Source organism: Pipistrellus hanaki (genome assembly GCF_964339955.1).
Source record: "Pipistrellus hanaki genome assembly, chromosome: 1".
Lineage (NCBI taxonomy): Eukaryota > Metazoa > Chordata > Mammalia > Chiroptera > Vespertilionidae > Pipistrellus > Pipistrellus hanaki.
Genome location: NC_140503.1, coordinates 196,486,555 through 196,630,733, shown reverse-complemented (window position 1 = coordinate 196,630,733; position 144,179 = coordinate 196,486,555). Strand labels below are relative to the sequence as shown.

General features: G+C 40.7%; 2 protein-coding genes across 7 annotated transcripts in view; one reads left to right on the top strand and one right to left on the bottom strand.

The window, feature by feature from the left end:
* Window positions 1-30,834: 30,834 nt before the first annotated feature.
* On the top strand, window positions 30,835-115,874 carry RBPJ (recombination signal binding protein for immunoglobulin kappa J region). Of its 6 annotated transcripts, none has more exons than XM_084890563.1 (13): window positions 30,914-30,930; window positions 58,827-59,010; window positions 64,494-64,667; window positions 81,258-81,296; window positions 89,969-90,064; window positions 98,699-98,864; window positions 103,188-103,362; window positions 107,305-107,442; window positions 107,597-107,709; window positions 109,312-109,452; window positions 110,970-111,125; window positions 111,465-111,568; window positions 111,707-115,874. In XM_084890563.1, the coding sequence occupies exons 2-13, from the start codon at window positions 58,994-58,996 to the stop codon at window positions 112,020-112,022; spliced, it is 1,635 nt and encodes a 544-aa protein (XP_084746689.1). In that variant the 5' UTR covers window positions 30,914-30,930; window positions 58,827-58,993; the 3' UTR covers window positions 112,023-115,874. The 6 variants fall into 6 exon arrangements, with proteins under 6 accessions (XP_084746687.1, XP_084746689.1, XP_084746691.1 ...); XM_084890562.1 differs by lacking the exon at window positions 30,914-30,930 and adding an exon at window positions 30,937-31,174; XM_084890565.1 differs by lacking the exon at window positions 64,494-64,667 and having other exon boundaries at window positions 30,925-31,174.
* Window positions 115,875-143,047: 27,173 nt separating this feature from the next.
* CCKAR (cholecystokinin A receptor) overlaps window positions 143,048-144,179 on the bottom strand; it is a 12,087-nt gene continuing 10,955 nt past the window's right edge. Inside the window, exon 5 of the mRNA XM_084899018.1 lies at window positions 143,048-144,179. This exon is cut by the window's right edge and continues 1,620 nt beyond it. The gene's annotated coding sequence lies outside the window, so the exon portion shown is untranslated.

The window sequence follows — 144,179 nt, the reverse complement described above, 5'->3', positions numbered from 1 at the left end:
TGTTGCATGTTCTGGTGACACGAGCCCCTGACATGACGCAACTCACAGACGTCTATCAAAATACAATCTACAGGAAATCTAGAGTCGCCTTGGGCTCTAGGCCTGTCCTTGCTCTGTTGTCACACATTGGAATGCTGTCTCTGATGATCACTTGTCTGTTTATTGGTTTGCTGGCTCAATACTGTAAGTGAAACACTTAGAATTGCTTAAATTTGTGAGAGAAAGGCAAGTCTTTGCTTCACCAGGACATCCGTCCTGCAGTAGTGGCTTTGAGTGTTTGATGCACCTACTGTATTAAGAAATATCTTTAAATAAGCAAACTTAAAGTTAGGTTTAGCGTCCCTCTATCTTCAGAGAAATGTTATTTTAGGGGGGAAAAAAATCCTTCTGTTTTCCTTGCAACAACAACAGAATGAAATAACATCCTCCTTCTTCAGCCTATGAAATCAGCTATGAATTTTTCCCCCTTTTGGCAAGATAGTATTTTTTTTTATCTTTGCTGGCACAGAATCACCAGGCCACATAGTTTTCTATAAGTGAAAAAGCCAAGCTTGTGAAAATTGGACTCTGATCCCTCTCTGTCAAACTAGCACTCATAGAAAACCCAACATTGATGGAATTCCTTAGCTTATGTTTAGGAAACTCCGCTCCACCCCCTGCACCACCTGACAAGCACTTCTCTCCTCTCCGTTTGGGGATTAGGTTGTAAGACGGAGGGCCATGGCGTCTGGGTTCTCCAATACATGGCCCCTGGGGGCCAACCTGGCCCAGGAAGGAAGTTGGGGCAGCCAGATGGAAAGTCAGAACTGTGTGGAGGAAGGTGTGGAGGTTACACACCCTACAAGGGTAGAGGGGGGCTGTCCATCTCTTGGGGGGAATAAAAAACTATCTTGGACAGCAGCAGGGATGGAGGAAAAGATGGCAAGTGTTAGCAGAAGGGAGAGACAGTATGTACTTAGGGGCTCATATTTTTCACTGAGAGAAATGCCCTCCCAACCTTCTTTAGCCCCCAAAGCCCAGAGGCAGGGTTTTGCTGGCATGTTTAGTGTTTTTGAATGTATTACTTTTCCCCATAGGTTTCCGTCATGTTTTTAAAAATTGGATTCAGCATCTTTGCAAGTTATTTGTGCATGATATCTTCATATTCTTTTTCCTAGTTGCTGGTTATTTTATCTATCTATTTATCTATCTATCTACTTTTTGTTTTCCCAGCTACTAGGTCCTATGACAAATATTTATTAACTATCTACTATGTGCTGGACAAGTGCCATAGAGTGTGGCACTTGTCCAGCACTGTAGATATATGGTATTGTGATTGGGAATGCCAAGGCATTGACATTCTAATTAGGAATAATTCTTCAATAATTCTGCCTCCACCCCTTCCCTCTGCTGCCTTTGCTTTCTAGTTACTTTATCATGGATACTTTGTGTTCATCTTCAATTTTTCATCTAAAGACAAAGTGTTAAAATATAATTTTCAAAAAGGTAAAGTCTTAACCCTTGAATAAATATAACATAACCACAGGCTCAGGACTATAACTCATTCATTCATGAGGGAAACAGATGTTAAAAGCAGTTCAGAGGACAATGTGAAGAACAAATACATCTGTAGGTAATGTGCACTGCTGAAAGAATTTACTAATACATAGACATGAAGTTGCCTGGCACATAGTAGGTACACTCAATATGTCTTAGCTATTTATTTGTGTAAATGTCTGTCGTACCTGGCAGTTCTTCATACACATCACTGAATTACGCCTGATTCGACAGAAGTGTGGCTAAGGTGAAAGGGGATGGTGAGTCACGCCTTCCCATAAACATGGAGGGACCTCGAAGAGAATAAGCCAGGCTGTTCTTCAAATGATATTCGGAATGTTCACACCAATTCCTGTAGTTGCTTAGACTTGCTTTAAATGTAGGGTGAATCGAAGACCAGACTAGACAAGCGATGATGAATTTCAGTAGAACCTCCCAAGAAGGCAGCAGGTTTTTGCATGCCGCCTTCTAACGTCTCATTTCAGGCAGAGAGAGGTGGAAGTGTCTTTGTGAGTGAAGTTGAAATTGTCTCTAAGGCTTAGAACCATGAAGAGACGTCGGTACCCCATATGCCAGGGTCGAAAAGAAGAAAGCTGTCTGGTGGCCAGGAAAGTCCCGTTTCTTCCCTAGTCTAACCATAGAGTGTGGCACTTGTCCAGGTCGGTTCATTCTCTCTGCCTCAGGTAACCAGCAGACCACACTTTTTCAACTGCTCTAGGAGGTGCTTTAGGAGCTTTGCAAACATTTGATTCAAATTTTATGTTTTTACTGTTTAAAAATTGGTTATTAAAAGCAAATAGGTTGATGGATGCCAGACAGAGCATTTTTCAGAGGCTCCCCTCACTGTTCCATTCTCTCTCTAGTTAGCAGAAAGCAGCTGAGAGTGGTCTCCCCAGTCAGGGTAGTCTTTCTGGGGAGCCCTGCCCTGGATGAGCTGTCATACACAGAAGGGGGGGCAGGAATGGGATGAATAACCATGTGGTGGTTTTCCAATACTCTGTGAACGCTGTGGATTAGGCGCTGATGATTCTCCTTCCTTTCTCAAGTGAATCTTCCTAAAGGAGGGCAATGAAATAACTTAATAATTGGGCTGGAAAACCTTTCTTTTCTTTTCTTTTTTTAAAAATATATTTTATTGATTTTTTACAGAGAGGAAGGGAGAGAGATAGAAAGCCAGAAACGTCGATGAGAGAGAAACATCAGACAACCGCCTCTTGCACACCCCCTACCGGGGATGTGCCCGCAACCAATGTACATGCCCTTGCCCGGAATCGAACCCGGGACCCTTCAGTCCGCAGACCAACGCTCTACCACTGAGCCAAACCAGCTTTGGCAAAAACCTTTCTTTAAAAAAAAAAAAAAAAGCATATGGTTTGGAATAATAGGAAAGTTCTGAAAGTGGATCCTGGTAATGGTTGTACAAAGTTGTGAATGTACGGAATGCCACAGAATTCTACACTTAATGATGAAAATGGCAACTTTTATGTCATGTATATTTTATCACAGTAAAATAATTTCAAGCAGGTGTACATCCTGCTTAAAGAATTTTATATTAATTCTTAATATATCATTAATTGGACACTTCCCACGTGCTATCCTGTGTCTATGTAGATTTTGAATAAAACATTTCCTCCCATTTCTATGTATTTAAACAGTATCCTGAGATTGAAGGGTGACTTTTTAAAAATTGTTACCATATGCAGCTACTTTTATACCCAAATTGATATTTTGTTAATGTTTACTGAGTAACCAAAACTAAATACAAAAACCCATTAGATGATGAGGCCATCAGTATTTTCCATTGGGTTCTATTTCTAAATGTTTGTATTAAACAAAAAAAGCCCCTTGGAATGACATTATAATAAGGAGCTGTTTTAATTTTAACATATACAAAACAATTTATGCTAAAGATGCCATTTTAATCTGTTGTATTTTACGGTAGTGTTGAGATTCCCATTGCTTAGGGGAAAAAGCTTGAAACCACTCTACTGCATCATCTTAAAATTCTCTCTGACTTGTTTATTATAATTTTAAAATATTTAGTGTTTGAAAAAGATTTATATTCTGTGGGTTGCTTTTAGCAGCCAATGAAAACAAAATATAAGAAAATGTGTATTTATCTTCAGAATAGACAAATCAAAAGGATGGAATTATTCAATGCGCTTACCCCCTATCTTCAACTGGCTACATGTAAACAATCATAGACACTGGAGTTCTAATTTCTTGATGTCTGGGCAGAAGAGTTATGCTAATTTAACATTCTTTGTCTTGGGCTTGTGAAGTTATTTCTTAAAATTCTTTTGTTCTAATGTAATCCCCCTTTTCTATCTGAGTTGTACAGTCCTTTCAAAGAAAGTGCTTCATCCTTTCCAAATTATCTAGATCAAGAAGGACCTCCCACCACAAATTTTCATGCAAACTCTATGTGAGTTTATCTAGGGAGACCATCATAGTTTTATGCAATTCTCAAGGGATTCTGTGAGATGTAAATAATTGCCTTCACCCTTAATCCTCCTTTTCTTTTTGCTAATGTAAATTTTGCCTATGAATCATCTAAGAAGGGAATTTTGCTATGACCAGTAGGATCAGGTCACCACCTTTGCTCTAGCCTGGAGCCACCTTTCTGCCTTCCCACACTGCCCAGAGGCCTGGAGCAACTGGGGTGGTGCGGAATACCTGCATTGTCACTATGGCGAGGATGCAAGCATCTCACCCCTGGCTGCTCAGCACCTGTGTATGCAAATTAGCCCACCAGCTTTGTTGTGTTAATTTGCATACTCAGGCCTAATTGGCTGGTGGGCATCATGAAGGTATGGTCAATTGGCATCTTTCTCTTTTATTAGTGTAGATGCCACTCCATGCTGCCCCTCCTCAGTATAGAAACAGCAGTATCTCCACCCGTGCTGGTAAAACCCTCACAGTCATTTTTCAGCATCTGCTCCAAGATCTCCCTGCCTTGACATTTTAGCAAATAAATATTACAGCCTGGTTCTTTCCACAGTTTGAAAATAGAGAATAGAATGAAAGGAAAGGATAAGGGCATGATTTGGTACCAAAGATAAGCACAGTTCCCATATTTAATACATATATTGTAATGGCGCCTAAGGTCATGATTGCCATCAACTCTTGAGACCCTCACTGAAACCTCTATGTAAAAATGGCAGGTCACCAATGCAGAATCCAGACAAGTCCTCAGTCCCATCTTCCAAATAGTTGGCTACCTTCGTAAGCCTATCTTACATAGAAGTTCTCAAGCCATCTCTGTCTGAATGTAAAATATTATGTGTTAGGGTTATCGAATGAAGAACACATGAGGCCAAAGGGGGTAAAGAATTATGAATTTATTAGGTCTTCTGGAAATCCAGATGGCCTGAGCCCCCAAATGGCATCCACACCCAGGGACGGGGAGTCAGAGATTTTAAAGGACTCTGGGCGGGCTTTTTCTGGGTGGAGAATTCTCTGGGCAGGTCCCGAGGGGAAAGAGAAGGGTCTTAGCAAGTGGAATGTGGTCTTAGCAAGTGCTAAGCGAAAGGGACTATTTATTGTGAAGTGGTCTAAGGGTCAGTTCCCAGGGGAGAGGGTGTCCATTCAATTATTGAATCAGACCTAACATGATGTATTTGCCTGGAGTCGAGCACAGTGCCTGATGCTCTAGAGTAGTTGGCTGACTACATGAATAAAATTACCCACTGAGAGCGCATTTAAGAGGTTCACCTAAAAGTCTTTTAAAATATTTTTTATTCTAGCTTATTAATTTCAAAGACTGGCTTTAGACATCACTCTGAGAGAATGATTGCAGAACATATGCTGTAGTCTCTTGGCCAAATATGTTTTTCTATCCCACATCTGATCTCATTGCCCTTCAATATCCCATAAGTCATTGTTCTATTCACTTAGAACATCCTGTTCTATCAGACTGTGAGAACCGTAAGGGCCAGAATTTAGACTTAGTTAATCTTCTTGGATCCTGTATAGTATCTTACAAACAGCAGGTGTTCACATCAACATTTATTCATTTTGTGCAATTTCCTTATCTGAAGAACTCCTTTCTTTTGTAAAATTATATCATAAACTAAAAACTATTGGATGTCATATTTTCAGGTAAAAAAAAAAATAGCATGGTATGGAAGAAAGAAAGAGAGTATCAATTTTGAACCATACTATTGTTAGATCTGTGCTAAAAAATAAATGGAGCTTTTTAGATCATTAGAAGAAGAAGAAGAAGAAGAAGAAGAAGAAGAAGAAGAAGAAGAAGAAGAACAACAACAACAACAACAACAACAAAAGAAAGATGACAACAAATAGGAGAAGATGAGGAAAGGGTCTAGCCCAAATTTTGTTATTCATTTGAGCATCTCATTTAACCTCTTTACATCTCAGTTTTTCCAGCTGTAAGAAGAGGGAACTGTCACCACTTACTGGGGTAATTTCCAATGCAATGATTCTAAGATATTTGAATTTCTTTTAAGCAGAACAGCTGGTAAGAGTAAGTTTTGCTACTTGTCCTTAGTAGTGTTCTCCAAGAGGATGGATAGGTCACACAGATATTTTATTAGTTTTCTATTACCCCCAAATTTAGGCACTTTAATCAAGAATTCACATCTAGCCAAAACCGGTTTGGTTCAGTGGTAGAGCGTCAGTCTGCAGACTGAAGGGTCCCAGGTTTGATTCCGGTCAAGGGCATGTACATTGGTTGGGGGCACATCCTTGGTAGGGGGTGTGCAAGAGGCAACTGGTCGATGTTTCTCTCTCATTGACGTTTCTAGCTCTCTATCTCTCTCCCTTTCTCTCTGTAAAATATCAATAAAATATATTAAAAAGAAGAAGAAGAAGAAGAAGAAGAAGAAGAAGAAGAAGAAGAAGAAGAAGAAGAAGAAGAAGAAGAAGAAGAAGAAGAAGAGGAAGAAGAATTCACATCTATTCACTTGCAGAGTTTCTGAGGGTCGGGAACTCAGGAGTGGCTTAGCCAGGTGGTTCCGGCTTGGGGTGTTTCAGGAGTTAGTAGTCACACAGTTGGCTGAGGGTGCAGTCTTCTGAAAAGTTGTTGGGGATGAAGGGTCTGCTTCCAAGATGACACACTCACATGATTGAGGGCAAGAGGCTTCAGTTGTTCATCACAGGGACCTCCCTGGAGGGTGCTCGGGCAGCCTCACAACGCGACAGGTGGCTTCACCTACAAAGAGTGATGGGAGAGCAAGAGCAAGAAGCCACATACTTTTCACCACCGAGTCACCCACTGTCACTTCTGTCACATTCTATCTGCTAGAAACAAGTTACTATGGTAAATACACCCCACACTCTAGGGGAGAGAAATGAGGCTCCATCTCTTAAAAGCAGGAGTTTAAAGAATGTGTGGACTTCTCTGTGAATTTGTCAACTTATTTTAAACCCCCTACAAATATCATGTATTGTTTAGACTAGAGTGGCTTGGCACTGCAAGACAGTGTGGACGTTGTAACAATGAGCATTTCTACAGTGACTCACCGTTCAGAAAGCATCACCCCATGTTTTCTCATTTGGTTGTCACAACAACCCAGTGGATCAACGGCATTAATGTCCCTATTTATAAATGAGGCCATGGAGGCTAGGTGACTTTTATAAGATTATCCAGCAAGGAAGTTGTGTAGCTAAGGATTGAGTTCAGGTTTTTCTGACACAAAGCACAAGATCTCTTCCCTGATCCACAGATGGAAACATTGTCAGAAACACCTTTGCATATGGACAAGTGTCAATGACACATCTGACTGTTTTCTTCATTCATTTAAATTATTGTCCACTCTTATGTACTTCAGAAATTGTTTCAGGCAGTTTAGAAATAAAATATTTAAGAAGGAATCAGGAGAAGTAAATTCTTCTAGGCACCAGAGTTGATCAGATTACAATACTTGGCAATAAATTTGGTGCACATTTTTCTGGCAGCGAAGAAAGTGAAAAAGAGAAACGTGATAGGCTGTAGGGGTTTTGCTCTCTGACAAAAGTAACTCAACATGTTATCATTGCCTGAAACTAAATTCAAGAAGGAATTTATCACGCGGATCTGCGCTAAGATAATACCACTTGACACCACTTGACATTGTGGTCAGTATCTTTTCATCATGCATGTGTGAAAGATACTCTCATACCAGCCCTGTGAGTAGACAGAGGACATATCTCACCTTTAACGTGGTGAATGTATTTGAGCAAGAGGCTAAGGAAAATGTGGCCCAGGCATATTGCTCTCTAATTTCTTTGCCAAATTAAGGATGAAACTTGGAGAAAATACCTGAATGGATGGTTGCTCTGTCTGCTGGACTCTCTTTCTCTTAAATGTCAGGAGTAGAAGTGGGAGTCCTTGAATGAGCTGCTAAATCTTATTTCTTTTGTCTTAACATCTTCTAACAGGCACCTATAGAACTATAGGTTTTCTATATTGTTAATTAAATCAGGGGTTGTGGATATTGAGCAAAAAATGCTAATATACTAGTAATGTTATAGAAAAATGTAAAATTGTAAGTTGGACCACATGAACTCTGAAGCCCCTTTGGGAGCCAAAATACAATGATTCTGTGACTTTGAGGGTGAGATGCCCATTTGCATTCTTATTCCTACCGAGAGTCAGTCCTCTTGGGCCTGGGTGCGAGAAGTAATCCTGTCAAAAGCTTTGGCCAATTTTTTCCCCTGAAAGGAATTTCAGATAGATCCAAGCTCCTGTGTTAGTGACTGACTGGCACCAAATATTTATTTATACTGCGTGATATAGGATCCTGGAATAGATAACTTTCGCCTGAAAAAAAAGTGAAGGCAGGTGCAAGCAGCTGTCCAGTCCTGCCATAAAGGAACTCAAGTGTAGCTCTTGTAATAATGTGCCTTTTTCCAGAACTGTGGTTCTGCCAGGATCTCTCTGGATAGCTGAAAAATACACCCTAAATAAAAGCACTCCCCCTACCCCCACCCCGCAAGCAGATGACTTGGTTTTCTTCTTCTTAGGCATTATAGTTCTTATTGATGTTTTCATTTATTAATTAGAATCCTCCTTCCAGAATAGAATTGCCAATAAAATAAATAAAAACTAATTGCCTTTATTTCTATTTAAACTAGGAAGTAGGTAGATAGTAAAGTAAATATTCTTTCATTTTAAAAGTTAAAAGTATTCTCCTTGGACACTGTTTCTGTGCTTTGAGAAAATAGGTGTTCACTTATAAATGTGTTATCTATAGATATTTCTATGATATCTGGGAGGAGTGAGGAGTGAGAATGAGCAGTTAGGGATCCTTCTACTGCTCAGCCCTCCTCAAGCCCAAGTCGGCTCTCAGCACTCTCCTCTCTTCCTCGACTGTAGCCCCCAGAACTCTGCTAGCTTTCCTCTCTTGGATAACTGTCATTGCCCACCTTTTCTCCTGAGTCTGGGAGGTGGTGCCTTCAGGCTCCTAACATCTTTGTTTCCTGTAGACAGCACACAGCCTTTGTGTTAAAGAATTTTCAATGCTAATTATCAAGGCAAAATGCTCGAGTAATAACAAAAATACATAAGAGACATATACAGTATATGGAAAATTTTAATTTGAGAATGACACATGATTTACATATATATTTGGTTTCATAGAATGTTTGAATAGTTTTATTTTATCTTATTTTTTTTAATTTTATTGTTGAGAATATTACAGAGATCCCCTTTTTTTCCCCTTCCCATTGCCATCCTCAACCCACTTGTCTGCCCCACCCCAGGCCCTCATCACCCTATTATCTGTATCCATAGGTAGTGCATATATGCATATAAGATCTATGGTTAATCTCTTCTTGCCCCCCCCACCCTTTCCCTTTGAGATTCATCAGTATGTTCCATGTTTCCATGCCTCTATTTCTATATTATTCATCAGTTCACTTTGATGATTAGATTCCTGTTTGTTTTGATTCAATTGTTGATAGATATGTATTTATTGTCATTTATTGTTCATATTTTTTACTTCTCTCTCCTCCTCCTCCTTTTTTTTCTTTCTTTTCTTAAAGATTACGTTTCAACTTTTCATATAATATCGGTTTGGTGGTAATGAAATCCTTTAGCTTTTCCTTGTCTTTGAAGTTCTTTATATGACCTTCAATTCTAAATGATAGTTTTTTTGGGTAGAGTAATCTTGGTTGTAGGGCCTTGCTAGTCATCACTTTGAATATTCTTGCCCACTCCTTTCTGGCCTGCAAAATTTCTGTTGAGAAATCAGCTGGCAGTTGTATGGGTACTCCCTTGTAGGTAACTGTTTTTTTCTTGCTGCTTTTAAGATTCTCTCTTTGTCTTTAACTCTTGGCATCATTTATATTTTTAAGAGATCACTCCAGGTTGTTCTGTAGAGATAGATTGTAGGGGTTAGGGATAGAGAAGTAGGAATAAGTTGGAAAGGTCAGGCAGGTACCTAGGGAGAGGTGATGGTACCATGGACAACGATTTAATGAGGAGATGATAAAACTTATTACTACATGTGGGGCAGAGTTGGAGAATTGAACCAATAGGACTTGTCAATGGATTGATGGATAGGGAAGAGAAGAATCAGGATGAACCATTGGGTACCTGAGTGTTACCCTATTTATTAGGCTTCTTGTTCTTCCTACACATGATCTCTTCTGCACATTTCCTCTGGATTGACTAGCTTTGAGCTTTGGGATGAATCACTGTAAATAATTGAACATATTTAAGTAGGAAAATGATAAGATAATTTTTCTCATCTCCCATTAGGCTTACATTTACTCCATCAGAATGACTTAGTTACATAATGCCAGGATGGCTGCTGTCCAAGAAGAGGTTATTAGTGTGTGCGTGTGTGTGTGTGTGTGTGTGTGTGTGTATGCACATACAAGTGCACACACATGCATGTGTACATGTACAGGGAAGAGGAGTGCTTTTCTCCCATTCACAATATGAATTGCTTTATGTAGCTGTCTTTTTAGAAAGCAGAGAGTTGGCTTTGATGTGATGGAGTACGGGACTGGAATACTGATGAGATGGGAGAGGAGAATGCTGATGTCAACTGTGATTGAAAAATAGAAAATGACATAAAAAAGATTAAATTTAAAAATAAACAAAAATTCTGATAGTGGTAGAAGAGGCAAAAGAATTTGTAGGGATTCCTAAAGCACACTTTACTCTACCTCACCCAATTCTTTTTCCCAAAGAATTGGTTCTGTGAAAAAAAAACAAGTCTACTAGAGGTCCCTTCTATCCCTCCTGGATTTCTCCTCAAAATGTTTCAGTTTACATTCTCTCTATAAATTACACACATGAGTGTGCACACACAACAGGGAATTGATCACAGAGCTGAGTTGGGGCTTGGAAGAGAGGCGATGGTTGTGGATCTTCAGCAGCTTGGCTCCTGTCCATCCTACCTCCTACACTTATTTGATTCGAGGATGTTTGAAGGAAAAGAAGGAGCCACCTGAGGGAGTCCCTCCCTTCACAATCTGGCCCCTCTGCTGGGTTCACATTCAGATTCTAATGCTGTAGACTTACCCCAAGGGTGAAGTAGAAGGAATTATAGGACCATCATAAATCACTTCACTCCTGCAATGTTCATTTGACATCAGTAATTGAGAGAACACATTATTCCCATTTAGAACTGCTGTAATAGCATCTGAATAAACGAGCCCAAATGAGTCCATAAGTGTACAATGGAGAGAACGTATTCTCTCTGCCTCCATGAAAGATCCTTGCTTTGGATTCGTCTTAAGTAGAGTTTAGAGGGATTAATGTGACTCCTTGAATTAGCAGTTTCTGTAATCACCAGTAGTAGTAGTAGTAGTAGTAGTAGTAGTAGTAGCATAGCTTCTTGATATCATTGCTTCTGTCGAATAGAAAAGTTGCTAATATTTAGCATGGTGATTTCCCATTGTAATTACAAGGACATAAGGCTGTAGTCATACCCCTCCCCACTCCACCTCTAACAATGCTGTTTGTTTGTTTTCCCCCCAACACTGGGTGGCTGAGAGTAGAGTTCCTAAAGCTGTGAATGGTGTCACTGTTTGGGGGCAATATTAATCAGGCTCACTATCAGTGACTTAGTGAAGAAGGGAAATACTTAGGGCATTTATTATTATTTTATTATTTTTAAATCCTCACCTGAGGTTATTTTTCCATTGATTTTAGAGAGCATGGGAAGAGAAAGGGAAAAACAGAGAGAAACATCGATGCGAGAGAAACACATCAATTGGTTGCCTCCTGCACCAGGGCTCAGGACTGGAAGGAGCTTGCAAACCTTGACCAGAATCAAACCTGGGACCCTTTGGTCTGCAAGTTAACACTATTTCCACCGAGCCAAACTGTCTAGGGCCTTAGGGCATTTCTTTACTCATTTCTTCTTCACTCCACTTAAAAAATAGTTTTAAGAATGCTACCATAAATTACCTATTCATATCTTATTCTTTACCTTAGTGTATAACACCTGATCTTTTAAACCAGTGACATTATTTTATGTTGCATTTTTTTTCTAAATACAACATTTTCCTTTATGCCTAATGTAAGGTTTACATGTGCAGTTAGCTACCCATCATACTCTCTCTCTCTCTCTCTGAAGACCAGTATCAACAACAAAAGAGCTTAATGCAAAGGCCATAATTCACTGTGCACTCTGTTAACAAGCAGAGCTTCCTTTTGAAATTGCAGTCATGCTTTCAAGGTCCTGCTATTACTCAGGCAGGGACTCAAAACGATCGCTCTGTTGGATTACTCTCTTGGCAAACATGGAAACCCAATGTAAGATGTGTTCTGTGGGCAACTGTCTGCTTAATTTCTTTCCTAGACAAGTGGTTAACCCGTGTTTCATATCCTGTGTTTATAGAATTCCAGAAAGGTTATGTCATAGAAATCACTGGTGCATGCATGCGTGTGTGTGTGTGTGTGTGTGTGTGTGTGTGTGTGTACGCACACACATGTGTGTGATTTATAGAGAGAATGTAAACTGAAACATTTTGAGGAGAAATCCATCAGTTTATGGTGACTGAGAATGTCAATGCCCTTTGCTTACATGTGTTGTCTATTGTGTTCACTGTTTTCTGTTTTATAATCAGAGTGAAAAAATACATCCAAGTGGCAACTGGTGAAAGACCCAGAGCCTGAAACAATTGAAGTCAGACACACTGGTTTATTAAGTCTATCATTAAGTCTCTTATTGTGTCCTAAAATCTAAAAGGGCTCTTTAATTAGCACCAGTTTCTAAAATAATCAAAGGGTATGGGGGGGGGGGGGGCGGAGGGAGGGGGAGAAAGTAGAGTTTCTTAGAAGGAAAGAGTCCTAAGGGAGCTTTTATGATTTTAATGTTGCCTTCAGAAAAAAAGTTGCTATTACACTGTTTGTCCCCAGGAGCATAACGACTTTTTGGGTGGAGTGAGGGGGCTATTTTAAATCCAGGATTTTGTTTCTGATTTTAAAATCACAATGATCACAATCCCTAAAGAAAACAGTCTTTCTAATATCCATAATACAGCTCAATGTTTGAATCCACCTAAACACCCACTGAATGCTATAGGTCATGTTGAGAACAGTCCCTGGTTCTTGGAAATGGCATGTTTTCACTTACTTTCTTCCAGACACTAATCCTTGGGGAAAAAACATACCTTCTCTATTCAATGTTTGCTATTGTGATTGAAGTGGGGCCTTTTAAAAAAAAAAAATGCAAAATTAAGTTTAATCCACAATTGAGTCATACATCCTGTGGTCTTGGAATTTTAAAATTTCATTCAAAACACACATTATAAACAAAGTCTCCCAGATGACCATCTAGAGAGGAATGTGGCTAAAATCCAGAAACTATTGTAATATTTGGAACTAGCATAAGCACAAACAATCAGTGTTTTTTCAAGAGGGGATTATGGGTTGCTGTTTTACAAACCCTACGGGGATTCACACGAGATGGACAGAGTTGAATTCCATCCAGTTGTGTGCCTACAGCAGGTAGAAAGAGGAAGAAGACGTATTAAAAGGACCTCCTTTGATAACTAATATCTATTTAATATAACCATAATTTGAGGACACATTGTGGCTTAGGAATTCTTATAAAACTCAAGTTCAAAGCCGTGTGCTTGACAAGCCTGTTCTTTAGCGCATCGGTTTGGTATTATTAACAGCTAACAGCGCGGAGTGATTCAGGGTGGGAGGGGGCTGTGGAGAGGTCAACAATGGACAGCACCAAAAATGACATCACCGGGTCAGGAAAGTCCACATTGTAGAGGCAGGAAGACCAGTGTCATTATTGAAATACAAAGTAATATTCTGAAAAAGCGCTTTCAAGAAGAAACTAGATCTGTAAAATGAATTTGGGTGGAAGTAAGACTAGCTGCTTTAGACGCATCTGAAATCTAGATTTCCAAGAGAAAACATAGGACAGAGAAAGCGGAATTAGGACCTCAAACCATGCACCCTGTCCTACAGCAACATCACATTCCCTCCCTTCCCCTCCGCCTCCAAAAGTGTGAAAGGACACCGAACAAGAAATGAGGCATTAAAAAAGATACTTTTGTACCTCACAAGAGAAAAATTTAGGGACAGGACGAGGGAACTAAGAAGCTCCATACACACAGTGACATTTCAAAATGATTCTTCTTGGCAAAGTTTAATATTTTTATATCTTCTGTGTTTCTCTCTTTATACCTCACTTAATTTTCAGTCTGCTAAGTTCATTAACTCTCCCAAACCTGTTTAGAATAGCATCCTCATCAAGAGGATTCACCCTTCATTTTATACTTATTTTTAAAATTTTATTTGAAAAAATTATTAACATTGTGTAGATCTGCAGAAACTGATGATATCTACTATTTTTCTGCCCATAAATAATTGAATCGGAGTGGATTTTATCAGTTCCGTACTGTTTCAGTTTCAGTTTTAATGTACCATTCTGAGAAATTTTTTTTGAGCGAATATAGCAACTTGGGCTGTTTTGCTCTTAATCATCATGATTTTCATCATTTCACTGGATGGAACAAAAGAAAAAGACTTTCTTCATCTAAATTGTAGTAAATTTAGTAAACACACAAACAGGAATTGGGCTATTCTGGCAACCAAGCAGCTTCTCAGAAAAGATAGGACTGCTTTTAAAATAATTTAGTATTCCCATTGCAAATATATAATTAGTTCGGATAATATGTGACCTTGCAGGCAAAATGAAGTGGGAAGTTATAAATTTTGTAACGATGCTGAAACATTTATGCAAAAACTTTTCAACATATCCTGACTCCCTTCACAGTTGTTTTTTTTATTTGTTTGTTTGTTTTGTTTTGTTTTAATAAACCCTTTTAATGAAGAAGCAAGGTTTCTAAAGGAATAGGCATGCATGAAATTATAGGTTAACTGGGATGGAAGTAAAAAGATGCTTGACTTGGGGGTAACAAAGATGGTTGGCTTCCGATCTGGTTGGTTCACTTCTGACCTCTGTGTCCCTGAGCAAATTGCTTAAACTTTGGGAGTCTCACCTCCAACACCCATAAAATAGGGATAAACACCCAACACCCATGGGTGTGCCTGTATGTCTAGGTGGGGGTTGGGGGTTGGAAATGTGAATAACTGGTGTGAGGCTTTGCCCTTTTATAATTGGTTCTCAGAATTTGAATGCTCCTAGCTTTCCTTTCTCATGTAGATTTTACCCAAAGAAAGTAGAAATATCCAAGTCTGGACTTTTGAAAGAACTTGGTATCGACGTACTGCTGGTCTAAAGAATGAATTTAATATTGATTGTAAATGTCATTGCTCTCTACTTGTACAGTCACAAAAACCTTGTTAAGAGAATTACACAAAGCACCAGTACTTGGAACAGCTTAAGTACCATGAAGAGGATTTACTATTGAGAGGGCAGTGGATCTAAATAAAGTCAGCTCACATTTTTCACTCCTGTTTAAGTTTTTATCATTACTAAAAATGATCTAATTTTTTTAATCTGTGTCTCCATCCTTGAATACAGGTCCCCTGAAGGTAGTGATCCTGCCTTACTCTCAAACCTGTCTCCCCAGGGCCTAGCACAGCACCTGGCTCCTGGTGGGCACTCAGTAAATATTCCTTTTTGACTCGGGGGACGAGAGAGGAACAGATTCAATACTGTGAAAGTAGGAGAGGGTAAACTGAGGCATCAGGGCCCTGAATGGTTTAAGTATATGGTGGAGTAGAGGCTATCGGGAGACAACTGAGTTACCCGAGGGCAAATTTCGATGGTGATACGGAGATAGATTTGGTTTATCTGGCCTGTGCTTCCCAGCAGGGGCCTTCACTTCCTGATGGAATCGTAGTCCTTGCAGCCACGAAGGTGATACTTCAACCAGGGATCCTGGGACTGAGTCAGGAGAGGAAGAAATAGTTACCTGAATTCCAGGGTACCTTCAGCTCCTTTAAGGTAGAGCCTTAAACTGACTTATCTTTAGAGCTGGAAGGTTCCTTTGGGGTTTTCTCCTTTCCCTTGGGGTGTTCTCCTTTCTTTCACATTGGAAAACAAGGAAATCCCACTTCCAACTCCACCCCACCCCCATGGCCTGCTCTCTAGAGTGTATAGGGTGGTGTCCTGATTGTGGGGTCCTCAAAGTAACATTTGCATATCCATTAGGTAATTTCCCTTACAAGCCCCAGGTCTTTGGGTTCTTAATTCACCAATGGTAATGAAAGGATAAAGTGACTCAGCAGGTGAGCACAGGGCAGGTTAGAGGAAATGGTAGCATTCACTTTCTAGCTATTTCAGTAGCTGTATGAGCTAAGGAAAGTTACGTAATTTTTCTGCGCCATAGTTTCCTTATCTTTTGAAAGGCGAGTAGGAGTTCTATTCAGGATTACTGGAGGATCAAATAAAATCATGAAGTCCCTTGGATTAAGTTGGCACTCAATAATTTCAGCTATTTCGCCAAAACCGGTTTGGCTCAGCAGCAGAGCGTCGGTCTGCGGACTGAAAGGTCCCAGGTTCGATTCCGGTCAAGGGCATGTACATTGGTTGCGGGCACATCCCCGGTAGGGGGTGTGTAAGAGGCAGCTGGTCGCTGTTTCTCTGTCATCGACGTTTCTGGCTCTCTATCTCTCTCCCTTCCTTTCTGTAAAAAATCAATAAAATATATATTTAAAAAATAATAATAATAATTCCAGCTATTCCTTTATCTTAAAATAATATCAGTTCACTTACTTGGGGTAGAAACACATAATATAATATATGGATGATGTGTTATAAAACCTATATAATTACATTAATCAATGTCAACTGGAACCTATATAATTTTATTAATCAATGTCAACCCAATATAAATAAAAAATATACCTCCCTAAGTATATCTGGGAGATACATTTTACTTATGAATTAAAATGTATTTTTTTTCAGGTTCTTAAATTATGGCTTTCCTGTAGTAAGGATGGTTTGCATTTCAGAGAAAAGTTTTCTTTTCAAATCCAAACCTTTAAAAAAAAAAAAACTGCTTACCTTTTCATTTGACAGTTTTCTGGTTTCTAATCTTAGAAAATCCAGAATAGCATTTGACAAAAACAATTTTATGAATTTATCTTTGACACCTGTTCCACTCTATTTTGTTTTGTGACTTCTTAATTTAAGATATATATATGTGTGTGTGTGTGTGTGTGTGTGTGTGTGTATATAAAGGCTAATATGCAAATCGATCAAATGGTGGAACAACTGGTCACTATGACGGCTTCCAGACTGTGAGAGGGTGCAAGCTGGGCTGAGGGATTCCCGCCCCCACCCCCCCAAAAATGCTCGAATTTTGTGCACCAGGCCTCTAATCTATATATAATCTCAAACTTACTATGAAATTAGAGGGTAAATAAACTATTCCCTAATTTTCTGTGAAGTTTATTACTTACTTGCTTGCACTTGAACATTTATATCAGCCTGTAACTAAAATAAGGGCTATGATCACAATGATTTTTAAAGCATTTAATTGAATAAAGTTAAATTTAACTTTTTCTGCTTTTCTTGTGGCCAGCTTTATTGGAATATACTATACATACTGTATAATTCATCCATTTAAAGTGTACATTCAATGGTTTTTAGTATATTCACAGAGTTGTACAATCACTACCACAATCAATTTCAAACATTTTCATCATTCAACCTTTATCAGTCACTCACAACACCCTTCAGTCCCAAACTCCCTAGCTCTAAGCAACCATTAATCTACTTTTATTTTTATTTTTATTTTTTTTAAATATATATTTTATTGATTTTTTACAGAGAGGAAGGGAGAGAGACAGAGAGCTAGAAACGTTGATGAGAGAGAAACATCAACCAGCTGCCTCCTGCACACCCCCCACTGGGGATGTGCCCGCAACCAACGTACATGCCCTCGACCGGAATCGAACCCGGGACCCCCCAGTCCGCAGACCGACGCTCTACCACTGAGCCAAACCGGTTTCAGCCCATTAATCTACTTTTAATAGATGTGTCTATTCTGGACATTTCATATAAACAGAATCATATAATTTGGGACTTTTGTGACTTGCTTCTTTCACTTAGCATTTTTTCAAGGTTTACCTATATTGAAGCATGTATCAGTACTTCATTTCTTTTTATGGCCTAACATCCCATTCTATAGATGCACCACATTTTTTTATCCATTCTTCAGCTGATGGATATTTGGGTTGTTTCTACTTTTTGCTATTATGATAAATGCTGCCATGAATATTCATGTACAAGTTTTTGCATGAACATGTATTTTCAGTTCTCTTGGGTGTATATTTAGGAGTGGTATTCCTGGATCATATGCTAACTCTTATCTTTAACCTTTTCAAGTTACATTCCCACAAGCAACATGGAATGAGTGTTGATTTTCTACATCCTTGCTAACACTTGTTATTATCTGTCCTTTTTATTATTGCTATCATACTAATTCATTGGGATTCTGCTTTGTAATTCCCACATGGCTAATGATGTTGAATGTTTTTTCCCTGTACTTATTGGCCATTTGCATATCTTCTTAGAAGAAACATCTCTTTAGATCCTTTGTCCACTTTGCAATTGAGTTATTTATCTTTCTATTATTCAGACTTAAGAATTCTTATATATTTACATATTCTGGACCCTAGATCTTTATCAGATGTATGATTTGCAAATATCTTCTCTCATCCTGTAGGGTGTCTTTTTCACTTTCTTAACAGTGTGCTTTGAAGCACAAAAGTTTGGTTTCGATGAAGTTAAACTTATCTATTTTTTTTCTTTTGTTACTTATACTTTTGGTGTCATATCTAAGAAACCATTGCTAGTCCAAGGTCATGAAGATTTACCCCTATGTGAGAAATGTTCACCTGACCAAATTCAAATAATGGACTCGGAGATAGAAGTATGGTAAAAATGAGACTTTTAATACATTCTTGAGAGCAGGTGTGCATCTGATTGTACAGGCACAAATACAGGCACACCTAGGGCAGTGAACACAGTCCCTTTATTCAGTCCTTCCTTCAGTTCCTCATTGGCTGAGTACTTTGGATTCACCTGTTTCCTAATATGTCACCTTGGTGTTGCTATTTCCCATTGGGCATTTTAAAATATATATATATATATATATATATATATATATATATATATATATATATATATATATATATATAAATTGATTTCAGAGAGGAAGGGAGAGGGATAGAGAGATAGAAACATCAATGATGACAGAGAATCATTGATCGGCTGCCTTCTGCATGCCCCCTACTGGGGATCAAGCCCGCAACCCAGGCATGTGCCCTTGGCCAGAATGGAACCTGGGACCCTTCAGTCCGCAGGCAGATGTTTTATCCACTGAGCCAAACCGGCTAGGTCCCCATTGGGCATTTAAAGAAATTGGGCAGAGGCCTTTTCTGGTTGCTTCCACCTCCCCATCTAGCTGAAGCAGGCACCTCGGAGGTTTCCACCAGGATGCTGGCCCACTCTCTGGGTTCCTTGCTCTTACATCCTCTTCCCTCCTCCCTACATTCTGCTTGCCCTGGGGAAATTCAGCAACTATTTCCATCAAAAGCCGACCACACTGGACATGGATCACTGGGGCCCATTTCCTACACCCTATGCTTTCTTCTAAGAATTTTACAGTTTCCGTTTTTAAATTTAGGTCTATGATGCAGTTTAAGGTCAACTTATATATGTTGGAAATTCAGGCCCAACTTTACCCTTTTGCATGTGGTTATCTAGTTGTCCCAGCACTATTTCTTGAAGACTATTCCCCCACCCACACCCCCACTCAGCTGTTTTAGGACTCTTGTTGAAAACCAATTGACCATAAATGTGAGGGTTTATGTCTAGACTCTTAATTTTATTCCATTGATCTATATGTCTACCTTATGCCAATACCACAGTCTTGATTACTGAAGCTTTGTAGTAAATTTAAATCCTCCAACTTTGGTGTGTTTTTTTTTCTTCATAATTGTTTTGGCTGTTCTGGTTCCTTGAATTTCCATATGAATTTTAGTTTGTTAATTTTTTTTAAAAAATGGACAGTTGGGATTTTGATGGTGATTATGTTGAATCTATAGATGAATTTGAGGAAGGTTGCCATCTTAATAATAGTATTTTTCAACCCATGAATATGGAAAGACTTTTCATTTATTTAGATCTTCCAGAATTCCTTTCAAGAATGTTTTATCGTTTCCAGAGTATAAGAATTGCACTTCTGCCCTAGCCAATTTGGCTCAGTGGATAGAGTGTCTGCCTGCGGACTGAAGAGTCCTGGGTTAGATTCTAGCCAAGGGCACATGCTGGGGTTGCAGACTTGATCCCCACTTGGCAGCCAATCAATGATTCTTTGTCATCATTGATGTTTCTATCTCTTCTTCCCTCTCCCTTCCTCTCTTAAATCAATAAAGAAATATATATATTTTTTTTTAAAAAAGAATTGCACTTCTTTTGTTAAATTTATTTCCAAGTATTTTATTGGTTTTGTTATTGTAATGGGATTGTTTTTATAATTTTATTTCTGAAATGCTTATTGCAAACATATATAAATACAATTGATTTTTGTATATTGACTTTGTATCCTGTAACTTTGCTGAATTTGAATCTTAGCTCTCATAATTTTTAGTATAGAGTCCTTACAATTTTCTATTTGTAAGATCATATCACCTGCAGACAGAGATAGTTTTACATCTTTTCCAGTCTGGATGCCTTTTATTTCATTTTGTTGCTAAAGTACCAGGTTAAAATTCAATACAATGTTGAGTAGAAGTGATCCTAATTAAAATTCTTGTCTTTTTCCTGATGTTAGTTGGAAATCAACAGTCTTTTACCTTTAAATATGATGCTAATTCTGAATTTCTCATTAATAGGTTGAGAAAATTGCTTTCTATTCCTAGTTTGTTTGATGGTTGCTAGTCTTTTGTTGAAGACTTTTGTGTCTATATTTATTGGTCTGCAATTTTCTTTTCTTGAGATGTCTTTGGTGAATTATTTTTTAAAATAATAAACATGCCAAAAAAATCCGCAAGAGTATTTTTTTGTGGTTTCTCCTGCCTTGGCCACCCATCTTTAGCTACCCACTGTTACTAATTCATATATATGTAATATATAATTATAATATATATCTAATTACCAGCTATTTAAAAATAGATTTTTGCATTGTAAATAATGTATTAAAATTATAATTTGATACTCTGCATATTTGACACAAAATATTACCTATCAGGTCATAATAATAAAATAATAAAATAACTTAAATTTCTATAGCAAAAAATAAAGGACTTACTGAATATCATAACTTCCACTTTTAGAAGTATAACTTATGCAAGTCATGCTCTCTGAGCCTCATCTGTAAAAGCAGGGATAAAGTTACTTACCTGTAGCTTTGTCTGGAGGACTGACTGAATGTTTGTAGGAAGGTTTAGGATAGTGTAGAATCATTCTTATTTATTGTCACTTATCAAATTATGTATTACAATATCCCTTTAAATAGAAAGCGGATCTGCTGTGTGTTAGATTGGAATACAACGTTTTGAAAACCCTCTATGCATAAAACGAAATATTTCTGTTATAATCTGTTTTTCAGAAGTTCTTAAGTTCTTCATTTTTGCCTAGGTTATGTGATTCAGTGCCTATTTTGGAATCTTGGAAAGTACCATGCAAATACAGATATAGCTCTGCTATTTAAAAATAAAATACTTAGTGTTTGCTGGTGAAGGAAAATATGATGCTATGTAGGTAAAACTATGTGATGAAAATCAGATTCACATTTCCTAAGAACATTTCTGGAGAAGTTTAGACTTGAAAAGTAGAAGCCAAATGCTTCTCTCAGATGATCATTTATAACTCTCACTGAAGTCAGAAGTAATTCTGAGGATAACATTTAAGCCAAGTGTTTGGAAAGCTCGGAGAAAAAAAAAAAAGTATGCATCAATTTCCAAATTTTTCCAAAGCACTTAATGGGAGGTGATTTATAGTTGAGATCTTGAGAAATATTTTTCCACTAGTGGATATTTATAACATCTTAATATAATTTATTTCACCTTTCACAGGATGCTAGTCATGAGAGAATTTAGTTAAATAATCACGTAAGTAGTAAAAAAGTACACATAGGGACTATACAAGTTATAATAACTAACTCAGAGTCTTTAAACATTCCTTTAGAGTTTCTCAAATGCATTTTACAAGTTAAATACATCATTATGAGATTGAGATGAAACTTTTCAGACATATGTACTGTATAAAACCAAGTCTGTCCTCAATATTTGGTAATAGCTTAATTAAAAAGTATTTTTTTCCTGCAGTAATTTCACAAGATATTTTAAATTCACATATATTGACATGACAAACAAAAATTTAAAAATTGATTAAAATAAAAAAATGATTAAAATGAGAAATATTGACATGATAGTAATATTAAAAGTTACAGTGTGCAAGTCAATTATGATATTCAAGTGGATTCTCGTTAGTCAGCTGTCTTGGACAAAGTTAAGTATTGCACAAGATGGGAATTGTTTATTCTCTCTCTCTCTTAGTATTTGTCAGTGCTTGAATAGAATGGTTCCAAAGTTGATCTTCTTAGTCTTTAGTCTATTTTGGACAAGGGTGCTAACCACAAAGATCATGTACAAGTTGATGCTTATCATTACACTATCTGTGACACAAAATAGAACAGATGCAGACAGAAACCTTTCTGGTAGGTTTTGTTTAAAAAGTTGATAAAGGCCATCAGTGCCCAAGGTCCATAGTAACACGGGCCAGAGGAGAAAATTGTTCCATTGGTTTGCTATATAACCATAGTTAAATTTTTACAAATAAATGTGCCAACCAAAAATAAATGCAATGAACTTATTTGAAGACAATTCCATTTAATTATTTATAAACTATCTAATTTGATCTGTACAATAAATATCTAAGGCAAGGAGTACTAGTCCATCAAATAGAAAATAATAGAATTAGTCCATTTGTATTCTCAAAATGACCCTAAGCAATAGGTCTTTCATTTCCTGTTTGCAGATGAGGAAAAATTAGCTAGCCCAAAGTTAGACAGCTGGGTAGTGGAGAAGGTAGGACTCAGTGGTAGAGCTAGTCTAATGTTCTTTCCTTCATACCCAAGCTATTTGTTTGTTTCTAACTATGAGTGTGCAACATTGCCTCAATCCAGAAACCCAAGCTACTACAATCTATGATACATGGCAAAGGGTAAAGTTTAGGAAATCAAAGTCTAGATATAGTCCTTTATAAACAGATCACTGGAATTTTATGATTCATATGATGTTAAGATTCATATGATGTTGTCATTTTCTGTATAGTTAGTGCTAACTGGGTTTATCTTGCTCATGCCATATAAAGAACAAGATAATATCAATCACACATGGAAACGTTTTCTTCCAGTCACACTGGCTATGAAAACTTCTGACAAATTGTTAGATTTGTACACATTCTTCTCATGAAATGTGCATTTGATTCTATTCTTGTTTCACATCACTAGAGTAAATGGCCCGTGCTTTTTATTGCTTCACCTCTTTGAACTGCTGCATATGTTAGCAAGTTAAGCAAAGCTTAACTTGCGGCTGCTCCTCACTGCCCCCTCACTCCCCAAATAATCCCAAGGCCAAAGAATTCTGTGAAAATCAAACACAATTGGGAAAAGAAAAGGATGAATATTTATTTTTCAAGTTCTCCTGAAGCCCATTCCATGAGTCATTTTCAGTGTTCTCATCATTTTTTTGGAATCTAGAGTTAGAGCTTATTTTCCTTACAGAATTACATAGTCTGATGAAATCCTTCTTGCCACTCTTTCCATCTTCTGTACATTTTATTAACCTTAATTAACACATAGTAGAAAACAATAGGGGTACTGTTATTTAAAAAGGGGAGACATATAGATTAAAAAAAAACTTCTATGGACTGAAAGGCTCCTAATTTCTAACGTTATCATTTGGCATTCTTAGGCACATAGCCACATCACAATCTGATCACATCTTTACATCCTCCCAGGCTCTCATTGGCCATCTTCAACATGTTTCCCAACCTTTTTGGATAAGAGAATCTCTTAGAAATTAAACAACAGTAATAATATTGACATGTTTGTAGGATATGATAAAGAAATGAATGAGCCCTAACCAGTTTGGGCTCGGTGGATAGTGTTGGCCTGTGGACTGAATGGTCCCAGGTTTGATTCTGGTCAAGGGCACATGCCTGGTTGTGGGCTTGAACCCCAGTGGGGGTTGTGTAAGAGGCAGGCAATCAATGATTTTCTCTCATCATTGATGTTTCAATCTCTCTCTCCTTCTCCCTTCCTCTTTGAAATCAATAAAAATATATTTTTAAATAAGGAATGAACACTGACCTAGATAAAATCATCACTATAGTTGACCAATTTAACATAGATTTTTTTTTTAAGTTTTAAAGACATTTTGAGATGTTTTGCAAGACTTTTCATCAGATGAATGCAATTATGAATGTATTAAATAAAATAATGATAAAAACGAACACTACTATAACCATTATGTTACAGGCATGTGCTTTAGACATAATAAACACTTTGAATACTCATGGCAATCCTATGAATTAGGTGCCATTATCTCCATTTTACAGGTGAGGAAACTGAGGCAATGACAGGTTAAATATCTTGTCTAAGGTCTTACAGCCCGAACCATGCAACGTGGCACTAGTGCCCATCCATATTCTCCATCATGAGGCTGCATAGTAAAATCTGGAATGTTTTAGCGTGTCCCATTAAGATGAGATGGGATAACTTAATCTTAGAATGAAAGCAATGTTGAAATGTGTCAAGTGTTTTAACAAACACAGCAAAATGTGACCCCCTCCAGGGATGTTTATCTGACGGCCACTAACTGTTTCACATACCCATTGGATATACACTCAGGGGCTCACAAACTCATTCCTAATATTTACATATTTCATTTATTGTGTCTTAAAAAAAGACACCATACTTCAAAACTCCCTTTAATGTGAAACTCCTGAAGAAAGATCTCGCCTAACTTCAAAGCTTGGTTGGTGGACAATTTGCATCATAATCCCTGACCAGGCTGCTAGAAATAAATACCTGTTTTTGGGTTCAGTCCTGATTTTCTCATTTAGTTTTAGGGAGGGCAACCTTGATGATTCTGATGCCCATCCCACTAACTTTTGAGCACCACCTTTCTACCAGGTCCTTCTTGAGACCCTGCTTAGGAAGCCTGCCCACCTCACTCCCCCTTCCCCCCAGCTTCTACATGCACCCCCCCCCCCCCGGAGTTCCCCTGAATACAAGATGCTCTTTCACACCTCAGAGCCTGAACAAGCTGTTTCCTGTGCTTCTCAAGCTTCTTTCTTTTCTTATTGTCTTCCGAACTGAACTCCCACTCATGAAGAGTCAGTTCAAAAGCCTCTTCTGCAAGGTTTCCCTGTGCCCATCAGGCAAGGGTTCCGTGCTTCTTCCGTGGCATCCCAATGCCATTAAACTCATTCATCTATCCTGCAATTATGGACTGTCTATGTATTCTGTTAGCCAGGAAGTTTCCTGAGTTCTCTGCATTATCCATCTTTGTAAGCCACCAAAAATCAAGACTCTAAACTTGCCATTTGAATAGATGGTGAATTCAGTGTTTACACATGACTGGAGTGAAATACTAACAGTTCAATAGTTCTTAAACTCTACTGAGATATTATCTCATGTTCAGAACTTCTATTAGAAAATAGTTTTCTAGCAAGTGGGAGAAAGAAAACAATTTTATTTGGCCAATTTTTTTTTTCTCCTTGCACACTTATTCCTTTTCTTTCCTTACCCCGTTTTTTGTTTTATATTTTGAATAGGCAATATATGGACTTGGCACAAAATTAAAAGGATCCAAGATAGCAGGCTGTGAGGCAAGCCACCGCCTCACCTACGTCCTCCAACTTTTGAGTCCCTTAGAGCTAAGCAGTCGCTGTTATAGTGTCTAGTGTGTCCTTCCGAACCATTTTAGATATATATTGTATAAGCAAATAAGGATATATTTATCCTATTTTGCACCTTGTTTTTTAGTTTGTGATCCCTTTACATAAGCACATGAAAAGCAGCCTCCCCTTATTAACAGATGCATACTAGTCAAGTCTATAAATACAGCATTAAAAAAAAAATATGACATCTCTTGATTGACATTTAGGTTGTTACCGGTATTTTCTTTCATCAGTGAATGCTGTGATATAAGTAATTTCACACATGTGTAAGTATCTTTGGGAGATAGGTTTGTAGACATGAACTTGTAGGATAAATGAATAGTGGCAAGTTTTATCAAAATGGTTTTCATAAGGATTACACCCATTTTCACTCCCACTAGCAAGACATGAGATTACCTGTCTTGTTTTTTAATACCCTGCGAATAGCATTTTCTTCTCTGATGTTCTAAAATGGAGATTAATGGAAACCCTTTGAGAAAGTGTAGGCTTATCTACTGATGTAACCCAGGAGTGGTAACTTTTTTGTCAGAAAGTCAACACAAGTGGTTGCTCCATCGGCTCCTTTCTCTTCTGTGGGCAGGCTAGCACTGGAAGGTATTCATTGCTGGTCAAAGTCCAATATTGTTTTGAATCTTGGAAGGCATAGGGAGCCTTCAGAATCATTTCCATTCCATTCTAAAGTGGAAGACATATAAGGCCTGGCCCGGTAGCTCAGTTGGTCAGAGCATCATCCCGATATGCCAATGTTTCAGATTGGATCCCTGATTAGGGCGCATACAAGAAGCAACCAATGAATGAATAAATAAGCAGAACAACGAATCAGTGTTTCTCGTTTCTTTCTCTTTCTCAAATCAATTAAGAAATATTTAAAGTGGAAGACATCCCATTCATTCTACAAATGCTCACTGAGTTTGTTCTAATGCCTAACGTTTGAACAATGAAAAAAATAGGGAAAAAAAATCCCTGCCCTCATTTAGACTACAGTATAATGGGAGGAGACAGAGAGTAAACACAATACAGTTATGATATATGCTATGTTAGTTTATGGTAAATGCTGTAGGAAAAATAAAGAAGGAAGTAGGGGATATGAGGAATCACTTTTGTGAAGGGTGGTCAGGGAAGGCCTCACTGAGGTGACACTTAAGCAAAGACCTGAAAACAGTGAAGGAATGAGCCATAGGCATCTGAGGGAAAGAGCAAAGGCAGGTGTTATGTTCTGGAAACAGCTAGGAAGGCTGCTGCTTAGAGTTCAGTGAGTAAGGGCAAGAGGAAGAAGAAATAAGTGAGGTCAGTGAGGTGGGGGTGGGTGGGAGTGAGGTGAGGGGAGGAGGTGGGGGTGAGAGACCAGATTGTGTAAGTCCTCACAGTGATAGGGAACCAATGGAGAGTTCTGGAGGGTTCCTCTGAATGCTCTATTGAGAACAGACTGAGGGAAGGTGAGAATGAAAGAAGAACCAGTTAGACTTCCCGTAAACTACATGAGAAATGAGATGGGTTAGACTGGGCTGGTAGCCATGAAGGTGTGGAACTGGTTGGACTGTGGGTATATTTTGGAAGTGGAGCCAGCAGGATTTTGTTAAGAGTGCATGGTGGATGTGAGAAGAAAAGAAGGCAAGAATGACTCTAAGGTTCTTCTTGGTTTAAGTAAATGGGAGGACGGAGTTGTCATTTACTGGGATGGGGAAAGAATGAGAGAAGAGCATGTTTTAGGCCCTAAAGTTTAGGGTAAAGATGAGTTGTGATTTGATGTGTGGTTCCCATGGCTTTCCATGTTGGGGTCCTCAGATGGCCATGGTTCCAAATGAGATTAATGGCCTGGACTAGACCATGATTGAAATGCCTTCTTGCGATGAGGCTCCAAGGAAAGTGTGCCTGTGGGTATTGTCTTCCTCCTGAGCTATCCTGTTCCGAATCAGGCTTGCACTGAGATAGGGCGTTAAATGTCTTTATATATTCTTTTGCTGTGAGACATATGTAATCCAAGGGATAGGTAAATGCAGACAAACTAACAACATTGAATACCACTGAAAAAGTTGATTTCTTGCCCACTGCATAACCAGCAGATTAGTACTTACTGTCCTTGAAAAATCAAAACTGGACTCAATTCTCCATTTGTAGGACTATGATGTCACCAAGATACCAGTATACCAGTTCCTAGACAATTCAAAGCGAGGCTGGTAACAGAAACGACACCAGGGCAATCTGAAATGTGCCTGATTGGAGAATTTAAGTAGGAATTCACTAGGCAGAAAATCTAAAAAGAAGGGAAGCATTTAAAACAGCAAGTTTCAACTGGTGTGCCGCAAGAATTTTTCAAACATGCAATACTTAGTTAAGTGCACTGATCTCTTTAAAAAAAAAAATATTTTGATTTTTTTACAGAGAGGGAGAGAGATAGAGAGCTAGAAAAGTCGATGAGACGACCAGCTGCCTCCTGCACACCCCCTACCCGGATGTGCCTGCAACCAAGGTACATGCCCTTGACCAGAATGGAACCCGGGACCTTTCAGTCCGCAGACCAACGCTCTACCAATGAGCCAAACCGGCTTCGGCAAGTGCATTGATCTCTTTTCCCTTAGATTACCAAATAAAAAATGACAACAGCCAACACAATAATAGCTATCCAGTGTGAATGAATCCAAACTATACTTTTTTTCCCCCCTCAGTTTGGCAAAAAATGCTTTAGTGTGCTGCAGAATTTTAGTAATTAGTTTGTGTGTGCCATCAGATGGAAAAGGTTAAATATTGCTGATTTAAAACAATTGTCACTAAAGCATCTGATGAAACAATCCTTAAAATGGAATGAATATCTCACCAAACACAAAGGCGAGGGAAAGAAAAACCAGTATTTTAGGTCCTATTACTGAGAGAAAAAGAAAAAGAACAGAAACTGTTTTATAGGGATCATTTAAAAAGGCTAGGAAGAGATTGGGGGGATGGGGGGCGGGGCGGTGTTGAGGGGCAGGGGTTTAAAAATTGTGTCCACGAATGGAAAGCCGAATCTATACAGGCAAAAATGTGATAGCGCTGGGAGCAGTTTTTTCTTTTTGTTTTCCTTACCCAAATCCCTAGACCAGCGGGTAAATCAGAAAGAAAACTAATTGCTGGAAGAGAGTAGCTAAGAGAAGCCGAACTTGTTTTAAAAGCAAAAAAAAGTGGTGGCCAGACTAGGAGACTCATTGGCATGACTCAAACCCGACACCGGGGGCCATCAGTTTCCGGAGGCTGGAGGCGAGGCGTCTAACACATTTTAGGAAAGTACCAGGCTCGCGAAGGGCGACAGGAAACCTCCTCGGGGCAATCAGCCTGGGGATCCTCAAGCCCTAGAGTTTGACTTTTTACCATCCACACCAGGAGGTGCTTCTGATTTCTGGCTTCCCCTTCTTTCTTTAGGACGCCCCCCTCCCCTCCCCGCCCCCGGCACCGCCCCCCTCCCCCCAACCACTTTTTCTTCTACGAAGTGTCAGGCGGCGTGTGTAGGCGAGACATCAAGCCCCTTCCTGGCCTCCCGCCTCCCTGCGCTCGCCGCCACGCGCCCACCCGCTCGGCCTCGGTGGCAGGCTGCTCCCTTCCCACCCCGCCCACGCCGGCCGGCCGCCCGCTCGCCCGCCCGCCGGCCGGCACGCGCGGCACGCACAGTGAGTGCCCTGAGCTGCACTAGACAAACACCTGTCCCGCTCGGACGTCGCGAGATTTGGAGAGAAAGCATAGGCGACAGTGGGCGCGTTCTCGCGAGGCTTGCGGAATTTCCCACGGCTCGTGTTGTGTCTGAGTCGAGTAGTGGAAGGCGGTGGGAAGGAGGTGTAGCGTGAGACTGGGCTGCCCGCACTGGGCACATGCGCAGTGCCGCCCGCGCGTGCCGCGCCAGTCCTGCGGCGCGCTCGGCAGGTTTCGGGCAGCGGAGTCCAGTTCTCCGGGTTTTGGGGGCTCCCTGCGGGAGGCAGTGCTAGTTCTGGGAATCTCTAGGAATTGAAAGGGCTCGGGGAGGTGGGGAGGGGAGTAAGAAAGGGGGTGCTCCAGGTAGGGGCGGGGGAGGCAGGTTGGGGCCCTGCTCTGCTCTTTTTTGTTCATTTCCCACTCTTTTTTGTTCAGTTCCTAAGCTTGGAAACCCTCCGCACTCCGGACGTGGTTTCCAGGCTTAGGTCGTCCGAAGTACATTTCAGGCAGCAAGCAAGTCGTCGACTATGCCAGGCCCAGCGGGGGAGGACCTGGGTGGAGTCTGTCCCTAGATGCACCTGGGTGCCTGCACGGCGGCGGGCAGAGAGAGAGAGAGAGAGAGAGAGAGAGAGAGAGAGAGAGAGAGAGAGAGAGATCCTAGGGAGGCCCACACCACAGCAGGCAGCTCTCTGCCCAAGTGGCATCTCTGGTTGGAGTGCGGGGCGGGGGGATGGTGGATCTCAAGTCCAACGCTTTTTCTTTCTTTCTTTCTTTTTTTTTTTTTCTTCACCGCCAGAGAAAGCTACGCGGCTGCCTGGGGTGTGCACGCGAGGTGGACATTAGGGATGTCCTTGTTGCCAGAGGTGTTGCCCCGACCTCCTTTCATACCCTGGAAGGCGACGGAGCTCAACTGCAAAAGTTTTCAATTTGCAGAGTTTCTGGAGGGTCGAACCACATGGCACTTTTGGCTGGCTCTCCGCTAGCATGGGGGTGGGGGTGGTTTACATAAACGAAGGTGGTAGTTCCTGGTTTGTCAGTCGCCCCGCTCCAGGCTCCTGCAGCTCCAGTCCCTATCGCTGACACGAGCATGAAGGACGCGTCCAAGGGACGTCTGAATGAATGAACGGGGCTGGGAACTCCGAGTGAGCGGGAAGCCGCTTGGAAAACACCCATTTGAGGAGGTGTTTCCTCTAGGCCTGTGAAACGCGGCCGATTTTCCCAGGACCTTCCCCCTCGGCCCCGCCTCCTGACCCCTCCGTTCCCCGTCCCCCCCACCCCCGTAGTAATCCCCTCCCGTTTTCCTCCGACTCCACGTCCCGTCCCTCAGGGCGCGTCCCAAAACCCGGACAGCCGGAGCGCTCCCCATGGACCGCGCGGAGGGCTCGCCCGCCGCGGAGCCGCCTGCGCATGCTCCATCGCCCGGGTAGGTTTCCAGGGAAGGCAGCGCGCAGGGTCCCCCTGACTTCGCGGGCGGCACGCGGCGCCGGGCTCTCCGCGCCGGCTGCGAGGGGAGCAGGAGCGCGGGGGCCGGCTGGAATCGAGGAGCTGAGGAAGGAAGGAGGGAAGGGGCGGGGGAGAGGGACCGGGGAAAAGGCGTCTTGGGGGGGATCTCGCGAGGGTTGGAGTTTTGGCGAGAGTTTGTGGAAGATGGCGCCTGTTGTGACAGGGTAAGTCTCGGGGAATCGGGTCGCTGGGAACCGGGAAAGTTGCGGGCGTCTCGTAGCCCGCGGCTGCCGGCGGGCTCCGAGGGTTCCGAGGCCGCGGCGCGCCGGGCGTGCGGGGGCCGCGGGGGCGGTGACGCGTGCGCGGAGCGCGGCGGCGGCGGGTGGCGGTGCGCTCCCCGCGCTGCGCCGCGGCGGCTCGGGCTTCGGCGCGTGAGGGCAGCGGCGGCGGCGAGGCCGGCGGGTGCGGGCGTGAGTGCGGCCGGCCGCGCGGGGCCCGCGGGTGCGGTGCTCTCCGCGCGCCTCCCGCGCCCCCGCCGCCACCCGTGGGCCCTCGCCTCCCAGCCCCGCGCAGCTTTGTTCCTCGGGTCGGTCGCCCCGTGCCCCTCCTCGCCTGGCCCGTGCCCCCGGCCCCGGGCGCTTTGTCCTCCCCGGTTGCCCCCCCTGGCTACTGTCTATCCCCCGACCCTTTGTTTCGCCGCCTCGGGCGCTTTGTCCGACCCATCGCGCCCCGCATCCCTCCTCTCTGCCACCTCTCCCCGCGGCTGTCCGTCCTGCGGTGCCCCTTTGTTGTTTCCCTCTCTCTCTCTGATCGGCACCTCTGGGACCTGTCGCGGACCGGGCACAGCATTGCTCTTTTCCTTTTCATGTTCCTTAGGTGTTAACCTTCGCTGCTTTCTGCCGGGTCCTTGGTCGCCCCCAGAGGCTTTGTATTTCCCACCCGGGGCTTTCTCCGGGTTTTGGCACCCCCGCTCCCCTCCCATTTTCGGTTGGTTTGTCCCCACTACCCACTGTGTATGTGTGTGTGTCGGCAGAGCGGTCCCAGCCCGAGGCAGGGGGACTCCCATCTGGTGCTTGTAGGTGCAGATACCGACCCCGGGGTTGGTGGTTGTCGTGGCCCTGAAAGGCGCACAGGGATACACACTTACTTTCCTCCTCTCCGCACCCCTTTCTCTCTCGGGATTGCGTCCCCCGCTCCCCCAGTTTCTCTCAGGATTACGGTGTCTCCAGGTTTCCTCGCTGTCTCTCTCTGGGCCTGTGGTGGTTTTGCTTGGGAACGGTAACCCTGGAAAAAGATCGGGTCTTTGGTTCTGTTTCTTACCACCACCACCCCCCCCCCCCCCCCCCGCCCTTCCAGGTCCTTGGTTTCTGACGTCCTAGGCCAAGGGCAGCTGGTGCAGCTTTAGCGTACCTGAGGGTATTATTGTAGGACGCTTGGAAGAGGCGCAAGGTAGAGACATATATATTTTTTTCCAGTTGATGTATGAGAATCATGTCAGATGTCCACATTGGTTATTCATTTGGTACGTGAGTAGCAGTTAAGTGAATTTTGAGGTTAAAAACAAACAAACAACAACTTGTGAATGGAGTGGAGAATTTTAGCATTTTGTAGACTCTAGGTGTGGAGTTTAGTTATTTTACCAATAACTCCTGAGCTTTGTAAGGAAAAAAGAAAGGCATCAAACTTATGGGTTAATGTGATTATTCTACTTTTTCTTACTCGTTAGATAGTTTGCAATCATGTGCTACTGCCCTATAGATTTATGACAACCTCGCCGCTCCATCTTTGGAGTTGAAATGAGTAAAGTACTAAGACTGCAGTTTCTGTTTGTGGAATGCATTGATGAAATGCAATGCAAGTACACGTAAATAATGGTCTTAATGAACTGGCTCTTTTCATGTTAAAAGAAGAGCTTTGCATTTTCAGAGTGCTTATTGTTATGGTAGCGCTAAAAGCTTGGAGTTCTGTGTGGGGTGCGGGGGGAGGGTAGTGTGGTGTATTTGTATGGCTTGAATATTCCGGTGCTGGGAATAAGACGTACTAGTTAGGTATTTCCAGGATTTCCACCCTACTATTTGATCACAGAAGATATATTAGCTATAAAATCATTTGGAGTGTCATTTCATTTGTAAACTCAAGTTCCACAAAAAGTACTACTAGAAGAGGATATAAAAGATGTAGTGTGAGAAATGTGTAGTGGAAAGCATTTTATTTGAAGGCTGTGATTAGATCTAGTAGTTTGAATTTTAATTAGAAAATCATGTTTCATGAGTGACAGGTGAGGCGTTAGTGAAAATTTGCAATCTAGGTTCCATGAATAGATTTTTGCTAATAACCAGTTGTCTCCCTTCCTAGTCTTAGTGTATATTCATTCTTTTGAAGGTAAAATCTTGAGCACACTGTTGTTTTGCACTAGAAGTAAATGTTAAGTATTGTAATCATGGAAGGACGTGTACATATAAGAATGATCACACCTATATCATGAAAGTAACTTTTACAAATCAAGTTGTGTTTTTTGTTTCCAAAATGTGTAAGACCTGTATATGGTGACCAAATAAAACAGTAATTTTACTAAATTATATCAAACAATAGCAAATGTAAAAATATATCACATGAACTGTTGTTGGGAGGCTTTCTTTCTGATTATTGATGATTTAAGCTTTAAATTTATTGTTCAAGCATATTGCAGATGTGTCTATAGAGGGTATTTTTTCAGGAAAAATAGGCTTACTTGCAATATTTTCAGATCTATTCTAATATATTCTTTTAGGTATTAAATTTTAAGCAGTTAGGTTTGTTAAAAAGTTACCTCTTGTCCTATACTAACATTTCTATCATTGTCTTTTAAGTGGCTAAGGGGAAAAAAAGTGGTTTGGGAGAAAAGCCACTCTTGCCAGCTGTAATTTATTAAGTCATTTTTGGCACTCTAGATGGATAAGGTATTGGGGGGGGGGGGGCGGAATAGTGTGCTTGAAAGTTCTTGCAAATTATCTTAAATGTAGTATTTGGTCATTTTTAAAAATAAAATTTAAAAACCTAGAATAAGGCTTTAAAACATTTAGCATTTCACTTTCTCCTAGTACTGAATTTCATGTTATTTCAACTAGGGGGAGTATGTTCTCAGAGATTGACTAAAAGTTGTTATTTTTGGCATCAGGCTTAGTGTCTATTTCCAAGTTACTCTACTTCCCCTGGGCCAGTTTCCTAACTGTGTAGTAAAATGGGAATTGTAACAGCTTGCCACATCTGCACAGGGTGGCTGTGCTTCAGGATTTGCAGAGAGCATTCTTAGATGAAAGGTGTGGTTAGAGTCTAGGGATTGTTACTGTATTAAGCTGATGTGAATTGAAGTAGGTCATATTTTGTGGGAAGTCAAGTAGGAGGTTATGAACTAAGTTCTTGGTAAGTCACATTGGTGATAGTGGGATGAAAAACAACAACAACTGAAATAAGCATTACTAGAAGCCCGGTGCACAAAATTCATTCACCGGTGTGGTCCCTAGGTCTGGCTGTCAATTGAAGTGAGAGCTTCTGGCGTGGAAGGGCAGGTCCCAGCTGACCTCTGGGACCTGGGCAGCACCCAGGCCCCCATGTGTCCCCTCCACCTGAGTCACAACACCCGAGGCCCCACGCAGAGCTGCGGTGAGCGTGGCCAGACTCTGTCACTGGGCCACCCAGTGGCACTGCACGGGAGCTGGGCGGGCAGCGTGTGCTCTGCTGGCCAGCCTCACAGACCAGCTGCTGCGTGAACCCACGGGGAGCCAGACCGGCCCCTGCGGCCCTGGTGGCAGTGGCCTCACTGAAAGAGGCCATGCGGGTGTGGGGCAGGCTATTCGGGGGCGCCTGACACCTGGGCGTGGGGGCTTCCCTCTGGGTTGGGCTTCTGGGGTGTGCAAGTCCTGGCCTCCTGGTGGGGGTAGCAGGGGGAGTGAGAGTGAGCTCAGCAGACACCCCAAATTCACACCACAACCCCCCTCTTGTCACCCCTGCCCCCAGGTAGCAGGTGAGAGGTTGTAGCACATAGTTGCTGCCCGCCATGTTTTGCACTGCTCCCTGGTGGTCAGCACGCGTCATAGAGAGTGTTTGAACTTCCAGTTGAATGACTGCCCAAGGGGACAATTTGCATATTAGGCTTTTAGTATATAGGATAGTTTCACTAATAAAACAGATACTTTTTCCTCCTATGAGCTTAGAGGGAGAGGGAGAAGTAAAATAAATTACAGAGGGTGGTGTGTATGTAGTGTGTGTTGTGTAAGAGACTGAAGGTTTGTCGAACTCAAATGTAATAAACAGAGTAAAAGTATGGGCCAAAGCTGGTTTGGCTCAGTGGTAGAGTGTCAGTCTGCGGACTGAAGGGTCCCGGGTTCGATTCCGGTCGGGGGCATGTACATTGGTTGCGGGCACATCCCCGGTGGGGGGTGTGCAGGAGGCAGCTGATCGATGTTTCTCTCTCATCGACGTTTCTAGCTCTCTATCTCTCTCCCTTCCTCTCTGTAAAAAAATCAATAAAATATATTAAAAAAAAAAAAAAAGTATGGGATGTTTTTCTTCTAGTGACATGTTTTCTGCATGTGGTAATATTAAAAAAATAATATCACAAAATGTTTTCACTAGACTCTAGGCCAAGTCTGTTAACAGGAATGATTGCTTTTCAATATATATTTTTTAGTGTCATTTGTTCTCAAGAATATTTTCTAACAACCAGGACCATCATTTTAGACTTGACCCTTACACTTGGGATTCATTCTCTTTTTCCCTCCTCCCCTCCATATGTATTTGTTTCTTTATATAATATATCAAAACTGGTTGCATTTTTGTCCCAGGTAGATTATATCACATCCTAAATAGTTCCTTAAGCCAGGTTTCTGGATTCCTCTTACACTAACGCTTTACATTTAATCACTGAGAACAGATAATTTTCTCTTCTGAAAAATTGCTTGAATCTGTCTCCTTTATCCTCACTGCTACAGTTCATGCTCTTCTCACTTGGATTACTGTAGGTATTTGCAGTTTCTTCTTTTTGCTTCTAGACTCACCCTCCCTTTATCCAACCCTCCACACCGTCTTTCTTTTTTATTTTCTTTTCCCCCCACAGTCTTTCTGAAGAGCAAATCTGATCACTTCACTCCTAAGTTACAAAACCTTTCAATGGCTCCCCCTAGCAGCCTTCGTTAAGAGAGGCAGCTGAGTGGATAAGTTTATGAGGCAGAAGTTGATGCAGGAAATTTACTGATACTATAGGGAATTTAATTGCTGAAGAACCCAAAGGAATGGATATTTTTCAGCTATACGCAGTTTCATAGCCCCTGAGAACATTATAGTAAAACTTTTAGGCAAAAGTTCCTTTTGGATTGTTAGAAAATACTATATTGTTGTACAAAACTGACATGCTTAAATTTCACATTTTTTAAGTGGCTGACTGTCAAGTATTTCTCAAAAGGTTTCATTATTTTTAGGTGTTTTAAGTACTTAGGGAGCACAGGTTTAAGACACTATAGATTACTTTTTGGGGTGATCCATGCCATTGAGCCAAATAATACTAAGAGAGACTCAGGTTTTGTGGACAGATTACTTTCAGATACTTTCTCCAAGCTTCAGGTTCTACCTCTATAAAATAGAGAATGATAATTTTGTTATATTTATCTGGCAGACACTTTGTGACTATCAAGTATGGTAAGCTATGTGAAGTTCTAATTGTTAAAATGTTGCATAAGTTATTTGTAAATAGTAAAGCACTCTACATAATATTGTGATTATAACAATTGGTTTCTCCTGGTAACCTTTCACAGTCTGGGCACAGGATGGACTGTTAATATGCAACCTGTGGTTTGTGGGTCATGTTTTAGGAAGGCAGCAGTGTATTTAGTGCAGAGGACCGCAGCCCTTGAAATATGTGCCTTTGCATTTTGAGCAGACATACTTGGTAAATTACTGCTTGACCACGGATGTTGTCATTGAGTCACCCCCAACTTTTTGGGGTCTGCTTCTTACTACTTTCTTCTCTGCTTGGACAGCTGTAATAACGTAGGAATGTCGAGTGTTCATCTCTCAGACACCCTACCCACAGTTCTGGATGTCCCTGTAGTCCTGGCACAACATCATGGAATCGTGTATGCCTCATTAGGCCTTCTTCTGCTCCAGGGAATGAAGTGATATCCTAATGTTGTGAAAAGAGTAATGTATTTCCTGAACATACTACTGGGGAAAAATAGGCATTGAAGTCTCTATGGCTTGCTTTGTATAATTGGTACTAATTACCTGTCTGCATAAATATTTGTGTAGGTTTGTTATGTTGAGACAATGCATGGTGATATACATGACAGCTTTTCAGTCAGATTGGTCATATTCATGGCAGTTTTGGGAATGTTTACACTATTTTAAGTTTTATAAAAATGAGAAGATGTAGAAAACGCTGCTTCTTACCCTGTTTCCCTGAAAATAAGACAGTGTCTTATATTGACTTTTTTCTCCCAAAGTTGCGCTAGGTCTTATTTTCAGGGGATGTCTTTTCTTTCCATGCGCTAGGTCTTATTTTCGGAGGATGTCTTATTTTCGGGGAAACACGTTAGGTATCCTAAGAAGACATGAGATGAAATATACTAGAAAACCAAGTTGACTCTTTTAATCCCCCTCCCATGCTTCCTATTATATATTCAAAAGTTTTAATTTGGTTTTAAAGCTAATTTTTTGTGTGTGTCATTTGCATTAATTAGGTTATCCTATGTAATAATATGCAAACTGACCAAACTGCAGAATGACTGGCTGAATGACCAGTCAGCTATGATGCGCACTGTCCACCAGGGGGCAGACGCTCAATGCTGGAGCGGCCACCAGCCCGCAGGACTCAGGCCAGCCTAGGTGGTGTGAGCGACCACCCCTCCTCCCCCCCATTGCTCTGCTGGTCATCCTGCAGAGGGAGGTGACTAGCAGCAGTGGGCGGGGCCGGCAAGCTGGCGGTGCCAGACTGGCCGAGGCGGGTGCAAGTGGGGGGACCCTGATCACCCCACCAGTCACCCCACAGATCGACCCTGATCACTGGCCAGGCCTAGGGATTCTACTTATGCATGATTTCATGCACCAGGCCTCTAGTATAATCTCTAATAAAAGAGAAAAATCAAATTGACTGCACCTTCTGTACACCCACAAGCCACACCCACCAGCCAATCAGGGTGAGTGTGTAAATTAACCCAACCAAAAAGATGGTGGTTAATTTGCATATCCAGGTGCAGAGCGAAGACTGAAGATAGCATAGAAAGAAGCCAAGCACTGCAGAAGGGAGTGAAGCTGTGGAGAAGCAAGCAGGCAGTGCTGTGGAGAAGGGAGGGAAGCAGGTGGGACAGTGGAGACCGCAGCAGGAAGCCCTATTGCAGGAATTTTCCTGCAAGGGGCATCTAGTTTATAACAACAAAAGGGTAATATGCTAATTAGACCAAGCATCTTCCGGACGTCATTCCGGATATCCTTCCTGATGAAGCCAGGGCTGGAGGGAAGCCAGCCCAGGTCCTGGGTGCCTGTGGGCAGCCGGAGGAGGGAAGCAGTCCAGATTCTGGGTGCCTGCCCGCAGCCAGAGAAGGGAAACCAGTGCTGGCAGCCGGAGGAAGGAAGGCCTACTCTTGTATGAATTTTTGTGCATTGGGCTTCTAGTTGTATATAAGAATAGTTTCTCATAAAAAATTTATATAACCAGAAAAAATGGTTATAACTTTCTAAAACCCGGAGTTTTATTAGTGTGGTAAAGATTTGTGTTATGTAACTACAATATTAATTGCTTTATAAAGCATAGAACCAATATTGTGGATTTAAAAAAATCCTATATAATAAAAACCCAGTGACTGAAACGGCAGAACGACTAGAATGACCAAAGTCTAGAACACATGTGTCAAACACAAGGCCCGCGGGCCAAATCCAGCCCGCCAGGCCTTGCAATGTGGCCCGCACCGCGCTGTCATCACTGCACTCCGCTGTCAGTTTATGACATTGTCAGTTTATGACTGTTCAGTAAACCATTCGGCCCGCGATTTAGGCTGGATTTTAGATTTTGGCCCCTTCTCTGATTGAGTTCGACACCCCTAGTCTAGAATGACGGCCGTCCCTCACCCCAGCTGGCCGCCCTCCAGCAAGCGGTTAGGGGCAATCAGGCAGCAGGTGAGCAGTTAGGGGCTATTCAGCAGGCCAGCAGAGTGGATAGGGATGATCAGGCAGGCAGGCGAGTGGTTGGTGGGGGTGATTGGGCAGGCAAGGTGAGTGGTTAGGGGCCAGTGGTCCTGGATCCAGTTTGTGAGAGGGTGAAGCCTGGGCTGAGGGGGACACCACCACCACCACCACCACCATCCCCCTCCACCCCCGTGCACAAATTTCATGCACTGGGCCTCTAGTTATTATTATAAACAACTTATTTTGGAACTAGTCTTGCTCCAGATAAAGCTCGTTTGTATAATTGAAACTAGTATTTGTTCCCTTTTTGGAAAACTTCAGAGCCATTAAGGTCTTGCCTTATTTTGCCAGCTTATATTTTTAAAAAGTTTTTATTGATTTTTCTTTTAATGAGCAAGGAAGGGAGAGAAATAAACACTGATGTGAGAGAGAAACCTCAATTGGTTGCCTCCCAAAAGCATCCCAATTGGGGATCAAATCTGCAACCTGGGTATGTGCTCTGACCAGGAATGACTTTATTTTTTGGAGCAGTTTTAGGTTCACAGCAAAATTGAGGGGAAGGAACAAAGATTCCCCATAACCCTGCCCCCACACATAAATAGCCTCCTCCATTAACAACATCCCCCAACAGAACAATACATTTGTTATAATTGATGAACTTATATTGACACACTGGAACCCTGGTGCACGAATTTGTGCACCAGTATGGTCCCATGGCCTGGCCTGCGGGATCTGGCCGAAACCGGCTCTCCAACATCCCCTGAAGGGTCCCAGGTTGTGAGAGGGCATAGGCCAAGCCAAGGGACCCCACCAGTGCATGATAGGGGCCTGGGAGGGATGTGAGAGGTTGGCCAGTTGGGGAGGGACTGAGAGAGCTCCAGGGCATGTCCTGTCTCACTCAGTCCCGTCTGCCAGACCCCAGCAGCAAGCTCACTTACCAGTTGGAGTGTCTGCCCCCCCTGGTGGTCAGTGCACATCATAGCGACTGGTTGACCAGTCGACTGTCTGCGCCCTGTTGGTTACTGCCTGTCATAGCGAGTGGTTGAGCAGCCTTAGCATATCATTAGCATATTACGCTTTGATTGGTTGAACTGATGACCGGACACTTAGAATATTGGGCTTTTATTATTTAGGATTATTATCTTCCAAGTCCATATTTTACATCAAGGATCACTTTTGGTGTGTATTCTTTAGGTTTGGACAAATTCTAATGTATCTACAAATATATCTGCCATACAGAGTCCACTGCTCTGCCTATTCATTCCTCCTTACTCCCTGACAACCACTGAACTTTTTATTGTCTTTATAGTTCCCAGAACACTTTTTCAAGTCATATAACATTTGGTTTGAGTGTGAGAAAATTTTTCATGCAAAAATCATATAGTTCTATAAAAAGCTCCTGATCTATGTAGCAAATGGAGGAAGCAGAAACATTGAGGTCCTGAGACATGAAGACAGGGTTACAGGAAATGAGTATAACCATGTTTTAGTGGTTCTCCTTTATAATTGTCTTAATAACATTGTATTAAAGAAAACATTGTATTAAAGAAATAGTTGTTGGTTGAGCACTTAATAAGACACTGGTATATACTGGTCTTAATATGAAGATGGCTAAGATGGTTTGGTGAAGCTCATGATTTAGTGAAAGTACACAGACAATTACAATAGAGATTATAAGTGCTATACCAGATGTATAATGTTGGTGAGAACAGAGGTGCGAATGCTTATCTCTTAACTGGAGGAAAGTTCATAGAAAATATGGGAGTTGTTAGGAAAGAGGTAGGAAATAAAACTGGAAATGTGTTGGGATTCTTAGAAGATCTTGAGTGCTAAGCTAATGATTTGAATATCAGTCGTTCATACAGAGGGGTGGGGGGTTATGAATGTTTTTGAAGAGATGGGGCTGAATATAAACAGTGTAGTAAAACACATTGGAATTGATGGAGACCATAAGATAAATGTGACCAAGGTATGATCTTGGTAGGCCCAGGAATGGAGAAACAAAGCAGCTCGTTTGAGGCAGAATGGTGTACGAAGCTTTGGAATCAGTGCACTATCTGTAAAATAGATTTGTGGCTAATAGTGTGTCACTTAATCTAAGTCTTGCCGATGTCTAAAAATTTGTAGCCCTGGCCGGTTTGCTCAGTGGTTAGAGTGTTGGCATGTGTCTCTATCACACTGATGTTCCTCTCCCCCCTCTCTCCCCTCCTCTCACCTCTCCCTTCTCCCTTCTTTACCACCCCCTCCCCCTCCTCTTCACTCCCTCTTTTCCCTCTAAAGATCAATGGAAAAAGTATCTTTGGGTAAGGATTAAAATGAAATAATGTAAAAAACTGTAAAAAGTTATTTCAAGGAATTTATGTGAGGATTAAATGAGATGAGGAAATAAAATGCCTAGTTCAGTTCTGAAAGTAGTAGGTCCTTCTCCTTTCCTTTTCTGGAGTGGAACCTAAAGAATAAGATAGGCTAAGGAAGAACAACTGAACAATAGAAACCTTAGTGATGAAGTAATTAGAAATGGGAAAGTCTGAGTGAGGTGGACAGTTATAAGAGAACCTGCCTAACATGTTTCTCTTAGCATTTTCAATAAATGCTCAATGCTTAACATTTAACATATTTCTGCAATTTACAAATGTATCTGTTGATTATTTAATCTGTCATTGAGCTCCATAGGACAGGATCATTATTTTGCTTATCTTGTATAATTATGGAGCTATTGCTAATGGGTCAGAATGTTACCTGTTGGATGAATATGACTTGCATGGATTTAATAATACTGTATATAGCACTTGCCACTAGGTGGCATTTAGTTTACTGGTAAGTGATAAGGCTTACGTTCAGCAAAGATTGGTTTTTCTACGTAGGACCTCCAGGGAAACTGACCCCTAGATTACGTTTGTTTTCTACCATTTCTGGACTATACTTTTTGAAGTTAAGTATGAAATATACAGCAAATAGAAAGCCTACTTAGAGTGTTAAAAAAAAAAAAATGAAAAGCACAGTTGCTTTAGAATATGTCCTGTAGAAAGAAGCTGAAGGGGAGTTTAGTGAAATTCACAAGTGACTACATTTCCTATTTCTAAATGTATTTGAAGTGAAGCCTAATGGTTAAATTTTAGATAGGATTATTTGATTAAATGGATAGCACTGAATTAGTGGGAGTTGCTGCTTCACTTATTGTAATGTTAAAAATAGCCTGGATAACTGTAGCTTGCAAAGGTTATTTCATAATTACCGGTAAACAAGCCATTCTTCATCCTGACCTTCCTCTATGATATATAGTGTGATGTATACAGGATTTAGTAGCATGTTATTCACTTAGCCTAGTTTCTTAGCTGTAACTCCTGGAAGTTGTCAGTTGGTAAATTAAATACCTTTTAAATTACATTAGAATTTAAATTCCCATGGTAGCTTAGCTGTGCAGTTGATTTTTCATTTTATTTTTAGCTTATTTATATAATTATTTCAGGAAAGTGTCTTGTGAAGTTTTTCTTAAACACTCATCTTGATTATTTTTCTGATTGGAAGAACATGTATTACAGGGCCTCAAAAGTTATTTACATATATCATGTAAAGTATGTCACTATAGTCTTCCACTAGAAAATTAACCCTTAACATTTGGGAGTATGTTCTTAAAGTGAGGTCCTTAGACCAGCATCAATGGGACAATCTGGGTACTTGTTAGAAATGCAAATCATTTCACTCCTCCCCAACTTCTTATATCAGAAGCTCTGGAGGTGCAGTCCGACATTCTGTGCCACCAGGTGATTCTGATGCTTGCTGAAGTTGGCAAATCACGGGAGAACTTCCCTTTAAGTGTGCCCCCTGTACTTGTGCACTAGATCTTATCTCTTCTCTGCTACTCTGGGAACATTGGACTAGCCAGCTAGCTTTCCTCCTCTTTGCTTTCAATTTTTAACTTTGTACTGAAGCATTCTTGACAGTATATAAAAATGCTGCTATTTCTCCTCTGGACTCCACACTCCCCTCTATGCCCTATTTCTCTTTTTCCCTTTGCAATAAACTTTCTGTTAAGAGTTCTGTCTCTAATTATTCACACTCCATTCTCCCTGAGCCTACTTCAGCCAGGTTTAGTCTCTATTACCCGAACAAAACTCTCAAGTTTACTAATTAGCTTCACACAGGTGAATGTAGTGGTAAGTTTTTTTTCAGATGTTATCTGACTTGACTTAATTAGCAGCATTTGAAATCTTAGTTAATCCCCCTTTTGTCCAAACATTATTTTCACTTGTTTTCTAGGACCCTACCTACACTCTTGGTTTTCCACCTCACTGGAACCTTTTCTTGGCCGCCTTTCTATTGCTTCCTCATTTTATCACATTTATCTTGCTTTTTAAAAAGTATTTTTTTAAATCGATTTCAGAGAGGTAGGGAGAGTGATTTCAGAGAGGGAGAGAGAGAGAGAGAGTGAGATAGAAACATCAATGATGAGAGAATCATTGATCAGCTGCCTCCTGCACACCCCCTACTGGGAATCTAGCCCACAACACGGACATGTGCCCTGGACCAGAATTGAATCCAGGACCTTTCAGTCCACTGAGCCAAACCAGCCAGGACTATCCTTTTAAAAATTTTATTATTAAATATATATTTTTACTGATTTCAAAGAGGAAGGAAGAGGGAGAGAGAGATAGAAACATCAATGATGAAAGAATCATTGATTGGCTGCCTCCTGCACGCTCCCCACTGGGGATCGTGCCTGCAACCCGGGCATATGCCCTTGACCGGAATCGAACCTGGGACCCTTTAGTTCACAGGCCGACCCTCTATCCACCAAGCCAAACCGGTTAGGGCTATCCTTCTTTTTAATCCCATATTCCGTGCTCCTTATTTTATTTTTCTCACTTGTAAGTATCAACTTTTAACAATGTCTTATTTGCCTTTTTATTTTGTCTTTCCCCCACTTTAGAACATAGTGCTTGGTACAAAGTAGGTACTTAGTATTTGTTGAATGAATGAATGAAGTGTTCTTAAACAACATCACTCTTTTTAAAAAAAGTTTTTTTCTGATTTAAAGAAAATATTTTAATGCTCACCCAAGGATTATGTGTCAGAGATTATTGATTTTAGAAAGAGAGGAAGGGAGGGGGAGAGAGAGGGAGGGAGAGGAAAAAGAGAGAGAGAGAAACACCAATATGAGAAACATTAATTGGTTGCCTCCTGTACGTGCCTCCTTAAGTGGGCAAACACAAAAAACCTAGGTATGTGCCCTGACTGGGAACTAATAAACCCGGACGATGCTCCAGCCAACTGAGCCACCTGGCCGGGGCAGCACCATCACTTTTTCAGAGCTGTGTTATTTTCTCACTGATTTGAAAATCTACTTTCACTACTATATTTTATACTTAGAAAGCTTTGTGAGCCCTCTGGTATTAATATAGCTCTATCTAGTGTGTTTTTTATATAACCTGTTAACTGAAGCTGGTGTTCAGTAGCCTTGAAGTCTGTGGTTGGATTTAGCATTTGCCATGTCTGGTCAGGAAGATAGTGTTGTTCTCTTACAGAAACTTAATCAGCTTCACCTGTTAGTTGGTGGGAGCATTGGAATTCAAAATCATGTCTCTGGATTCCAATTCAATTGCCATGAACATCTAGCGACCGCGTAATCTAGTATGTAATATTGCTACTGGGCAATCCTGCTCTTTCCCTCACAAGCACCCCTCCCCCAGTTAGGTGGTTAACCCTTAGCCATCCATCCACACATGCTTGGCTGTACGACTACGTGCCTCATTCCAGGTAGAATATAGACCTGAAGCAGGAGGAGAAAAGGTTGAAAAGGAAAAAGTTCTATTTGGGGTTTGTCTCTGCATTTTATTATACAACCTTGGAAGAGAGGTTGTAGAAAGAACACAGGCTGGCAGTCATGATACAGATTCCGTTCACTAATTTGGCGATATCTCTGATTTATCTTTTCAATGTGAATGATACCTCTTTGATATATGCCTTAAGTTAAACATGATATTATTATTATGTGTGCCAAAGAGCTGAGAAAATAATTATTGCGCCACGTAAATGAAAGGTATTACTATTCAGAATCACTCGAGTCTCACGTTTCTGGTGTTCCAGATACATTCATTCTTTCTACTATACAGAAGTATTTTTAATTTTGTTTTATGTTAAAGTGTTGCTTAAATGTCATTTTAGAGTTTTTGCTGTGAAATTTTGTTTTTCTGACTAAGGCAGCAGCTGTGGATGTGGCTTAAAAACTGATGAGCATCTACAATGCTGAGCCTTTTGGAGCAATGAAAGGCTGCTTACAAATGGTAACCACAGTTGCAGTGAATTCTATGTTTGTTATTTGTGAATCCCTAAAGGTGAATGTGTTTTGATGGGGGTGAGTTAGGATAGTATAAACTGAGAGAGTTTAATATTCTGGTAATCTTTGGAACAGTCATTCTGCTACTTTGAAAGAATTTGGAATATTTTGCTTTATTGTTTTAATGATTCTTTCGTTAAACGTATTTGTGTATGTGTAAAGGTAAATTGAAATTTTAAGATGTTATGGACATGGTTTCTGTCATCAAATTTTTTGCTCTCAGCATCTATTGTTTGTGCTTGCATTTGCTAGTGATGTCTTAATAGCTACTGTTTAAAAGCTATAAATATTGGGTTGTTTGGAACTAACTATTTTCTATTTAGTGTGATTAGCTCATATATATAGTTTTAAGCATAGTGCATATACCCATTTTTATTTCAGAAGTATCAATGTTGTTGAGTAGATCCAAATAGTTAATTTAAATTATTAGTAGTTTTACTCTAAGATAGTCAAGACCATCCTGAAATTGAGCTATAAGAAATGAGGGAGCTGTGGTATGTCCTATCAAAAAATCTAGAAGATAAATTTCTTCAAAGAATTCTAGAAAATATTTATTTTAAAAAAAAGGAGTGGTGGCAGATAAGTACAATCGTTGAAACAAATGAAGATCCCTAACCAAAAAATACCCACCATTGTGTATGTGGCATTATGATCAGTATTTCCTAAGGTTTGAGAGTATATATTTGCAGATCTCTGAACTATTTATGTATTTAAGTTATCATAATAGATTTACTTTATCTGTAAAGGCAGTGCTTAACATACTTTCTGATAATAAATTGTTGAACATTAAAGATATTAAAAAACTATGGATTAAATATGCTATTAAAATTAACTTTCTTGTTCAGTTTGTCTCATTCTTCATTCTTCCTAGTGGTTGAAAGAGTTTAAAGTTTAAACTTTTAAAATAGTAGAAACAAATGAACTTTTACAGTCACATCTGTTCTCTTATTTTATGGGACATATTTTCAGGAAGATTTTATGCACATTAAAAATAACAATTTTTGTGAATTTAATTATTATCCACAGTCACTTTTAGATATAAAAGCATTCCTAGTGAATTACTTCTGATTCATAACCAAATTTTAGCAGAGCAGATGTAGACTACCAATGGAATAATTAGCTGAAAAATATTAAAGGGTTGGAGAGCCCTTTGTGTAACATTTAACATTAATTTCTTGGCCAATTTATTTGAGTAATTAAAGTTTTGAGGCAGTTAAATTTCTTCTCTTGGGATTTCATAGTTGTCACTGATAATAATCACTAGGGAAGTAGAAATATTATTTCCATCAAACAGATGGCTTTTCTAGCACTAGTTCCTAACAGTGCCTACCGAAGTTCGCATTTATGTTGGATGATTTCCTGATCACACCGACTTGGTATACATTTGAAAAATCACACTTGGTAATAGAATATGATGTAGATATTAAAATGGCGTAGTGAACTTCACAATTTCTAAAAGTTGGAAGTGTAATGTACAGTTCCTGCACTCTTGGGGAAGGTAGTCTGTTTTTGTGAGAGGAATTGCCCAATAGTGGATACCAATGCTTTGGCTGTCCTCTCCAGGACTCCTTAGCTATCTCTTCTACTTTTTGGCTTTCATTAGCCCTGACCTCAGTGTGCTGTTTTCATTTCTGCTTTAGTCAGATGGCCAGTCTATCCAGTGCTTTGAGGGATTGGAAAGTGTTTGTTAGAATAAAAGGTAGGTTTCTGTTGTGTATGAGGAATATTTGTAAAGAATACAGTGTGGAAGGCCTGCAGTTACAAAATCAACATTATTTTTTCAGCTTTAATGTGGAGATTTTACTTGTTATACATGGGTTATCTTTCACTTTTCAAATGTTTTTTTTTCTTTTCCTGTTGAAGATATAAAAATATGCACACACACATATTGTGGAATACACATGTATATTTATGCTCCTGAAACTTAAAAAACACTTAATAGTCAACTATTAAGATTCTAAAAACTTTGTATTTGTAGGCTATATTTATCCCATAGCAAGAAATGTCTGAAGTCATTTCTTAAGGAGATTGTGAAGAAACTCAGTGACATTTTGGAGATAAGGGCAAACAGGTTGCGTTTTGGAAAAGTAACATGGGGCTTTATTTCCTTAATACTGTCACTGGTTGGGTCAAGTTTTAAGAGTGAATAGAGCCATGGTAAATATATCTTGACTTAGAGCTGTTAAAAATTATCAAGAAGAAAAAAAATTCTGGTGTTTCACACATGTTGGGGTGGGAACGTTGGTGTCATTTGTGGAGATGAGATGCCACTGAGATAAATGGCATAATAGTGGAGTATTGAGTTGGTGTTGGTGAGACGTTTCTGGTTTTGAGTGTAGAGTTTGAGGCCTTCGTGAGAGGATTAGATGATAATATCCAGTATCCAATTGTATATACATTATATCTGTGGCTCCTGGAGTTCAGGAGAGAGAGAGAGAGAGAGAGAGAGAGAGAGAGAGAGAGAGAGAGAGAGAGAGAGAGAGAGAGAGAGAGAGGAGAGAGAGAAGGGGATGGGGGGAGAGGGAGAGAGAGAGAGATCAAGGTTGGAAATAATACTCAAAGACTTCTAGATGGTAATTAAAACCTCCAGAGTGGGCAAAATATCCTGGGGAGAGTTGGAGTTAGGTAGACTGACACTGGTGAGCATCAACATTTAAGAAATGGTTAAGAGGTGTAGAAACTAGTAAAATAAAAGGAATAACAAAAGAGGTGGGACAAAAACCTAGATGGTGTAGTGTTACAAAAATGAAGAGAGGACTTTCTAGAAGGAGGTAAACGCTCAGATATGTCAGGTGCTGCCAAGAGGACAAATGAGATAAATCCAAAAGCTCACCAGATGTAGGACTTCAGAGACCTTGGCAGAAACAAATTTCAGTGAACTGGTGAGAGCTATAATGTAGTTGGTCATGGGTTGAGGAAGTTGAGACAACTCTTTCACAAGTAACTGCCCTGAATTTGGGGATGAAGCCTTAGGTGCTGCCATGCTGCTTTTTAAGGTGGAATAGGCTTCTTTAGATGCTGATTGTAAAGGAAAGGAAACTGAAATGGAAACTCCTGTTGTTGCCTTATCTATAATGTTGTGTAGCTTCTCCTGTACTAATGGAAGTCTGCATGAAAAGGGCTTTGTTGGGGAGGGGGATACACATTCGCCAATGCTGTGACTGGGGACTTCCATGAACTTGATGTAACTTTTTACAATGACTGTCTTATTTGGAGAGGTGATACTTATACTGTGATTCTTTTGAAAAATTTGCTTGGGGTCTATTGATTAACTGAGGTGGTGGATTTAATTGACTTCTGTGAAGCCAAAGAAGGTTGCCTGTGTTTGGGGTCTTTATCCATATACTGCCAGAGCCATGTAACACATGCAGCAGTTTGTTCTGGGTTTGTACTATATCATAGACTCGACTTGTAATTGTTCACACACATCAATAGAGAGTTAACATATACCCCAGTTATGTGATTATTTATTAATAAATTATAATGAAGTTGTACTTTATTAATATACACATTGGAATATGTACAGAAATTTGAAATGGTAAAACACATTGTGATAAAAGTGAGGTGAAGTTTTAAAGATACTTTTAATAGAATAGAAATAGAATACTTTTTATATTCACAAGTATTTTTTTAGTGAGAACAGTGTGTTTTATTTTTATTATTAGTATTTGATATACTTTTATTGATTTCAGAGAGGAAGGGAAAGGGGGAGAGGGAGAGAAACATTAGTGATAAGAGAGAATCTTTGATCCTCTGCCTCCTGCATGCCCACACCCCAGGATGTCACCTTACCGGGAATCAAACTCTGACCTCCTGGTTCATAGGTTGATGCTCAACCACAAACCAAGCTAGCTGGGCAGAGAGCAGTGTACTAGTATTTTAAATATCACTGTTACTTTAAAAATTGTGATGAAGTATACAGAATACACTTCATTGTTTTTTAAAATCTTAGTTAAGACTTTGTAATGAAGTCATTCAAAGAGCTATTTCCAAGTTCATCTTATTTCTATACAAATCAAGTGGTTTTCATGGCTGAAAAGCCATTGTTTAAATGCCAGGCTTATCTTAAGTGTTTTTAATTTTACAAAAATAACTGTGAGGTAACATACTCCAGGAAGTTGCCTGTCTTCACAGGAAAAATAATAAAATTTTGGACATTATAAGAAAAATGAGCCGAAACCGGTTTGACTCAGTGGTAGAGCGTCGGTCTGCGGACTGGAGGGTCCCGGGTCCGATTCCAATCAAGGGCATGTACCTTGGTTGAGGGCACATCCCCGGTGGGGGGTGTGCAAGAGGCGGCTGGTCAATGTTGCTCTCTCATCAACATTTCTAGCTCTCTATCTCTCTCCCTTCCTCTCTGTAAAAAATCAATAAAATATATTTAAAAAAAAAAAAAAGAAAAAAGAAAAAGAAAAGAAAACTGAATAAGTTGTCAAGTTTCACAATCTTTTTAAGTGTTTACCACGAGATAAAGAGCAAATGTTTGTTCATTACGAGAGATTTTTGTGGTAACTCCTTATCTTACAAAGATATATTGTTTTATAAAATTATCCATAACACCTGGTGGTACTTTGTGCCATTCTGTGATCATTTTCTTTGCTTGCTAATGAAAGAATTTCTTGTGTGATAGATCTCCATAAGCTTTTGACAGAAATCTTGTGTTATTTTGGTTAAAACAGATAATGCTCTCATGGATTTTACTTCGGTTGAAGAAGTCAAAGAATGCTTTCTCCTGAAAACAGCCTTGTTTTTTGTCCAGTGCTCCAGCCCTTGCCCATAGCAGAATGTCTATCATGTAGAAGGCATTCAGTAAATACTAAGCTGTAGAATTAACTTATACGTAGTTGACAGTGTTTTCCTGTATATGTTTTCTTAGAAGTTTTCCCATTTCATTAACAAGCCAGATGATATATATCTAACTGTGGCATATTAGATCATATATATACCTAACTGTGGCATATTAGAAAACCATCTATACTGTTATCAACTTTATGGTAAGTTTCCTACAATCTGTACTTTCTCCAAACAGTTCTTCCTTCCCACCCCGTGATCTTCAACGTTTTCTGTACATATTTATGCAGTAACTTATTTACTGACAGAAAAATACATCTTGGTTTATATCCATGCTATTCCCCAAGCCGCTATTCAGCTCTTTCTACAATGACTGGAAGAACCAGTCTGTCCTCAAGCTCTATGGCTTCTTAATCTTACACTATTCTATAAGAAACTGCTAAAGAGGCATCTAAACATACTTAGTTAAATTCAGTGAAAATCTTCACTGAATTGAAATCATGACTTTAAACCTTGGCAGAGATAAGAAACTCAATACATACTGAGATGCGACAGGTGTTTTAGGTAGTATGTTTAAAAAATATCTTAATAGTTGTGGTTGCTTTCCATTGTCACTTGCTAATATTTTGAGGCAAAATGTACATGGAGGGTGAGGTTATTGTTGATAGTAGATATAAATCTATATTTTAAAAAGTTACCTTGGTTATTTCTATCTTTTTTTGCTATCTTGATATAGCCATGTTTGATTAGTTAATCATTATTTTTACTTGGTAAAGAAGAAATACTAGGAGGAAGAGGTATACCCCACTGCCATTTACTTATTAGTGTGCTTGAGTTATTAGTATTTTCTCCAAAACCTGTTTTGTGTGAAAATCATCTTAAGGCCTTCAGTCATTAACTGGGTAATTTATGGTAATGCTGAAACAAATCAGCCAATGAGAGCACCGTGTGCAACTCTTTCACAACGTGGAACATCTCCTCTTCCCTCAAGTTGGAATCATTTGACAAACTGAAACCTAGTGATGTATTCTGATTTGTGATGCCCACTAGAATATATACACGTGGTCAAAACACACACACACACACACACACACACACACACCCCTCTGCAGGTGTATAGAACAGTGTTTTTCAAACTTCTCTATTAAGATTCTAAAAACTTTGTATTTGTAGGCTATATTTATCCCATAGCAAGAAATGTTTGAAGTCATTTCTTAAGGAGATTATGAAGAAACTCAGTGACATTTTGCACCACCCTCCTTTTTGTCTCTGAATTTGACTGCTCTAGGTACCTCATATAACTGGAGTTACACTGTATTCTTTTGTGACTGGTTTATTTCCCTTAGCATGATGTCTTCAAGGTTCATTGATGATATATATCTAATGTGTCAGAATTTTATTTCTTTTGAAGGCAGAATAGCATTTCATTGTATCTATATACTACATTTTTAAAATCCATCTATTTGCTGATGAACACAGGATACTTTTTTTTGGGGGGGGGTCTTGTTTGTTTGTATTTAGTTATTGGAGGGTGAATACAGTTAAATTGAGTTTGTAAAATTGTTTGGAACACTGTACTCTTGTATAAATCTGTTTGTTACTACAAGGTTGATTATAGATCTTACTTTGTACAACTAAAAAATATCATGGCTGAAACTGGTTTGGGTCAGTGGCTAGAGCATTGGCCTGGGGATTTAAGGGTCCCAGGTTCAATTCCGGTCAAGGGCATGTACCTTGGTTGTGGGCACATCCCCATTAGGGGGGTGTGCAGGAGGCAGCTGATCGATGTTTCTCTTTCACCGATGTTTCTGACTCTATATTCCTCTCCCTTCCTCTCTGTAAAAAAATCAATAAAAAAAAAATATGAATAACCAAAATGCTTATCCTATTTGTGGTAGGATAAGCAAAGTATTATCTTAGTATTACCATAATGGTTAAAGGTATTGTATAAAATTAACTGGATTTAGAAATCCTGGAGTTCTTAATTAATCATTGGATTATTGTGTTATATAATTTGTACAAAATTATGTATACTTTGAAATGCCCAACACAAAGAAGGTGTTCTAGTCTGGTCGACTGGAGAATTGTTTGGAAAGGATTTTAATTATTAGTTAGATGAAATAAAACATCCCCTGTATCTGATGAAATAAGTTAAGTGATAGGGGTATCATTAAATAGGGATGATTGAGTTGCCATCATGTAGGTATTAACTGTTAATTGTAAAACTGTCTCCGACATCTTGATTATTTTGTGGGAGTAATTTTATAATTTAAGGTAAAATGAAAATAGCTAGGTGAAATTAAGAATATTAGGGCAGTTCCTTTCTCTTTTTATTCATTACACTCTAGAAAATACAAATTTACTTTCCAAGTTCTCTGCAGTCCATTTCTGTAGGACCACAGCCTGAAATTGTGATTTCTATTAATACATTTAACACAGTTCCACATCAGGAAATGTGTTCTGTTTTGGATCTCATTAACATAAAATTTTCCTTCATGTTCCTTTCCTATTAAAACATACACCCACACAAATTACTACTTATCAAGCTTTCATAACAGTTGGCAGTGGAAAATTGAAAAGCATGAAGAGAATATAAAATATAAATGGAGTATGTAATAAAAAGCAACAGATCAAAAGAATTTCCTAGAGACTCTTAAAATAGTTCTTTTAGGATGGCTAAATGATAGTTCTTTAGTTTAATTAATTTCTTTCAACCTCATCGTAAAAGATAAGCTACTAAAAGGTAGTTGTTATTTAAATGAGTTGCTTAGCATGTGGAAAGCACTTCATGAATGTTGTCTGTTAAATTTATTATTTCTAAGTTATAGGTTTAAAACAGGCATTTTGGCTGGAGAGTATCAGATAATAGGTTACTCTTCTTAGCTGAAATTGCCTTTATTGTTTTACCTCTACAGTGTTCAAATATGGACTGTCTCCCTTAAATAAGTCTGTTTAATTAGAAATTATCTTAATATTTTTACCATATTATCTTTTAATACTCTCAAGTACATATGACAGAGTATGCATAATTAAAGTACTAATATTATTAAATTACTTGTTTAATACTAGTACTTTTACATGATCAGTTCTTTAAAAAATCCAGTGGCAAGCAATAACTGACCAATTTTACTTATCACATCTCCCTATCCTTGGCAGAAAATTCTGACAAACTATTAGATTATCTAAGCATATTCAGTTATTATGTCCAAACCAAATTACTTCTTTAAATCTGAAGTCTTTCCCCATCTCAGACTTCATGGTTTGGGTTGCTTAGACTAGAAACCTTGGAGTCACCATTGCTCTCTTCCTTTTTTTTCTTCAACTCCACGATCCAGTATGTTAGCAGATGGTGTTGGTTTTGTCTTTAATATATGCTCATAGTTTCATCACTACTGATACTTGCACTGCTTCCACCGTGGTGTAATTCACTGTCATCATTAACCTGCATAGTCACACAAGACTGCTCTTCCCTTATGCCTTACCGTCTTGCTTCACTCAGCAGCCAGACTCATGCTGATCTTCCTTGCCTTAGCTCTTAATCTTCCTTGACTCAAAATCTGGAATAAAATGCTCAAGATCTTCATGATCTTAAGAGCATATGTGTGCATACTCACATAGTGAAAATTAGGATATACATTTTAAGAAAAGAGCTTCCCAGTTTGGAGTCTTTTAAGGTAAAATTAGTTGAATAATTCATCTTCCAGAATTGCTAGATTACAAGTGTCTTTTAGTTGATCCTGAGTTCAGTATTTTAAGTATAGGTGCTTGACATCCCCCTGTCCCCAGAGTTTAATTGGAAAGGAATTACAGTTTTAATGTTGAGATGGGAATTAGAATAGTTTATGATTCTTGGAAAGATTCTTTGAAAATTCTTCAAAACCAGGTTTACCTTTATATTTGAAATTCTTATTATGGCAAAAACTAGAGTTGAAGTTCTTAGCATATGTCATTTTTCATACTTAAGACTGTTTCCAGGTACTTGGTTGACAAAACTTGTTTAAAATTCAAGTGTCTATAGTAGAATACACTGCTTAAATTATAGCGTTTAATTTGGACTGCCTCGTCAACTCAGTTTCAGTATTTTTCTTCTCAAAATTTTTTTACATATAATAAGTCTATGAGATTTATGTAAAAACACCAACTTGGCTAAGTATATAGTATGTAATACATTGTAGGCACTGAAAATATTAAAAATGTTTGTTTTTACCCCTAGTATCATCTATTTATTTTATAAATAAATAGGTGTATAGTATAGTATATTTTATTATTTATATTGTTCTTTTCAATATTATCACGTGGTGCTAAATTTTATTTGAAACACTGCTCCTGAAATAGCATGTATAGAGATCTTAAGCACCATGGTATGTTCTGAGAAATGTACAAAGTCCAGTATGGAGAGAACATCTGTTGTATCTTTATTGGTAGGAGGAGACCAGAAGCTGGATCAGAAAAGACCCTATGAGAATGCATTTGTCCAGTTAAACCAAACCTAGTGACTTATATTCTTTCTATCATACTTCCTTTTTAATTTTGTTTCATCCCTTATCAAAACTTAATTACTTAGGATGTAAGTCTACCTAGATGTATTTTAAAAGCTGGAAAATTTTAATATTGCTTTTTAACTTATTTGGACATTAATGTTTGTAAAATGAGTTATATAGAAGAGCTATGTTGTTATTAAGGTATTTTTAAATGACCAGTTAATTTTCTTTTTCTTTTTTTTTTTTAAATATATATTTTTTATTGATTTTTTACAGAGAGGAAGAGAGAGGGATAGAGAGCTAGAAATCTAATCGATGAGAGAGAATCATCGACCAGCTGCCTCCTGCACACCCTCCACTGGGGATGTGCCCACAACCAAGGTACATGCCCTTGACTGGAATCGAACCTGGAACCCTTCCGTCCGCAGGCCGACGCTCTGTCCACTGAGCCAAACCAGTTTTGGCTAGCCAGTTAGTTTTCTTACTGTAACAGTTTTGAACCCTTAAATATAATTCTGCAATATTTTGTTTCAGAAATTTTAAAAAATGTGTTTTGTTTTTTTTAATTTATCTAAGATGTTAAAATACGTTAGTATGCTACATCAGTTAGTTTTGGAATGCAATATGAGTACATGGTTTCCATTCAAATCTTGAAGTTGCTTAGGAGTTTCCTGTCTTTTTTTTTTTTTTTTTTTTTTAGTGCTTTTGATTATTTTTTAGTTTCATCAAGTCTTAAAACATATAGAGAACTGATCTTTTTATTTTTATTTATTTATTTATTGTTTTTAAAAAAACATATATTTTATTGATTTTTTACAGAGAGGAAGGGAGAGGGATAGAGAGTTAGAACCATCGATGAGAGAGAATCATCCATCAGCTGCCTTTTGCACACCCCCTACTGGGGATGTGCCCGCAACCAAGGTACATGCCCTTGACCGGAATTGAACCCGGGACCTTTCAGTCCACAGGCTGACGCTCTAGTCACTGAGCCAAACCGGTTTCAGCCCCGATCTTTTTATTTTATTTGTCCTTTTTATTACTGATAACTAACTGACTAGCCACTCCTCTATCACCTCCAATGACTTACCTTCCCATGAGATTGATGCTGGTAGCAGTCTATGGGACAGGGCCAAGTTGGAAATATGGCAGTACTGTGAATTGCAAATCAAGTTTAAAAGATCTTCAAGTCCATAATTTAATGAAAAGATTTCATTTGTAGGAATCAAATGAAGTTTCTGATTTCAGTGATTAAATATAAGTTTGAACCTTCTTACTGGCTTTAGTTAATATATATGTAGTCTCTTGCTAAACTATAGCTAAAAACCTGTTTATATGCATTGGCTGGTTTTGAGTAAGAAGCTTTTATCAAATTATTGCTATATCATTCAGGTTGAAAAATAAACTTACGTGCTGGACTTCTTTTTTTTTTTTTTAATTGCTTCAGTAAGGTAGGATGGCATAGCAACATGAGAATGGGTTTTAGAGTTGGACATGTGAGATATTTGTCCCACCACTTTGAGTCTCTGATATTTGATGTTGAGCAGATCACTTTAATCTCTCTGAATGAGCCTCGGTAAAAGGAGTCAACTAGTCAGTCTTTTGAATAGTAGATCTGGGTGAAATAAAGTAACATCAAGTGCTAAGCGTGGTACTTACTTGGAATGTTGTCAACAAATGTTAGCCCCTGTACCACCCTCTTCTCCCAACAGTGCTCTACAGCAATATTATAGCAGAAAAGTGCTGTAATTCCAGCTAGAAGATGTAGATTTTGAGTCCAAGTTCTATTCTCTTATTGCACATATTCTTGGATCCAGTCACTTGACTAGAGAACATCAGTTTTCTCCTTTGTAGAGTGGGATTCTGGAAATAAAATGTGGTAATAAGTACATCAGATCTAGGCTTTCATTCTTTACTAGAGGCCCGGGAAACAAAATTTGTGCACGAGGGTGGGGGGTGGGTGGGGCCCCTCAGCCCGACCTGCATCCTCTCCAGTCCAGGAGCCATTAGGGGATGTCCTACTGACGGCCACTCCCAGTGGTTCTCTGTTCTCTGCGGGGCCTGGCTGCTTCACTGCTGGTGACATAGCTGCCACGCCCTGCTGTCCACTTGCAGGCGGGGCTGAAGGACTGGGGGACTCCAGTGGGGCTGAGAGGACTTGGTGCCTCCATCTTGTGGCTATGGGCACCACCATCTTTGTGACGGTGTGAGGGTCAATTTGCATATCCCCTCTTTATTAGGATTATCTAATGTGATGTGCCAGCACAGCCAAAGGTTCAGCGAGCCTGAGGAAAGGTGGTGAAGGATTGAAGAAAAAACGGACAAGAGAATAGAGCTGGGTTTGGTGCCTGGCTAAGGCCACAGAGAAGGATCCAGAGGGTAAGCTGAGCCTTTATTTTATAGCCAGAGGTAAACAAGGTAGTGGTCACCATAGTTACTATGTTCTTGTGAGTTTTACTTGTTTTGGTAGCACTTGCTGCACCTCCCACAGCTCATTAGCTACCCTATAGGGTCTAGGGGGCATCATAAGGTCAAGCTTAATTATGCTAAAGAGGGTTGTGCCCTCTAAGCTGGGACTTGTTTGTGGCTTTGCCAATAGGTCAGTCTGAGGCTTAACTGCTCCCTATAACTGCTCTCTACAATCTAACATTTATATGCTGCTGTATTTCCCACTGGTTAACGTTATTCTTATTTGAAGCTGCACTTCAGGAACATTAACCTGATGGATGTGTGTAGGATGCATTGATTTGGAGGCACAGAATATAGGGGACAATGTGGATGTCCTTCCAGGAAGTTGTATACATAATACAGAGCCATTAAGTGGTTTAAAGCTGTAGTGGGAACTCAGGGCGTTGCACTAATGTGGTAAAATGATATGTTAAAAAGATGGCTGTGGCTGCAGTGATTTCATTGGGTGGGGGCCTTTGTTTCTGTTCATTAGTTTCTTCTCACCTGCTCTTGTAGAATTCTTACCCAGGTGCAGTTCTATCACCATTATCAGCTTTCTGAAGAGTGACCTACATTTTGTAACCTGATTTCTCACAATTTACAATAGTCCTAATTCTCGGGAACATGTAATTTTTCTGACAGTGAAGTTGAAAGGTTTTCATCACTTGAATCTACCCTTACAAACACCAAATTGGTTTCACTCTCTCTTGAGTACATACTTGTTAGCTCTAGCTGGGTCTTTGTATTCTTCTATTCCTGCTTATTAACCTTTACATGAGCTGTTTCACAAACCCAGGGTGTGACAATTTCTCCATGCTTTCTCATTTCTTGGAAGCCCTTTTATAGTTTGCTTTTATTAACAATTTTCAGATCAGTCATCCTAAAGTAATTTTAATTGTTTTATAACTTGAATAGGTGGGGGTGACTCATAATTTGTTAATTTTTTATAGCTTGAGTATTCTTTCTTTCTTGTAACTATAAAGTACCAAACTTGAAGCAAATGTAGGTTTAAAGTGTGATACAAACACTTCTTACTGTATCATTTTAATAATGAAATGTTTTTATATAAGAAAGTTGGGTGGGGTAAGGAGGAACCTGCCAAGATAATCACAGAGCAGCAGTAAAGCTTGATAGTTAGCCACCTATCTATTCACTTATATGTATGCTCTTCAAAGAAGTTAACTTTGGAAACGAGAGGGAGCTCTCTTTAAGTTAATGACTTCCATGTAATTAAAGTGATACAGTAATATTAACACTAGAAGGGGCATTCTTTGTAGGAACCCCTGTTGTGTCAGTTATCGAATTTCTTTTATACAGGTGTATGTGTGAATTCCAGCTCTCATTCTACACAAAAGAGAATAGTTGGTTAATTAGAGGTGGACCTGGCAACTACCTGTCTTAGGTTATTTTTCGTTCCTTGAGAAGAATATTGAAGAATCAATTGGGTCAGAATTTTGGGGGGTTTTGGAAGACCTAAACGAAGCAAGAGCTGTTACTCTGACTGCTGGCATGTACTCGTCATTCATATAGGGTTCACATGAAAAATGACAGTGTTACATAATCATAGTGGCAGCTTTGTTTTTCTTAGTCATGGCAGCAGTTAACACAGTGTACTAGTGGCTTAACATACCAACATTTAAGTCCTTATTTTTTGTTTTTGTTTTTAAGTCATTGAAATTATGAGACTATCATTCAGATGGAAGCATTATAGTTCTTCGGAACCATTATGATCTCAAAAGGAAAAGAGAATGATTCAGATAACACTGGCTGAGGTGTTTTGAGGTGCATCGAAGTGTCCCAAGCTGTGACTTACCTTAACATGTTCTTGAAGTACCATGGCGTGGATTAAAAGGTATGCTTTAGAAATCTCCCAGTGACCCCAAGGTTGTGGATAGAATGAACGTTCAAGATTTTGTATTTAATTATCTTGTATTTTCAGATATTTTAATATTAGATTGCAGATGTGGTTATGGATTTGTGGCAGTAGTATTTTTGTTAGGAAAAAGCTATTTATCACAAGCTTGATGAGTTAATTTTTTTCTTTTTGATATGGTTAGAGAAGATAGTAGTGTAGATATTTCCCCCAAATTTTAATAGTAATGAGTTGTAATTTTAACCAAATAGTTTAGGGATTATTCATGTGTTAGTCTGTAATTATCTTTCTGGTGTGTGTCAAACTAGTTTCTCTGCTGTGCTGTAAGTTCATGGTAGGTAGTCTGAATAGGAAGTAGTTGGGGTATTAATTTTACTAAACAAAATAATTCTTACTTGGACCATTTATAGTTTGTGCTTGCTTTGTCTTACAAAGAATTTTTTACTGAGAGGAAAATGAATAATTATTAACAGTGGTATTGTATGTATACAGTTAATCATTCATGTGTTTGTGGTTGCTAGTAGTGGTAATTCCAGGTTTTGTATTACCCACTTAAACATTAAAAATCTTTTAGGTTTTTATGTTCATAACATTTTGAGTGAGGTAGGCAAAACCATTTCTTTATTATTTAAAACCTTGGAAACCTCCTAGTTTTGTACTGTGTGCTTGCTATTAAGTGATTTCTTAAGGATGGTAGAAGTGAATCAACCCAGGCAGAATGCTGAATTCATTGTTACATTGGGTTCAGAATTATTTATCTTTTAGGTAATGAAGGAAAATATGTTGGGAAGATAGAGGTTTAAATCATGAATAGATAAAATTGAATAGAATACACTGGTGCAGTCTGTTATCTTTATTAGTTAGAACTAGATTATCTTATGTTAAGGTCCTTTTGACATCTCAGCAGTTAAATTCTTAAAAGAATTTAGTTATCAAACCTAAGATAAAACTACTTTATATTAAATTCTAGTCTATAGTGAGTGATGGCAATCATTCATTTGAACCAGGTATTTTATGTCTGATGGCACACAATAGTATCTACTGTCCAAAAAGATCTCTTCTGATATAACTATGGTATTTGATACATTGTTCACAAAATATATGTCTCTGTAATATTTTCTAATTCAACTTCAAACATCTCTTTCTGGGTTAGTTTTTGATTATTTGATAGTTTTGTTTTAACTCCACAAAGGATTCTTGACGCACAGCTAGAGTAGGGAGCTGCTATCTTTTTGGAAGAGTTTATAACTTAGTAGTGAAGAGCTTAGGTTCGCTCTGGGGCCAACTGACCCTTTTGAGATGGAACATTTACTTTGTTATTTTTTTATTATCATTATTATTATGATTTTTTTTTTTAAGTCCTCACTTTGGGACATGTTTCCATTGATTCCTTCCTTCCTTCCTTTCTTCTTCTTTTTTTTTTTTTTTTTTGAGAGAGAGAGAGAAAAACATTGATTGATTGCCAGCCAGGAATGGAACCTGCCCTGACTGAAAAATTAACCTGCAACCTTTTCGGTGTATGGGACCATGCTGCAATCAACTGAGCCACCCAGCCAGGGGCTGCTATTACTATTTTTAAGCCTCATCTGAGGATATGTTTATTGATTATTATTATTTTTTAGAGAGAGAGGAAGGAAGAGAGAAACATCGATGTGAGAAAGTTTAGTCAGTTCCCTCCCTGTGGGCTCCAACCAGGCAACTAACCTGCAATTTAAGAATGTGCCCTGACCAGGAATCAAACCTGCAACTTTGGTAGTGTACTGGACGATGCTCCGATCAACTGACCCATACTTTGTTATTTTGACAGGCTGTAAGAATGATCTGAGCAAAAAAATATAAATTAATTTATACTTTTAAAATATTACAAGTACATAATTATATAATTTATATATTGAATTTTATGTATATAAATTACATACACTTAGTGCAGGGTTGTGTATGTAGGAAGCCAGTTATTAACAGTGGTGATGATTAAATGCTAGAACAGGAACCTTACACTTTATTCTGTGATCTTCCTAGAATTAAATAAACAAACACTATTCAACTGATGTTTTCAGTTCTTTGGGTGTTTTCTCATTAGTGAAAGAAGATGGTTGTTTTGTGCATCTTCTAAAGCTGTATTTTTCAAAACATAGGTTGTAGCCCATTCATTAGTGAGTCAAGAAATCGATTTAGTTGGTTATAACCAGCAATAAGACATATCTATAATAATAGAAGTGTAATATGCTAATTATACTGGACAGCTGAACGACCTTCTGGATGGCATTCTGGACTAAGCTGCAGCAGCGGGGAGTGAGGCAGAGGCAGTTAGGGGCAGGCAGGCAGGCATTAAGCAAAGCTGTTTTATAAAATAGAGTGATACATATGTTTTAAGATTGTGTCTAAAATACAGTTTTCTTCCTCGATAGAAAACAGATTAAAGATTTCTGGTAAATTGTTTCATAACAATGGAAATTCTACATTAGCTTTCTATACTTGGGAACTGAAAATATAAGAAATCTTTGCCAGAATAAAAGGCTAAAGATAATAAGCATAATTCATTTTTCTCTGCAAGTTCTTGAAATCGAGTCAAATATACATAGTTTCTGCTCTGAACTGGGTATGACATACCAAACTTAGAAATCATGTTTTGAAGTTATAAGAGAGAAAGTAGTAACTCCCAACCAGTGAATTCACTACCATGCCGATGGGTGCTTGTCTTCAGGCATATGTTGCTACTTTTGTTGGAAGCAGAGAACAGGAGTCTAGGGATTCAGAGAAGGAGAGAGTTGAAGTCCTTTTTTCTATTACTTTGTCTTCCCAAATCCCCCCATCCCCGCCCGACCTAGTCTACTCCAGAGTATCCAATTCTTCTTACTCATATCGGTAGCATTGCTTGGCTTTTCATCATCGTTTCAGCCCGGTTTCTTCCCGACTTCATCATTTTCTACCTCATACTGTTTCTCCTGCTGCGAGTGCCGGGTTTCCTGCTGTCACTTTGTGGCAGATGTTTCTTCAAAACTGGGTCCATATTCTTTGGTTATCACCATGCACAATGTACAATCTTCTTCTTTGTTGAAATTTCTGTGGAAAAACTAAGCTGTATAAGTATATATTAAACAAGGGTGACTTGGAGCAGGTAGACTAAACTGGAGCCAATTTTCAAATCTCCCCACCTCCCTTCCTCTCAATTATACAAATTTTGTCTTGTTGACTCCTGTAGACAAGTTCAGGGGGTTAACCCGGGACGAGCTGCCCCTACCCATCGCTCCCTTGGCTGCAAGTCTCCTGGGGTCCCTTAAAAGTTTAGGAGATGCACACCTGAGAGGGAAGAAGACGGGGGAGGGAAAGGTGCAGGCGTGCTACTGGGACTCCAAGAAGTCTTTTGTTTCAGTTCTCATTCGCTGGCCATTGTAATTTAGAGCATCGAGGGTTTTTTCTTATAATTTTCCCCTTTTCATTTAGATTTTTCGAAGAAAACATCCTTGTAGAATGTTTGTATGATTTTAATTATGGTTAAATGGCCCGTTTATGTTCAGGGTATTGTCCCATGTTGCTTTCAAGGTTTATTCCTAGGCCATCATGTCCCATGGAGGAGGGAAGTCCAAGGATTACAGCTAGGTGATGAGAGATATTTTAGTGTTATCAGCTACTGATGAGGATTTCCATTTCTTTGAAGAGTAACTTTTTCTGTAAAGGTATAACTGGCTAGTTCAATCTGTTGAGCAAACAATATTAGCTGAGACTTGATTTATGGATCTATATAATTGAAGGAAGCAATAAAAAGAAAAGGCAAAGTATTAAGCCAGCTTGTAATAGTTATCTAAATAATGAGGTTATCCCTATTGGCAACCAACTATCGATAAAAGGTTACTGGAAGCAGTTAGGCATCTAAAGAAGAGGTATTTTCTATGGAAACAAATAAAGCTAATGGTTCACCTACATTATCAATGCTGTTTCTGCATCTGTAAGGCTGTCATTTGAAATTCCTGGGTGGAAGGCATAAAGCTTCTAATGCTGGAGTGATGGCTGGCAGTGACCATCCTATTCTGCTTTGCACTTGGGATGTCTCGGGTGAGGTCATCAGGTGTGCCGGCTTACCTAGCACCAGTTACTGAGGTTGTTTAAGCATGAACTGTTACGGTGATTTCTCTGGCGTTTATATCAAGTCATCTAGCTGCGCTTTAATTCCAAACCAGAGGATTTTAGAAAAATGGAATGTTAGTTTGGAGGGTTGAAGCCAAATACTTGAGAAAATTAAAAGAATTCAGAATGTAGTCCAGTTTACAGGTGAAAAAGAAAACTTTAAAGACAGTTAACTAGAATCTAATATCCATATATATGCATTATAGTTACTATTGAAATGCCGTTTCCTCTAAAATCATAATTTTTATCAGATATTGCTAAATTAAAACTATTGCATGAGTCTACTAGTAGTTTCAATAAATCTGACCTGATTATTTGTATAAATGCAACAAGAATAATAATTGATCATATAGGCTCTTTTAAATCTTCGCAAACATTACTATTTGCCTTGGTAATAAAGCCAGTTTTTAATTGTGTCCTCTTATAAAGATAACAAATACTTACTGAATTTTATAAATAATCATATTGCCATAAAAATAATAGTCATTAAGAGTTTCCTCTAGAGGAATCAAGTGGGCAGAAAAATATAAACGACAAAGGTATAATTTACCAAGTTGCTCTAGGTCATTAAGTAATAAGATTAGCAATGTTTCTAATAAAAAGAACATAAAATTAATTATCCTCAGTCACTCAGTCCCATAATTAATCCATCTTTATATTGATCATTTGCCAGTATTTAATGTATCCAGTTATTTAGAGTTCTATAAATCTTCATCCAGTTTAAGGGTATGATCTGAAATTTTATTCTCAGAAACCTTTGTTTTAGGTTGTCAGAATCTTCTCCATTGATCTTCTTGAAGGTGAAACATATATGTAAAATCATCAGAGTAAAACAATGACTGTAAATGACAAATGTACTTAAAATGGCATGTTATAGATCTGATTATATAATGCAGTGACCAAGAAAATTGTTTTTCTCCAATATAACATTTTGAGATAATTAGAATTAAAAATGAAAAAAAATGTAAAATACACAAATTATTCTTTATTTGACAGAGCTTTCATATAATTTTAGTATATAAAGTTGGTCTGCTTAACTTAACTTTTCTGTTTTTTAAAGCAAGCATATCTTAGAGATATTCCAGGAGCCATTCTAATAAGAAGACTAATTCCAGGTTAAGAAAGTCTCCTTTTAAGAACCCTGAGAAGTTTAAATCAATATTAATTATCTATTTACTCAAAATGACAATAAGAGATAATTAAAAATACAGATTACCTATTGTTAGTCAAACCTTAGTTCTTATTCTTAAGACAGTTGTTTTCTTGAGTCAATCAACTACCTCATTAAAACAATATAAGACAATATCTTGTTTTATTTTATTTTTTATTGATTTTAGAGAGAGTCGAAGGGAGATGGGGAGAGAGAGAGAAACATCAATCTGCTATCTCTCGTATGCTCCCCAACCGGGGATCGAACCTGCAACCTGGTTATGTGCCCTGAACGGGAATCAAACCCTCGACTCTTCGGTGCACGGGATGACACTCCAACCAACTGAGCCACACCAGCCAGGGTAAAACCCAACTATTTTAATAAAACATCGAATCTTTGCTTTCTAAGTAGAAAACATTTTTGTAATATCTCATCTGGAGCAAAATGATAAATACAGGAAAAAACTGTCTTTTTAGCCCAGGGAAAAAGAACAAATCTCTTGTATCAGTTTACTTTTGATATTTAAATTTGCTTATTTAAATGAAATCTAATCTTATTCAGCTTTACCTTATATAAAATTTCCCTTTTTTAAGATTTCTCTTTATAAACCTTCTAAAACTTTCCTTGTCCAATTTACAGTGCTCTTCCTGCTCATTCAGAAATAACTATCTTAGGACAAATAAGCCTCAAAATATATCCATACCTTAGGCCCAAGAAGCTAGCTTCACAAATATTTTCTCTTGTCAGTTTAAATTTAGAAGGTAGAAAAGATTCTGAGCAATTCTAACATGTCATTTTTAGCCCATTTAGACAAAAAGAAATGCGCACAAATCTGCCTTGTTTATTTTAAAAGCTCTTTAGTGTTTTAGGGGAGTGACTGGAAGTTTTGGAGGGGTGTTTTTTTTTTTTTCTATGTGTATTTTAAAAATATATATTTTATTAATTTTTACAGAGAGGAAGGAAGAGGGATAGAGAGCTAGAAATGTTGATGAGAGAGAAACATCGACCAGCTGCCTCCTGCACACCGCCCCCCCCCCCCCCCACTGGGATGTGCCCACAGCCAAGGTATATGCCCTTGACCGGAATCGAACCCGGGACCCTTCAGTCTACAGGCCAATGCTCTATCCACTGAGCCAAACTGGTCTTGGCTATGTGTATTTTTTTTTTTTTTTTAATTGATTTCAGAGAGGAAGGGCGGTTGGCGGGGGAGAAAGAAAGAAAGAGCAACATTACTGATGAGAAAGAATTATTGATAGGTTTCCTCCTGCATACCCCACACTGGGGATCAAGCCCACAATCAAACTGTCACCTCCTAGTTCATAGGTAGACATTCAACCACTGAGCCATGTCAGCTAGGCTGGAGTTTTGACTCCTGCAATTTAAAATGCTTTCAACCATTGCCTGGGGAAGTTGTTTTCAGGTCTGTAGGCTGCTGTTTTTTGAGTGCTCCTCTCCAGTAAATGGGTGACTACTCTTTCAAGCATGGAAAAGTCCATTCTCACAATTTCCATACCTAAGCCTAAATAGCTTTGGTGGAGTTGGGGTTGGGAGAACCAGTAATTATATGCAATGGACATCAGATGCCATTCTGAGCTCAGTGATCTCAGACAAGGATAAACTACAAAGGTAGTTAAGGGCTTCCCCTTAAACCCACCAGTCCGAGGAAGGAAGAAGGTTCTTTCCATCACATTCTGATGTGAACGTGGTACCCACCCCAAAGTGACACTGAGGGAATAATCCCTCATCACATTTTGGGTGCCACTTCCAGACACTTTCCTGAGGGAATACACTTTCCAATAAAACCGTGTGCTTCTGTCACAAGATGTAGGTTTGCTCAATGCAGGGTATCAGAGGGGTAGAAAGAAAAAGCACATCTGGGGTCCAATGAGCATCAAGGGGTTTGGTGGATGTCACATGGTGAGTCTGGACAGCAGCGTTGCTACTTTTTCAAAGCGTGGCCCTTTGGGTGCAGAAATGTTAAACTAAAAATCTTTAATTTCCATGGCTGAAAGTCTTTTTTTGTAAGTAAAGTTTTATTGAGCAAAAAATGCTAGCTAAAAGACTAGTTTTGGGGTATGGAGTTTCAGCCACCAAGAGCACAGCCCACTGGTGTGGCTCAGTGGTTGAGTGTTGGACCAATGAACCAGAAAGTCACACTTTGATTCCCTGATCAGGGCATATACTGGGATTGCTGGCTCTCTCCCCAATGTGGGGCATCCAGGAGGCTGCCGGTCATTGGATCCCTCTCATCATTGATATTTCTCTCTTCCCCTCTCCCTTCTTCTCTGAAATCATTCAAATATATTTAAAAACAACAACTACCAGCAGCATGGCCAGGTAGAAAAAATTGTATGTTTGCCATACCTGAGTTTTGCAGGGTTTTTTATATGTCATGTAGTGAGGAGGGAGGAGAAGGTGGTTGCCTGAAAGAATTTACATGAACTATAGGCAAAAAGGGGTGGGGAGAAAGTGAAGCAGGGTTAATGGAAGAAGAAATGGCTGCTTTTGTAGATTGGCTGGGGGTAGCAGTGCAGAAAGCCCACATGTAAACAAAGCCGGGGAGGGCAGAGATAATCTTCCAAAGATAGACACCTGTAAAGAAACCCAGAACTCCAATAGGCAAAAATAAGGGGTGTGAGAAGTCCTTTGTTAAAGAGTTCTAGCTCTTTCACTTTCCAGCCACTATAAGTTAGAATATCGCAGAATTTTTTTTCTTATCACCCATCAGTTTAGACTCAACAAAACTAAATGAAGGAATATAACCTTCTAAGGGCTCCTTTTCAGGTATATTGTTTGTAGCTCCATTTAGGTCTTGATACCAGTTCTTCATAGAATTTTGTTAGAAACTGGATTATCACTTTTTTGACATGTCAACATATCTCATTAACAAACATTGCTACTGTTGAGCTAGTAACGACTGTAACCTATGGCATTGTGGCTTTGCAAGGCATTTTGCATTAGAACACGTAAACTAAGGTTTAAACCTGAAGGGAATTTTTATGAGTTTATTTGAGCCAAACTGACATTGCTTAGAAACAAAATTTCAACGAGTTGAGAAAATGCTCTAGATAATGGCAGTTTTGTATTTTATTTTATACATTATAATCAAAGGAGGGGGTGTAAGGGGGTTACGTGAAATCCATTGGTGATAGGTGTGTGTGTGAGAGAGAGAAAGAGAGAGAGAGAGAGAGAAAGAGGAGGAGGAGGAGGAGGAGGAGGAGGAGGAGGAGGAGAAGGAGAAGGGGAAGAAGAAGGAGGAGGGGAGGGGATAGGGGAGTGGAGAGGAGAGGAGAGAAGAGGTTAGGTTGCCTTCCATTACACCCAACCCAGGCGTGTGCCCTGACTGAACAAAAGCCTTGACCCTTCAGTGTATGGGACAACCATGCCAACCAACACTGGCCAGGGCTTGAATACTTTTAATTACTTCATAGTAAACCTCAATTCAGAACTTTTCCTTTTGCCTGTGCTGAACAGAGCCCCCTTGAATGGTAGTTGAAATATTGGGCTTGCCTGTATTGCCACCCAAGGCAAAGCAGTTTGCTGTCAGATTTTGTACCATCAGGATCTCCTGGGAGGCCAGCTGCTGGGGTTGGTGGTGGTTTTTTTTTTTTTGTGTGTGTGTGTGGTGTTTTTTTTTGTTTTTTTTTTTGGTCCTAGCAATGCATGAAGGCAGTGTGACAGGTTAATGGCTCAGATACATGTTGGCAGGAAGCCATCCTTTAAGCTTTCAATTGTGGTTAAGACCACTTCTTCAGAGTGGTTTTTGGCTTTACCACAAATGTAGGTTTGATTATTATAATATGACATGTGATAACAGAAAGCTAAATTACAATTCAAAAGAAGTGTATTGTTTTGGGTATTAACACTCAAGCAGAACGCCATTCATTTCCTTATTCATGTAATGGTGTTATTAGAAACATTTTAGAAAGCTTTTCCCCATTCTGAACATATGAATATTGATTATTTTATTATTTTTGCATATTGCAAAAATAAAAATTCTCCTTTTTAACTCAGTGTCCTATGTTACATATTTTAAAATGGTAATTGTTATTTTTAATATTTTTCCTTTAGGGACATGCTTCTTTGAAACAGCTTAACTCCTTACAAACCTGAATCATAGCTTTTCCTATATGCTTAGACCTTATTTGGGCTATATCATCTATAAGTGTTATGATCTACAGTAGGGGTGTCGAACTCAATCAGAGAAGGGGCCAAAATCTAAAATCCAGCCTAAATCGCGGGCCGAATGGTTTACTGAACAGTCATAAACTGACAATGTCATAAACTGACAGCGGAGTGCAGTGATGACAGCGCGGTGCGGGCCACATTGCAAGGCCTGGCGGGCTGGATTTGGCCCGCGGGCCTTGTGTTTGACACATGTGATCTACAGTATTTAAAAGGAAAATAAAGGGCAGATGCCCTGCTGAATTCAAATAGTTTAGAATACCAAACTGTGTATTAAAGGTTTGGCTGTTTAACAAATTAGCCACACATGGTTTGATGTAGGTTGGGCTGGTACTGTGTTTGTATAACTTTTACCAACAGAAAAATGAAGACTGCCAAACCTCTTTGTTAAACTGAAGCCGTCTGTGTAGATTCTTGGTCCTTTTTAACTCCGAAAAAATGTACTTTGGAGAAAACGATTGATAGTGTAAACACTAAGATCATGAAACTTTCATAGTTCCCACTGCAATTGTAACTTATTCCCCTTGTTCACGGGAAATGCAGGAATAATTGTCAAATTTATGACACATATATGCAGTCGCACATATGTCTATGGTATATACTTAGATGTGTTCAATAGCCAAGGTGTGGCTCCCAAAGCAGATGTCTTTAAGTTTCATGAATTTTATGTATTTACAGCTTTAGAAAACTTTCTCACTTTTTAGTAATCAAAGAAAAAATTATCCTTTTCCCTTAGAAAATTTAATCAGAAGCTGAAGTTATTAGGAGGATAATGAACTGCAATTTCTTTTCAGGTTTTCTGTTGACCCCTCACTTAAGCAAACTACATCTATGCTATATTATAGAAAGTTTTAGGATCAATTAGTGCATTTTATAATTCTCCCATAAAAATTTATTCTCTGGGCACTCTCTTCACATGCCATTAAATTCTATTTCAATGTACACAGTATGGAAAATCATGAACATTATACTCTAGTTACATTTTGAACTAAATTCACCGTTTTGTGAACTTGAGTAAGGTAGTGGCTAAGCTGATTTCCTCATCTGAACATAGAGAATAATGGCACCAACCTTGTGAGTTTGATATGTGTATGAAGTGAGATATGCATGCATGGTATGTAGCCCGAGGATGGCCATCATGTAGCTGCTACTGCAGTGTATTTGATACAGATAGGGGCCATGTTTGTTAATTGCTGCTATGTGTTCCAAGGGTCTAGTACAGTGCCTAACACAATAGGCACTTAAATGTGTGTTGAATGGTTAATGAAAGTAGAAAGGAACCAGAATCTCAGAAAACAATCACACCATTCTCTCCTCCTATTCATCTCAGTTTTAGTGAGATAGGCAAAGGAAGCCAGTTTTCAAATTAACAACCGGAACATTCTAATCCTAGTACATATTCAGTATTTATCTGTGACGTTGCATAACCAGTGATTTTAAAAAAATGTATACTCTTGTGATAGATGATTTGCCAAGCGGGGGACTTTAGTGTATCTAATTACTTGCCTACTAAATAGGAGAGAAGATTGTTGGAACATCTTACCTAAAATTTGGATGGAAAGGAAAGAGGACCAATTTCATCAGAACATACATCCTCATTGGCTCAATATTTAAGTTTTCTTAATATAAAACACATATATCCTGCAATGGTGTAATTGAGGATGAGAAGTTACTGTCTTGTAAAATTTTGATGTTAAAATTGAATTTGAAGACAATTAGGAATAGAGTCCAGGAAAGAACCTTTTCTCAACCAGGAAATAACTTATTTCCAAAATCAGCCATTCATTCCAAAGACTTTATTTTATTTTTTAATGTATTTTATTGATTATTTTTTACAGAGAGGAAGGGAGGGGAACAGAGAGTTAGACATCCATGAGAGAGAAACATCGATCCATCAGCTGCCTCTTGCCCACCCCCTTTTGGGGATGCGCCCACAACCAAGGTACATGCCCTTGACTGGAATCGAACCTGGGACCCTTGAGTCTGCAGGCCGACGCTCTATCCACTGAGCGAAACCAGTTAGGGCCATTCCAAAAACTTTAAACAACATGTATAAGAAATAGATTTCTAAATTAAGTAATATGCCTGCAGAAGAGCAGATTACACAAATCATAAATGTACAATAAAGCAATTTTCACAGAGTGAATGTGCATGTATAATCACCACACAGATGGAGACTTAAGAATTGACAGCTCCCCAGAAGCCCTTCTTGTGGCCCCTCCTAGTCTCTATACCTCCATCTCAAAGGTAACCTGTAATCTGTCAAACACAATAGTTTTGCTTCTTGCTTTTGTTTTCATGTAAACAGAATTATGCATTTTTGTACTAGAGTCTGGCTTCTTTGGCTAGTACTCATCATCGCATGTGTAATGATAGTTGGTTCACTTTCATTGCTGAATAGCACTCTGTTGGCTGCTGCTTCTGAAATTTTATCTAATCCTTGACTGTAGTCATTGTGTTGTTTCTAGTTTTGGGTTATATCTGATGATGCTATGAACATTCTTGTACATTTTTTTTAGTACCCAACTTTACAGATTTGGTGACATAGCATTTTTACTACTTTTGAGCTTTATCAGCAATAGTATGCTCAACTCAGGTAGTTTGCGGGGGTCGGCTAAAGGCTAAAACTCTTATATGCCATTCTCTGTTTTTATTTTAAGCCACCTGTATTCTGGAGTTGGTGTATTAATGGCTTTCAGTCAATGACCAAAGAATGCAATTGCATTTTGCTATTTACCTAAGCCAGACTTAATTAGTAAAGAATAAAACATCCATAGAAGTATATAATACATTCTAGAACAAAATGGGATTTTTGCTGTTGTTTACCATTATCGCTAATTTATACTAATAAAAGGGTAATATGCTAATTAGAGCAGACATCTTCCAGATGAAAGCTGCGGCGGCTGCAAAGGGCACCGGCTCAGACAGGCAGTAGCAGCAGCAGTGGGGTTATGGGGTCAGCTCCTTCCACTGATCCGCCAGGTCGCCTCCTGCAGAGGGAGGCCAGATTGCAGCTGGGGGGGGGGGGGGGGGGAAAGGCAGAGGCGGATAGGAGCAATCAGGCCAGCAGGGGAGCAAGTTAGGGGTGCTCAGGCCTGCAGGCAGAGGCAGTTAGGGGTGATCAGGGAGGCAGGCAGGCAGGCCAGCAATTAGGAGCCAGCTGTCCCGGATTGCGAAAGGGATGTCCAACTGCCAGTTTTGGCCCACAGGGATTGGGCCTAAACCACAATCGGGCATCCCTCGAGGGGTCCCAGATTGGAGAGGGTGCAAACTGGTCTGAGAGATGACCCCCATCCCCCGTGCACAAATTTCACACACCAGGCCTGTAGTTATCATTAATAAGTGTGTGAAGGATATGCATGTTGTTTTATATATGCACTTGGGAGGGGATGGAATGTAGGTCTTATTTCTTCACTCAAAAATTAATGCTACTGCCGAAACCGGTTTGGCTCAGTGGATAGAGCATCAGCCTGCAGACTAAAAGGTCCCAGGTTCGATTCTGGTCAAGGGCATGTACCTTGGTTGCAGGCGCATCCCCAGTAGGGGGTGTGCAAGAGGCAGCTGATCTATGATTCTCTCATCGATGTTTCTAACTCTCTATCTCTCTCTCTTCCCCTCAGTAAAAATAAATCAATAAAATGTAAAAAAAAAAAAAAAATTTAATGCTACTAACTGGATAGCTTTTTATATATTGTATATAGGTAGGCACTAGAGGTCTGGTGCACAATATTTGGTCACGGTGGCAGCAGGTCCTCAGCCCGGCCTGTCCCCTCTCACAGTCCGGGAGCCCTTGGGAGATGTCTGCTAATGGTTTAGGCTCCTGCCACTGCACTCACCACAGCTCACACTGACCATCAGGGGGCAGCTCCTGCATTGAGCCCCTGTCCCCTGGTGATCCGTGCACGTCATAGTGACCGGCCGTTAGGTCGATTTGCATATTATTATATAGGATGACTGGGAGGTGCTGTGTAACCAGCAATTTATTCCTAGTTGTACACATGGATTTTTAATTATTTTGCTAATACAGATTTATTTTTAATACAGTACTTTATTTTTGCACAGTCACAAATTGTCTCCCTAAATAATACATTTCAAGAATTGAAATGGTTAAGAATTCAAAGCTATGCACATCTTGAATTATAATAGGCAATGTTTTCCAAAAAGATTGCACAAATTTAAACTCCCAACAGTATATGAGTTTGTTTTAACCACGTGTACACCAACACTGGGTATTAGAAGCCTTTAAACCTACAGCAACCAATTCTTTAATAATTTTCATAACAATCTAAAAACTATGCCAAGAAGCTAGCTGCAGAGTGTCTCATGTCATAACTTCCACTGATGTTTTTTTTTTTTGGAGGGTGGGTAGGTTTGTCACCACTGGGTTTTGTGGCAAGCAGGGTTAGGCCAACAACGTGATCAGGAGATTAGTGCTTCTCTGCGTATGGCCTTATATTTTGATACTGGATACGAAATTAGTGCATGGTGGGGACGAGCCTGCATCCTCTCCAATCTGGGACCCCTAGAGGGATGTCCAACTGCTCTTTTAGGCCCAATCGGCTAGTGTTTCCAAAAATGAGGACATTTTGTTTTTTTAAGCCGGCAGTTGGACATCCCTCTCACAATCCAGGACTGCTGGCTCCCAACTGCTCGCCTGCCTGCCTTCCTGATTGCCCCAACCGCTTCTTCCTGCCAGCCTGATCACCCCCTAACCATTCCTCTGCCAGCCTGGTTAATGTCTAACTGCTCTTCTGCCAGCCTGTTTGCCCCCAACTTCCCTCCTCTGCCAGCCTGGTCACCCCTAACTGCCCATCCCTGCAGGCTTGATCGTCCCCAACTGCCCTCCCTTGCAAGCCTGGTCCCTCCCAACTGCCCTCCCCTGCTGGCCTGGTCACCCACAACTGCCCTCTCTTGCAGGCCTGGTCCCTCCCAACTGCCCTTCCCTGCTGGCCATCTTGTGATGGCCATCTTGTGTCCACATAGGGGTAAGATCTTTGTCCACATGGGGGCAGCCATCTTGTGTGTTGGAGTGATGGTCAATCTGCATATTACTCTTTTATTAGATAGGATAAGAGGCCTGGTACATGGGTGGGGGCCAGCAGGTTTGCCCTGAAAGGTGTCCTGGATCAAGGTGGAGGTTCCCTTGGGTTGTGGGGTGGCCTGGGTGAGGGGCCTGTGGTGGTTTGCAGGCCAGCCACGCCCCCCACCCCCAGCAACACAAGTGGAAGCCCTGGTATCTGGGATTTATTTATCTTCTACAATTGAAACTTTGTTGCCTGGAGCAGAGCCAAGCTTTCTGCTCTCTCTGTGATGGCAGGGGATTTAGTTATCTTTTATAATTGAAACTTTGTAGCCTTAAGAGATTGCCTGGGTGTGCAGAAAGCTTGATTTCCTCCATTGCTGCAAACCCTAGCCTCCCTCCTGCTGTCTCCACAGCTGCAGCAATCTTGGTTGGTTTAATTTGCATACTTACTTTTGATTGGCTGGTGGTGATGGCTTGTGGGTGTAGTGGAGTGATGGTTAATTTGAATGTCATTCTTTTATTAGATAGGATAATTTCAATTTATAGAAAAATTGAAAGAGTGTTACAAAGAAGTTCACCCAGATACCACAAGTGTTAATATTTATTTTTACCACATTTGCTCTTTCCTTCTGTATTCTCTTTCTCTCTCTTTACCTGAAACATTTGAAGGGAAGAAGTAGATATCATGCCCTAAGGACTAAAGCTAGTGTTTCTAAAGATAAGGACATTTTCTGCATTTTTAAAAAAATATGTTTTTATTTTACGGAGGAAGGGAGAGGGAGAGAAACATCAATGATGAGATTCATCGACAGCTGCCTCCTGCATGCCCCTACTGGGGGTGTATGCCCCAACCCCAAGCATGTGCCCTCACTGGGAATCAACCATGACCTCCTGGTTCATGAGTAAGTACTCAATCACTGAGCTACACTGGCCTGGCAGGACATTCTCTTAATAATCTGAACAGTTATCAAAACCAGAAAATCAAATTGATAAAATCCAGTTCTCTAATATGGTTTAATTCAGATTTTGTCAGTTGTCTAAGTAATGTTCTTTATAGTAGAAATAAATTCTAGATAATATGTTGTATTCAGTAATCATGGTCCGTCAGTCTCTTTTAATCCAGGCCAGTTCCTTGTTTTTTGTTTTTATTTTATTTTTTTGTTCCCCTTTCATAACTTTGATCCTTTTAAAGTATAGTTATTTTGTTCCACAATTTAGGTTTATGTTCTTCATGCTTAGATTCAGGCTCTGCATGTTGGGGCCTGTAATATCATAGAAGTGACACTTTGCTCCTCTTGATGCATCACAATAGGAGGCATTTGATGTCAGTTTGTCCCAGTCAGTCTCTTGATACATGAAACTGAAGTAGTTTGCTCATTGTTTCATTGCCATTGCTGAAGCCATCCAGAGGTTTTAAGGTGTATGGTTTTCATATAAGATCTTTATATGTGATGTTAATGGAAGTCATTGTTCTCACAACTTAGTTGTGCCATCTGGATGATGAGGCTGGTGGCTACTGCAGATTTAACACGGGGACAATCCCTTTTCAGGTATGGATTTTTGGAAAGGTACCCTTTATCTGGTAATAATATTGGAGATACCCCAAAAGCCAGATACTGAGAATGGCTAGAGGTGATGGTCTCTGTCATCCTGCTATTTATCTTTCCATTCTTTCTGCTTCTTTACAAACTGTTGGTAGTTTGTTATAAAGTTAAGTTTTGTTTTTGTTTTTTGAATTATTGGAAAATAAAAAGGTAGAATAAATGAACTTTAAAAATTAAGGAAACAGTGCTTTTCAAATGTTCTACCCAGTATAGGAGAAAGAAGGGGAGCATGCTACTCTACCTGATGGGGCCATAGGATATTTGTTCTGTTTATGAAACATTACATACACATGATAGTCCAGGACAATACATCATGGTCTGATCCCCTTTGTTCCAGTAGCCAAGGACCATTGATTACACCTGGAAATTTTAAGCAGTATTGCTATTTAATGTGGTTCTTAGGGTAAGAATAGGTTCAAAACTAGTCATTGAAGCACAACAAAGGCTGACTTCTTTCTCAAAATTGTGTGACTTAGTAGGCTGTTTTCTATTTCCTTTCTGCAAATACCACATCAGTGTTTTTGCCTTAATTTAATCTAAATTCTTCATTAAACCGAAAATTGATGAAATACAGAAAAATAGAGGAAATTACTTTTAGTTTCACAGTCGAAGGGCAGATGAATTTCACACATGACTTGAGGTTGTTTTTCCAGCCAGTTCTATGTTTTTAAAATAGAAGGTCTAATGTTATGGGTTTTTACTTTGTTTTGTAACAGATATACGCCCCTGCCTTGGTTTTTGACTTGGTTTTCTCATGTGAAACATCTATTAGCTAGAAAAGGTGTTAAGATGGTGAAGTTTTGATAGCTTTTATCTTGTTTGTTTTCAATACATTTGTGGTCATATACTTCCTTAACAGATTGGTAAATACAGAAGCAAATATAACTGTTATGGGCGAAAACAATATTGCATCTCCATGGTGAACAAAAAGGAAGTGTGTAATATATGTGAAATGTTTACATAGGTTTTTTATTTGAAAAATCTAATGGATTGAAAGAAATGTGGGAACCTCAATACTATTTACATGATATTTAATAATTAAGGAAAACTTTTAAAGAATCTGTATACTTCCAGGTATATGAAAATAGATTTAACTATGTAATTAACATTTTCCACAGCTCTTCTTACTTAGAATACAAAAATATTGTTATTTTAAAAGGGGAAAGTTAGTGAAGTTAAAGTAAAATGAATTTGCTAGCTTAAAGTTATATATATGACAATATATTTTGGATAATGTAAATTTTCTTGAGCCATAGGATTATATGAACATTATTGGGTAATTATGGCACATGGATTTTTGTGTTTCATTTGCCAGTCCTATCCTGAAAAGTATAGAACAGACCAAGAAGAATTGACATGGGCATACCCAACATTATGTAAGCTGTCACTTATCACTTAAAAAAAACAAACCAACAGGCTAGAATAATAATTTTTTTCCTTTAAATATGTAACAGGAATGATTATTACATGCAATCAAAATTACATTTCAGTAGTATGCATAAAATTTGAAAAATCTACTCATGCAAATGAGATAATGACAACCTCTAATATCAAAAAGATTAATTGGATAACAGTAATAATTTGTTATAGTGAGGAAGTAAGTCACTATTTCATGGGATTAAAGTATCCCTAGGGTACTTAAGTATTTAATTTTTTATTTGTTTTTTGCAATGTTAAATACACCATACACCTATTATGAAAAGATCTTACATAAGAGTGGTCTAAACTTGTTTGGTCATACTTATTTCTGGTTCAAAAAGAGGATTGGTAGGCATACAATTATTGGAGATGCTTTATTATATACTGAAGAAACAACACAATCTTATTAATATTCATAAGATTCCTAGCCTGAGGATGATACTTGGAGAGTGGTGCATCATGTTGAAATGCTGTCCTAGCTCAGCAGGCGAACGCTTGTCTTTCCTTGTTCATGTTTCCTATGGGGGCAAGAGTGATGTTGCACAAGTATGCTTATGTAATCGTTGACTTCATGTAATGGGTATTTCAAAGACGACCATTGTTAACATTAATTTGTTAATTTTTAAAGCATTTCAGAGTAGCAGGAAAGAAAATTTATACTTAAATCAGAATATAGTAAACTAGTCATGTAATAAACCTGTGTGAGATCCCAAAGATGTTTGATAGTTGGAGTAATTAGTAAGGTAGTGGCATCACTGAAAAGTTTTATCTCATTTGTTAACTGTCTCTAAAATTTTTTTAGCATTTTAACCAGTTAGGTAGATTCTGGCTGCACCCCACTTTGTTTATCTTTATAAAGTTAACTTTGCTCTTAAAATATATAAGCAAAGACGTGTTTTAAAGGTAATTTTAAATTCCCTGGGTTTTTTAAAATACTAGAGGCCTGGTGCACGAATTCCTGTAGGATCAGGCTGAAACTGGCTCTCCAACATCCCCCGAGGGGTCCCAAATTGCAAAGGGGTGCAGGCCAGGCCGAGTGACCCCACTGATGCACAATCGAGACCGGGAGGGATTTGGGAGGTTGGTCAGCCAGGGAGGGAATAAGGGAGGGGTCCAGGATGTGTCCAGCTAAGTCCTGATTGCTCAGTCCTGATTGGCCGGACCACAGCAGCAAGCTAACCTAATCAGAGTGTCTGCCCCCTGGTGGTGGTGGTCAGTGCATGTCATAGAGACTGGTTAACTGTTTGCCCCCTGCTGGTCAGTGCATGTAATAGTGAGTGGTTGAGCGGCCTTAGCATATCATATCATTAGCTTATTATGCTTTGATTGGTTGCATGGACGACCAGACACAGCATATTGGGTTTTTATCATATAGGATTCTCTATCAAACCTAGTGAGGCATTTTTACTTTAATTATATGCTGTAATGCTACATTTAATCAGTTTCAAAGGTTAAAAGAACATATTTTCTTGAAAAAAGAGTTAGTAGATTTTTGCCTTTCATTCCACAACTGCAAATCATGGGTTATTCAACAGTTCAGTGTTCTGAAACCTGTGGTCTTCAACATCTTTGCTGATGCTATTACTAAAACATATTCTTTTGGTTTGGTTTTTTGTTTTTATTTTAAAAATTGAATATCTTATCAGATAAAATCAAAGAGAATAATAAGTAATTCTTCTTACAGAAATGTGGGTTATTTGCTCATTTTTTAGTGCTATTTCAATTAAAATCACTTTCTATAATAATATTTCAGGGTTAATAAAAATACCAAAAATATTCATAGTCACAGACACCCACTGTTTATAAATTATGAGGTCATAAACAATATCATATAGTATTATTCAACAAAATGAGCTGCATGGGTTTCTAAAACTTTTATCATCAAACTTAAAAACTTCGTTTAACATCACAAATATAGAGAAATCTTAAGTCAAATGGGGTGGGTGGGGGGTGCCAATCAGGGGTCAGCGTCCTGGGGAGGGGCCATGGGTGGTTGACCAACTGGCCCTGCCCCTGATCGGGGTGGGGTGGGGGCTAGCGAGGATGGGCTGCAGGAGATTGGCCAGCCAGCCCTGCCCCCTATTGGGGTAGGTGCCATTGGGAGCATGGCCGGCCAGGGGGAAGGGCTGCAGGAGGTTGGCCGGCCAGCCTCGTTTCCTATTGGGGTGGGGGTGTGCAATCAACGGCAGGCCGGCTGAGTGGAAGGGGCTGCAGGCCTGTCGTGGTGGTCGGGCTGATTGGAGGCACGGCCGGCTGGGGGGCGGGGGGGTAGGAGGGGCGGGTTGGCAGCAGGCCCCATAATTGATCGGGGTGGGAGAGTCCGATCAGGGGCAGGCCGGCAGCGGGGAGGGGCCGCAAAGGTTGGTCACCGGCCCCACCTGATCAGGCCAGTTCCCTGGCCACAGTGGGTGTCATAGCAACTGGTTGTTAGGTCGTTATGGCATCTGCCTACACACACACACACACACACACACACACACACACACACACACACTCTCCAGAGGCCTGTTGCATGATATTCGTGCACCAATAGGCCTTCCTTCCCCTGGCTTGACTCCCAGCCACCAGGGAGCCCGCACGTCCCCGCTCCTGGCCTGCCCGGGAGCCGCCTAGGAGCCGGCAAGCCCTTGCTTCTGTCTGGAGCACCACTCCAGTAGCTCCTTCCGCTCCTGCTCTTCTCCTCATAGCAGGCTTCACTTTGCTCTGTGCCTGCATTTGCAAATTAACCTCCATCTTTGTTGGGTTAATTTGCATACTCACACTGATTGTGGGCATAGCAGAGTGATGGTTAATTTGCATCTTTCTCTTTTATTAGGTAAAATAGATAGGTAATTAATTTCTTTAGTTATTTTGTCTTAACCAGTTAAAACTAAAAAATAGTAATACAGTTCATCCTTGAGTAATACCCTCTGCCAACTAGTTGAAAGGCTTCTCTTAGACCATTTAGCCTATCCTATATAATAAAAACCTACAACCGGTTGCTATGATGCGCACTGCCCCCGAGAGGGAGGCGACCAGTGGTGGCAATTGGGCTGTGGGGCCGGCCAGCAGGTGCCACCAGCCTTCTAGCCAAGGTGGGTGCCAGCAAGGTGATTGCCCCGCCCACTGGTCACCCCACAAATTGCCAGGCCTAGGGACTCTACCCTATATATTGGGAACAGTCTCTTAGATTTAAAAATTAAAACCTGGCAAGGCTACTCTAACACTGAAAAGAAACAGGATGATGTGGTGATGACATACATGGACTTTGGCTTGCACATTTTGTGGTCAGCCTGATCCTGACACTACAACTGTGTGACAAAGCCAATTCTCTCTGCTTTAGTTTCTAACCCCCCCCCCCCCAACCCCCCATAAGATGGGGAAAATGGCACCACTGCCTCGGAAGGATCACATTATGTACTACTTTTAAAAATCAGGGCAAAAAAATGTAACTGCCCATGCAACAGCAAGATGCCTTTCACCTGTATGAAAAGTATGGTCACTGGTGCATGCAGCATCCTGGATTATGAGAGGGATGTCCAACTGCCGGTTTAGGCCCAACATCCCCAAGGGGTCCCAGATTGCGAGAGGATGCAGGCCTCTAGTTTCTTTATGAAGGGGAGTATACCATATGCCAGTTACCGTAGGTAGTCAACATGTTCCGATAGGTTTAAATCTCAACTCTGCCTGCCATTTATTTACTCTGTGACACTGGGCAAGATGCTTTCTACAACTTTAAAATGGGCAAATATCTACCTTACAGAATTATTTTATAACTGGAGGCCCAGTGCATGAAATTCATGCACTGGAGGTCGGTCCCTCAGCCTGGCCTGCCCCTTCTCACAGTCCAGAAGCCCTCATGAGCGGGAGGCAACCTGGCAATCAGGGGAAGGCGAGGCCCCATCACACCTCTGCTGTTGACACTGCTGGCAGCGCAAGCCTTGGCTGGCCCTGGTTACCTGAGCCTTGAGCGACCCTGGGTGGCTGGGCAGCTGCCATCAAGGCTTGCCTGTGCCTCGGGCTGGCCCTGGGTGGTCGGGGGGCTGAGGGAACTGGGGGACTCCAGAGGCAGGTGTGCATGGGCCCGGCCTTGCTGTGCACCTGCCCACCCCAGTGGAGCTATGGGGACTGGACGCTGCCATCTTGTGGTTGTGGGCGCCTCTATCTCTGAGGGTGGGGCAGTCCATTAGCATATCCCCTCCTTATTGGCTGTGGGCGCTGCCATCTTTGCGGGTAGGGCAGTCAATTAGAATATTCACTCCTTATTGGCTGTGGGTTCTGCCATTTTTGCAATGGTGTGGGTCAATTATTACCTCTTAATTAGATAGGATGATTAAAGAGAAGAGTGTATTAAAAATGTATAGCTCAGTGTCAGTTCGTGATAAACACTTGTGACCTCTACATCACCTCTTGGGCTGTGAGGATTCTTCTGGGTGCTGTAGATGGTGTGAGACAAGGACTTTGGTTAGTGGTTTTTTTTGCAAAGTATCTCTGAAAGGTACCTGAAATCCGCATCTAATCAGTGTGCTACATGCTCAGAGGCCTACTTCGAGTGCTGTGTCTGTTTAGGAATCATTTTTGTATTTTGCTATTTCTGGATATAGATGTTTACTAGAGGATTTCTCTTTTCACTGGTCAGTAGGATTGAAGTGTTTGTTATGAAGGAGATTTCATGTTTCCTAAAATGCTTATGGAGTGTGTCATATAGCCTGTTGAACTCTTTTCTTTCTTTTTTCCCCAGAAAATTTGGTGAGCGGCCTCCACCTAAACGACTCACTAGGTAAGCATTATATTGGTGAGCCTTTCAATAAAACATTTCATACAAGAGTTAGATCCTGTCATTTTCAAAACTATATTAGGTGCTTTTGAAATGAAGTTATTGATATATTGGTATCTAGATTATAAGCTTAGTCCTATCTTCTCTATCCCGCATCCCCTTATCCCCCATAAAAATAACAGAATAAGTGGATATGTTTCGAAAGGGAAATTACGCCTTTGAATAATTAATCTTGAGTATCATATAGTTAATATTACAAGGGCTACAGTGTAAAAAATAGTTTTCTCTATGCATTTAGCCAGTCACAATTTGTTGATTTTACACGGGACTTGAAAGATACTTAATATATCCTTTTAGAAAAGAATTTTACAGAAAACACAAGGTTTTACCAATTTTAATTTTTCTGTAAATATTCTGTGTTCCAATGATAAATTAATTTTATAATATTTTAATTACATATGTTAAATTTAAAAGTATTAATCTTGAAAATTATTTTAAAAATTTCTAACAGTCAGTGGTAGTAAAATAAAAAGTAAAACATTCAGTTTTACAGTTTTAGTCCTAGAGTTAATGCTAACCCTGCATTGTTAGTATCTTTCAAGAAAATTATAAGCACAAATAAACATATGCCTGTATTTTTCTTCTTTTTAAAGCCTGATATTATACTTGACCATTGTTCTATATATATATATATATCTTCTACTTCATTCTCTATATTGTCTTCACTCTGCTTTTGTTTAATTTTTACATTAATGGCCATTTGGATAATTTCCACATTTTTGCTATTACTTAAAAGCTGTTGTACTCAAAGAATGATGGAAACATGCCAGAAAGATTCCAACGGAGCCAGCTTCAAGAGGCTTCCTTTTAGCCAAATCATGGGCACTTTGATCATCAAAATAAATTATAGGAATGGATTAAAATGACATAATAAAATGACAGTTCAGAAGACTACACTGAGTTAAAAAATGATTCAGTAAATGAAGCAGAGGAGATAGTTTTTCCTTATAGAAGAAATTTACCTAATGTAGAAGGAATGAGGGAGCTAGGAAATCACACTTTGGTAACCACTACAATAATTGTCTCAGGCAAAAAATTATCAATGAATGCTTAAACTATTGGTTTAAAATCTGATGAGAAACAAAATATTTACATAGTCTCTAGGTGTGTCCTCGCAAAGTATGTATTATTTATAAAGCAAAAAATATTAATGTCAATGAAGAAATCTGGCAGGTACCACCTTAATGAAGTCACCTAATGAATACTATTGGGTCGGCAGCTAAGTAATTGCGGATTTTTTAAAGAAAATCAAAGACAATTTTTTCATGGAACTAAATAACTTTATTCTGTAATGTATTGCCCATTTTGATCAATGACCTTTTGCCATCTTTCAGGCAGCATCATAATCCCACGTTCAAAAAACTTCTGGTTTTTATTAGCAAAAAACTGAATCAGGTACGATTTGACATCATCATCATTATTGAAATTTTTACCATTCAAGGAGTTTTGTAAAGATCGAAACAAAAAGTAATCAGATGGTGCAAGGTCAGGACTATATGGTGGATGTGGCAAAACATCCCAACCAAGCTCCATTAATTTTTGCCGAGTGACCAAAGATGTGTGTGGCCTTGCATTGTCATGATGGAATACAACACCTTTTCGATTTGTCAATTCGGGCCGCTTTTCTTCAACTGCATTGTTTAATTTCGTTAGTTGTTCAATGTAGACATCAGAATTGATCGTTCGGTTGGGTGGTAAGAGTTCAAAGTAGACAATTCCTTTGTAATCCCACCAAACTGATAACAAAACCTTCTTTTGATGAATATCAGCTTTTGATGTTGTTTGAGTTGGTTCACCTGGCCTGCTCCACGATCTTTTCCGCTTGATATTGTTGTAAACAACCCATTTTTCATCGCCAGTTATCAGTCGTTTTAAAAATGGATCATTTTCATTACGTTTCTTTAGCAAATCGCAGCTGCTAATGCGTTGCGTTAACTGTGATTCTTTCAGTTCGTGAGGAACCTATGTATCGAGTTTTTGAACATAGCCAAGTTGTTTTAAGTGATTTTCAATGCATGTATGTAATACATGAAGCTTCTCTGCAATCTCACGTGTTGTACTGTGACAGTCTGAATTGATTATTGCTTTGATTAGGGCGTCATCAACTTCAACTGGACGACCAGAGCGTTTTTCATCTTTGAGTGAAAAATCACCAGAACGAAATTTGGCAAACCAATTTTGACACTGCCGTTCTTTTAAGGCTTCTTCACCATAAACAGCACATAACTTTTTATGAGCTTGCGATGCGTTTTCCCTTTGCGGAAATAAAAAAGCAAAATATGACTAAAATGTTCCTTTTGATTTTCCATTTTTCAACGAACGCCAAACGAAAACTACAAAACAGATCAAAAAACTTTTTTTACTGATTAACAGCTGAATAGCCAACTATCAAATAACAAAATGTGTTTTACATTTGTACTACGTCTGCAAACCTAAAAATTCAACTGAAGCCATATATGTGTGAAACCCGCAATTACTTAGCTGCCGACCCAATAATAGTAGGACAAATAAATGTTATGTGCATACTGAGAAGAACATAATATTACCTTTGTGCTATTCTTGCAGAAATGTGTAAATGTCTAAATGTAAGCATAAGGAAACATCAAACATGCAAATGAGGGGCATTCTATAAAATAAATGGCATTTACTCTTCAAATTTTTCAAGAGCATAAGAAACAAAGACTGAAGAATACCTCATTACAGAAAACCAACAAGACATGACAACTAAATTCAACTAAATCCTCAGCCAAGAAAAAATTTTTCTTTTGATCTAAAGCTATTGTAGAAGTTGGCAAACATTTTCTGTTAATGGGCCAGATAACAAACATGTTAGGCTTTTTGAGCCAAATCGAGTCCTTTGTGACATCTCACCTCTGTCCTTATAACCCCAAATAAACCATTTAAAACATGTAAATGAATGGCATATCTGTTCCAGCTCAACTTGATTTTGAGAAACTGGAACCATCCTGATTTAGCCTGAGGGCAGTAGATTCTCAACACTGCCCCCTCCACTCTCCCCCCAATAAAAGACATTAATAGGACAATGGCGATGTGAATAAAATCTATAGTTAGAAATATTGTGTCCATGGCATGGCATTGTGATTGTATAAAACATTGCCTTTATTTTAAGAAATAATTACTGAAGTATTTTGGGTAAAGGGGTGACATGTCTACCATGTGCTCTTGAATGGTTTTAAAACTTAGTATACAAACATGGTAAAATGTTTTGGAGTTTGGGAGAAAGGGGACTAGGAATTATTTGTACTACTTTTAAAACTTCTCTGTAATTCGAAATTACTTCAACATTAAAAACTTTCAAAAAGCATTACATAAGTACTCCACGTGAAGTGGGCTAGGAAAATATAATTTGTCTCACTGGTTCATGTGAATATATTTTCAGGTACATGTCTTGAAGAAATACTAAGTGGAATTGCTGAATTCACATGTACAGATAATTTAAAAATTGATAAATATTTTTATTGCATTACCAGCATCAGTAGGTTGCAGTGACTCCTAACAATAAAATATATTTTGATGGATAAATTAGTTACTTAATTGGGTACCTTGTAAAAATAGTAATCAATACTATGATAATGAACATGAGGAAAAATTCATTTCCTTAAATACATAAAATAATAGAGTTAGGTCCCAACTACTTTATCATGATTTTCCATTTACTCTTTAAGCAATTTTCCATATCTGGAAAATTTTAGTAGCCTTTAGAACTTCTACTTTTGGCCAAGATGGAGTAACTAGGATTGGAATTACTCTCCAGCCTGAAATAACTAAAAACCTGGACAAAATTTATGAAACTGGATGGCAGGCAAGAAAGGACAGGTGATCCTTGAGGGACAGGATACAAATGAGGTGAGCCCTACGATTGCTCCAGCTTAGTGCCTGGGGAGAGTTTCCAAGACAAGATTAGGGAGGGGGCATCCAGATAGAGCCTAGTAAGCACCTTGAACTGAGATGGAACTGGGACTCTAAGGAGACCACGGTGGCTGGAGTTTCCAGGGCAGAGAACTGGAGAGGAAAGTGCTGTGCAGAGTTCCAGAGATCTGCAGAGGGTTCCCTCTATTGTGAGCTGAGTATAGATCACGTGTGTGTGAGGAAACTACCTAAGGTTGGGGGGAAACCAACCTAAAGAATTAGAGGAAAGAATTCCTAAAACTCACTCACTACTACAAATAGGACCTGTTCCCAGAAACCAGTGTGGAAAAATCTTATAATTCACGTGCAGCGACTAGAGAGTACTGAGAAACCTTTTGTGTTGCAAAATTAGGCCTAGACTACATGTTGTTCTGGTTTCACCTAACAACTTAAAAACAAGATTGAAAGGATCACACCCTTTCCAAGTAACTTAACTGTGTATCACAACAAAGTTCAAGAATATTTACAGGAATAGACAAATATCCAGCAGTCAGAAAGGTAAAATTTATTGAATCTTTGTAGTCAGTCAAAACGTATCAGTCATACAAAGAGCAAGGAAAATATGACCCACAATGAGAAAAACCAGTCAAAACCAATCTAGAAATGACACAGATAATAGAATTAGAGACTTTAACAGTTATATTTGTCTTCTAATATGTTCAAGATACTTAGATCAGGAGTTTACACAGTTTTTCTTAAAAGAGTCAGATGGCCAGTAATTTAGTTTTATGTGGCCCATACAGCCTCTCTTATAACTACTCAACTGTGTTGTAGCATAAAAGGAGACATGGAAAATGTGTAAAATAGTCATTGTGTCTGTATATTGAAGTACAATTTTTTTATTTCTACAACTGGCAGTGGGTCAGATTTGGCCCAAGGCTTTAACTGCGCATCTCTGAGCTAGAGGAGGGGTTGAATGAGTTAAATAGAGGACATAGAAGATAAAAAAAAGGGAGATCCAAATCAAATTTTTAGAGACAAGAACCACAGTGCTAAAGATAAAAAGATACAATTCCTGGGATTAATTGCAGATACGCACTGCTGATGAAGAGATTGGTGAACTTGAAAACAGCAATGGAAACTATCCAAAATGAAAAAAAGTCTGAACAAAAAGATCCTTAGTGAGCTGTGGTTTATGTTCAAGTGGATAAAATACATGTAGAGTTGTTGAAGGGGGAAGGGTATGGTTAAAATATGTGAAAAAATAATGGCTGAAATTTTTCTAAATTTGATAAACTATAAAACCATAGTTTCAAGAAACTCACTGAGCCCCAAGCACAAACTGCTGAAGCACATCATAATCAAGTTGCTTAATTATGACAGTGATAAAGAGAAAATTTTAAAAGCAATAGAGATAGAAGATAAATTATCTACGGAGAAACAAAGAGAAAGATTATGGGAATTTTTAATCTGAAATTTTGCTAGATAGAAAGAAGACAGTGGAGCAAGACAGTTTTCCCAAAGAAGGAAATATAGCAACCCAGTATTCTGTACCCAGCATAGGCAAAATTAAGACTTTTTTAGACATAAGAACTGAAAAATAATTCATCACAAACAGGTATGAGCTGCAAGAAATGTTAAAGAAATCCTCTAAGCAGGACAATCTGATTATTTACAAATTACTACTGTCAAAAATGAGAAAGATGACATCACTACAGATTCTACAAATATTTAAAGAATAATAAGCAAACATGAATAACTTTCTGCCAGTAAATTAAGCTTTTGAAGAAACATACAAATTCCTTGAAACCAACGAACTACTAAAGCTTACTCAAAAAGAAATTTATAGCCTGAATAGCCCTATAGTTAAAGAAATTGAATTTGTAGTTATATGTCTTCCCACAAAGAAAACTACAGGCTCAGGTGATCTCACTGTTGAATTTTACCAGACATTTAAGAAATTAATTATACCAGTTCTCTACATACTACTCGAGAAAATTGGAGATCAGAACATACTTTCCAATTCATTCTGTAAGGACAGTATTGCCATATTACTAAAAGCAAAGACATTACAAGAAAATAAAACTATAGACTAGTATTCCTTATGAACATAAAAGCAGTTTGCAAAATGAATCCAACCCTATGTAGAAGGGACAATATATTATGACCTAAGTGAGATCTTTTCACATGTATCACTTTTCAAGTTTCATATTAGGGACTGGACATGTGTGCCTTCGCCTGGCTTTTGTTGTTTGTTCTCATTCCACCCTGAACTCTGTAGTTAGTCACCTGACTTAAAGCAACACTCAAATCTCTTACCATCACTATCCTTCCCAGGCAGCACCTTTTGTCTAGTACCCAACAGGTTTGAGAATATGCTCTCTCTGTTCCCACCTTTGGGAGTGTTCATGGGAATTTGCACCATCATTTATGGATTTCAACATCAGCTGGAACTTTGATATGAACATTCAGTCGTTTTACCTCCCATAGTCGCTTCTTTCTCCTTTTGTTTTCAATCTGGGAGATTTCGTTCACTTCTGTGGCTTCATTTGCCAATGATATACCAGTGAAACCCACTTTTGCAGTCCAGACCCCTCTCTGGAAGTACAGGTATTTCCAACAACCTGTTCAGTACTTCTAGCATGGAGGTATGGGGCACTTCAGCGTTGACATGTCAGCTTATTAATATGCTAGAGGCCCTGTGCACGAAATTCGTGCAAGGGGCTTGGCCTTCACAGCCCCAATTTGATTTGGAAGGACATCTGGACAGTCGTTCAGCTTCCCGGTCTAATTAGCATATTACGCTTTTATTATTCTAGATATCCACTTCTCCCCAAACAAAATATACAAAGGGTTGTTAAGTCTTTTTATCTTCTCTACTACCTCCTTGTGCTTCTTTCTTAGTGTATGAGCCTTTTTTCAAGTGTGTCTTATCTCTGTTCTCTAATCTTTTCTCTATTACACCACTAGAATTAACTAAGAAGGAAAACTGTTTAAAAATCCCCAAGATCATTTAATTGCCTTTTGTGTAGATTGAAAAATCCAAGTTCCACTCATGGTGTTTTCTACAATGGGGTATTGATAAAAAAGTAAATGATCTTTTCTCAATTTTCAGAGAGATGTTTGTTTTTGTGTATTTTTAAAAACAATTTAAGTATTCCTCTAGGTATTTTAAACATTTTTATTAACTGCTACTATTTTGATTCTCATCTATCAGAGTGATATTTGAATTAGCTTAAACTTTCATACTGAGTATTTAAGTTACAAATGTCAGATTTCATGGGATTTGGCAGGCCTTTCACAATTTGACTCCCAACTTGTCAGCTTTATTCAAGGCCATGGCTTATGTTAGTATCTTAACAAGAGAATCTGAGATTCTAATTTCTGACTCTCACTTTTTAGTTCTCAGCTTGACTATCTCGCTGTACCCAAATGTGCAGGGTTGGTTGTGACTTTTTCCATACTACTCCCAGACCCTGGATGCCTTACTTGTTCTGTCTACTCCTGTTACTTCAGAGATTACCTCTTCTAAGAAGTTTTCCTAGCATGTAGTCCTTTATCACCCATCCCTTCTTTACAGAGACATCTCCCTACTGTTCTTACCTCTCTTTGGATCACGTATTTCATTACAATTTGTTTTCTGAGCTGTTGTCTTCACCGAACTTTTAAAGGATAGGGATTAATTCTCAATATATTGGACCATTGTAACCTGCCCTGTCTTGCAGCTAACAGGTTTTCAGGCAGTAAACATAAATGCTGTCTTCTATATTATCTCCTTTAATCCCCTCAACCACTTTGTGTTAGATTAGCAATATCATGTTATAATCGAATAGGAAACTGAGTCTGGATGAAGTTAAATGATTTGTCCCAGCTGCATAGTTTCTCTAGAATTCCCCACTTTTGTACTACTGTTGTGTAGCTATCCTAATACATTTGTCTTTTATTTATAATATAAGTAAAATATCATTTGACTTATTAAAACTGTTTCCTGATTATTGTCTTTGAAACAACTTTGCTTTACTTTTGTATTGTGGGTAAATCTCCAGAATTGTGATTCTGCTGATTAATAGTTATAAATTTGATTTGTGTAAACCTAGTGTTCTTCATACTGCTTAGCAAAATAATTGAATGTATAAATATATTTAACACATGGAACTTTTTAAATAATGTATACATAATAAATAGATAGTTGGACTGCTTTGTACTTGAAAGAATTAACTTTCCCCCCGAAAATTTATTTAGTAACTGTGTTTGTATGTAAATGAGATATCCCTTTCTGAATCCTTATGTAAGGCTTGTTATTTTAAGAACATATAATAACAACTTTGGATGACCTAACGAATTGTTATGGCTTTGTATTCAATGAAAAACACTCATTCTAATAAGTAGATCATTAAATATAAAGTATTGCATGTCATTAATTTTATGAACAATTTAAAGCCAAATTTAGCACTGTTCGTAGTGATTCTGGAAGTTGTAATTGTGGTTTAGCTCAGTTACACCCTAAATTTCAAGAATGAAAGACAGTTTCTTCTTTAAAAGAAAAAAGTATAGAATTGAAGATGAGCAGTATTAATTACCCCTGTTGTATAATATTCTTTAAATTTAAAGAGTTTGTTTGCCTTAATGTTTTTGTATTTAGATTTTCTTGTTTAAAATATACTCACAAGTATTTTTCACATTACAAAGCTTAGTAATATTTTAAACCTTACCCCTGTAATAGTAATATTTGTCTTTTATTTTAGGGAAGCAATGCGGAATTATTTAAAAGAGCGAGGGGATCAAACAGTACTTATTCTTCACGCAAAAGTTGCACAGAAGTCATATGGAAATGAAAAAAGGTAAGAGTATTATTTTCTGGTGGGTAGTTCATTGTAGCTGTCACATGAATTTCCAAATGATGTGTTAATATGCAAGAATGGTTTCTCTTGGGTTATTTGCAAGTACAAAATGGAAAATAGGGGAGTTGTCTCTGTTGAAGGAGAAACAAAGTGAATTGTGGCAGATTTAGTAGAGATCATCTGGTTGAATCCCTGATAATTACAAACTGTAATCTGTAATTTTTCTTTTGCGCATCATGATGCTCTATAAGTATTTCTGGAATATATTAGCTTGTTCAAAAAAGTAGCTTTCCTTTTGGTGTAAATAAAATGTATTTTTATTGATTTCTGAGAGAAAGGGAGTGGGAGAGATAGAAACATCAATGATGCGAGAGAATACTGATCGGCTTATGTGCTCCACTGGGATTGAGCCTGCAACCTGGGCATGTGCCCTTTCAGAATCAAACCTGGGACCCTCCAGTCCACAGGCCGATGCTCTATCCACTGAGCCAAAACTGTTAGGGCCAAAATGATCTTTATGTTTAGTACTAGTCACAGTATTTTATAAATTTCAGTATTTTTTATGTATGATTGTGGACTTCGGTTGTTTGTATTTTTACTTTCTTTCTAGAAATTTCTTAATAGTTTTCCTAGTCTTTGTCTTTCAGGCAGTATTTTTCTATTAAGCATTTCATGGACAGAAGGCTTGCTTATGGGGGAAAATGAAAGATCTTTTGAATTGGCTAGAAAGATATGACACTAAATTGGAAAAAGGAATGAAAACTCAGGTTTGGATGTTGGGTTGAAAGGAATGGATGGAATTATAGATAAAGAAAATCTTAGCATATATATAATAAGTGAATGTAAGTATATAATTAAATTAATTTACATGCTGGAAGGAAATTAAGGAGTCTCTTCCTTAAAGTTCTCTAAATCTGGGCTAAAAAGTAGGTGAAGCTATTGATAATTTTGTCTTCAAAGAGGATGAACAAGTGAAAAAAGTAGTACTTAGGACTCATACTGCCAAGTGTTGTGGTTTATCACCTTTCAAGCTTGCTAAATTTCTGATTATTTTATCTTTCTTTACTAGTAGAACTAATCATCTGATTTATAGTTAAATATTGGAAAAAGTTGGTATCTGCAGTTTGGGACATAGAGACCAAATCAAGATAGTGGCTCCTTTTTTTATGAAGTTGATACTCAAAATTCAGAGAGAGAGAGAATTGAAATTGAGAAAGTGTGTGTGTGTGTGTGTGTGTGTGTGTGTGCCCGCAAGTGCTTTTTGGGTTTGGTTCATCTGCTTTTTTTTCTTTTTAGTTTTGGTGTGATTTTTCCTAAGCAAAACCTAGGAAGGCAATACCTTCATTATTTGAGATGAGTCTCAAATTAGGCCAGTCTTGCACCTCACAGTGAATCTCAGGAAGAAACAGTTTCTAGACATTGTTTTGGAATTGCATTTACAAGTGTTTTAAAATTTTAATTCTCAGAATAATCTTATAAATAGAAATATTATAATCCCCATTCTGTGAGTGAGTAAACAAGAAATCAAATACCTAGTTCACTTTGGAAAGCCATGTAGCCAGGATTATTACTCCTGGTTCTATAATAACACATGTCTTATTCTTTTTGTTGCCCTAATTTCCATAGTCTTCCATTTTGTGTTTGAGTGTTGCGTTATTTACAACAGGGCTTGAGGATGAGGTTAAGATGCCTAAAGAACACACATTTTTCTAAATAAACTTTGCCTAGGATTATTCCTTTTGCCATCAACCGACTGAGGCTTGGCTAGATCTAATAGAAATATGATTAGACATACTTACTGTATGGGTGCCAATTCAGGCAGTGCTGCTTTCCATTCTTTGGATTTTTGAAGGTGCATTTTAGTACAATTAGATTCATTCAGTAGCTCATTTATTCTTTATTTCTGTTGACCAGGTTCTATGCAAAATGATCTTTTGTGGGAATTTTACAATTGGGATGTCATTTAATGCTATGAAGGATAACAGGCCTAGTGGCAATAACAGAAAGGTAGAGCTACTCAAAAAATTACATCTAAGTCCAGATAACGTCCCTGTTAATTACTCACTGTTAAAAGTATATGAGTAAGATGCTGAAGTGGCTTATCAAGTTAAAATCTTGATTTAAGGGTTATTTATTTCTATTGTGGTTGCCTTTATTTCCTGTTATTTGAATACTAAAGGCCCAGTGCAAGAAATTCATGCATGGCGTTGAGGGGGGGTGTCCCTCAGCCCAGCCTGCACCCTCTCCAATCTCGGACCCCTCAAGGGATGTTAAACTGCCCGTTTAGCATCCCCTGGGATCGGGTCTAAATGGGCAGTCAGACATCCCTCTCACAATCCAGGACTGCTGGCTTCCAACTGCTCACCTGCCTGCCTTCCTGATTGCCCCTAATCGCTTCTTCCTGCCAGCCTGATCACACCCTAACCACACCCCTGCCAGCCTGATTGATGCCTAACTGCTTGCTGCCAGCCTATTTGACCCCAACTTCCCTCCTCTGCCAGCCTGGCCACCCCTAACTGTCCTCCCCTACAGGGTTGATCACCTCCAACTGCCCTCCCTTGCAGGCCTGGTGCCTCCCAACTGCCCTCCCCTGCTGGCTATCTTGTGGTGGCCATCTTGTGTCCACATGGGCGCAGGATCTTTGGCCACATGGGGGCAGCCAGCTTGTGTGTTGGAGTGATGGTCAATCTGCATATTACTCTTTTATTAGATAGGATAGAGGCCTGGTGCATGGGTGGGAGCCAGCTGGTTTGCCCTGAAGGGTGTCCTGGATCAGGGTGGGGGTTTCCTTGGGCTGTGGGGTGGCTGGGTGAGGGGCCTTTGGTGGTTTGCAGTCCAGCCACGCCTCCTGGCGACCCAAGCAGAGGCCCTGGTATCTGGAATTTATTTACCTTCTACAATTGAAACTTTGTAGCCTGGAGCGGAGCCAAGCCCCCTGATCACTCCAGCTACAGCCATTTCTGTTTGGTTTTATGTATCTTCTACAATTGAAACTTTGTAGCCTTAACCAGAGGCCTGGGCCAGCCAGTGCAGATATAACACTTTGCTTTCTCCTTTGCCTGGGGCAACTCTAGCCTGCTCTTCAGCTCCATGGCTGCCACCATTTTTCTTGAGATTTATCTTCTATAATTGAAACTTTGTATCCTTGAGTGGAGGCCTAGGCTGGCTAGGGCAGGCGGAAAGCTTGGCTTCCATTGCCGGGGGAACCCAAGCCTCTCAACTGCTCTCTGTGGCTGCAGTCATCTTGGCTGGGGTTAATTTGCATACTCTCTCTGATTGGCTGGTGGGCATGGTTTGAGCAGAGTTCTGGTTAATTTGCATATTATCCTCTTATTAGGTAGGATGACCTGGTTAATCTAAAACACCACTCAAAGGAAAGCTTGAAGAGTCTAAGCTTCTAGCCTACAAAGAATGAGGGAAAAACCAAAGACAGCAGTGGTTGGCAAATCTCAGCTCAAGAGCCACTGTTTGTTGCTCTGTTGACTAATGAGTTTGCCAACCACTGGGATAGGGGCTTAATCACAAGGAACAACAACAGTCTGTAATTTTTGAAATCGGGAATCTAGGATTAGTGGTTGGCAAACTCATTAGTCAATAGAGCAGCACTCACGAGCCACAGTTTGCCAACCACTGACCTAGAGTAACTACTTTCCTATATTTTTACATGTTTGTATTAACATTTCTCGAGTGGACATGTATTAGTTTTATAATAAAGGTGGAAACCTGTTAAAATTACCTTTTTTTTTTTTTTTTTAAGTATTAGTAGTAAGAAAACATTCATGCGGTCCAGCCTTCCTGGAAGAGGTCTGGTCTCTTACTCATTGAGAAGAGTGCACAGTGGGAAGCAGATATGCCTTCTTGCTTGTTGATCTAGATTTGGGATTTTCTGAAAAGCTGTGAGGCATAGAGGGTGAAGGTATCCTGGGAACTTGACCACAGACTTCTTAACATGTAAAATAACTCCAGTGAATGAGGCTGGAAAAGTTTGGTCAGGAAATTTTATCATACAGTTATAAATTGTTCAGACTAACTTTTGTGCCTGATAACAAAATTTGTTTGCTTAGCACATATGGTATCCCATTTATGTTAGTAGTTAATTTTACCTTTTCATGGAAGAAAGAAGATCTTTGCAAGATGAAAAATAAACTTTTAAAGATTATTTTGTGTAGAGGCTATTTTCTATTAAAGAAATGGGGATGCCATTTGACATTAACATTCCTTCAACTTTGTCAAGGAACCTACTTAAGCGGTAGTGAAGGTGATGGTGATGCTGTTGAGGCAATAGTGAAAATCCTGAGCAATTTAGATAATTAGAGTATGCCTCTGAAGTCATACTGAGAATGTGTTAATTGAGATGACTGTGGCTGCAGACAGTTCCAGGTGTTTTTTGTTGCTTTTGAATAGTCATCAAAGGGTAATGATTCTGCAAAGTGATCAGATAATGTAAATTATGTGCTTGGATTTCATTTAACCTATTTTAAATATTGGGCTGAATAAAAAGGCTTCTTTGAATCTGTAAGGTATTTTTCAGATCTTATTTCAGGATATGAGAGAAAAGTTGTTGAATCATTGGATTGAACTAGGAAATGAGTAAAATCATAAATGTGCTTATATCGCCACCAAGTGGCATAAAAAAGCATTGTTTGACTTACGTGCTTAGAGCTCCTGGGAAAGATTAGAAAATAAAAGGCACATTGTTTCATAGGATATCCTTTCACAGCAGCTGTTAAACTCTGTTAGCTGGCCTCCTGATGGTCAAACTTTTTACTCACTGAGGTTTTGGTGCACATTAACAATCTATTCAAAATTTAAAAACCTATTTTACACCTCATTAGAAAGGTGTATTCTAATTGTTAGTTAAGGATGCTCCCCCCATCTTTTTTTGTACATAAACTTACCTTCTGTTTTATTATTTTACTACTGAAATCTGTAGAAATAAAAGTTTGATTCATTAGCTGTTTTTAGGAGGTAGTAATATTAGGATGTTTTAAAGATTTTTTTTTAAATTATTCATTATCACATTTCAGAAATAATCTCTGTTTCAATTATATTGGATTTGTTACAACTATCACAATTTTTGGGGATAGTTGTAAAGTCGATTAAAAAAACAAGGCTAGCTCAAAGGCAGTTGAAGAGTCTTTTTTTTGTTTGTTTATTACATGATTGAAAAAGCACTTTCACTAAAGAACCTTGTTTGGATGATAAAGAATGTCTTGCCTCCTGTCACATTTTTTAGTTTCATGCCATTTTATTATAGGACTTTTCAGAGAACCAGTACTACCCAGTCTTTGACAGGTTTTACCCTCTTTATATTTTTCAGATGGGAATATAAGTACTTTTTATGAAAACTTAATGAGAGTTGACTACTATATTAGGTATCAGCACTTTGAATTTTATAGCTGGCATACCAGTAAGTCTTAACATTAATGTTCAGTAAAATACTAATAGGAGACAAGTTTCCAAAATTGATATTCCTGAGAGTATGTATGCCAGCTCGGTGTTTGAGTCTGTGCCATGGTAATCATTGGGCAGCTCTCAGCATTAGAGACCAGAGCGATCCCTGATGTGGACCTTCGTTGAGCCAACTCCAGAACTAGCCCAGCTAATTCAGGAATCCCTCTGACCTTGGAGTGACCTGGAGCTGAGCCCACTGCCTCTCCTGTGACCTTGGTGTCCACAGTGTGAAAGTGTGCAGTCAGGAAAGCTGCTCCGATGGATTAGAATCAGGGGTCTTCAAACTACGGCCCGCGGGCCACATGCAGCCCGCAAAGGAGTCTGATCCGGCCCGCCAGGTTTTTTGGGCAGTGAGCGCAGCCGAGGTGTTACAGTAGGAATTAGTAGTTCATATAGTCCGGCCCTCCAGCTCTCTGAGGGACCGTGATCTGGCCCCCACTTTAAAAAGTTTGAGGACCCCTGGTAGATGAATATGAGGAAACTCCAGAGGCTTCCCTCCTTACTCAGCTTGACCCCTAAGGGCCTACTTGGTCTACTTACCCATTATCTCTGCTTCATCTATTCTCTACTCCAGCTACTTGGCTGTAGGTTGTGACTCAAAGTCACCTTCCTACAGCAGCTTTCCCCCAGCCATGGGTCTTCAACATTTTAACTAGCCCCTTTCTTGCTTTTTGTTTTCTCGCTCTCTCTCTCTCTCAGTACTTATCACCAGATAACAGACTATATTCATTATTTTACTCATTTTTTTAAAAATTGTTTGCCTCTCATATTAGAATGAGAGTTGCATTGGGCCAGAAATTTTTGTCCTTTTTAAAAAAACTACTATTTTGAAGCACCTGGTACAGACTAGGGATATAATAAATAATTTGGTGAATTAACATTATTAAATACGCCCAGCTCATTTATTATATAATATGTAGATTGCCTCTAAGTAGTCTTTAAAAGGTGAGGAAAAAGAAGGTGCCACCAATACATATATATATATGCATGTATAAATATATATATATTTATTGATTGATTTCAGAGAGGAAGGGAGAGGGAGAGAGAGAGAGGAACATCAATGATGCGAGCAAACCATTGATTGGCTGCCTCCTGCACGCCCCCCACTGGAGATTGAGCCCACAACCCAGGCATGTGCCCTTGATCAGAATTGAACCTGGGACCCTTCAGTCCTCAGGCCAACACTTCTATCCACTGAGACAAACCAGCTAGGACTCCATCATATATTTTTATTCAATCAGTATTGTAGTAGGTGTTGGGAGAGGAGCAAACAAGAACGTGATATTAACTACCGGTAGGAAGGCCTGAGAGCCAAATCCAGTCTGTGGCGTCTGTGTATGCATACACACAAGTATGCAGGTATAGTTTTTTTTAAGTCTGCATATTGTTGGCTTACAAAGCATCATTTAGTGTCCACGTTTTAAAATTTCATTTTAGGCATCTATTGAACAATTGAAGGATGTGACCAACTCTAGGGCCACATACCTGCAGTTCAGCAGTGTGATTGGTATATACTCACAGGCTTGCCATTCCCTACTATCTTGTCATCAGAGCCATACACCTGTAGCTAATTTTAATTGTATTTAAGCTCTTGTTTTTCTTAAGAAAAAATTCCCTATACTCATAACTGTACAAAAAGTGGGAATTACCATGAGGGCTAAGTAGTTCATGAAAGAAGGGAGGGATCCTTCTTCTTTGGGTAATTAAAGGATATTTTTACTTATTGTACACCTGTTTCATCATTTACATTACTTACTTGGCTACAGTTTGAGTTTTGGGCCCCTTGATAATCATGGCATAAATGTTTTAATGTACAAGTCAGCATGTGTAATTGAGCAAAGGCAAATTATAACCTACACTAGAGGCCTGGTGCACGAATTTGTGCGTGGGTGGGGTCTAGCCAGCCCACCCTGATAGGGGGCTGTTAGGGTTGGGGGGAGGGTCTGCGGGCAGTTGCCAGCCTGGCCCCGTCCCATGGCCGAACTCCTGGTTGAACTTCTAGTCAAGGGGGCAATTTGCATATTAGCCTTTTATTTTATAGGATAAGGACTAGGTTGATGTTCTGAACTATGTAAAAGATGGGGTCTGAGCTAGGCTTTGAAATAGATATTTTTTAATTGCTAAAGAGAAGATTATAAGTATGTAATTCTAGGTGGGAAGGATTTGTGAGGACAGGTTTTTGGCAAATAGTGAAACTAAGATATTGGTAGTCTGAGAGTTAAAAAGACACAGTGTATTATTCTTTCACTGTCCACATGCACCAGGTGTTGTGGGCATAAGATATATAAGGCATAATAATTCAGTGATCATCCACTTTGCTTTTAATTCTACTAGTTTTATTGCTATTTTGAAAGTCTACTTTGGCCATTGTTGTAATTCTATTTTCTAGGCTAATTATATAATATAGTTAGGTGTAATATCAATAGCAGTGCTGTCACTAAGTAATACTACTTCATTTTGAGACCTATTTAGTAATTGTAGATTCTGTGGTGTGGTGTATTGTGTTTTGTAATATGTTAGAGTACATTAGATTCGCTGAACTTTAATAGTTCAGAACTCCGAACTGTGTGCATCACTCCACACAGGTGAACCTTCCAAATGTAGTCTTAGTGGAAGTTTAGCTTTTAGTATCCTCATGTGACTATTTGCATTATTAAGGGCTTCATTAGGAGCTAACTTAGTGCAGTTCAATATGATTTTTATATTCTTATTAGAGTCCCGATGCACAAAATTCGTGCAAGAGTAGGCCTTCCTTCCCCTGGCTGCCGGCACCAGCTTTCCTCCAGCACCCAGGACCCGGGCTTCCCTCGCAGAGGGAGGCCCCGCCCACCTGCTGCAGCCCAGGCCAGTGGCCTGGGCCTCCCTCTTCGGGGCGATTGTGGAGCCCCCCATTGATTTCACCACCGGCCCGTGGCCTGGGTCTCCCTCTGCAGGGCGATCATGGGGTGATGCTGGCTCCCGACTAATCACATCGCATCCGCCTTGGCTGGCCTGGCGCCGTGGGTGTCATAGCATGGTCCCAGTTTGTCATCCGGATGGTTGTCCAGGTGGTCATTCTGCTGTTCGGCTGTTTGGTTGATTTGCATATTATGCTTTTATTATATAGGATATGTATAATGTTCAAACAAGGAAATGCATTTTTAAAATCTAATTGCATTGTTTTTGTTTGAATTGTTTCAGGTTTTTTTGCCCGCCTCCTTGTGTGTATCTTATGGGCAGTGGATGGAAGAAAAAAAAAGAGCAAATGGAACGAGATGGTTGTTCTGAACAAGAATCTCAACCATGTGCATTTATTGGAATAGGAAACAGTGACCAAGAAATGCAGCAGCTGAACTTGGAAGGAAAGGTAAATTAAAGCTGTTGATTCTTCATAAAGGCACCATGGTACCAGAATCTAGTAGTGTCCTTATTAGTTTTTGTGGTAGTGATTCTCACCCCCCCTTCTTTATTGTATACCTAGTTCACCATTTACATTACGTTACTTATTTGGCTACTATTTGAGTTTTCAGGCCCCTTGATAAGACATGGCATAAATGTTTTAAAGTATGTACACGTCAGCTATTGGTAACAATTTTTTTAAAACACAAATCAGAACCAGAAACAAACTTCTCAAATGGCTGTGGGCTAGTCATGATTCATGGAACTCAAGCTGTTGACATGTAATGGTGGCACTCAGCTAGCTAGCAGCTTTAGCATGCTGTGAATCAGGTTTCCATTGGAAGTAATAAGTTTAAGAGTCTAATCACTGATCTGACAGGGACATGATGCTCAAATGATAAATGCATAGTTCAATAGTATTTTATTCTGCTCTCTGAATCTTAGACTTATGCTAGAAGCAAAGTTATACAGATAAATTCTTAGAAGCATTGACTTGGGTTATAAAGATCATAAATGTTTTTCCTCACCTTTGTGTGGAGCAGAACTATACTATAGGCAAGCACAGCCATGATTAGCTTTAGTCAGATTTTTAGGGATTTTTTAAAAATTAAATTTTTAGGGAATGAAGCTTATGTATTAGTTTTACTAATTGTATATTATATATTGAAAAAGCAGTCATTTCAATCTGTACCTTTGGTATTCAAAAATAATTCTTTATGACTTAGCATTTAACATTTGTTTTCCCTTGATATTAAAATTTAAAAAATGGTTAGTTCTGATCTTAGTGACCACATAAGTGTTTTTTAAAATAATGCATCTAAAGGTAGTTTTTCATTTAATATATTTTTATTGAGTGCCTTAATTGGCCTTAGGAAGGGTTGGAGGACAGCATTGAGTGTGGTGAGCAAGGGATTTGTACTCTCATTTAATTTTAGTCCTTTTATAGAGAATGAGCAATAAGAAGCCTCAGTATCAGCCTATATCAAATTTGAGTCTTTTTATGTCATTTGTATCTTCATAATTTTTATCAGCAAGATTTGTCAACTATGTATTTCAAGTTAGATTTATGATAAAACTTATTACAATAAAGGTTGCTTTATCTTAAAAGAAAATAGAGCAGTATAAAGTATTTCTAAGTTATGACCCTTGAGACAAAATTAAGGATGTAAGTGGTGGATTTATCTAATAGGCCTAAATGTCTTACCTATTTTTCTCATATAGAAAGTCTCAGAGTTCTGTGTCTCAAGTTTTATCTTAACATTTGGTACTATTATTAATTAGATTTGACAGGTAGATATTGAGGAGCTAGGGATTCTAGAGACCACAGTGTATATAATCATGTTAATTATTGCTTGCTTTAACCAATTTCAGCTTCCAGCAATTTTAAGTAATGCCAACCAAACAGCATTTCCACTCACCTTTCCCAGCATCATAGCTTAGTATATCTTGCTGCAACTTCTACCATTATATTCTTTCCTTACGCCCTAGAAATTCACAGAATAGGAAAATAATACATGAGAGCACAAGCATTAATAGCATTTAAAAAACTTACTAGCTGAAACCAGTTTGGCTCAGTGGTAGAGTGTCGGTCTGTGGACTGAAAGGTCCCAGGTTCGATTCCAGTCAAGGGCATGTACAATACATTGGTGGCGGGCACATCCCCAGTAGGGGGTGTGCAAGAGGTAGCTGATCGATGATTCTCTCTCTTCGATATTTCTAGCTCTCTATCTCTCTCCCTTCCTCTCTGTAAAAAATCAATAAAATATATTTTTTTAAAAAACTTAATAAGGTACACAATACCTATATGCTGAAATTATGCGTTAATATTTAGTTTGAATGGAAAATGCTATTAGAGAAGTCTATATAAAGTAAGATTTGTCAAGTCAGTAGAAGGCATTCTAGGCAGAAAGAAGGACATAATCATGTGCTTGGGCATGAAGGCCTGAGAACGTGGTATGTCTGGGCCCAGGTAGGCAAAGATGGCCTGAGCAGTGGGATGCTGAACTTCACAAAGAGGCACTTTGCTCCTGACTTAAATCGCCACAATGCTTTTGCAGCATTAGACCAGTAGTTCTTTTTCATTTCAGGGTAGATGTTTGAGTCGTTTTTGAGTTAAAATGTTTATTATTATTTATAGAAAGCTTTATATGTTACATTTTATAGAATCTTGGTAGCTAATTTAGCCTTTTTGTATGATGAAACAAATTAATTTCAGTTTTTATTTACTCACTCTGCTAAAGCCATAATACTTTTTGAGTCAGTGACTTCTCCCCTTTTCTCTTTTGGAATTTAACTAGTTTGTTGTCATTGGCCTTATATATTTTTTATAATAATAGTTCTAATAAAATTATCTCAGGTATGAGTGTGTGTGTGTGTGTGTGTGTGTGTGTGTGTGTGTGTGTATTCAGCCTGCTTACTTTAGTAATTAGGGATGTATTTCCTTTCTTTCCAAGGAGATATATGTGTGTTTGCCTTTTCCAAACCAAATAAAGCCCTTTGTGTGTAGGTTCAACCTTCTCTACTCCTTTTTCCTTTCCTGTTTGCCAGTCTACCTTATCATTTTTGGTAGGTTTCATTATTTTCTCTTTTCTGATATTGATCATATCCTTGTTAACACTCTTTTCTCATATTGATCGTATCCCTTAATATTTGAACTCAGATTTTTCCATTACAATGTCATTACCTTCATTTAGATACAAATTTCATTTTTGTTCTCTGTGCCTGTCTGCTTTAGTATTTTGATACCCATATTTGCAGAATAATTCCATAGGTTAGGCTTAATTTGACCATTCATGCTTTTTGAAATATTTATACATGGCTCCTGCCACAACATCTTTGAATGCTTAGCGATCCTTGGGTGAAAGGATCAGAGTGAATGCAAATACTATTGTTCTTATTTATTTTGTACTACCGTGTTTCCCTGAAAATAAGACATCCTCCAAAAATAAGACCTAGCACATGGAAAGATAAGACATCCCCTGAAATAAGACCTAGCGAAACTTTGGGAGAAAAAATTAATATAAGACACTGCCTTATTTTCGGGGAAACAGGGTAGCATGATTAGCTTAGTCTTAATTTTGTCGTCTGCAGAACAAAGTCTCTCAAAGCTTTTACCACACTTTTGGATTTATAAAAACTTAATTGAGTGTAAAATATTCAAGGTGGCATCTAAATTTTTAAATAGAACTTTGCTATTGGAAAATAAAATAAATTATGGCATTATTTTGTTCTGCTACTAAAATTGCCTGTGAGTAAAATTCAAAGTTTAAAAACCTAGAACACATTCACTTATTTTTTAAATGAGTGACATTTGCCCTGCTTTTAAAAAGAAATACACAGCAGAGGTAGTCATAGAAATGTGCTTAGCCTAATTTTAAAGTAGAGCATTGATTTTTATAAAGTATATAATTTAAATACTTTAGCTTTCTTTATCATTTTACCTAGTTTGGAAAAGGAAAGTAATTTAGTCCCTTCCCTAATTCACAGAGATTGGGGGAATAGGAGAGATCTTAGAATTCTCCTATATGTTTGAAAAAGTAGCTTTTTCAGGCATCATCGCTGTTTTGCAAATGCTGTAACTCTTAAATACTATATTTTAAATTACCAGAATATATTTTCTGATAGACTGACATAATGTCTTGCTGTATTTAGTTGTTCTAGTACCTTTAAATTCAGTTCTTTTGATGATACAATATGAATTATCCCATTAGGCAAACAACATTTTAAGAATAGTCCTTTAAATAAAATATACTCATAGAAGCCCTTTCTGGCGTAAGATATTTTGTTGGTATCCAGTTAGTACTGACTGTGTTTTATCAGGATTATAGGTGGTTACTCTGCTGTTCACATTGTATGCACTACCTTGGGAAGGACCACTACTAAATTTTTTTACATAATTTGATTGGATTTTGATGGCCTTATTTCTGTGTTTTCTTTATAGAAAGACAGTCTAGATTTCTTTTAGCTATGAAATTGTATTTTTAAAAATTACCACTAATACTGATAATTCTGTGATATAGATGTAGAGTTATATAAAACAAGAAAAGACTAGTGTTTACAATTCTTTTAGAGGGGGTAAAATAGTTCACAATGTTAGTATTTTATAGACTTGATAAGAAAGACGGTACTTTGTCATCAGAGATTAATTTCAGTAATTTTATAGTTGGTTTTATTCAGCTTTATTGAAATTACTGCATTTAAGCCTGATCAAACCTAGCCATGACCATACAGAGTTGTAGGTCCATAACCAACAAGGTTTTGGTGCTATTAAAACTTTCCTTTTCTTTCACAGAACTATTGCACAGCCAAAACATTGTACATATCTGATTCGGACAAGAGAAAGCATTTCATGTTGTCTGTAAAGATGTTCTATGGCAACAGTGATGACATTGGTGTATTCCTCAGCAAGCGGATAAAAGTCATCTCCAAACCTTCCAAAAAGAAGCAGTCATTGAAAAATGCTGACTGTATGTATATACTTAAATTTTCTTTTGTCCCCAACTCCCACAATGAATTAAGATAAATTTAACTTTTTTTTAATTAAAAATTGCTTTTCGATAGCCAGCTCATTCTTTGCTAATATTTTTGTATTTTTAAAAATTACCACTAATACTGACCTGAAGATGTCACATTCGTTAATTATTGCTGCTTTATTGTCTTTTTTCTTTTTTTGAAAATGAACTAGTGTTGTTTCATCACTGCTCCCCAGAGACATTTAGAAAATAGGAGTTTTTCCCCCTTTTGCCCTCACAATAACTGCAGCGAGTGATGTTAGCATTGGTGTCTTGGGCCAAGAGAGTCCCCATTCCACAAAGTTGATTTACCAACAAGGTCAGATGGCCTTGCAGGGCCATCCTGAGAACCTACACAACGTTTTTCCCAGGGTTCTCTGCCAGAGACTGCTATCTCATCAGCAGAGCTTTAGATTCTCAGAGATAAGTGCTGTCTGTTTGCATTAAACATTTCAACTCCTATGCCCATTTTTCTTATTGTAAGTTCTTCTTATGAAAACTTTCAAACTTAGAAAGGGACAAAGTAGCATAAGGCGACCACCCACCTGGCCTCGGCAGTTTTTATCAGTTGTTTCAATATCTCCATCACCACCAGCACCTCCTTCTCCAATTGCTGGAATATTTAAGTGTAAATCGTGAATGTCCTATCCTTTCAGCTACCATTTCTTCAATAGTGACTAACAGGTAATTTATTTTTAAATGTTGTTACACCTAACAGAGTTGACAGTTCTTTGATGTAAAAGCCAAGCTATGTGTAGATTTATCACATTCCTCATATGGTTTTACAATTGTGTTTTTGTTGTTTTATAACAGTTGACTAAACTGGATCCTAACAAAGATCATGCATTTTAATGTATAAGTTTCTTCTCTCCTTTTCCAACCTTTTATTTCTTCCTTATCATTTATTTGTTAAGAAACAGGTCATTTTTCCTATGGAATGTCCACATTGCGGATCTGGTTGATTACATATTTCTCTATCTCATATTTTCCATAAGTTGGTGGTTAGACCTCAAGACTTTTATTTTAGATTTATCTGGTCCTATATATGTTCATTCCTATGGAATCAAAAGTCATATAATATCTGATCATCCCACTTCTTGTCATGTTAAGATTGATTATAGTAAATTGAGCTATTGTTAGCCCAGCCCATCCATTACAAAGTTCTGAGCAGTCTTTAATCTGATGGCTTTAGTAGTATTCGTTGATGCTGCTGCTTAAATCAAAGATTTCATCAAGGACTGCAAATGGTGACTTTTCTAATTCTTTTATTCATCATTTCTGCATTTGCTAGCTCTTTGCTTCAAATGTAGTCAGTAGAGGAAAGGCACTATAAATGCTTAGTTACTAATTTGCAGACTAAAGATAATATTCTTTGAAGGTGATCATTAAGTTTTAGGATTTTTGTTTTGTTTGCTTGCTCTATTTTGTTTTGTTTTATTTTTATTATGAACTTACAGGTTTTTATATAATAGTGAGTGGTTTTTTAGTCTACTTAGTAATTGTTATTGTTATTTATTTTATGGAATATTTCAAACATACTAGTCAGAGTTGCATAATGAAATGAAACCTTCTGTGTTCTGACTTTAACAGTGATCTTAACTTCTCTTCATTCTACACCCCATTCTACCCTCATTTTAGTTTGATGCAAATCCCAGACATTATATCATCTATAAATATTTCCGTGTGTCTCTGAAGGATAAAGTTTCTTGTTTTTTTTGTTTGTTTGTTTGTTTTGTTTTTTTTAAATATAATCACCATGACATGATCACATGAAAATAAACATGTAATAAAAAGAAATAATTTCATCAAACACCTACTCAGTTTTGAAATAGTCTAAAATATCATTATTTAAGCTCTTTATTTGAATCAAAATTTAAATAAGGTCCACAACATGTTACAGTATATATTGTGTTGACATGTCCTTGAGTATTTTTAATCTAGATTCCCTCTCTCACTCTCTCCTTGTAATTTATTTATTCAAGAGACTGAGTCATTTGGCCATGAGAACTTTCCACAGAGTAGATTTTGCTAATTTCATTTCCTTGGTGTAGTTTAATGTATTTTCTGTAAATTTGTGGTGGTAAAGAGAAATTGCCTGACACTAGTTAAAGGTGGTAAAGACAGATTTTATTCAGTACTGTTGCAATAGGGAAAAGAGACATCAGTGTACAATTGAGCTCAAGTCTTCATAGAAGGACAAATGGGGATTTATAGTCAAGGAGCAGAGTGAGGGGTGGGGAGGGCCAGTGGATGGAACATTACTAGGAGCAGATATCAGAGGTAGAGGGATTTTTGACAAACCAGTCTAACAGAATGCTTGCTAAGGGCAGGCCCAGGGTATCAGATGGAAAGCTTGGGGGCTGGGGAGGAACTTGATCAGATAACTAGAGTAGGAGGATGGCTTAGCAAGATTCTTACATTAACTGGGCCAGTGGTAGGGCCCATGGAAGAGGCTTGGGAGAGCCTGTCTAACGTTTGTTCAAGGAGAGTTTAGAAGCTTGCTCAGATTTAAGTTAGTTGTTCTTTGGCTCTTTTTTGTTTTTGGAGGGCAAGGCTCACTTCATAGTGGTAAAGAGTTCTTGGATCAGGATATAATGTTATGTATTCAGGCTATTTCTAATATTAAAAATAACAGGATTTTATTTAACCTCTTCAACTTGGAATTTCTATTGACAAAGTTTATTGATGGCAGAGAACATTTTACTTTCAGAATATTTTCTTGCTTACATAGATGTGGCTGTGTGTGTGTGTGTGTGTGTGTGTGTGTGTGTGTGTGTTTAAATTCATGCATTGCTGTATACTTTAAGTCAGTGGTTGTCAAACTCATCAGTCAACAGAGCGGCAAACTGCGGCTCTCGAGCTGCAGTTTGCCAACCACTGCTTTAAGATATTTAGAAGAAATCAGAATCTCTAATAGTCACAATATCTAGAGGCAAATGCCATCCTCTTGGTAACCCTCCCTATGAGTATTTTCCACAGGATTGGATATGAGCACACATGTGCAGTCACATAAATGTATATTTACCTAGTGTGCATTTGATGCATACCAAGTGTTTTATAGTCTGCTTTTCCATTCAGTGATATCCCAGGAAGATGAATTTTTTTGTTCCTTTTCTTTTTTTCTTTTAATCTTTATTGTTGAAAGTATTACAAGGGTCCTCTTTCGCCCCCCTCACCCCCATTAACCTCTTCCAGCCCGCTCCCATCCTTCCCCTACCCCAGGCCCTTACCACCCATTGCTGTGTCCACGGGTTATGCATATATGCTTACAAGTTCCTTGGTTGATCTCTTCCCACCCACCCTCCCCTGCCTTCCCTCTGAGGTTCAACAGCCTGTTCATTCTTCAATGACTCTGGGTCTATTTTTGATCATCAGTTTATTTGGTTTGTTACAAATATTTTCTTATCAGTGCATTTAGATACATGGTATTTAAATGGATAATAGATATTATAATTTATTTCATCAGTTTTCACTGTTAGACATTTATTATTTAAATAATTTCCCTTTAATAAATATATTTATTTATTAAATATATAATAATTTTTATATAAAAATGTATAATTTTCATTTAAAAATGATTTTTATGGGCATATTTTATATCTTCAGCTTGACTCTTTTTGGGGGGGTTATTATCTGTATTCTTTGGAGGGTTAAAATTTATGTTTAAAATGCTTTAATATAATGTAAATATCCTATATATATTTTAAAAAAAAAAAGCTAATATGCAAATCGTCCCCTCCACCAGGAGTTCTACTGGGAGTTCAACCAGAGGGTGGGCCGCCCTGTGGCCCTCTCTAGTTAAATTATAAAGAACAACCATAACTTGCCAGGTACCAATCCCTTCTTTCTCCCTCTCACCTCCAGTCACCTAAACAGGAGCTATTTTTTTCTCTGCAGTATGCATCGCCTCAGGAACCAAGGTGGCTCTGTTTAATCGACTTCGATCCCAGACCGTTAGTACCAGATATTTGCATGTAGAAGGAGGTAATTTCCATGCCAGTTCTCAGCAGTGGGGAGCATTTTACATTCATCTCTGTGAGTATAAAAATGTGCATTTGATGTTTCTGGTGTGAAGCTTATAAATTCTTTTTGATAAGAAAATATGCGAGTATATTAAATTTTGTTATCTTCCTAAGCAGATTAATGAATTCTAAAAGATAACAGTTTGATCTCTGTTTCACTCCACCAGTGGATGATGATGAGTCTGAAGGAGAAGAATTCACAGTACGGGATGGCTACATCCATTATGGACAAACAGTCAAACTTGTGTGTTCCGTTACTGGCATGGCACTCCCAAGATTGGTATGGCTCCACTTTTGTAATATGTATAGTAAAAATTAAGGAAACATAAACACAACAACATTCAATCTCACGCTTTTTAGTTTAAAAAGAGATATCAATAAGCACTTATATTTATAATTGGCATTTTTACCCCACTTTATGTTTAAAATGCTTTAAGGCAATTAACCGGTTTTTATGAATGTATTATTAATGACTTCCTGCTGAACTATTTCTAATAAGTTTTGGTGGCATTTTTTTCCTTTTTGGTTGTATATCCGAACATGTTCAATAGAGGGCACTATAAAATTACATTGTGATTTATTTTCTTAATGCAGACACACTACTCATTTTTTGTGGTACTGCTGCATCCCAAATAGGACCAAGTTTTCAGAAACATAGAAGTTCTTATATCTTTAGAAGTATAAATTAATTTTTACCAATTTACTCTTCCACAAGAAGAAAAATTTATTAAAAAGGAAATAAAATTGGGAGAGAGGCATATAGGTTAGGGATTTTTGTTCACTAGGGAGATCATGAAATAGTAAAAAACTGCTTTTCTTACCAAAACAAAATCAAAGGCTCCTAGTATACCCTGCCACATGCTCACTCTCTTTTTCTGAAACAGAAAGCAAAATGGAATGGTGAGAGGGGAGGAATGAGAATATGTATGTAGTCAAGGAAGTTTTCTTTATTTTTGATTTCAGATGAAAATAGTTCTAAATGTTTGTATACTGTTGGAAGTGACCTTCATAATCATCAAACCCTTAGTGATTGATTGCCTTCTGTGTGGCCAGTGCCTCTAAGGTGTGATAGGATTATTTTTCAGCTATCCATGTGCTTTGTGGAATATTCGGATTATAATCTTGTAGCGCGTAATGGAAAGAGTTTAGGCTGGGCAAGCAGCCAGTCCTGGAATCATATTCTGGTCCTTCAGCTACTAAGCAGGTGATTTTGAGGAACTTACCTGACCTTCTGAGTCCATTTCTAATCTGCAAAATGATACTATTTTAAGTACTTAAAATATATACGGTATATATATATATAAGTGTATATATATGTATGTATACATACACATATATACTTAAAATAGGTATCATATATATATAAATATCAGATTATGGACTACACTGACTACCAAACCAATGTAGTCTTTAGAGATAGTTTTTTCCTTTCATGTTGGATTATCTGTCATTTACTTTTACTTTTTTAAAATTTGTCACTGTATTTTATTGGAAAGGTCATCTGAACTTGCTACTCAAAATATAGACAAAAAGGATTAGCATCAGCTAGGAGTTTGTTAAAAATGCAGAATCTGTGACCCCCACACAAGATTTGCGGGCTCGGAACTAGGGCCCTCGGTGACTTGTCTGCACATTGAGGTGTAAAAGCACTGATCTAGAAATCGGCTTTATGTGCTCGTCGAAGTGGGGACAGGTCCCACCATCTAACATGCTGGTGATCTAAAGGCATTTTCTATACCTGGCCTACTGTTTATAAATGTTTGTGTGAGTAGATACATGACAAGTAAGGGATGTATAGCTTATTTCTATAGGTATCGAAAGCATACCTACTGAAAACTCTCCATGTGTGATAACCTTTTCTTGTTTAATTGTTGACACGCAGATAATCAGAAAAGTTGACAAGCAGACCGCATTACTGGACGCAGATGATCCTGTGTCACAGCTCCACAAATGTGCATTTTACCTTAAGGATACAGAAAGAATGTACTTGTGCCTTTCTCAAGAAAGAATAATCCAGTTTCAGGTAGGTTTCTAAGTCACTGGTGAAACCTAAAATGTTTGTTAGGCCAATAGCATACAGAAACAGGAAGCTCTTGCTTAATGTTTGTTGTATCCGAACACATGAAGCTGTGTTCAGATGTTTTCTCAAGTCCAAGGGTCCTCAGCCCACACAGGCTTTCGACATGTGGTCACCCTGCCTCAGGGAAGAACTCGAAACTCGTGAACACGTTCTCTGAGAAACAGTAACATCTGGCTCTGGGGGACAAAAGGCCTCTTGGGCCATCCAAAAGTAGATTTCAGGTGTTCAGTTACTACACCCTGAAGTTGTGTGCACACACTGTATATGGAGGGGGCGGGTTCATCATTTCTCGTCAGATTAATTTTGGGGTCTTTCAGGATAGTATGATGACATGTTTCAAAAGCTACTTTTTAACTACATTTACTCAGAAGGCTTTCCTGAGGACATTTATGACATGGCATCTTACTTAATAGGAGAGTTATACTTTCATGGGAAACTAGTTTGTTAACATCTGGAGACCTGTTCCAGAGGTATGGCCACACAGCCGTTTCCTCGGCCCAGCGCTGACGGACTGGTCCAGGTGTTTTAAGGTAGGGGTGGGGGCTAATGATTCACATCTTGGTTGCTTCTTAAGAAAGTACACAGGTTTCTAGCAGGAGAGGATTCTAGTCTCTCTTTCTTAGGGAGCCCTAAAGAGGTTTTTTTTCCTTTTTTTTAATCCTCACCTGGGGGACGATGTGTTTTCATTGATTTCCGGAAAGAGAGAGAACATTGATTGGTTGCCTCTGTTCTTGCCCCACTAGGGATTGAACCCATACCCTTTTGGTGAATGGGATGGCACTCCAATTGGCCACCCAACCAAGTCAGGATCCCTAAAGAGTTTTAAACAGCTATTTGCAACATTATTTAAAAAATTATACAGGTACTGATATACTCAGAAATGCTTATTCTGAAAGGTAGTACCAGTTATTTAGTATTAGTCACTGAAATATTTCATATTATAATAAAAACTTATGTGTTAGGTTTTTATGCTAATACTAAAGACCCAGTGCACGAAATTTGTGCACTCTGGGGTGTGGGGGAGGGGTGTCCCTCAGCCTGGCCTGCACCCTCCTGCAGTCCAGGAGCCTTTGGAGGATGTCTGACTGATGGCCATCAGTTGGACACCCTGAGTGCTGCCTTGAGGCCTGAGAGGCTCCTGCCATCGCTGCTGTGCTCACCAGCCATGAGCCCAGCTCAGGGCTTCTGGCTGAGCAGCGTTCCACCAGAGAGCAGCTCCTACTCGAACGTCTGCCCCCTGGTGGTCAGTGCATGTATAGCAACCAGTCGTTCCACCGTTTGGTCAATTTGCATATTAGCCTTTTATTATATAGGATTTTGTTTGTTTATTTAGGGTTTGGCAAAGCACCATGCTTATGAAGTTTATACATTTTCCATTCTAACTCTAGTCTACAAATGTTACTTATTGAAATTGTCTTATATTGCAGTACATATAAAAATTTCTAAACTTTCTTCATAAGGCCACTCCATGCCCAAAAGAACCAAATAAAGAGATGATAAATGATGGAGCCTCCTGGACAATCATTAGTACAGATAAGGCAGAGTATACCTTTTACGAGGGAATGGGCCCTGTCCTCGCCCCCGTCACACCTGTGCCTGTCGTAGAGAGTCTTCAGGTGAGATCACCTCCTTGTAACTTCTCTCAGCTATGACTTAGCATAATTTTATTTCACAATAATTGAGTTTTTTCCAAATATTGTGATTTGGGTATTTTGTTATATGTTACTGGTAATAGAAAAACAAAAATAAGACCCTAATTTTATGCAAAAATAATTTAAATTTAAAACCAACTTGTATGTTAACCTTGATTTTTTTTTTTTTTTAGTTTACTTTGTCTTTATAATCATGTGATTTAAAAGAAGCATTTTAATCACCCATATTTTGCAAATGATGTCTGTGCACTGTAATGTGTGGAAAATGTTCTCAGTGCTGTTCTGGTTTTCTGTGAATTGCAGCTGAACGGCGGAGGGGACGTCGCGATGCTTGAACTCACAGGACAGAATTTCACTCCCAATTTACGGGTGTGGTTTGGGGATGTAGAAGCAGAAACGATGTACAGGTACTTGGTAAAACTTTTTATATCGTCCACAGTTGGAGGTGGGTGGGTATCTGAGACTCCTTCCTGATACTGATTGCTAGCAACCCAACTTGAAGTTTCAGTTCTAAAAATTGCCTTGTGTTTATGTTTCCTCCTCAGGTGTGGAGAGAGTATGCTCTGTGTTGTCCCAGACATTTCTGCATTCCGAGAAGGTTGGAGATGGGTCCGGCAGCCAGTCCAGGTTCCAGTAACTTTGGTCCGCAATGATGGAATCATTTATTCCACCAGCCTTACCTTTACCTACACACCAGAACCAGGGCCTCGGCCACACTGCAGTGCAGCGGGAGCAATCCTTCGAGCCAATTCAAGCCAAGTGCCCCCTAATGAATCAAACACAAACAGCGAGGGAAGTTACACAAACGTCAGCACAAATTCAACCAATGTCACATCATCTACAGCAACAGTGGTGTCCTAACTACCGTCTTGTTGCTGGGACTTAAACTGACTCCAGTGCAGCAAAAGGTTGACAGAAAGAAAGAGAGAGAGAGAGAGAGAAAAGTGAACAATCTTTTGTGGTTTCTTGGGAAAACTTTTCATACCAGGTGATACTATTCAAAAACCCCATGAGCCGCAAGTGCTGATTGGAAGTGCAGAAGCCACAGTAAAACAAAAAAACAACATCAACACGTACAAACTATTGGAAACTCAGTTTTTGCTTTTTTTCAGCTGTTATTTTTGGTTGGTTTTGTTTAAATGGGCAAGAGATAGACACGTGGCTGGAATAAAGGTTGAACTAGAAGACACAAATCTAACATAGTTTTTATGGACCAAGGACCTTGTATAAGCTTTAGTAAAGGTACATGTTCACCATACCTTTTTATATCACCGCCTAGAGCACACCTTGTTACCAAGCAGGTGCTCCTCTCCCTGCCCCTCGGAGCTTCTGCTCGTCAGTACGCGCAGGCTCCAAGCCTGACATGCTTGCTGAGTCTCCCTGTCATACTCCCAGGTGTTTTTTGGTCTACGGCCGGAACTGTTCTTTCTTTGTTTTGTTTTTTAAAGCTGAAGTCTTAGGACTTTTTATGAGTTTGAAATTCTTTTGATTTCAGCAAGTCAAATCTTGTAAAGGCCTGCTTTTTTTTTTTAAAGATTATATGAAGTCTGTGCAAAAGCTTTAAGAAATGCCTCTGCCTTGCCTGAATTACATGCAATGTACATGAACTAGTCTCTATTCTCAGACATGTGGCAATTATTTCCATGTTTTCTTTTTAAAAAAAAATGTATTTATAGTGGTGATCCAAGCGGTTCTAACATTTACATTGGATTAAGTGTGGCCATTTAGTCATGAGTGAGTTAATGGCGTAGGACATGTGATATTTGAAGTGTTCTCTCCCCCTCCCCCATGCAAACATGTGTCTCCATGTTTCAGGATTTGTTCAGGTTTCCCCCACCTGACCTTGTACATAACTTGTATTATGTGTAAGTTAAACTTTTTATTTTGAACTTGTAATGTTCCCAGTGATTTCATTCAGTAGGGTGTTTTCTGCCTTTTTGACATATAACAACAACAAAAAAATCATATCAATAGAAATATTTGCTACCAGGTGGTAGCCAGTGCCCTTATTGTATAATGAGGAAAATCTCAGCAAAAGCATGTTTTTATTTACTTTTTATGTTTTTGGTAGCCTAGTCCACGATGTCATTGTAAAACCTTAAAACAAGATGCTCTTATTAGTTGGTGAACTAAAGTAGTTGGAAGACAAGTACTTTAGAAACACATAGTTGTGAGATTATAAAAATGCAAATGTAACTTATCTTACCATTTCTCTCTCTGCCTTTTTTTAAAATCTTCTTTCCCAGTACCGAGCATCTCCGTAGATGTCTCCTACTCAGAAAACATTTCTTTGCCCTTCAGTTAAGATTTGAGTGCATCCAGGGTTGTGTTGGCCTTGCACGCCAAGCTACCCCGTTCCTCACATTGCTTCTGTTTCTGCACTTTGGTTGTGCCTTTGTTCCGTCCTAGAGATAGCGGCAGACTCGCTGGGCTACACTTAGTACAGGAACCACGTGTGTGATGTCCGAGGACACAGTCTAGTAATACAATCATCCTTGTTAGAGTAAAAACTACCTCTAGATTGTGGTAAGCTTTTTACTGTCCCATAAAACAGGAGCCAAAGCACCTTGTGATCGAAAACTGTACATTCGTCATTTCCATACAGAACAGTGTCTCTCTGGTGTCCTGGGCTATTTTCAATGACATTGTTAGTAGCTTTTTTTGTTGTTTTTTTTTTAGCTTTGCTATCTTCTCTCATTTTGCTCAGACTGTGTCATTGTAAATAGAATTCCTAACATCTTTACATGACTTTTCCCTTAGTTTCAAGGGAGAAGCCATTTATTTGTAAAACACAGTAGCCGTAAAATCAGAGTTACTGGTTTCCTCTTTCTGCAAGCCTTTGTAATTAATTACCCATTGGACGACAGGTAGCCTTCTCTCCAAACTGCTCCAGTCACTAGCTTCTCTCTCAGTGAGCCGATCCCGCCTCACTCCTTAACTCTGTCAGTGATTAAGGGCAGAATTCAGTGTGGCCTTATCTTTGTTTTGACTGTTTACTGGCTTTTTCTTGCCTTTTTCCGACTAGTATTTATTCTTCTGTCTGTTGTCATGCCAGCAGCCTTTGCACAGTGCTTTTGTTCAGAGTGCAGATGTTTTCAGTTCTGCTTTTATTTTAATGGCTCACAAGTTTTCTCCACTTCCCAGGTGTGGTGTTTAGTTGTAAAATTACATTAAATTAATTGATAACAGATGAGACACTTTTGAAGCTTTCTTGCCCAGCTTTGCAGCTCAAAATAATCCTGCAAGTTTATGACTTTATTAAAAGTGAACTTTTGCATATCTATTATTTAAATATATCTTATTTTGGCTCTTTGTTTCTTTTAATAAGACAATTGAAATATTAGGCTGTAAACTTTTCCTTTTTTTTTTTTTTTTTTTTTTTTGATAAATCCAAAAATGTACTTATAGGCATTTATTTCCCCTGCTATTTTCTGGTCACTCTGCGAACCACAAACTGAAGAGTGAAATGGTTTGTCTGTTGTAGCTCCTGTTAAAGGAGTTCTTTTGTCAGCTGCTTAAAAAAAAAAAAAAAAAAAATCTGTTTTGTGGATTTGTAAATCATTTGAGTGTATAATTTATAGGAACCTTGTCCTCTCTTTATAGTAAAAGGTACCCGAGGGCCCCCACCCCCACCCCATTGGTGGCATTAGAGATGCTGGTTATTTTCTGTGATGAAGACCTTCTTAAAATGGTAACTGCTTCAGCTAAAGGATAGTACATTTGAGTTGTTGTTGTTTTTTAATACTGTTTTAGAAGTGTATCTTTTACTCTCATGATTCTATGCAGTTTCTAAAAATGTGCGTAGTAGCTGAGTCTGTGATCCAATATTTTTTTATTAGTTCCATTGAATTGATCACACAGATTTGGAAGGCAAGTGACAGGCTTTAAAAGTAGAATGCCCTTTGTATTTTGAATGACTTCAGAGTTGAACACTAGAGTAATATTTAACCTGCTGCTGACTTTTCTTAAACTGTGGCAACGGAAGGCATCTTCACATAGATATCAGTGACCTGTTTGTCACTCTTGCTGCACAGACTTCCTTGTGATCATAACTGGTTAGTTTTTGTTTATTTTTCTAATGAAACTGGTACCGTCTGTGCCCTCACAGAATATTCCCCATGCATTTTTTGAAAACTTAACTAGTCATGTTTAACCAGATAATCCTGGGGGGGAGGGAGGTTCCTTTTTGAAACAAAATGCTATTCAATTATTAACCAAGTTACTTACTTTTGATTTTGAAAGCAGCTGTTTCTGATGAGTACTGAACAAATGTGTGTAATTTTCTGTGCCAGACTTTGACTTTGTTTCAAGCACTGTAATGTGGGTTGGATGGTTAGAAACAATAATATATTAGGGTTTCTATTTAACCCTTTCAGGACTGAACTGTGTCCCCTTTTATTAATTTTCCCTGTGTTGTGATAAATGTTTGCCAGCATTCAGTACTGTGTTGGTCCAAATGTAGGTTTATATGCTCATTTTTAGCTTATTTCTTGTACCTTGCAGCATGCTCTACACATTCAGTCCTTAAGGGGTTTATTTTACAAACTGTGCGCCTGTAAGGTTTGTTAGCAATAAGATAGAAAATTGAGCAAGTTTATACCATAATTTTGTAGAAAAAAAGAATCTGCTCAGTTCCATATTTCATCCATGAGAAACCTGCAATATGGGCAGTTTCAAGGAATTAATAAAAAGGAAATGTAAACCATTGTAAAAGTCTTCTGTTGAATGGGCCTGGTGCATGCTTTATCGTCTTGGTGTCAGTAAACTTCATAAAGGTGACATTAAATCCCATATTCCAGTTTGCACATGTACACTCTGACCTTGCTGTCTGCATCACCTGAGTGGGAGCTACGATGCTGCTGCGCTGAGAGACAGAGCTCCTTTCCTCCCTTGTGAATGGGGAAATGGGATTGTCCCTCAGCGGGCTTCTCTCCCAATTCAGTAACATTTCCAGCTAATCCCAAGGAAAATGGAGAATGTCACTTAGTAACCTTTCCAGTATAAGGTGGTCATTTGGCCTGATCCTAAAGAGCATACAATGGTTTGTGCTTTTTGCTGGGGGCTCCTAGAGTGACAGTGCCTGCTTTTGTTTAATAGGGAAACTGTAAAAGGGGGAAATTCTGTATTTTTTAAATCATAGTTTATTTCTTATCTGACTTCCCCCCCCAAAGGAAAAAAAAACACAAAACTATTAAAGTTACCAGGATTTTGCTAAAGACATCTTGCTCTAAAAATAGTATTTGCTAAGTAAATAAGGAACAATGTAGCTGGAATTTGTATTGTGAGGCTAAGATTGATAGTGATTCGTTTAGAGGAGAATAATAAGCTTGTACCCCTTTCTATGAAGAGCACACAGTCACTTTCTAAGAGGTCTTATGGAAGGTCCTGTGTGTGTGTTGGGGGCGGGGGGAGGTCATCGACCCCCTGGATGGTTGTCAGTGATAGGGCTGGACAGGGCAAGCTGCATACGGCTCTAGTGAAGAGTGGTCAGAAGGCAGTCGTCTCTGAAACACACACACACACACACACACACACACACACACAAACAAACCATAAAAACTAGAAAGGTACACTAAGTAGAAACCCTAAAAACAGTTTAGTACTAGAAAGCCCTGAGGGAGACAAGTTAAGTTGATGTGTATAAAGTACAAATGAGGTGATTCCTCTTGACTTACTGTAAGTTAGATCCTAAAGCTTAATGGCCCGGAGACAGAGCTATATGCCATGGGCCCTGTCAGGGCCTGTAAGACAACAGCCATACACCTAGTGCTTTGTGCTGAGGACGAGGTGGTTTGTGTGCCTGGCACACACGTGTTTAATAGTTTAGTTAAAGGTGTTAATGCACACATGGAGAAATCATGACTCATCTTGGTCTATAGATAAGGGAGACAAGCCGAGACCGGTTTGGCTCAGTGGATAGAGCCTCGGCCTGCGGACTGAAAGGTCCCGGGTTCGATTCCAGTCAAGGGCATATACCTTGGTTGCGGGCACATCCCCAGTAGGGGGTGTGCAAGAGGCAGCTGGTCGATGTTTCTCTCGTCGACGTTTCTAACTCTCTATCCCTCTCAATTCCTCTCTGTAAAATCAATAAAATATATATTTTAAAAAAAGAAAAAAGAAAAGGGAGACAAATACTCTCTAATACAGAAAAGGGACAGGTTTTAACTACAGGGAACATTCATACTAAACAAGTAGGTTATTTTATAACTTGGGATTTATAGGACTTTTTTTTTTTTTTTTTTTTACTTTGGGGAGGTGGACTTTAAATGTGCTAAAGATAATTTAAAGGTGTATGAAGTTGAGGTATACGTCCAGCCCTCTAGCATGATGACTGTAGTCCCTGCTGACTTTAATCTTATGCTACCTTGAAAGTGTCCAGATGCCAGGTGTTTGGATTTTTTAAATTATGTCTTTAGTGTCCTGACCTTTTGGATTATGTTCTTAATCCGCCTAGTCAAACCTTACATATCTAAATTACACAACTCTACCTAGAATTATCCTGGATACTTCCGAGCCTTGTCCATCTTCCAGGTGAAGATAATGAATCTTATCTCTTACTCTCAAAGCCAAGTCTAACGAGCTACGTTTCTGGACCTCATATGCTGGCTTTAGGGAGACCAGATCTCAGAGACCAGAGTATGAAGAAATGGCCCCACCTGTGACGATGCTTAGGTTGATTTCTCATCTGATTCTGCAGCTCTCCACTAGTCATTTGTAGAGGGGGAGAGGAGGAAAACAGCACTCTTCCTAGTAAAAACCCAGCCACTGTCCAGTATACCTGAATTTCTCACATTTTCCCTTGTGAAAACAAGTAAGGGGACCAGGAGCTAGTTTCAGACTCACCTTAACGAGATTACCCTTTGTACAGGAAATTCAATGTCAGTGATTATTTTCGTACTGAATCAGTGTATTTTGTCATTGCCGAGCTAAAAATAAGGGATTGACAGATCAGAACTGACAAGGACAGACCTAAACACATTTTTCCGTCAGTGACTCCTTCAAAACGTGCATTTAAACCCTGAGCACTTACACCTCCAGCACCACGGGCCAAGCCTCCGATGGTCTTGGATTATCACAGAAGCTTTGTATCTGCTCCTCCAGCCTCCTACCTGCCCTCACAGAGCCTGTTCTCAATAGCACCCGATTGGCTCTTTGCAGATGTGTCCCTCTGCTGCTGAAAGCCCTCTAGCGACCCCATCTCCCTCTGGGTAAAATTCAAAGTCCTCATCTTCCCCCACTCCCAGTCCACTGTGCTCCACTGCTTCCTTGTCTTGCCTGGATTTCACCAACAGGCTCTCACCGCAGGGCCTTGGCATTGGCGGTTCCCAGTACCTGAGACAGTCTTATCATTTGGCCCCAAGATCCATGCTGCCCTCACTTCCTGCCGGTTGCCATCCCTAAACACCTCATGCAACATTGTGCTCCTGCTCCCATCACTCTGTCCCCTCCACCTGCCTTGTTTTTTTTCTGTCACAGCACTTACTGCCACCTGACATTTTGTGTGTTTACTTGTCTGTTTATTTCTCCTCCAACCAGCTTGAAAGCTCACTGTCCCCAGACCCTAGCAAGGAGCCTGGCACATAGTAGGTACTCAATAAATACTTGCCAAATGGATGACTTTCTGGTCACACCCTGGCCTCCCAGATCCCTGCCTTTATTCAGAAGCTGATAAAGAGTGGGACGCCAGTGACGATCCTCTGGAAGACACAGGAACTGTGCCAGACCAGAGAGGCGATACAGAGACAAGAAGATAAACATCGGGAGTGAGGAATTCTTGGCAGCCAAGAACATGGGATTGTAAACAACCAATTTGGTGTTTTTGTCAATGAGGTTTTCTGTTACTAGGTAAGGCAAAGTGGGCAGGACTGTTGTCCACTCACTGGGGGATAGTTTGTTAGGATATTAGCTGATTTGCAGTTAATATGGGGGGTAGGGTTTGTAAATATTTTCAGAGGAGGTAGGCCCCACAGCCTTTTGTGGTACAATTCAGAATTTTCTTATATACCTAATGGTACTGAGTCTGTGTTCCATGTGCCAGACATTCAGCAAAGTGTTTATTCTCATCTTGAATCCTCACCAATATAAAGAGAAAGATGCTAGCTCAGGGGTCCTCAAACTTTTTAAAGTGGGGGCCAGATCACGGTCCCTCAGAGAGCTGGAGGGCCGGACTATATGAACTACTAATCCCTACTGTAACACCTTGGCTGCGCTCACTGCCCAAAAAACCTGGCGGGCAGGATCAGACTCCCCTGGGGGCTGCATGTGGCCCGCGGGCCGTAGTTTGAAGACCCCTGTAATAGACACAGGCACAGTACACAGTAAATAGGGAAAGCCATGAGGTGAACTTTTTTTACACAGGATTTTTATTTTTATGAATTTCAGAAAGTAAGGGAGAGGGAGAGATAGATAGAAACATCAATGATGAAAGGGAATCATTGGTCAGCTGCCACCGGGGACTGAGCCTACAACCCGGGCATGTGCCCTTGACCGGAATTGAACCTGGGCCTCTTCAGTCCTCAGGCCGACGCTCTATCCACTGAGCCAAACCAGCTAGGGCTACACAGGATATTTTAAATTTGTGGGACACACAGTGACATCTGTCAAACACTATGTAAATGACTATTACTAAGTTGTTTTTACAGAATTAATAAACAGAACACTTGGATATTTTCTTTGGCCCAGGGAAGGCATGAAAAAATAAAATGTTCAAGGTGCTGAGAGTCAAGAAAGTTTGGGAACCTCTGCCCTTGGGGTTAAGAGTTGATTTCTTTGGGTTAACCCAGTATTTGCTACTCAGTTAAATCAGGACCTCCACCATTTTTAAAGGTTTTTATTTTATTTTTTTAAGCAAAGTAATGCAACCATGAGGTTAAAGAAAATCATAGAGCACTAAAAAGCATAAATGCAAATTGCACTACCTTTCCTCATCTCTTTCCACTTCCCCAGAGTTAGCTACATTCAACTCAATTCTCTCTTCTGGAAGTTACCTCTGGATTTCTAATATGCATATACTCTGTTTCTTGACTTATCAATATTCTCTGCCAACTTCTTGCTATGGTAGATGGGGATTTTGCTTGTCTGTACCTTTATGCCCATTTCTCTCTTCCTTTCCTCCAAATATAATTATGATACAATTTTCATTTAAACCATTGCTCGGTGTTTAAACAGCATTCCTCACCTGTCAAAGGCCAGTAGTGATATCTGCCTTGCTGAGGTTGTTGAGAAAAAAATGCAGTTGAATGTGTAAGGAGGTGACTACTACTGGATTTGGAATTCTCTAGTAAGAAAGGTAAATGGTCGAGACCGGTTTGGCTCAATGGATAGAGCGTCAGCTTGGGGACTGAAGGGTCCCGGGTTCGATTCCGGTCAAGGGCATGTACCTTGGTTGTGGGCATATCCCCAGTAGGAGGTGTGCAAGAGGCAGCTGATCGATGACTCTCTCTCATCGATGTTTCTAACTATCTCTCTCCCTTCCTCTCTGTACAAAATCAATAAAATATATTTTAAAAGAAAGAAAGAAAGAAAGGTAAATGCTCCCTGTCCCAGTCGCCCAGAAACTGTCATCGCAAATTGAGCTTCACAAAATGTAAGAGGTGCCGAGGGGGTAGCGGAGAATATAAAGGCTGAGCTGGGAGGAGATAGGCAGAGTTCTCTCTGCCACAGGAGCGGGCCTTCTTAAGGAAAGCTGTGTGAGGACTTGGAATTTCTGCAAAACCCAGAGGCATGTCGGTCTAGAGGTGGCTAGAGAGGGGCTTCTGAATGGAGGGACTGAGCCCGGGAAGGGAGGGGAACCTTGAGTAGACTAGGGGCACAGCAGTGGCAGGCTTAATGCTGGCAACAGGGCCCGAAGGTCGAGGGCATAGAACTCAGAACCACGAGTCAGTGCTGGACCGGACCGGGAGGTGGAGACTGAGTCAGGCTCCCTGGCCAGCAGAGAGAGCCTGCTCTCCTACAGGGTAGGAGGCTGCCTTCCCTGGGGAACGGGTGAGGTCACCAGCCAGCCACTCCTCTGCACAACCTCTGGGAGTTGAAGGTGTCCTGGTCAGGTGAGATAAGCGGTGTTTGAGGGTCACACAGGTGTGCAGGATCCCACAGACGCTAACAGGGCCTAGCATCATGGTGTTCCCATGGCGGGCAAGGTCAAGCAGAAGCAAATAATGAAAAAAAATAAGAAGGGTTCAAAAACAAATGTTGACATTAAACGGAAGATTCCTTTGAACCAGCAGGAGGACATGTACAGCCAAACAGGCCAGGCTTAGCTCAGCTCCTGTCCTGGGGCAGTGGGGGGAGGAGGGGGTGTCTGTGGGGAGTAGCAGTATGGATTGCTTATTTATTTTCTGAGATAACCAAATTACAGGTTGATTATAAAATTACATCTCAGCAGGTCTCCCACCAGCCTGTCTGGGCCAGGAGGGCTGTGACCCTGGAGCGGACTGGCAGGCCTGCCCCCAGCACACCCATCTCTCTGAGGCTTCCCTGGGCCACCATGGGCTCCTGAGCCAGGGCCTGTGACAGAGAGAAACTGCCCTGTCCGAGCCCGGAGCCCAGCGCACAGGGAAGCCAGGCCCCGGGAAAGGAGATTCAGTCCCCATTCCCTGCCCAGGCACTTCCTCTCTAAAAGTCCGTTAAGAAAAGTCCTGGACTCTCAAAGTGCAGGGTGTGGGGGAGGGACAGGGCCACAGGGCAGAGCAACATGGGGTGAGAGCTGGGAGGTCCCAGGCCAAGCCCCTCAGAGATGAACAGGGAGGGACAGGCCACTTCTGTTTTTTGAAGCATCTGGTATGTCACCAAGTAAAGCAAAGGCCTGATCCCACCCCCACAGGAATGAACACATTGGTCTGGGCGAAGTCCTGCAGGTGCTTCAAGCAGCGGCATTTGTCATTTCCCAAACCAGAAACAACCCAAATGTTCGTCAGCTAATGGAACAGCCAAGAGATGGGGGTCTATCCATATGTCTCTTCCTCTGCCTGAATGCCTTTCCCCTCAACACACCTCGCCAGGAGCTCACTCTACCAAGCTCGGTCCTAATATCACTTCTTCTGGGAGCTGTTCCCGGTCACTCTCACCCCACTGCCATCCCTCTCTGGGCTCCCTGTCCCTTTGTGTGTGATTATTTGCTTAATGCGTGGTCCCCAGAGCGTCTCAGCTTCATAGAGTGAGCAGGTGTCTTATGGCACAAGGGTATGGGGAGGAGGAGGGTCTTTGTCCCTCTCTCTTCAAACCCGGAGAACCTGAAAGAGTGACGAGCACTTGGTCATTGCTCAAATACGTCAGTGAAATGATGGATAAGGCAGTGAGTGTGTGAGTGAGTGTGTGGGTGAGTGAGTGAGTGAATGGATGAATGAGTGAATGCTGTGTGTATCACTCTCACTCCTGGAGGTCCGGCTCAGACCCCAGCACAGAGCTTACGTAGAGGAGAAGCATCATTCAGCAGAGCTGCTCATTTCAAGCTTGGGAAATGCCCACCTGGTGCCCTGCAGACACCATGGCTAGGGGAGGGACTAGCTCCGGACCAATGGCTTTCTCTGTCTTCTCCTCCTGCCCCTCTTCTCCCCCCTCTCCCCCGCCCCGCAGGCCCTCACTCTGTCAGCAGGTGCCCGCCTAGATCTGCAGTCTACAGCATGTGCATGTGGGAGCTAGTACAGCATGTGGGAGCTGGCGGGCCCTGCCCACGATTGGGAGGTGGCATAGATGTGGTCTCTGAGGAAGGTTTCCCAGAAGAGCAGATGCGGGAATGCCATCAAGATCACCCAGAGCTGAAACAGGTTTGGCTCAGTGGATAGAGCATTGGCCTAAAGACTGAAAGGTCCCAGGTTCGATTCCGGTCAAGGACATGTACCTTGGTTGCGGGCACATCCCCAGTAGGGGATGTGCAAGAGGCAGCTGACTGGTGATTCTCTCTCATCAATGTTTCTAACTCTATCCCTCTCTCTTCCTCTCTGTTAAAAATCAATAAAATACATATACATATACATATACATATACATATACATACATATATATATATATATATCTCACCCAGAAAAGCCATTTCCAGAATTACTGGCCAGGGTGAAAATCTAAGGTGGAAGAAAGAATGAGAATTCTCTCTGAGAGGGGAGGAGAGAATATTTCTTCTAATCATGCTCACTTCCTCATTTCCCCCTAAAAATAAAAATGGCAGCTCCAGCCTGCGAGGATACAGAAGTAGCAGAAAGTACTTTCTGGAAATCCAGTTACGTGCAGTGTGCAGATATTCAGTGCACGGAGGTGAAACCAGTGTGCCATTTGGTCAATTGACATAGTTATGAAACACCTACTATGTGTCAGGGTTCTGCTTGGCACTGGTGTCAGCTGTCCCTTTTCTGGAAAGCCCTTTTCTGGGCTTTCTCTGCAGTTTTGACATATGCTGTACGCATGCGTGTGACGTATGCGTGTGGACTTTTTTTAAAAAAAAGGTGTGGACTTAAAATGGATGCCTGGGTCTGCTTCCTGGCTCGGCCATTTGGGGGCTGGGCAAGTTGCTTAACCTCTCTGTGCCTCTTCACCTGTAACGTGGGGACCATTGGGTTGTCATCAGGATTGCATACCGTAGATACTTGTAAAATGCTAGAGTGGTACCAGGAGAAAGGAGCCCTCCACGCTGCTGTTACTGTTCTTTCTGTCGCCCTGACTCTGACAGTACTGAGGGGCCATTTGTGTCTTCCCCTCAACATCCGTTCCCTTTTCTCCCCAATGGCAAAACAGATCCTGATAGGAGGCATTCCCCCGCCCTCTCTGCTCAACCTCGTGCTCAGTGTGGGAAGCATTTCAGCACTTTGGGGCAGAGCATCTGACCCAGATATAAGCCAATCAAAACGCTGCATTTTTCCGCCTCCGGAGACTGGCTTGGGCTTGGTAAGGTGAGGTAAGCTGGTCCAACCAGAGTGATTCCCGGGAACCGGGCCAGGGCCCACGTGGCTTTCTCCTCGCTGATCCGTGTGAACCTGGGAGGCTGGGTGGGGGCAGCATTGCTGCCGGCTCTTCCCGGAGAAGGAAACAAACACAGGGAAAGTCTGGGTGGATGTGGGAGTTCGGGGTTCACCAGGGGAACCCCAGGTCCATTGGCTGAAAAGCCAGGTCAGGTTCCCAGTTCTTCCATGACCAGGTCAAGAACCCGAAAATGGTCTTCTGGCTTAACCCGGAAATGGTCTTCTCCTTGCAGCAGGATTCTAAGGAACACATCGCCTATCGATGTGACACCTGTTCCCTGAGTGCCTGCTGCCTGCCAGGACCTGTGCTGGGTGCCGGGAAATGAGAGTGGAGACGGGCGAGGCCGCTGATCTCAGGAACCTTGAGTTCTAGGAGGAGACGGACAGTCCAGGCACTGTCTCAGGACATTTGGGAAGGAAAACCGAGGGGCTCTGTCTGTTTACCCTCTGGATGCCCAGAACCACACCCTCTTCATCTGTGCTGCCTTGTTCTCACCCACTCAAGGATGTGAGGGTCCTCATTTCCCCATGACAATGACCCATGGGTCTGCACAAAGCCCTCAGGCTCTACAGATGGGCTGGTAATTAGGACAGGTGAGTTTGAGTTGAGAGGCATTTAAAACGATACACTGTTTCCCCATAGTCGTACAAGAGAAAACACACACACTCCCCTGGGGACAAGAAGAGAGACACACTCTAGGTCCTTGTTTTGCTTGCAAATGATTCTCTTCTACAAATCTTCCTAACAGGAAGGAAAAGCCACCCCATAGGCTTAGTTAAAATGGAAGTATATGGAAGTAAAGGTGATGTTCAACATTGGCCAGTAGATGGCAGCATGTTCAAACTTGCCATCTACTGGGCCGCAGAAAGTCAGCCCAGCACAGGTAGGGCTCCAGGCAAACAGCTCCGGATAAAAACACGCCCTGTAGGTGGCCTCCTCCTCCTCTTGACGAGCATCTCCGTGCTTCATGTCATTTATTAAGAAATAGGAAATGGACACCCACTTGGTGCCCAGTGGGCCAGTCATGGTGGACAGGGTCTCCGCCCTTACGAAGGTTTGTGTTAGCGTGATTGCTTTGTCATCATCCCAATACAAATGGTCTCTAAGTGACATTTCAAAGCAGGTGCACTGAGGTGCAAGACAAGGTGGCCCAGTACTATGCGAGGCATTCTCATGTCAGCTTGCCCGGCAACCCCGAGCGAGCACATTCACCAAGAATGCAAAGCGGTCCACACCTTACTAACGTGAGTTCCACACCGAGAAGAAAACTTTGTTTCTGGAAGGGCTGATTATATCTTAGAAATGAAAACAACATCTTATGACACCTGGGCTTAGCGTTGCTTAATAAGCTGTGAATATAAACAGACATGGGACCGACTGGATAGGCTTCTGAGAACCTGTCCTCTCTCCTGGACTTCTGTCTTCAGGGTTTGTTTGTATGGCTGATGGTTCAGAGTGGAGGCTGCCTTCCATAGTCGGTCAGAACTCTGTGTCCTCGGGTGCAGTGGGTGAGGCCAGAGGCCTGTCAGAGAGAAGGCACCTCTCCCCGGAGCTGTGACACTGTTCAGCCAACCAGCCAGCCAGGCTCATTCTCCTGTTGTGTGTGATACTCCTGGACCCTCCAAACTCAGCTGACTGGTCCAGCATGGACTTCGAATCAGGGGGTCAATTCGGCTAGGAGTGGAAGGTGTCTGAGCCATGGCAGCCACGTTAGCAGCAATGGTCCGAGGCCCAGGCAGCAAGGTAGTGGGTTGGGGTCCATGTAGCTGGAACAATATAACATAGATGGTACCCTGGCCTAGAGCAGGATCACCTTATCTTAATTTTCTCTTTAATGATAAGAATCACCTGGGATGGGAGGGTATGCTTATTAAATAACCAGGACCTCCTACAGACATTCTGGCTCAGTAGAGTGGAACCTGCATGTCTGTATTTCTAACAAGCTCCCATGGGAGACCGATGGGCTAGCCCCGTGGTCAGCAAACTGTGGCTCTCGAACCACATACGGCTCTTTGGCCCCTTGAGTGTGGCTCTTCCACAAAATACCCTCCATGCTGCTATTGCTGTTCTTACCGTCTCCCTGACTCTGATGACGGTACAGAGGAATCATTTGTGTTTTCCTCTCAACATCCGTTCCCTTTTCTCCTCAATAGCATAACAGATCTTGACAGGAGGCATTCCCCCGCCCTCTCTGCTCAACCTCATGGCCTGGGCAAGTCTATTTTGAAGAAGTGGCATTAGAAGAAGTTTAAGTTTAAAAATTTGGCTCTCCAAAGAAATCTCAATTGTACTGTTGATATTTGGCTCTGTTGACTGATGAGTTTGCCGACCACTGGGCTAGTCCTTAGCCTGCACTTTGAGTAACAGGGCTCAGAGTCCCTTTCCATTCTAGATTCTACATGGAACGACTGTGGTTTGAATGTGGCAGGGGAAGAAAGTTAGACATCACCATTCCTGTAGGATTCATTCTACGGTGACCTTACTTTTTGCAACAAGGCATCTCACTTCAGCCTTTCAACACGCAATCCTGTGATTGTCTTCCTATCCCCGCTGTGTATCCCAGGAAATGACCCGAGGGGCAGAGAGTTCGGTCACTTGTTCGAGGATGAACAATGAACATCAGGGTTGGGGATTCAAACCACCATCAGACTGATCCAGGACATATTAACTACTAAACTAATTCGTTATCCCCCCCCCAAAAAAAATGAACATTATCTATAAATTCAGGACTATGAGGCATTAGGACATAAGGTAAGCAAAGCAGGTATGATGCTGGCCCTCCTGGAGCTTGCATTTCAACAGGAAAGGTGACATTTCAATGAGAAGCAACACCACTGAGTGAACTCAGATCCCAAAGCTGCCACTTCTCTCTGTGCCTGCTGCTGCCCCTCTGGTCCACACCTCCCTCCGTTATCTCTCGAGTAGAGGACCACAGTGATCTTCTTGTCCCCTTGTCTAAGACACTCATTCCCAGACCCTCATGTGATCAATCCTTTCTTATTACTCAGGCTTCCATTACTTCACTTACTGTTTACTTCAGCTCCAGTGTGACCTGCTCCATGAGGCAATCAATACTTTGCATATCAGATAAGAGTATGAATGATGTTCTATATTTAATAAACACCTAGGCCTGCCTTCCAGCTCCTCTCCCTATCAGCTGTGTGATACAGGGAAAGTTACTTTACTCCTCTGTGCCTCAGTTTCCTTATCTGTATAAGGGTGATAGCAGTACCCGCCCCATGGGATTGCAGCTGTAAGGATTAAATGAAGTAATACACATGAAGCAGGATAAGCAGCATGGAAGCTTCCACTCCTGTTATTCTCTGGCCACCCTACTTCGTTGGGATGCACCCCCTTTTATTCACATGTATCACATTATCCCCACTTTATTTTCTTCAAAGTCCTGGTACCAAATCACTCATGTGTTTACTTGTATGTTGTCTGTCTCTCTACCTCCAGAATCTAACCAGGGCACCTGGGCATTATCCGTCTTCCATGTGCCCCCAGGTCCTGAAGGGGAGCCTGGCACACAACAGATTCTCAATATCTTTATTAAGGGAAGGAGTGAATAACCTGAAGTCGGGGTTCTGTGGGAGGACACAGTGGTGTTCTCTAGCCCTGGCCAGGCCGTCAGGAATGGCTGCCTTCTATGGACAATGATTTTGACCCAACTATGGATTCTACCCCAACCCGAAAGTCACAGCCCCTGCCATTAAGAATAGATGATGGAAAGAAAAAGATGGGCTTTGCCAGCCTCTGTTGACCTCTTCCTTGGGTAAAATGAGGTTCTCAGAAAATCTTCAGAGGCTGTAAGCCCAGAAATCAAAACTTGAAGAACATCTAGTTATTGAAGGTTAGAGCCAACAGCCTGTCTTGGATCCTGTTGGTCCGTGTCATACCTTTGACATTGCATTTAAACATGGGTTTTTATATTTAATAAACAAAGGGGCCCTGAGAGATTCTCTGGAGCCTTCTGCTAACATGAATCATCCTTCTGAACACACGCTGCTATTTGGACTGGGGATCTGGCCAAACTGTAGGGAGGGGTGAGGAGGCGGGGAAGTCCTCATTACACCCAGCAGGACTTGCCAACCCATTCTTCAACTTTTCCAGAGCAAGTGATAGAATGACACAGAGGCATGGCTTTGCTGAGCCCTTCTTCGATAGTCGGTCAGAATTTTGAGTTTTCCAAAAAAATCATCTCTATGTTGGGGTCTGCCTCACCTGAGACTGCTAGGAATATGAAATCAGGGGACCCAAGAATGATGCCTCAAGTCAGTACTTGCCTTTCTCTCTTGCTGATTCCTGAGGTCGTAAAAGCAATGTCTGTCTTTATGCAAAGACACAAGTGACTTTAAAAAAAAAGCACATATATTTGGGAGGGTAAAGTTGGTAATTAAAATTCAGTCTAAGAGGTAAGAGGCTGACAGACCTTTTATTTTTTATTTTTTTAAAATATATTTTATTGATTTTTTTTTTTTTTTTACAGAGAGGAAGGGAGAGGCATAAAGAGTTAGAAACACTGATGAGAGAGAAACATCAATCAGCTGTTTGGTACATGCCCTTGACCCAAATGGAACCTGGGACCTTTCAATCCGCAAGCCAATGCTCTATCCAATGAGCCAAACGGGTTTTGGCAAGACCTCAGACCTTTTAGGTTGAAAGATTTTGAAAGGGATACAGAAGGTAAAGATGGGAGACAGAGAGAGGTGACAGGAAATGAGGAAAAGGGCAGTGCATCCGTCAGCTGTCACTACAGTAATGCTGTGTAACAAATCATACAAAAACTCCATGACATGTCTGAAGCATTTATTTCCTGCTCAAGTGTCTATTGGTCAGCTTGGGTTCAGCTGCTCTGTGCTCGGCTCTTGGTTCTAAGTGGCGGGTAAGGTCCCCGATCTGCTCCACCTGTTTCTCAATTACATCAGGACCAACCGAGGAGTGAATGGAAACATTTAATACCTCTTCAGTCCCAGGCTCAAAACTTGCTCCCCCGCCACCACCCCCATTTTTCTAAATCTAAATCCTTTTGGCCAAAGATGTCACGCAATCAATCTCAATATCTCTGGGCAGGGAAGTCCACGCCTACCATGGAAAGGTGCTGGTGTCAAGAGGAACAGTAATGGTTGCTGAACAGTAATTTAATCTCCCACAGGCAGCCTGGGTGTGGAAGGCCACCTTTACCAACCTCACATGGAACTAATCCCTTTCCGTTTGATTGGGTCCCCACAGGATGAGGACAATGAAGCTCAAACAGGGAGCAGGGTCTGTAGGTCCTATTCTCCTCTCAGGCATCATCGTTCTATTCTATGAAGGACTTCCCATCATTCACCCCAAATGTCAGGGCTCCAGGCTCCACCCACTTTACTTCTTTGGGCCAAAATGGATCAGATTCCACGACCCTCGCTGGACCTTTATATTCTTGGTTCAGATACTGGGGGGTGGGGGTGGGATAGGGGCAGCACCACCCTCCCCAATAAAAACCCAGCCACGTCCAGTATACCAGAATTTCTCACAATTCCCCTTGTTTTGTAAAGGGGACCAGGACTTGGGGTTTCAGACTCGCCTTGATGAGATTATCTTTCACACAGGAAATCCGATATCTGGTTATTTTCATAGATAATCAGCGCATTTTGTCATTGCCGAGCTAGAGATGAGAAATTGACAGATCGGAACTGACAAGGGCAGCCCTAAACACATTTTCCTGTGTGCTGTGCAGCGCACATGCGCAGAGCCTCTCACCTTTGGCTTTGAGCTTGCAATTTGCTGGCAGCTCAGCAGCACCCACCGCGGTAAACAAAGGAGTGAGAACGCCAAGGGCTGTGGAACAGCAGCATTTTTTTTCTTCCCCTGGTGGTGCTGGCCTCGGAGAGCAGTGGGCAAGAGCGGAGTACCTGTTGTCAGTCTCAGACTCAGGGCCCGTTCCCATTATGAAAAAATATCACCCAGGGAAACCTGCCTCTGGGGGCCTGAGGGGCCAGGCTCACTCCCCGACCTCCCCTCTTCCAGAGCAGCTGTGCACAGCTGTCTGCATCCACTCCGGCACCGCGTGGCTGAGAAAGGCGGGTGGGGGCCACCTTACTGATGATTTATCAGTAAGCCATCAGAGTATGCCGAAACCGGTTTGGCTCAGTGGATAGAGAGTTGGCCTGCAGACTGAAATGCAGTGGGCTGTTTCTCTGTTTTCCGTGTCCATCACAGAAAACGACAGGTTCCTAAGTGGAGGAGCTGGGGATTAAGAAATTAGAGAAAGAAGAAAGAGACATGGAGGCAGAAATAGATTCATCAAGCTGGGTGCTAGGTGGGCTCCATCTCTCTGATGGAGAGGCAGCAAAATGACCCCCCAAGCCACACAGGTTTATTTATTGGTCAAAGGAGCTTATTTGCATTCTTAACTAGGCTCTAGCATTACTGGATTTACATATCTAACCTGCCTCTGCTGACACCTGCACAAAGGTAGTCTGCCAGTGCCTCGGGCTCAGCTAACAATTTAAAGACATGCCCATGTGCCTTCTCAGGCGGCCCTCTACACTGAAAGGTCCCAGGTTTGATTCCGGTCAAGGGCATGTACCTTGGTTGCAGGCGCATCCCCAGTAGGGGGTGTGCAGGAGGCAGCTGATGTTTCTCTCCTATCGATGTTTCTAACTCTCTATCCCTCTCTCTTCCTCTCTGTAAAAGATCAATAAAATATATATATATTTTTTAAAAAAGTCATCAAGGTAGTGAAGGAGCCTCAGAATGAGGAATTATAGCTTCGCCTTTCCAGTTTGTGGGCAGTGAAGCCCTGGCGAGTCCGTTTTCAAGGATGAGGGGAGGGGTTGGGGAATGATATAACTGTCCTGGATCCATCTCTATCTGGGCTTTGGTTCAGTCACTTGGGGGCTGGTAGGTGTCATGGGCACCTACCTGGGGCAGGCCCTGGGGAGGACCGTGGAGAAGGTCAAGGGTACTTGGCCTGCCCTCTGGTGCTTTGGGCCTAAGACTAGAGACAGCAGCACCTGAGCGAGGTTCACAAATGCAAAGCACTGAGATCAGGAGGTGGTGGGTGCACGTGTGTTGCAAGCCAACAGGTGGAGCATCTCGTGTGCGCGCTTCTCTCTCTCCGAGCTTTTCAGAAGCAACAGTAAGGATTCCAACAGAGGCTCATTGGTGAGCAATGTGAGCAGGCACCTTTGAGTGCCCTTGATGTGGTAAGTGCTGTTTAAAAGGATGACCTCCTTTGTTGTCTGCGCTTCCCTCCGAGGGGGCGCTGCCCTCCTCCCCTCGTTTCTCAGAGGAGAGTTCTAAGGCACAGAGAGGTTGTTCTCTTGCCCAGGGGCTCACAGCTAGCAAGGCGAAGGATCCAGAGTGTGCCTTCATAGTCTTGCTTGCAATGCTGTATGATACCGGGCCATCTTTTTGCTTGCTCCCAAAGGAGCGCCTTCCAAATTAGCCAGGACCTGCTAAGGCAGCCAGCATGGCTCTCCCTGGGAATGCCTTGAGCCTGTCATTGATTCCCTAATGTCTGTGGGAACTCTTTTCCCTGCCCTGCACCACGTAGTTCCTTGTTCAGTCCAACCTGTGCCTCACCGTCAGGGGCTGTGGTAAGATCTGTTGCCCCACAAACCCTTCTAAAGTACAGAAAGCTTCAGAGCAGAGATTCTATGAGTGCATCCCCATGAGCCACCTGCGAACAGACCATCTGGGGGGTGGGGGTGGGGATTAACCATGCACGAGGCCCCACACAAGGCCCTCAGGACTAGGCCCAGGAACATGAATTTGTATTCAAGTCTTCCCACATCCTCCTGCAAACTCCTACTTGGAAACAAGGTTTTGCTTCCATTTGCTTTTTACCAGGGCTGGGTAAGTTCCTCTATTTTACCTGTGCTCTCCACGGGCAGGGTGGAGTGGTATCTGGGAGCGTTGGATGGCAAATGTCAGTCCTTGCGTTCATGTGAGTGTGACCTGAGACCCCCTGTTCCTTCTTAGACCCTGGTGTGGGCTCCTCTGTCGCTGGAGGCTGGCCTCCCCACGTGCTCATGCTTCCTGTGTACCGATGCAGGTGACTTGTTCCATGGCTGGTCGCACTTCTTGCACCAAATACAGAGAATTTGCCAGAACATTTCAGGCTGAGGCCCCTGCTCCATTCCCCACAGGAGACTCAGATCCCTTTTGGGGAGATTCCTTGGCCAGTCCAGTTCCTGAGCCTTACGGCCCTGTCTCTGTTCTGAAGGGGCCAATGATACGTGCTCTGCCCTCATGAGTTGACGTGGCCCTGGCAGGTCTCTCAATCTCTTTGAGTCTCGGCTGTACAGGGAGGGTAACAAAACCCACCTCAAGGAGCCAGAGGGATGGGGCAGAGTGTGTTCTGACGTGAGCTGAGGACCTGAGGGGTCAGCATTGAGGACCTGAGGGGTCAGCTGAGAGAGACGGGTGACCACCTCATGGACATGGTTATCTGTGCCATTTCCCGGAGAGCTGTGACATCAGGAGACTGAAGTTTCTATGGTTGAATTGTGTCCCCCCAAAATTCATAGGTGAATCCATAACCTCCTTGCACCCCGGAATGTGACCTTACTAGTATTTGGAGACGGGGTCGTTGCAGATGTAATTAGTTCAGAAGAGGTTGACAGGGTGGGCCGTGCCCAGTATGGTTAGTGTCTTTGTAAAAAGGGGAAATTTGGACCCAGAGACGCAAACCCGGGGAGAAGGCCATGCGACGATGATCGCAGAGATGGGGTGATGAATCTACAAGCCAAGCAATGCCAAGGTTTATCCCACACCGCCAGGATGCAGGGGAGGCCTGGGCAGATCCTCCCTCCCGCCCGCCGGAGGAACCAGCCCTGCCACACTGTGATGTTGGACGTCCAGCCTCCAGCCTGTAGGAGAATCCATTTCTGTTGTTGAAGCCTCTGAGTCTGTGGTGCTTTGTTACAGAGGAACACAGCCACTGTTTGAAAGGGCCAGAGTCCCTCCCGGGGATCTGTCAGGGCAGCGGTGGCTGAGAAGGGGCAGGGCCCCAGGCTGCCCCAGGGCTGTGACCTTGAGAGAAGGGACATTGTGCTCTCTCCGCCCAAACCTGGTGGAAGGCAGTAATCCAGGCGCTCTTAGAGTATCAGAAGCGTCCCCACAGGGCAGGCCAAGGAGCGTATTCAGAAGAGAGGGGCCTGTGTGTGTTTATTTCAGCTTCAGATCCATATTCCTTCTGCCGGGACCCCATCTTCCCCTCACCTTTCATGGCCATGCCACAGAGTCCCAGCCACAGAGCTCAGCAGCTGGATTTGCCAACATTGCTCCTGGTGTGTAGCCAGGAGCCATGGATCCTGATCAGGCTCTGTGTCTCCCTCACAAGCCTTAGCTAGGTGGTGGGGGTCACAGGGGAGAGACCCAGCGATAGACAGAAGAATGGCCTGCAAAGACGTCCGCACCCGCTGAAACCGGTTTGGCTCAGTGGATAGAGCAGTGTTTCCCAAACTTCTCTCATGATGAGAATCACCTGGTGGAGTTGTTAAAACACAGATTCCTGAATCCCAACTAAGAAGTGCTAAACTAGAATTTTTGGGAACATATAGGTAAAATTGTATACCTAACTTAGTGCTCTGTATATAAAATCTGTCTTAGAGCACTAGTTAAGTATACAATTTTACCTATATGTTCCCAAAAATTCTAGTTTAGCACTTCTTAGTTGGGATTCAGGAATCTGTGTTTTAACAACTCCACCAGGTGATTCTCATCATGAGAGAAGTTTGGGAAACACTGGGATAGAGAATTGGCCTGCGGACTGAAAGGTCAAGGGCATGTACATTGGTTGTGGGCACATCCCGGGTAGGGGGTGTGCAGGAGGCAGCTGGTTGATGTTTCTCTCTCATCGATGTTTCTAGCTCTCTATCCCTCTCCCTTCCTCTCTGTAAAAAATCAATAAAATATATTTAAAAAGAAAGAAAAGACGTCAGCACCCTAATCCCAGAACCTGTGGCACTTAACGTTTTCCAGGTGGACCATGTAGCACAGGGGCCCTATAAGAGGGAGACAGGAGAGTCCCAGTCAGAAAAAGCTGGATGGTGGCAGGAGAGAAAGAGTAGGAGAGAGAGAGAGAGAGAGAGAGAGAGAGAGAGAGAGAGAGAGAGAGAGAGAGAGGGAGAAAGGCAGTGGAGACAGATTTGAAGGGGCTACTCAGCTGCTCTTGATTTCAGCCAGGTGACCTCCACAACGGTGAGACCACACGCTTGTGCTGTCTTAAGCGACAGGAAACGAACACAACTGGGATCCATTGCCTTGATCCCCATGGGGGCTGTCGGGACAATGACAGTGTCAGGCCCCGTGGGTCCCGGCCAGAGACACACCCACACGCGGGGCCCTCCCTCTTCCTACTGGCTCAGCACCTGCTGTGCCGGCCCGCTGTCCTGTGTGCGCTGCCCTGGGCCATGTCTTCTCCCCTCTCTGTCCACTTCCTGACCTTCCTTCCCGCCCCCAGGCCTGCCCCAGGGGGCCCCGGGTGTGGACGTCAGATTTAGCAAATAAAAGCACAACATGGCTCAGGACGTGTTCTGGGAAAACAGCATTCCTTGCTCATCTGACATTCAAACCTAAGTGGCATCTGGTACTTCATGTGGCAACCAACGCCTGCACGGTGAGGCCTTGGGACCTGCTGGTCCCCCTCGGGGAAGTTTTCAGCAGAACCCTCCCCAGCTGCCATGCGTGCTCTCACTTGCCCATCTCATTTATTTGCTCCCTGACTGATTGGTTCCTTATCGCAGCTGCTGCTCTGGGCTTGTGGGGTGAAGCTAGAGACAGAGGGAAAGACAGAGGCAGCTGGGGGGAGGGGGATAGGAGCAGGTGGGAGCACTGATCTTGTGGTCTGAGTGTTCTAGGTAGCACCATGGACCGGGCGGTTCTGAGGCTCTGTCTTCTCTGAGCAGCTTGCGTTGATTTAGGTCTGAGGAGTGACAGTGGCCCCTGAGCCCTGCATCCTTCAGGGAGGAAACGGGTGGGGGGTGGGGGAGCACAGGCTAGGGCCGCATAACAAACTACCACAGACTAGGGGCTAAAACAGCAAACTTATCTCCCACAGCCTAAGGCTGCAGGTCCGGTGCCGGCAGGGTTGCTTTCATCCGAGGCCTCTCCATGGCTTGCTGGTGCCACGTTCTTGCTGCCTCCTCACATGGCTGTCTTTCTGTGGCCCGTTTCCTCTTCTTAGGAGGTTAAGCCAGGTTGGATTAGGCCATTGTAATGGCCTGTTTTTAACTTAATCATCTTTAAAAAAAATACATATATATATTTAAAGAGAGAGGGGGAGGGAGAGAGAGAGAAACATCAATGATTAGAATCATTGATTGGTTGCCTTCTGCACACCCCACAGTGGGGATCGAGCCCACAACCTGGGCATATTCCCTGACCAGGAATCGAACCTTGACCTCCTGGCTCATAGGTCAATGCTCAACCACAGAATCACACCAGCTGGGCTTAGTCACCTTTTTAAAGGACCTATCTCCAAATAGGCACATTCTGAGGGACTGGGGGTTTAGGACTTGAACATGAATTTTTTGGGGGGGACACAATTTGTGACACATGCTGGACCTCCTGCCCCAGGGTCTGCTCACAGCCAGATGCTGAAGCCCATGGGGAAGGTTCATGCATTCCTCCAGACAGGACCTCCTCTGGGCCACAGACTCCTTCCCCTCCACACAGCGAATGAGAGTTGTATAGACGAGTCGTGTAAACAGAGGCGCTGGCTGCACCAAATCTCGCAAAGGCACTGCGGTTGTTGCTGATAGGCTGAGCCTCGGTCATGACATCAGCGGGAAGAGGCCTTCTGCAAACTTCCCTCAGGGCGAAGGGGTCCGGTGGTGGGAGCTGGGACAGACCTCAGGTGAGGATGGTTTATCCCCCTAGGGGAGACTGGAATCTAGGAAATCACCGCCCTTTAGGGCAGGGGTGGAGCCCAGCTGGGACTTTATTCTTTCGCTGGAAAGGTTGGTTGTAGGAGCCCTGCCATGACTGCTTGGACAAGCCAGTCTGGAAAAGACTGCCTCTCAGGATGGGGCAGGAGACAACCACCGACTCCGGCTGGCCCTACCCGGGCCGGTGCATGCTGGCAGGAACCCACACAGGCAGGAGGGTCTGGTAGGCTGCGCCTAAATGATGCATGGGGGAGCTTGCCACTGAGAGCCTGATGGAAAGTGATCTGCTCCCTCCTCAAAGCTGAGGGCACGGCAAGTGGAAGGGAAGTCCTGACTGGTGAGGCCACACTTAATTGAAGGTTCTGGCTAGTTCTGATGGAAAACAGGCGGATGTTGCTGGCTCTAGTCTCACAGTTGGTTGGCCCTAATGGAGGTAAGTGCATGGCTTCTGAACCGTGTTCTGTAGAACCCACGGGATTCCACGGAGATGTCAAGACACTGCCTCAGAGTCCCATTCCCTCAACTCGAACAACTAGACTATTATCTCTTTCCTCTTTGGGGCATCCATGCAGAACTGCTTGGGGCATGGTGGGGGGCAGAGGATGGGCAGAAAAATAAGGTTTCTCTGTGTTAAAATGTGAAAACCACTAAACTAACCCAAATACTTGATTTTATGGGTGAGGGATGCATTCAGGACACATGTTTTGAAAACCCTCATGCGGGATGATTTGGGGACTGTTTGTTATTGAATGCAACAAACCTGATCGATAAACCCAGAAGCCCTGAGCAGACTTTCTACATTGCACTGTATCTTTGTCCCTTTGGGCTGCTGTCACAGAAATGCCACAGGCTGGGTGGATTAAACAGCAAATACTCATTTCTCACAGTTCTGGAGGCAAAGCAGTCCAAGGTCAGGTGCCGACAGATTTGGTGTCTGGTCAGAACCTGCTTCCTAGTTCGTCATACATGGCCTCACCTGTGTCCTCCCATGTCAGAGAAGGTGAGGGAGTTCCCGGGGTTTCTTCGTTAAGGGCACTAGTCCCATACATGAGGGCTTTGCTCTCAGAACCCAATCACCCTCCAAAGACCACACCTTCAACCATCACATTGGGGGTTAGATTTCAACATATGGATTTTGAGAAGACACCAACACTCTGTCTATGATAGGGGTAGGGAACCTTTTTCCTGCCAAGGCCATTTGGATATGCATAACATCATTCTTGGGCCATACAAAATCACCCACTTAAGAATTAGCCTGCTATATTTGGACAGACATTTAATTAACTCACCCCTAATGCCTTGGCAGGGCCAGGCCAAATGATTTTCCCACCATCCCATGCCCCAGTCTATAGCAACTGACTGGAACCCGGGCTGTGTTAGAGTTGGCTTTTATTGGCTTGCAAGAGCCAATTGTTAAATTTTCAGGAGATTGATAATAAATACTCAAGATGCACCACTTCCTATTTTTGTTACTATATAGAGCTATTTATGTTCTTGATGTGATTTGTGCTCATGGTATCAGCTGGTGGAATTACTGTAAATTGGTGTTCTAACCATGCATCTCTTCCAAGCTCCACATTCAGAAACGTCTCACTGGTAACTTGAAATTGGCCATGGAGTGATTACACCATGGAAATCAGAAAACTTCTACAAATTAAGGCTTTTAAAAGAAACTGGAGGGCACATTGTTGAACATCATTGGCTGGAATGGGCACAAACTTATCCCTAAACCAAAAACTAACAAAAGAGAACAAGTTGCCATGTCTAGCACAGATTCACTATGATTTATTAGACTCCCCTCCCCCAGCCCTGCTTCCTAAACATAATACCTTCAATGCCTGTATATAATGCAAACTATAAAAAGACAGGGCTGGGGTGGGGGAGTAGGGCAGCTTTTGTTGGAAATTTACAAAGGGAGTGTTATATGAGTTCAGGGAAGGGAGAAGTCCTTTCCAGTGAAGGATTTGGGAGGTTTTATGGAGATGATGACATGTGAGCTGAGCCAGGAAGAAAGAAGAGAGTTTATCAGGAAGAGCTAGGGAGCACACCCCAAGCTGAGGGAGGCAGGCGTGCAAGGAAGTGCTTGGAGAACAGCAACTCCTTCTGGTCTGAAAGGAAGAGGACTTGGACCAAAAAGTGCTGGGGTTCTTGTCCCAGCATTTCAAAGAGGTTCGGCAACCTGAAGAAAGGAGCTGCGCGTAGATTCAATAAGGAGTCCAAAGACGAAAGATAGTTTTGAAAGGCATTGGGGGTTAGAGGAACTTCAGCTAAAGGAACTAAAGACTACCCCTTGACTCAGGACCCAGTGCTTTTTATTAACACAAATTGTCCTAAGGCAAGGTGGAGATAATACACTTCAAATAGTAGGGTTTCAAAGAGTAGGGTTTACAGAAGCATTGTCAGGTTGGGGAATAGCCTATAGCTGTTCAGGTTTTTGGCCAACAGGATGCAATAACATGCAGATTAAGATGCCCTGAGCTGTCTGTCAGTTAACAAATATCCTATTCAGGTTTGGGGGAGATGCTTTTAAGCTGTTCCAACAGGTAAACTACATATGTGGCTCAGCCCCCAAGCTTCACCAACCTTTCGATGAAACTCTTGTAATTATGATATGCTGGAACTGGCTTCCTGCAAACAAGGAAGGAAGGTTGAGTTCCAGTTGCTGGAGACTTTGATGCCAAGCTAAGGAAGTGGGGCTTTTAGGCAATAGGGAGCCACTAAGCATTCCTAGGCAGGGGTGAGATGACCAGGGCCTAATATCAGTGAGACCAATCTGACATCAGAATGAGGGGTGAACTGAGGTGAGAGGGAATTGGGGGTTTCCAGAGCAGCTTCTTTGATTTTCTAGGTGATAAGTAGCAAAAATAATTCTGATTAGCTTTAGCGTGTTCTCAATAAAACTAGAAAAGACCAGCCAGACGAGGTTAATGACTGTAATCGGTGTCATAGACATTGTTTATGAGGGCTGCGTTCCTTAAGTACTTACGTCTGCCAGAGTCTGTTTGCATGTGACACATTCATTCAAGGATGTAGGACAGTTAGGGAATAGCTTTCCTTTTCTCCTACCACTGTCTGCAATCCCTGTCTGTCAGATTATTCCTGTCCCTGCCCAGAGCCAGAGCTTCCTCATCTGGCCATTAGAACACCTTCATCTTCGGTGTTCAATATGATAGAAACCAAACCTTTTGTTTTCCATCCAGTTTGAAGCTTCTTTTTATTCTCTTAGTCAGATAGGTCCCAGTCAAGACAGCTATGGTAGAGAGGAAGGCCCCCCCACCCCTCTCTCCTCCTTCTCTCTCTTTCTCTCCCTTTCTCCCCCCCCCCCCCCCCCCCCCCGCCTTCCCTCCCTCCCTCCTTTGGTGTCCTCTTGCAGGAGGGTTAGTGGTGAAAGGAAAAAAGCGATGCCTGTGGTTCTTCTTCACTGGTCAATGCCCTTTGTCATGGCGGATGTGCAAATGCTGGCTCTTCCCCTTGGGGGCACTTTTGTAGCCCTCGCCCTCCCATGCGCACGTATTGTGCATGGGCCCCAGAGTGTGTGATTTCCTCATGCAGGTGATGCTTTTTCCAGTCACCTGTCCACGGGCACAAACTGAGTCTGGAAAAGTCCCCTTTAATATCTTTTAAAACATCACTGAAAATGTAATGTTATTTCATGTTGTTTACTATCATTTGGTTTTCACAAAACCCCTGTGAGATGAATGCTGAGTTGAGGACTAAGACTGGGGGGGCTGAGTGATAGCCGCTAGCCCCCAGCTGGTGAGCATTGGGTCTGGGATATGAATCCAGGTCGTTCTGATTCCAAAGTCTGTGTTCCCTGCCACTGCCTGGCACCACTCTTTAAAAGATGAGCCAGACTTTATGCCTGAGAATCTGAGTGGGGGAGGGGAGTGTGAGGGTACCACGAGCAGGCAGAGAGAATCAGGAGAAGCGACTTGGGATATGACAATAGCTCTGTTTCAGATATGACAGGTTTGGGGGTTTGGGGAATTCTAGTGGTGGCCTGCAGGTAACAACAATCTGCAGAGCAGACTTCCGGGGGAGTGGGACTTGGTAAAAAGGTACCGCTGCATGGCAGACCAGGAGTTTCAGTCCTCAGGCTGATGGATAAGTTGTCCTGTGTCTGCCTCCCCCATGGTGCTTCCAGAGAAACTAGATCTACATTAACAAGGCTGACAATTTGCCTGAGAGGTGGAAGCTTGTTGACTGATAGTATCTCTTGGCTTCCCAGGGAGGTGGCAAAGGGCTTGTTATCTTCCTTCTAAAAATAAACACAGGGATGGAAGCAGGGAGGGCCCACGTGCAGGGAGCCAGCTGTGAAATCCTCCAGATCCAAGGAGCTCAGGGTGGGGGAGGAGGAAGGCGGGAACACAGATGGGTATCTCTTCCTTGGGGTCCTTGTAGCATAGGGGTGAGGAGCTGTGAAGCACCTTAGGAAGGAAAATCGCCAGACATTGATTCCTTAGACTGCTCAGTGTCACCTAATCCCCAGGGCAGCCTGCTGGCATTAGAATGGGGCTCCATCCTGTCCCTGTCATCTCCTCGCTCCCTAACCATGGACATGTATCAGCTCCCCTGATCCTTAATTTCCTTACCTGTGAGATTTGGAACATGATGCCTCATGTTGAGAATTAAATCAGAAACTATAATGAGTAGGCATTCATTCATTCCTCTAGGAGTGATTGCTGCCACCAGCAACGTGCACACTGCACAAAGCAGGTTTTAGTAACGATTTCACCCTTGCACCCAGGCCACGTTCATTGTGGGAGTGGGTTTCATGCCCACATTTCCACAGGCATGCAGCCGGTGTTCCAGAAACTCACCTCCCGGAAGCTGCTCTGGGCAGCGGTTCCTACGTGGGCTTCTCCTTTCTTGCCCTGACAGCCTTCCCTCAGGCTGTCCTGGAAGTCAAGTCCTCAGAGATGGTTACTGGTATGTAACCTTGGACATCAGGGGGCTTCTCTGATTGCAAAATTGGTGGGATGCCATGGAATTCAGGGAAGCTGTGGGATAATCCAGGGACATAGCAAATCCTGACCCACTGATCACTCAGAGATGAAGCAACAACCCCTCATCTGCACTAGGTAACAGACACCGGACAGGGTGTGTGACTTGCCTCGAGTCACACAAGGTAGTGGCAGGGCTAAGGTTTGGACACAGCGTGCTGGGCTTTCTGGCTAGAGTGCATCCTCTTCCCCCTCAGAGGCGGCATTTGTGGGTAGTAAAGGGGGTCATGGCGTCTCCATGCTGTCCTCCAAAAAAAAAAAAAAAACCGCAGCCAAAACCGGTTTGGCTCAGTGGATAGAGCGTCAGCCTGTGGACTGAAGGATCCCGGGTTAGATTCCGGTCAAGGGTGTGTACTTTGGTTGCAGGCACATCCCCAGTAGGGGGTGTGCAAGAGGCAGCTGATCAACGATTCTCTCTCATCGATGTTTCTAACTCTCTATCCCTCTTCCTTCTTCTCTGTAAAAAAAAAAAAAAAAAAAAGGGAAAAAGGCAGGGAGGAGCAAAGCAAGGGATACCGCAGGCTAGTGGTTCTCACTTCCTATCCCCCTTTTAATTGTGTTAAAAGCACATAATATAAAAATGTACCATCTTACACAAACTATTACACAAATAATTTACACTTATTTTTAAGTGTACAGTTCACTCGTGTTAAGTATCTCCACATTGTTGTACAAGAGAAGTTTTTCATCTGGCAACACTGAAAGGCTATACGGTACTCACTCAATACTAGCCCCTCCCCCCAACACCACCTCCTCTGACCTAAGGAACCACCTTTCTGCTCTGTCTAGATGATTTTGATAACTTCGGATATTTCAACTGAGTGGAATCTACAGTGTATTTGTCCTTTTCCCCAACACTTTCTTATCTGTGTCTTACACTGTTAACACCCTCCCATTAGTAACATCTCCAGTTACAGCCGAATCTTGGGCAGGGATACACGCGGAGCTGGGAAAAGCCCTCTAGAAATTCTGGTGCTATTCCTCCATCCCAAGAATGTGCCCTCCTTGCTGAGAATCACCACTGGGGACGGAAAGAGAGGCCCCCAAAATCACAGGCGGCAAAGTGGAATCAGGCACAAGATTTATTGAGCACCCAGTACTATTTGTGCAGAGTACCGGGCCAAACACTGAAGGAAACACAGTGGAGGTTTAGCAGCTACCGTCACTGGCCTCATGAATATTACGTTTTAAGCGAATGGAGGAGGCACTTGCTAAGCATACACAAACCTGTGTAACTAACCACACAGATGCACTAACTGTGCACTCATCACTACATGTTTACATGAGAGATCACAGCAGTAACTAGGGCGTGGAAGCCACTGAGACACATGGTTTAACAAGATCAAAGACACATTCAAGTTGTAACTTGCCACTCTGCCGATGAGTGGGAGCTACCAGAAGACACTAGAAAATACCAGCAACTGGTGAGTCTATTGACTCTACTGGTTATTGTACTTCAAATTCCAATTGACAATCCACTTGGCATGAAATAAAGGCAGTTGACACAACAAAATACTAGCACAGATTTATGTGGTGTTTTTTTTGTGTGTGTTTTTTTTGTTGTTGTTGTTGTGGTTTTTTTTTTTTTTTTTTTTTTTTTTGTGTGTGTGTGTGTTTAATTTAAGAGCCCTAGCTGTTTTGCTCAGTGGTTAGAGAACCGCCCAGCTGACTGAAGGGTCTCAGGCTCGATTCCAGTCATGGGCATGTACCTCTGTTGCAGGCCAGGTCCTCGGCCCTCAGGTGCATGTGGGAGGCAACCCATTAATTTGTTAAACATCGATGTATATCTCTCTCTGTCTCTCCCCTCCCATTCTCTCTAAAAAGTCAATGGGAAAAATATCCTCAGGTGAGGATTAACAAAAAATAAATAAATTTAACAGTAAAATCAGTCTGTTGATACTACCATTCCCAAAGGTCAGGCACAGGTTCTGAAAGTTAATAGTTTTTTCCCTCTTCTTCTTCTTCTCCTTCTTCTTCTTCTTCTTCTTCTTCTTCTTCTTCTTCTTCTTCTTCTTCTTCTTCTTCTTCTTCTTTTTTAAAAAGCTTTTACTATGTGAAAGACCTTCCAAGAAATTTAGTGAAGAGAGTTATTTTATTGGCCTATATCTGGGAACTCTTGTTTATATCTTTATGTGAGTCAAAACTTACTTTATAGGAATGTGTTTAGTGCATGGGACATGGGTACTCTCACCAAAATTTTTTTTATCTGTAATTAGAATTTAATCAGACATCTTGTATTTTTAGTTGCTAAACATAGCAACCTATTTTTAGGTTACTGCACCGCAGTACATTCCAGAGGTTCCCAAGAATGGGGGCCTCACTTATTTTCAATTATATGCTAATGCTGTCAGCGGGGAAGGCTTCTTCTAGTAGAAAAATTGTAGGTTTTGTCGGATTTACTCAAATATTACAGACATTTGCAATTTCTTTCTCCTTTTATCATTACCATGTTAGCAGTTGAATCTTTACTTTGAAATCTTTGAGATGACTGGTCATGAATATTACCATTATATTGCAGTTTGAGGAAAAGAAAAAAAAATCAACATCTGACTTGAAAAGTCTCCTATAATAAATAATTATGTCCTCAAACGTCTTGTCCCTTAGTATGTGACCATCCTCTCACCCCCCAAAAACACAAATGGTGACACTTCTATCTTCTTAAATTAGACAACGTCCCTACCCCCATTCATTATCCCTTCTTGCCATTCTTCTCCTTTTCTCTCTTCCACAGTGATTTTTTTTTTCAGTAATCGAAACCATTGGCCCTTATGTGCTATGAAGTAACATGTCAGGCCCCATGAAAAGAAGAAAAAGGAAAAAAGGAAAAAAAGCTCACTTCTTAAATGTGTGGAACCATGGAAGCTATAGCTTGCTTTGTGTTTTGTTTTGTTTTACCTACGCTAGCATGTAAACTTGTTTTAGTTTAAAATGCCTGTGTTAATTTATTTAAGAAGACAGGACAATGTTGCCCCCAACCCCCAAAAGATAGAAGTACTAGTAGGCTGGATTGAGACAGTCTATTCTAGAAAGGCATTTCTGGTTATCTAAATGTAGAGCTCACATCTTTATCTTTTGAGATTTGTAAATTGGAGGCGAGAGATTTCAACACTGATGTTGCAAAGACGTCATGATCACATGAAACTCCAACAGAAATGGAAAACTATAACACTGCTGAATTCCAGCCT

Coding starts and splice junctions, on each gene's coding strand:
- RBPJ (XM_084890563.1), top strand. Junction 111,126..111,464: donor CTGTCGTAGAGAGTCTTCAG/GTGAGATCACCT, acceptor TGTGAATTGCAG/CTGAACGGCGGAGGGGACGT. Junction 111,569..111,706: donor GAAGCAGAAACGATGTACAG/GTACTTGGTAAA, acceptor TTTCCTCCTCAG/GTGTGGAGAGAGTATGCTCT.